At 35.2% G+C, this 116548-nt stretch overlaps 9 protein-coding genes and 1 pseudogene across 14 annotated transcripts; 5 read left to right on the top strand and 5 right to left on the bottom strand.

The window, feature by feature from the left end:
• The first annotated feature begins 11246 nt into the window (after window positions 1–11246).
• Window positions 11247–30493, top strand: LOC110781783 (uncharacterized). Of its 2 annotated transcripts, XR_002531834.2 has the most exons (18): window positions 11247–11594; window positions 11707–11759; window positions 20556–20988; window positions 21088–21149; window positions 22201–23586; window positions 23850–23913; window positions 23988–24050; window positions 25220–25283; window positions 25376–25469; window positions 25566–25649; window positions 25758–25847; window positions 25937–25964; window positions 26415–26951; window positions 27045–27109; window positions 27902–28011; window positions 28094–28181; window positions 28813–29476; window positions 29624–30493. XR_002531834.2 is itself a non-coding variant. In XM_021985836.2 (17 exons), the coding sequence occupies exons 1-17, from the start codon at window positions 11456–11458 to the stop codon at window positions 29131–29133; spliced, it is 3681 nt and encodes a 1226-aa protein (XP_021841528.2). In that variant the 5' UTR covers window positions 11247–11455; the 3' UTR covers window positions 29134–30493. The 2 variants fall into 2 exon arrangements, 1 of the variants encoding a protein (XP_021841528.2); XM_021985836.2 differs by having other exon boundaries at window positions 28813–30493.
• A 431-nt stretch (window positions 30494–30924) lies between these two features.
• LOC110781341 (vesicle-associated protein 2-1-like) lies at window positions 30925–36872 on the bottom strand. Its single transcript, XM_056833353.1, has 8 exons — window positions 36457–36872; window positions 34930–35000; window positions 34681–34762; window positions 33391–33506; window positions 33202–33276; window positions 32184–32258; window positions 31576–31614; window positions 30925–31165 (listed from the first exon to the last, which is right to left on the bottom strand). The coding sequence occupies exons 1-8, from the start codon at window positions 36551–36553 to the stop codon at window positions 31076–31078; spliced, it is 645 nt and encodes a 214-aa protein (XP_056689331.1). The 5' UTR covers window positions 36554–36872; the 3' UTR covers window positions 30925–31075.
• Window positions 36873–38764: 1892 nt separating this feature from the next.
• On the bottom strand, window positions 38765–41095 carry LOC110781786 (uncharacterized). Of its 2 annotated transcripts, none has more exons than XM_021985839.2 (4): window positions 40946–41095; window positions 40274–40415; window positions 40038–40162; window positions 38765–39187 (listed from the first exon to the last, which is right to left on the bottom strand). In XM_021985839.2, exons 2-4 carry the CDS (start codon window positions 40353–40355, stop codon window positions 38954–38956), a joined length of 441 nt encoding a protein of 146 aa, XP_021841531.1. In that variant the 5' UTR covers window positions 40356–40415; window positions 40946–41095; the 3' UTR covers window positions 38765–38953. The 2 variants fall into 2 exon arrangements, with proteins under 2 accessions (XP_021841531.1, XP_021841532.1); XM_021985840.2 differs by having other exon boundaries at window positions 40274–40409.
• A 2120-nt stretch (window positions 41096–43215) lies between these two features.
• On the bottom strand, window positions 43216–50758 carry LOC110781785 (uncharacterized). 3 transcript variants are annotated; one of them, XM_056833354.1, is made up of 3 exons: window positions 50397–50758; window positions 48680–49012; window positions 43216–44014 (listed from the first exon to the last, which is right to left on the bottom strand). In XM_056833354.1, the coding sequence occupies exons 2-3, from the start codon at window positions 48874–48876 to the stop codon at window positions 43582–43584; spliced, it is 630 nt and encodes a 209-aa protein (XP_056689332.1). In that variant the 5' UTR covers window positions 48877–49012; window positions 50397–50758; the 3' UTR covers window positions 43216–43581. The 3 variants fall into 3 exon arrangements, with proteins under 3 accessions (XP_056689332.1, XP_021841529.1, XP_021841530.1); XM_021985837.2 differs by having other exon boundaries at window positions 48680–48912; XM_021985838.2 differs by having other exon boundaries at window positions 48680–48885; window positions 50397–50757.
• Window positions 50759–55840: 5082 nt separating this feature from the next.
• Window positions 55841–58924, top strand: LOC110781787 (bax inhibitor 1). Its single transcript, XM_021985842.2, has 6 exons — window positions 55841–56054; window positions 56899–57042; window positions 57126–57217; window positions 57541–57727; window positions 58205–58360; window positions 58601–58924. Exons 1-6 carry the CDS (start codon window positions 55944–55946, stop codon window positions 58652–58654), a joined length of 744 nt encoding a protein of 247 aa, XP_021841534.1. The 5' UTR covers window positions 55841–55943; the 3' UTR covers window positions 58655–58924.
• A 1356-nt stretch (window positions 58925–60280) lies between these two features.
• LOC110781788 (vesicle-associated protein 2-1) lies at window positions 60281–67506 on the bottom strand. Of its 2 annotated transcripts, none has more exons than XM_056833175.1 (9): window positions 67180–67506; window positions 66955–67072; window positions 64019–64089; window positions 63637–63718; window positions 62880–62995; window positions 62667–62789; window positions 62438–62464; window positions 61961–62029; window positions 60281–60704 (listed from the first exon to the last, which is right to left on the bottom strand). In XM_056833175.1, exons 2-9 carry the CDS (start codon window positions 67025–67027, stop codon window positions 60567–60569), a joined length of 699 nt encoding a protein of 232 aa, XP_056689153.1. In that variant the 5' UTR covers window positions 67028–67072; window positions 67180–67506; the 3' UTR covers window positions 60281–60566. The 2 variants fall into 2 exon arrangements, with proteins under 2 accessions (XP_056689153.1, XP_021841535.1); XM_021985843.2 differs by having other exon boundaries at window positions 61961–62035; window positions 67180–67496.
• A 3309-nt stretch (window positions 67507–70815) lies between these two features.
• On the bottom strand, window positions 70816–75646 carry LOC110781789 (50S ribosomal protein L19, chloroplastic-like). The gene is made up of 5 exons (NM_001426338.1): window positions 75409–75646; window positions 74984–75331; window positions 72570–72656; window positions 72351–72484; window positions 70816–71209 (listed from the first exon to the last, which is right to left on the bottom strand). Exons 1-5 carry the CDS (start codon window positions 75430–75432, stop codon window positions 71101–71103), a joined length of 702 nt encoding a protein of 233 aa, NP_001413267.1. The 5' UTR covers window positions 75433–75646; the 3' UTR covers window positions 70816–71100.
• Window positions 75647–82316: 6670 nt separating this feature from the next.
• On the top strand, window positions 82317–89398 carry LOC110781791 (putative glycerol-3-phosphate transporter 4). Its single transcript, XM_021985845.2, has 4 exons — window positions 82317–82675; window positions 86097–87140; window positions 87856–88395; window positions 89056–89398. Exons 2-4 carry the CDS (start codon window positions 86117–86119, stop codon window positions 89091–89093), a joined length of 1602 nt encoding a protein of 533 aa, XP_021841537.1. The 5' UTR covers window positions 82317–82675; window positions 86097–86116; the 3' UTR covers window positions 89094–89398.
• A 124-nt stretch (window positions 89399–89522) lies between these two features.
• On the top strand, window positions 89523–96469 carry LOC110781356 (putative glycerol-3-phosphate transporter 4; annotated as a pseudogene).
• Window positions 96470–109644: 13175 nt separating this feature from the next.
• Window positions 109645–110067, top strand: LOC130463687 (classical arabinogalactan protein 9-like). Its single transcript, XM_056832896.1, has one exon. The coding sequence runs from the start codon at window positions 109645–109647 to the stop codon at window positions 110065–110067; it is 423 nt and encodes a 140-aa protein (XP_056688874.1).
• Window positions 110068–116548: the final 6481 nt, after the last annotated feature.

The raw sequence follows: 116548 nt of genomic DNA, 5'->3' as shown, positions 1-116548 counted from the left end.
ACGTGACGCATCTCTACCAATCTAAGGGTCATTCCACCCTATCGCCCTTTTCCAACCTTTTCTTTTCTGTTTTTTTTTTCTTAGAGAAAAAGTCGTATTTTTCCCATATATTTTTTTCTAATACGTTTGAAGTACGATATACTCCTAAAGCCCTAATCTTCTGAGTTTTTTTTGTGTGAGAATTGAACTGGAGTGAATTGGGTAGAGGTGAACTGAATTGGACTAAATGAAAGTGAATTGAACTGGACTAAATGGAGGTGAACTGAAATGAACTAAATTGAGTTGAACTGAATTTAAGTAAACTGAAATTAAAGTCTGAAAGAGTCTTGACAAGAATATTAGAAATTAAAATAAACAAAAATTAATAAAAAGTTGATGTGGAAGTTTAAGCTCAGACCAGCATTAATCTTGCTCTAAGGTGTTTGCAAAACAACTATCGCCATTTAAGATAGCTTGATATTTCAGCACCTTATAACGCAAGATCGATTCATGAAATGATGATTTTCCAAATAAAGCCTTTTGTTTGTCTCATTTACAACGTTTCATTTAAAGAGGGAAAATTCGTCCATAAGTATCTATCAGTATGTGTTCTATATAAGAAAAACATAGTTATGTGAGTGAGATCGTGTTAGATTTTAACTGATTTGTGGCTTAAAATTTTCAACTTTTATGATTATTATTTGTACTTGATCAATGCGTAGATGGGGATATTAGTTCCTAAATATATTAGGTGTTTAGGACGTAAGATATAATCCATATCATATAAGTCGAGTTAAGTCAATTAAGTGTTTCGCATATTATATCACAATTACGAGTAATAATAATTTTACTATGAAACCTATTGAAGTGTGCTAGTAAGTACTAAGTAGTTAGAAACTTTTAGAATCCCTCCAATTTAAGCATGCATTTGGCCTAGTTAGACTTTATGATCATTATGATTTTTGACAATTTTTAAGATAATGCAACGACCATACCAGCCTAATGCATTGCATTAGAGGACTCCTTGATTAGCTTAGTCAAAATCCACATTCTTAATGGTTTATCTACAAGGAGTCAATATAATGGGGGTGAAGATAATAAGGTTTAAATGGCCACAATAATGTTAATTTAACCACACTCTAGGGTGTGTTTTCTCCCCCTATCATTCAACAGTTATTACGTAATACGTAGTACAGAATACTCTACGTTACCATAAAGTGAAAAAGTACGGTAAAAATATGTAAAAAAAGTGTTCCCTTGTCTTAAATTATTCAAATTTCGTTGGTTATACTTTCCATTTTTGTTTGTTTCGTGTTACTTACCGTTCTATTATTTTCTCATCCTAACGCACATAAGCACTTTAATTCAATTCTTTTTCTTACACAAATTTCCCATTCACCCCTTCTCTCCTACTTTTTTTTAACTTATCCAACCGTTACTTGCTACTCTCTCCCGGTCTATCCTAATAAGGACCTATTTTTTTTTACCAATAATAACTATAACCATAACCAACACATCTTTGGAGAATGAGTAAAATATTTGATTCTTCAACATTGTCATGGAACTTTTCTTACAAAACAACTTGTATATTACATCACTAGTCATTACTAATACAGTAACATATATTTTTTTTTTTTTGAAAGGTAAGAAGAATAATACATTAAAACCCCCTCCGTTCGAGGGTCACTCCTAAGTATTCACTACTAAGAATATAAAGTAATTGCAGGTTATTACAAGGGTCTATATACATTTTGTCACAAATAAGATGTCCAGCATTTGCAATCCAGTCGACTACTCTATTAGCTTCTCTGAAAATATGCTTGATTTCCCATATGTCGAATGTGAGGAGGAGACTTTTTATGTCACTGATGATGTTGTGAAGTTTCCATGGAATTGACCATATTCCTTTAACTGAGTTGATGATGAGAAGGTTGTCACCTTCAACGTAGAGTCTTCTGATATTGAGTTTGATTCTTCAACATTGTCATGAAACTTTTCTTACAAAACAGCTTGTATATTACATCACTAGTCATTACTAATACAGTAACATAATTAATTAATGCATACCAAACAAGTCGTGACATTACATAAATTTTATATTCGTCGTATACATAATCTAATCTAAGAAAGTTACACTTTAATTAATTTGAAATAAATGATCACCTTTATTTATCTCTCATGAAGTTGCACTTCATAAGTTCATAGCTCTTGCAAAGTTGTTCACAAACATATACCAAAAACAAAATACAATAAGTTTCACCATCCAACCAATCGAGCATCTTTCTCCATGAAGTTTCATTAGTTGTCAGACTATTGTCATTCTAAGGATACCCATTATTTGACTTTCTCTCCCTAATGTTTTCAATTAGTGCGTGGCACTTTTTTTTTTAACCTTGCACCAACATTTCGTACAAGTCTTGAACCGGTCAACATATACGTATATCTTTTAACAAATAAGAAGAAAGACCTACCTAACGCCTGAACCAACACTCGTTTAGGTTAGTCAGCTCATTTACATAGATAAAAGTTTGAACAACTCTCAAGTATAACGCAGTTGATGGTGATAGAATACATAATGTTGTATAATGGAAATGCAAGTCTTGATATTGGCTACGGTGGTTGCAGGGTGAAGTTTGGGAACGTCGGCCGTTAAAGAGAGGAGAGGAGGAAGAGATAACGACTGCTAGGGTTAAAGAAGAACCTAAACGTCTGATACCATGTGAGAAATATTTTCCGTCCTTTTTCATTGATTTTCTCATAATATATACATAGCTAGATTAGGGCTTAGCTAAGGCTATTCTAGTTAATTACAAAATAATTAAATTACATTAATTACAACATTATGTATTCTATATGTAAGAAATATTTGCCATCCTTTCTTGATTTTCTCAGAATATATACATAGCTAGATTAGGGTTTAACTAAGGTTATTCTAGTAATTACAAAATAATTAAATTACGTTAATTACAACATTATGTATTCTATCCGATGGTTCAAACATAACGCAACTGATGATACTCGACCTTATGACCTCCAAGTCAATGTTGGGAATAAATATAGAGAACATTTTTATAATTTATTCTTCGTCTTTTTCTTTCATTTAAATACTTTAACACCTCCACTATATTTTATTACAATTGTTTATTCTCCTTTTACCCCCTTACATCTTAGTAAAATTAACTAGTTAGTGCCCGGACGATGCCGCAGATAGTAGAAAAATGGATCACTTAGCTTATTATACAAATCGTTTTGAGTCTAATTTTATCAAGTTGTTACATTAAAATATATTTTGTTTTGAATATTTACTAAATTTTATCATGTAAGAATTAGTAACTCAAAACTAATGATTATTTAGTGATGTGAGACTATTAAGAAATGATTTAGATCATTTTTCTAATTATATTGATTTAATATAATTTTGAACACATAAGAAACAACGAAATGAGTTGTGGCATAGTGGTTAAAATATGCGACTAACCAATGAGAGGTCATAGGTTCAAAACCTTATAACTAAACATTTTTTCATGATCAAAAAAATTATATGAGATGTCATGTTAAAGATAATGACGAATTGACGATGCGTCATGTCATCGTTATATAGGAAGCGACATGTGGGGGGTGATATGCCATTTCTTACCCTTAAATTTAATAATAATATATAAAACAGATAAATATAATACCCCCTCTAATCTTTTAACTGTATCAAAATCTAACAAGAAAATTATTTCCCATTAGGGCTCCGTTTGGTAGGGCGTAAAACGTTCTCATGGAAAACGATTTTCCCCTTTTCAATCATTTTACGTTGTTTGGTTGGGTAAGGGATGAAAAACAATTTCCCATGACTCCCACAAAGATGGAAAACCCTTCTCCATTTGAAAGGGAGGGAAACCACTTTTCCTTATTTCCTCCTTACCTCCCCTCCTTTCTTCCCCTCAATCTTCACCATCTTCTCCCATTTTCCTTTAAGGTACTCCCTCCATTTCTTTTTGATGTATCCATTTGGAATCTGGTGTGGTTTTTAAGAAAAATGGAATCTTGGTTTGTATGGGTATAAGTGTAATGATTGGGTGTAAGAGATTATAATAAATAAAGGAGTGAGAAAATAATAAAGAAATAAGGTAAGAGAGAAGAGTGATAATGATGGGTGATAAAGGAGGTGAGAGAGTGGGTATATGGGGAAGGGAAAAGAATTAAATATTATGGGTGAGAAAAATTAGGTGGGATTATGGGTAGAATCTTTAGGTATTTTGGTAAATATATAGAAATGTAAGGGTATTTTAGGATAAAATGTATGTCCAAAAATAGAATAGATTCTAAATGGATACAACAATATGCAACTCTTAAAATGGAAACGGATACAACAATAAGAAACGGAGGAAGTACCAAACAAAGGAAAACTAGTTTGTAATTGTGTTTTCCCTTAAAAAATATTTTCCATGAAAAATCATTTTTAATGAAAACGTTTTACGCCTTACCAAACCGAGCCTAGAGGAAGTATTTGTATTACGACAAAAAAGACATGCAAAATGCGAGTTGTATACAGTATGCTTGTATCAGCTGTATTCTTGTAGTTGTATGGCTTAGAAAAGTGGGCCATGAATGGAAATTGCTGGGTGCCTAGGTTCGAAGGTCCAAAACGAGTTGTGGGCTAAAAGTTTAACAAAAAGCCCACCCGTCACAGTCCAGTAAGAATACGCACGTGTCACAAACTAGAATTGGTGATAACGCATGATCTCAATAGTGTACCGACGACCAAACAGGCGCTGTCCGCTTTGGGTGACATTGCAGCGTCGTGCCGCGCGTCATTCTCAAATCTCTTTATAAAGTCAAACCAGCAGTACTTTGTACAATCATACGACTACTGTACAAACATACGACTAGATCTATCTTTAAGAAATTAAATACGAAGTACTCTATCGTTAGGATTTGAGATTGGTTCAAGTGGTAAACTTTTCCTTCTTTCCAAACATTAAATGCGCAGAAAGCAACTTAAATATTTCATCCGTTTTGAAAATATCGGATTATTTACTTTTTACACTATTCACATTACAATTTTGGTCATTTTTTTGTGATTCGTACGTAAGGAAATTATAGTCATGCGGGATCATGTTAGATTCGCATCGACATATATTTTCTAAATGTTACTCCGTAATTTTTTTATATTTTTTACTTGCACACGATTTGAGATATTAAAAGTCAAAATAATGGTTAGAAAGAGTAAAAGTCAACCATGATGCGATATTTCCGGAACGGAGAATGTATATTCTTTTTTTGGCTCCTTACTTCCTAAGTAACTATGTTACTTTCACTCGTGCACTATTCATATACTCCCTCTATTTTTATTTAAAAGACACACTTGGTCGGGCACGGGTATTAAGAAAAAAATTTGAATGAAATAAAATAATAAAACAAGTGGGTTGGGTAGATATTTTAATAAGTAAAACAAGTGGGGACCATGTCATTATAGGGGGTGGGGGGTAGTTATAAAATTACTCCGTATTTGTTTACTAGGGTGGTGGGACATAGAATATATTAGATAGTTTATTTAATTAGATGGTGGGGTTGATAAGTTACTAAAAATGACAAGTGTATCTCTTAAATAAATACGGCCGAAAAAGACAAGTGTATCCCTTAAATAAATACGGAGGAATAAAAAATTTGACCTGGATTTTATTGTTAGAATGTTACAGAATACAAAAATAAACAAAGCAAAAATTGACTTTACCACCTAAAATTTTTGATAAATTATTTTTTACCATCTTAAAAGTTAGAAATTGTATTTTACCACCTAAAAATAAAAATAAAAATAAAAATTGTATAAGGCTACCATTTTCCCCTTGTTTCCCATCAATTCACATTATTTGGTAATATTTCTCAAATTGATAGAGGCATAATTCTTTTTCAGATTTGCAAATGAGAATCAAGTTGTTTTAAGATATGATTTATGTTTGATTTGCGTAAAAAAAGCCCACGTATTTTTTCTATCCATTTTGTGGTCAAGAGGTGGTAAAATAACAAAATTTGGTTTACAATAGGTGGTAAAATATAATTTTAATTTTTTTAGGTGGTAAAAAACTATTTTGATAATTTTTTTAGGTGGTAAAAAATATTTTGTCAATTTGTTTAGGTGGTAAAAATATTTTGTCAATTTTTTTAGGTGGTAAAGATCAATTTACCAAAAAAAAAACAAATGTTACTTATTGCGGATTATAATTCACTAAGGTATAGACCTCAATAACAAATTGCAAGTAATTTTATTTCTAGACAATATCTATCCAACAAAAAAGTTAAATTAATCTTACTTTTATTTTATTTTTACCAAAAATTAATCGTAGTTGGATAATTCAGTTTAACAACATTTTAATGGTCCATTATTACTCCATTAGGTGAGAGTTATTGGTGGGCATGACAAAAGCCTTACCCCTATAAAAAAAGAAATAAGGATTGATATATAAATAAATGGATGGACCTAGAAAGATGCCTAAACGAATTGAGTATGAAAGTTGATCGAACTGACCAATCAACAAACATTACAAGTTGATTGGACTCACATTAGCATGTGGATTGTGGATGTGGCCAAGCAAAGTATTTTATTAAGTTGAGATGATCACAAAAAGTTAATAGTTTTGTTATAAAGATTAATATTCTACGCCCTACTATACTGTCTTTTAGGGTTGAGATAAAACTATGAGAGCACTCAACCTATATTGGAAGAATATATAGTGTGAGACATTGTTGGAAATTCCTTGGCAAACCACTTATGTGAATATTACCAATATCGGCTATTTTTGGGAATTCCTTAGGACTGAAGAAACTACTTATATGAAGTATCATTATTTCATCCCTACTACCTAGCAACCGGCTGGTGACTGTAGCGGCGAATCCAAAAAGTGTAGGTAGTAGTCACTACTTAAAAATTGATGAAAAAATAACTGAAATTAAGTAAGTATTGTACATTTTTTTTATAAAAAAATGAAAAATAACTAAAAAGACAATATTTTTTGGCAAGTGGGGTCAAGTTAAACCCCATGTATCCGTCACTAAGTAAACTCCGAGGAGTGTAGTTCGTTGGTACTTGTACAGGCCCCGGATGCTCTATCCTAGTATGACCGCCCTATGGTCAATTATGTTTAGGGCTACAAACCGGTCTAAGATCGGACCGGAATCAGAATCAAGAAAATTTGTGGACCGAATACCCCAAACCGAAAAAATTTCGATCTTAGAGCGGACCGATGTTTTCCAGTCCAGTCCGAATTTGATCCGGATTGGATCACAATTATTGAATACGCCTCCATCCAATATTCGACGATAGTCGACGAAATCCTTTAGGGCCAACCTCATGGAACACTAGACCCATGAACAAGAATATACTTGTACATCCTTAGGCCCATGTGATGTCATGTCATCTAATTTCAGCATAATTTTAGTGATCATTTTAGTAAAGAGAGTAGTCACATTTTTTACGAAACTTTTTATAAATCTGGAAGACTCTCACTCTCATTTTACCTTACTACGTACTCCGTATAATCTATCAATATTGTCTTAATCGTCGGAGAGATTTTCTCAAGATCACCCTGAAGGCCCGAACTAGATCACCGGTCTCTTTTCTACCAAGATAGCTACTTTTTTAGGTCACATCATGCCATGATACCGAGCAAGTACATTTTATAATCCAACATTAATTTCTTCATGTAAACAATACTCTTTTCGTCCCGGTTCTAAATTCTAATACTCGTTTAACTATTCTTGTGGACTAACAAACAGTAAAATCGGAAGCAATAGTCAATTAATCATGTGTTGATACAATAGACAGATAAATTAAAAATAGGATTTGAACCTAAACTAAATAAAAGGACAACAAAATGTAGTGTGTGTAAAAGTAACCAATAAAAAGTAAAATTCCACAGAGAAATTATGCATAAGATTTCTCTTTATTGGAAGTTGGACTTAAGTCAAAGACACTAAATCATGTATATGTACTTTCGGCATCTACACTACCTCTTCACAAGACATAACTAATAGGATTGTTTAGAAATACATGTTAAAATTATGCGTTGTTTAGAAAAAATCACGTAGAAAATATTAGTATAAGCTAATTTTTCTACTTTTTAGAGTTACATATATCATTTTTCTGATCATGTATAGAGAGTTTGAAGCATGTTTAAAGAGAATAAGCAGTACTTGAAAGTCCTAAAAGTTGGAACATTAGTGTTCCGGTGTTGAAATAATGGGTTTCGGATGAAGGCCATATTCGTTGATGTGGAAGATCTTGCTAGCTTGAATGAGTTGTGTCCGAATTTACCTGCACAATGAACAATGTAACTGGTCTCGGAGGTGTTCCGAGGAAAGCCCCTCCGGTGCGTAAGTAAGAACGATGCCCGAATTCTAGAGAGAGTTCTCTAGAGAGTAGTCTTAAGGCAAAAAATTGGACGTACCTTGATGTGTGAGCTTTGACGGTTTATTTATAGTGTTTGTGTAGTAAATGCCCCAATAGGTCATTTATTACTTGATGGGCCTTGGTCCTTGTATTTGGCTGAATAGCCTTTGAGGGGTAAATGACTTTATATGTTGTTGTTGTAGCCTTTAGGCTTTTAGATTGTAGGCCCAATTAGGAACCAATTAGACACCTAAACAATTAGTATTACCTTTTTTTGTTAGGCATGTTTGGTAAATGGTACTCCGTATTTAGTTGAAATTTTCATTGAGGTTTTAAGTGGTCAAATAACTAGAGTAAAAAGTATAGTGCTTGGTAAATGATTTTTCGCTTGAATACAAAAAAAAAGTCATATTTTTCCTCAAAAGTGAGAAATTATTCTTATTATCTTTAGTTAAACATGACCATAAAAAGTTAACCAGATGTACATACAATAAATTTATTGTATACTAGAGACATAACCATGATTTTTTCGCGTAGACTCCTAATATGAGTTGATTTTATGTGATCATAAGTGATACTTAAAAAAGTTAAAACTAATGACTAGTCTTTCGTGTATATACACACACGCTGCATACAAGTTTTGTTTGGGATATAGGATAGTGAAACATGGATAAGTCTTAATTCAATGTGCAAGACTTTATATACACTAAAAATAATTAGAATTTTATGGGGGGCTGAATGAAGGCAAACAAAAGTGATTTTCCTACCCTTTCCCCCCTCCCCTCCTTTTCTACTGTAATTGATCTGATGATGGAATAGCTGCATTTTCCATCACGTAGAATCCTAAAGATACCTTTACTTAATTATCTAGGAGTACATTGAATTGGTTTCACAAGTTTAAAATGGAATTACTTTAATAATTAAATTAATTAATTGTTGTGAAGTGATACGTAAATCATCCACAATTTTTTTTAATAGGTAAGAAGAAGACCCTATTAAATTAACACCCAACACATGTTAACCAGTTCAGCGACGCAGATTATCGCTTGAGTCACTCCCAAGCATTTCGTAACTGATGGGGCTCGACAATATTATTAAAATCAAAGAATACACCATCCACAATATAAGTTAAAATCAACTAATTAATATATTAAACACGTTGGTTGTTAATGAAATCCAACACTTATGTATGTTCTCTTTTGTATATTATTGTTTGATACAACCTTTTAACAGAGTGACAATTTATTTATGTGCACACATACTGTAGTAGAAAGCGGGAAGAACATGTTAGTTAAACTCTTTCACACATAAACCCTAATTCACATAGCGGTAAGCCGGTAATTCTATCAGTGTATGGGTCAATCACATCAAAAAAAATATAATATCTTGACAGTTAACCACATAGGTAACTACTTTAGGGCCCGTGCAACGCACGGCTACTACTAAAACAATTTATTATTTTAATAGTAACTAAAAGACTTGTGATATTAGAAAAACATGAAAGTAAAATTGATATATGCAAAAAGTATAAATTCAAAGTTGTGTAAAAAAAATATTCAAATGAACTAAATTTGCATATTACTATACAAAGTCAAAAATTATAGTCGTTTACTTGTATGTAGAATGATCTAACAACGTTAACCAAACCCGAATGACCCAAGACTAATTTTCGAAAAGACCCGAGCATAACCGAGTTAGTCAAATACAACATATTTTGAATTGAGTAAAATCTTGATAAATAAACTTATATGTTAGTCTACTTACCATATATTATTATTTTAATTAACATTCTTACTTACCAGTTACCATGTATTATATTATTAATAGTAGACTAACATTAGAAGTTCATTTATCAATATTTTTTCTAATTCTTATCAGATTAAAAAGTTATAATAATACATAAATAAAATTATATCATAAAGGAAAAAATAATATTGATTTAGCTTTCCTCCAATAATATATTATGCAATACACATCTATGGTAATTAAAATATATTTTTATCTTAGTTTCCTAAAAAAACGTAATGTAATTTATTATTTTAAAAAAATAAAAATAAATATTTTGGCGAAAAAAATCACACCAGGAAATAACACGTGTCATTCCTAGTGTCTCTTTTAGTATATAGTAATAGATTCTATGATGATTTTTTTTAAAAGGTAATTATGTAATGATCATACCAACTTATCCCCTTTAACCTGGACTGCTAATAGACTTTTCCAGTTTATGTCGCATTCAAATTTTGTAATAAAAACAGTCTGTCTGGTAAGATCGCATAAAACATGTGATCGTAGAAGTTATTCCAGTGAAATGATCAAATAATACGTTTTTCAAAGAAAACCTTAAATAAGTCATATTTGCCTATTAAAATAACCTCAAAATCTCAAAATAACCGGGGTTTGATCAAAAGGTCTTGCGCGCACAAGGTGTACAATAAATTTATTGTACAACAAGATAACTTTTACCCATTTTTTTTGGAACTTTAACCTAGTTTTGATTAACTTTTATGTTAGTAAAAAATAGTTGATAGAAAACATATTAAATGTTTAAATGATTAATTTTATACATTATTAGTGATTTTGAAGAAATAAGTTTTACTAAAATGAAAAAACTTAGCTTAACTTTTAAGCATTTTGTGTTAACATTTACTTAGGTGTACAATATTTATTGTACACCCTTTGTAAATAAGAATTTGTGAGGTCTGATTCTCAATGCAAAAGTTAGTCCTAACTTGATCGAACCAGACCCGAACTTTGATCACCTCTACCTCAAACGTCAATCTAGCCCAACTCTCTTTCGTAATAAAGAGGAAAAAAAGGGGGTAAAAGCCCGAAAAATTCGAAATTTCACAGTACACGATGGCGGGAACCTCACACTCTCACAGTACTACATCTCAAAAAATAACTTCAACAGTTCATCTTCTCAAGTTTCAACACCATCACTATTCACTAGTCTTCGATCGTTGTTCCGAACAACACTGGAACTCTCGAATTTCTCTGCTAAATCCCAAATTCGCCGCTTAATTTGCTCGTTAACAACAGAATCGGGCTATCGGTATCGGCTTTCCGATATTTTTTCTGATTTCGCCGCTTGTTAGTTTGATGCCGAAGATTAACCTTCAAGTGGATAGAGGAGAGAGAAAGTCGCATGATGGCCCGAGTACGCATTTCAGGAAGAAAAAGAAACCAGAGAAGATACGGATAGTGAAGAAAATAGCTGGTTTGAGATCTGTTGTTGGTGGTAGGAAATTAATCGTTTCGTCTTCCTCTATTTTATTTCAATTTCAATTTCAATTTCAATTACAAGTTCAAGTTCAAGAGTTTAATTAGTTGAAAATTATGATGGATTGCAGATAACGTGGCGGATAATGTAGATACGGCGAGATCAATTGCAACTCCAAATTTGGTAAACGCTTCTTATTCACCTTTTTTCTGCTGTTAAAATGTTCATAATCTTCTTAATTTGCCGATTCTAGCTTTTTTGTTGAATTGGTATAAGTAATTTACGGAAGCTTCGACGATTGATAACATGTGAAATTATATACGTGGTACAAAAAGTTTGATAATTTTGTTGCTCAAAGATGAATAAGGACATTACATATAAGTATACAACTATACAAGTAGTTACATTACTGGAATGACTTGATCTACTAATTGCATTTGTATTGTGAACGCATTTGTATTGTGAACGAGTCATAAGGGCGATTCAAATTACAAATAGTAAGAGGGGGTTTGAGCCTGTGACTTATTATACACAACGGCGTATCTTTGTTAAGGCCAGGGGCCCGAGTGCCTGACCTTCCAACGGGCTTAAGGATATTCTTTGCTGCCATCCAGTGCGCCTCTCCTGGGTTTGACTGGTATCTGCTGCACATACTCAAAGCATATGCAACATTCGGTCGAGTGCATACCATGACATACATAATGGACCCTACTGCAGAGGAATAAGGAACATTACTCATGCGCTTGACCTCATCAGGTGTCGAAGGACACTGAGTCTTGCCAAGTGAAATGCCATGTTGCATGGGAATGAAACCTCTTTTGGAGTTTTCCAGCTTGAACCTTGTAAGAACCTTATCAATATAAGTCTCTTGGCTAAGTCCAATCAGCCTTTTGGATCTATCTCTATGGATCCTTATTCCCAAGATGTATTCAGCTTCTCCTAGGTCTTTCATGGAAAAACAACTTTTAAGCCATTCCTTGACTGACTCAAGCATGGTCTTGTCGTTTCCTATGAGAAGTATGTCATCCACATACAAGACTAGGAAAGCAATACTACTCCCACTCAACTTCTTGTATATACAAGATTCCTCTTCATTTCTGAGGAAGCCAAAAGATTTGACTGCCTCATCAAATATGAGGTTCCAACTCCGGGATGCTTGCTTAAGCCCATAAATGGACTTCTTAAGCTTGCAAACTTTTCTTGGACTGTTTGGATCTTCAAAACCTTGTGGTTGTGTCATGTACACATCCTCTTTCAAGAACCCATTCAAGAAAGCGGTTTTGACGTCCATCTGCCAGATCTCATAGTCATGAAAGGCAGCAATCACAAGAATTATCCTAATGGATTTCAGCATGGCTACTGGTGAGAAGGTTTCATCATAGTCAATACCATGAATTTGTCTAAAACCTTTTGCCACTAGTCTTGCCTTAAAGACATCAATGTTTCCATCTTTGTCCTTTTTCAGTTTGAAAATCCATTTGCAACCTATGGGTTTAACCCCATCAGGCAAAGCAACCAAGTCCCATACTTGATTTTCAAACATCGAATCCATTTCGGATCTCATGGCTTCAAGCCATTTCTCGGAGTCTTGACTCGTCAAAACATTTGTGTAGCTAATAGATCCTCATGTTCTAAAATCTCTATTTCAGAACTTTCAGTCAAAAGGAAATCAATATATCTCTTTGACGGAATGACAGTCCTACTAGACCTACGTTGGGGAACAACAGGAGAAGTTTCCACCTCATTAGGTTGAGGGACTTCGCATGGATTATCTCCAAGTGGGACGGTAGAAGGCGCATGAATGGAATGCACCGCCTCCTGAGCATTTTCATGTTGGGTCGTCTCTGACGAGGTGTGAACCTCATCCATTTGTTGCTCATCTCGAATTTCTTCGAGATATACATTACTCCCACTTGTTTTTCTGGAAATAAACTCCTTTTCCAGAAAGACACCATCGCGAGCAACAAACACTTTGTTTTCGCTTTGGTTGTAGAAGTAGTATCCCTTAGTCTGTTTTGGGTAACCCACAAAAAGACACTTATCGGACTTGGGTGAAAGCTTATCAGAAAGTAAACGTTTTACATAAACTTCACAACCCCATGTCCTTAGAAAAGACAATTTTGGAACTTTTCCAGTCCACATCTCATATGGCGTCTTTTCTACTGCTTTGGACGGAGCTCTGTTGAGTGTGAATGCCGCTGTTTCAAGCGCAAATCCCCAAAATGAGGCAGGAAGGTTAGCAAGACTCATCATGGACCGAACCATATCTAATAGAGTTCGGTTCCTTCTTTTGGAAACCCCATTCAATTGTGGTGTCCCTGGTGGAGTCAATTGCGAAAGTATTCCACAATCTTTCAAATGATCACCAAACTCTTGAGATAAATATTCACCACCACGATCGGATCGCAATGCTTTAATTTTCTTTCCAAGTTGGTTTTGTACTTCATTTTGGAATTCCTTGAACTTTTCAAAGGATTCCGACTTATGTCGCATGAGGTAAACATATCCAAATCTGCTCACATCATCAGTAAAAGTAATGAAATACCCGTACCCTCCCCTAGCCAAAGTACTCATAGGTCTGCACACATCAGTATGTATGAGGGCTAAAAGATCATTGGCCCTTTCACTTGAGCCTGTGAAAGGAGATTTTGTCATTTTTCCCATTAAGCAAAACTCACATACTTCAAATGATTCAAAATCAAATGATTTGAGAATTCCATCCTTATGAAGTTTCTCTATGCGCTTTGAGCTTATGTGGCCTAATCGACAATGCCATAGGTAAGTAGGGTTCAAATCATTTGGTTTGTGTTTCTTGTTTTCTATGTGATAGATATGGTTTTGTAAGTCTAGTACATACAAACCATTTGATAATTTAGCAGAGACATAGAACATACCATTCAAATATGCTGAACAACAATTATTCATAATTTGAAATGAAAAACCTTCCGAATCCAAAATCGGAATAGAAATTATGTTCTTGGTAATAACTGGAACGTAATAACAATTATAAAGTTCTAATATTAAACCAGAAGGCAAGCGTAAACTATAATCTCCTACAGCTAAAGCAGCAACTCTTGCTCCATTGCCTATTCGGAGATCCACTTCGCCTTTGCTCAAGCTCCTACTTCTTTTTAGTCCCTGCACATTACCAATAATGTGAGATCCACAAGCGGTATCAAATACCCAAGAAGCAGTTGTACCTAAATTAACTTCTATGAATACCTGAAGTTAAAGCACCAGTATTCTTATCCTCCAGATATTTGGGGCAGTTCCTCTTCCAATGACCAATCTTGTGGCAGTGGTAGCACTCATGTTGAGCAGCTACCTTAGCCTTGGGAGTGGCCTTTGGCTTGGTTGAAGAGTTCTCATTGGCAACTACCTTGCCCTTGTTCTTCTTCATGGGAGCCCCTTTCTTCTTGAACTGCTTACCTTTACTAACCATTAGAACATCCTTATGTTTAGGTTTACTTGGTAAGTTTCTCTCAGCCTGAATTAGTGAACCATGCAACTCTTGCAGGGTAGCCTCCCCTCCTTGCATGTAGAAGTTCAACTTAAAGTTATGAAAATCTTCAGGCAAGGATCTGATGACTATGTCAGTTGCCAGGTCCCTAGGATAAGGGAAACCCAATTTCTCCATGGTCTGAAAATGTCCAATCAAATCGAACACATGCGGACCAACGGGCTTCCCCTCTTCCAACTTGGAATCCAGAAGTTTGCAGTTTGCTTCAAATCTCTCCAATCTAGCATTTTTCTGAAACAAAGTTTTCAGTTGCTGGATTATGCTGTAGGCATCCAGACCATCAAAACGTTTTTGATACTCTGGTTCCATGCAAGCAAGCATCAAGCATGTTACTTGCAAGGAGTTATCCTCTAGAGTTTGTCTAGCTCGCTTTTGAGCTGCAGTAGCATTTTCTGGCAAGGGTTCAGGTAGAGGATTGTCAAGAACACTTTCTTTTCCTTCCGCTCTGAGAACAATTCTCACAGCCATTTGCCATTGTAGGAAGTTGGTAGCATTCAGTTTGTCTTTTTCAATTAGAGGGCGCAAGTTAAAAGTAGAGTTGTTTGCACCAGACATGATAACTACAATAAAAAGTAAAGCAAGATTCAATATAATGTTTATCAAAAGTAGCAATTAAACAAATTCAATTCACTACTACCCTTTATTCAAAATTAGAAGTCCCCATTGAATAAAGAATTAACCAAGATCCCCTCCCACTACAATCAAACGGACTTTGGCCCTGCTACTTTAATTTATAGTATTCGAGGTAAGTAAACATTTTACTAATTATAACTGATTATAACTCTTGGTAGACAGGTTAACAACTCTTTGTATTTTCCTATCTCTTAGCTTCAAAACCCAAAACTTTTGATAGTTTTGTTGAGTTAAACCAAACATTAACATGTAAGTTTCAAAAACCTACCCTACTATCCCCGGAATTATAAGCAACACCCTGCTTTGGCAGAACCTATTACTCATGATCTAAGGCTTTATAGGTGTTGTATGGAAAAGCACTTAAACTCAATATTATTTTGGGACCTAAGTTTACTATGTTGGTTAATTAAAAGTGAACACATTGCTTTAAATAACCACATACATAAACTCAATAAGCATTTTAAGGCAATATAAAATGCATAAAAATAAATGTGATCCTAGTATGGCCCCTAAAAAATAAGCTCAAATCTTCTTGGGTTTCTGTTCATCTTTCTTGGATCTCCATCCTTGAATTTTTGATTGAACCTTCTTACTTCATCGAACTCATAATACGAACTTTATAATCTAATTTGAACTTTTAAATTAAATTACAACAATACAGAACGATGCGCAGATCGTATTTCAAAATTTACAAGAATACAAAACGATACGCAGATCGTATTTTCTATCCTATTTTGGGCCATACTAGTCACTTGCCTGTAACAAAATATCATAATATTCCATACACGCATATAATATTAAAATATATTAGACAAAAATTATTTACTTATTAACTATTAATAAGCAAATAACATTTCCAAAATAATACTAAAAACTTAAACAATTTAAGTTTAACATTATTTTAATTCAATTACTATTTAAATATGGCTAGAATAATCTCATTAATCTAGAATTTGCATTCATTGAAAATTACGAATTATGCTCAAAACGAAGATCTGATTTTCCAATTTAAAAAATAAAAATAAATAAAATCAAATTACTCAAACTTTTTGGAAATTAATTGTATTTCCAACTTCCAAAACTGATTTAAAAGAGCTGATACATTCAATTGGACTTTTAATTCAAGTACTCAAACTGATTTTGAAAAATCCCCTTTCTTCTTTTCTCTTATTTTTTTTTTTTTTTTTTTATTGTTTTAAAGCAAGAGAACAGCAGGCAGGCATGAGACCCGCCCCTGCCTCGCCGGAACGCCGCCCTAATTATCCCTCCACTGTGGCTCCACCGTCGCGGGTGGTGGCCACCCAGCCATGGAGGTTGTTATTTTAATTTGGGTAACAATTACCTAAATTAAATTAATCTTTATTCAACTTTTGTTAAAGATTAACAATTTAATTAGGGTTTAATTAGCCGAAAATAATGGCAAAAAAATTTGAATAAATTAACAATCCTTAAACTGAATTTTAGGGTTGTTAGAAGTTAGATTTCAATTTAAACTCTTTATTAAAATTAAATCTAACAAGAATTCAAAATTTAAGGCATAATTATCTCATTTTATTCAAATAATTCAAGAAAATAACAATTATAATCCGAAAAATTCGAATTAAATTACCAGGAAGATCTATTGAATTTTCTTAACAAATAAAATCAAAAATTTTAATTGTTATCCTTAAATTTTATGATTAATCGAATTAAACATAAAAATTAACCAAATTCAATAATTAATATACAAAAATTCCGAAAATTAGTTAAAAAATTACCAAAAAATTTCGGCTATTGTATAAAAATTAGGGGATAATCAGTAGATTTATTTAACAAATTAAAAATCAAATCTTTAATTGTTAACAAATTATTTCCATGATTAATCGTATTAACCATTAAATAATTTAAAATCTGACGAATTTAATTTTAAAAAATCCGAAATTTTTTATGTGATATTAACTGTTAATTTCGACCCTGTGATAAAAATTTCGGAATTTTATAAATTTATTTTGAGCAAAAATTAATTAAATCACGATTTAATGATTCCAATCAATTAATATCATATATTAATTTTGCAAATTCAAGCCATAAATAAATCTTCCCTTAATTGAATCAAAATAATAATGTTGCATACAATCATGATCATAAAATATTATGCAAGAGGCTAAAACTGATACCACTGTAGGAACATATAGATGCATATAGCGGAATTTCAGGAAACAATTTCCTAACATCTATCACAGAATCACATGCATAACAATAATATAGATCAGATTAAGTCGAAAGAATAATCACCTTTGTAGCATGTTCTCCCGTTCGTATGCAAGCTTCAAAGATCTTAGAGCCCCACTTGTTGCTCCTCTACTTAGTCCACAAGCACCAATTGAATCCCACGTATGTAGTACGGAAGAGAACGATCACGATCAATCTCTTGCTTTGTTTGGGAAGAACGGCGTTTCAGAGAAATAGAATTAGGGTTTTTGTGTTTTCCCTTTTGTCAGATATTGAATGAACGTGATTTCTAAATCCCTGACATTATAACTATTATAATGTGAGAGTTTTAGGTTAACACAAAACCAAAGCCCAACATTCTTCCCTTAACAGACCGGTTGCCATCGGGCCTTTTGGGCCCATTCCAATTAATGCTTATATGTGTGACCTTATAGGATTAATATATTTTAGTTGTAGGGTCCAATCAATATTGTCCTGCTAATCACATTTATTCTCTAGCAAGCAAATATGATTACTAAAATAATTAACTTATTATCTTCATAATTAATTCCTATTTATATTTAGTAATTGCCGGAAATGTCTAAGGACATAATTCCTTCATTTGCAAGACCCTAAATGGCTAAATGTGGTGATCTTTTTTTGGCCCTTCCTGATAATGAGTATAGAATCATATTCTTGAAGCGGGGGATTAGGTTTCCAGATGGGTAGTCCACTCCTACCTTGATAATGAAGATATGTTTTTATGTTATTAGTAGAAAACTTGTTAGGTTAAAGTTAGGGTTTGTGAATTGTGATGTTTTGGTTGTTGCTAATAGGAACTCTACTTTCGAGATGTGGTTTATGTACTCAGGTGAACATTGCTTACTGCGCATCCGGTCTTGTTTTTAAATGCAGTGGCGGATGCAATGTAGAAATACAAGGGTCAATTGCCCCCACTTAAATTATGAAATTTTGATAATTTTCTTTATAATTTTTAGGATTTTCTTTAAATTTTGTTATTAAAGTAACTATTTGACCCCACTAAAATCTGTATTTTTTATTTTGCACCAACTAAACATTTTTTCTAGACTTGCCACTGTTTAAATGAACATATCGTTCATACCCAACGAATATATAGTAAATTAATATGCAGTTCAACTTTCAAAGAACATATAATATAATATTTCACTTGTAGTGTACATTAAAATCCTTCTCCGTTAGGTGCTCAATGAATGTTCATCGATATACACGGTGAGCACTATGTATCGGGATGTGAAATGTCGACTGACTTCTGTTGTTTTTCAACGAGTTTGTTTTACTCGAATGTTGGTTTGTGGAATGGACAATAAGGATGTTCAAAATTGTTGCACAAGTTGCAAGATTTCTCATCCAAATGGACACACCTCTACGTGGGAGGGGTGAACGTGTGAGTAAATGATACTCACATAGGTTATTGACCAACCACTCTAATTTGTGCAAAGAACAATTAAGGATTGGTAAAGAAAATTTTAAAAACCTTTCGGATGTGTTTTAAGAAAGAAGGTGACTATTACTCTGTTAGGTGATTGGTTTATAAATGTAGAGGAGCGGGTCTGTATAATTTTTTACACTCACTGTGTGTTCGGCAAAATAGAAAAATACAACTAAAAGAAACACTTACATGGAGAAAATTCTAAATATAATGGCTTCATGCCGTAAGTTTTCGATTATAACGGTTGCGCCACGTGAATTTACAACCCTCTCACATTCTAGAAAAAATACGAGGTTTTGGTAATTTATTTTAGGAATAAATTGGTATGACCTTTTTTTTAATTGGATAAGAATCATGTGTTGTACCACTTGACATTTACAACGGTTTGCAGGGTTATTTTATGGGTTTCATCCTTTGGATGTTGATACGTAAGACATCTTTTCCAATGGGACCAAAAAGGGGCGAGACTGCGTCCATCAAAAATCAAAGGGAACATGTCACATTGGTGACCCCAATTGGCCATGTATATGAGTTTTCATGATGTATTCAAAACCAACATAAAATATTAAAATATTTCATATACGTTTTCTTTTGATAACAAAACCAGTTTTTGCTTCAAAACGATTTTTTTTTCTTAAGGAATCAGAATCCCTCGATCCTTCCGGACCGGATTAAGGACATGGAGACGACAATTTAGAAGGTGGACCATGGTGCACATAGAGAATAGTGCACCTTAAGAACATTAGTATATAATTGAAAGAACATCTGGTTACGAGAAAAGAACATGAGTATTTTTTTATTTAGGTTTTTTAATAAATAGTAAAATATATATTATTTTTTAACAAAAAAAAGAGTGAAATATCATGGAGACGGAGTGTAATCAACAAGAGATAAGAATCGTAAGAAAATTAAAAACACAAAAAATTCGAAATTTCACAGCAGATGATGGCGGGAACCTCACACTACCACATCTCAAAAACTAACCTAAACACCTTCAACTTCTCAAGTTTTTCAACTTTTCATCAGTCTTCCCGCTCTTACACCTTTCTCTCTCTTCCATTTCCCCCCTTTCTCATTCTCTCTCCTCCTCCATGGATCCTGCAAATCCTTAATCTCCAACTCAATTCCTTCCGAAACCCTAATTTTTCAGTCTCCGTGATTCCAGATCGTTCTCCAATCCGCCATGGAAACTCAAATTTGGAGCTCAGAGCTCGCAAATTGCAGTAACTACAATTGCACTGAGAAGGCGTGGCATTTGGTCTCCGTTCTTCTATCACTCGGAAAACCGGTTTCTCCACACGAACTTGCCGCAAAATGTTCGTTGTTCCGAACTACGCCGGACTTCATCGTGTTTCTCTGCTCTATCCCTAATTCGCCGCTTAACTTGATTGCGAACAAATTCGTTGGGCTATCAATGTCGGTTTTACGATCTTTTGGTGAGTTCTTCGCCAGTTCAATGCCAAAGATTGAACTCCGCGGCGGAGAGAGAATATTGCGCTGTAGCGATATGACGAGAACATATTTCAGGAAGAGGAAGAAACTAGACAATGAAATGATGCTTGTAGTGAAGAAAAGAGCGGTTTTGAGATCTATTGACGGTAGGGAAATCGACGTTTCGCCCTTCTCTTTCCAGTTTTTTTTTTTTTTTTTTTTTTTTTTTTTTTTTTTTCAGATTTTAATTAGTTGAAAAATTGCAGAAAATGTGCCGGTTATGGAGAGCTCAGGTGTAACTCCGACATTAGTAAGCGGTTGTTTTGAGGTAATAGCGGTTCTTTGAGATCTTTTATATACTCCCTATTTCATTTCTGTTGTTAATATGTTGAGAATTTTGTTAATTAGTCAAATTTAGGTTTTCTAATTTCTAGCTAGACTGACAAGATATTATTGAAAATTTGATAATTGATAGTTTGCGAAATTAAATTACACAAAATGTTAGATGATTTTGATTTGGATGCTGAATAAGGTGGTACATATTAGGAGTAGTAGCTTGTTTACTGGGAAAGTGGAAAGGCTGAGCTACTAATTGCATTCGTATGGCTGAAAAATCTAGTATAATTTTTTCTTGGTGTTGGACAGTTGTTTATAACTATGGTTGCTTAGTTAGAACGTAGTTTTAAGCCATGACCCAATCCAAATGTGGTCCAAGGTTACTTTTAATGTTCCTCTTTTTAAAAGAATTCCATATCTTGCTCATACATATGTTTAGTATATCCCTTCCAATTTGTTGATGGCATTTTACAATTAGATGATAAGAGTTAGTATTTTTCTGAATATTAATGATAAAAGCTAAGAGGAGAGCTCCCTAGGTGGGTGAACTATGGTAATAGACTAGGCTTGATGCATTTTAGCATTATTTTTTTCCTTGTTTATGAGCTAGCTAACTAGAATCACCCTCGCAATGATGCTCCCTAAGCTCCTTGTACGACCTGAAGAGATGTAAAAGTCCATCATGGAAGTCTTTGGAGAGGATAAAATGTTGCTCCATTTTTTGATAAGTGGATTGGACTGAATTTTCAATGTGGTATGTGCCGTATGGCTATTTATGTCAGCATACATAAATTTGGACGCAGGTCGGATCAGTTCATCAATTCAATTACACTTCACAGGCTCACAACATATCTACATAATTTTATTTTAAAATTGTTTGATGGTCAACATAAACAAGCTCATGTGGAGGCATTCTTCCGTTCTTTGGTTATCCTTCAATGATCTTTTTAGTCACTTTTCACTGGGGATGAATTACTTTCTTTGTTTTCATCTTTTTTTTGTAGTCTAATCTTTTTATGTTTCTATCTTATCGTCTCATGCAGGGAGTTGATCTACAAAGTGCTTATCCCAGCACATCCTCTAATGCAATACCGTTTAACAGATTTCCCCAATCAATTAATCCACTAATTATCAGTGACATGGTTGCCACCCCATCTATGGTGAATTCTAGTGTCAGGCTGTTGGAGCATCAATTAAATATTGATAATCAGGAAAATGGATATGGGCAAAACACATCTGTAGTCAATGACACGAATAAATGTGAAGCAATGGTAGAGCGTATGGATATTTCTTATGCCAAAGAGTTACTATTAGATTTGCTTCACTATAATCCAGATGTGTCCGAGGCTTCTCTAAGAGAGAAAGTAGCAGAATTTTCAGCTGTGATGCATGGAACTGATCATGAATTAACAAATAGAGAGTGTAGAACTACAGATGTTCCTTTCTGTGTGGAGCTTAATCAGCATGATAAAAACTCACCTGTGAAACCTACAGCTAGTATAGATGCTGCAAAAGACATCAGACACAGTCCAACGCGTGTAACAAAAATATTGGACTTGAATGAACAACCATTGATTGATGATGATGGTCCCGAGGGAAGAATCGAGAATATTACGTTTGGATCTGGTACTGGGGTTTTATCTTCAGTGGACTTACAACAGACAAACATGGAAATTATTGTTAGGGATGCTACTTTGAAAGAGGAGCCAACAAATATCAAATCTACAAGTCTGCCTTTGGTTTCTGATGGCCCTGAGGGAAGAATTGAGAATATTACATTTGGATCTTGTACTGGGGTTTTACCTTCAGTTGACTTACAGCAGACCAACATGGAAATTATTAGTACGGCATCTACTTTGAAAGAGGAGCCAACAAATATCAAATCTACAAGTCTGCCTTTGGTTTCTGATGGTCCACAGTTTAGTGCTCAGAAGCCAGATACAAAATCTTTAGTGCTGAAAAATGTTTCTCAGGATGGGCTGACACAACAACAAACTCCGTCCAAGTTAATGCGTCATAATAAAGTTGACAATATTACGTTTGGATCTGGTACTGGGGTTTTATCTTCAGTAGACTTACAGCAGACGAACAAGGAAATCATTGGTAAGGCATCTACTTTGAAAGAGGAGCCAACAAATATCAAATCTACAAGTCTGCCTTTGGTTTCTGATGGTCCACAGCTTAGTGTTCAGAAGTCAGATACAAAATCTTTAGTGCTTAAAAATGTTTCTCAGGATGGGCGGACGCAAAAACAACAAACTCTGTCCAAGTTAATGCGTCATAACAAAGTTGATAATATCCATAAAGAACGGAAAGGCCAAGGCCAAAATCATCGGATGATTATGGCCATGATGGAGAAACCCAAACCCATTGCTAAGAATGATGCACCAATCCAGAAAACATGTGATGATGTTCACAAGTCTGCCAAGGTAGGAATCTTTTTGCACATTGTATCTTTATACTACTCCACTCAAGACATTGAATTGCACCTTTCGTTTTATTTATAGATTATCTCTATTTGCTATTCTTGCTCCTTTTCAGTCTTCTTATACTGCACTTCCTGTTCTCTATAGAAATGGTAGGAAATTGCAGCTGATGTGTGTATTCTTTGCACTTTTGAAGTTCTCTATAGTGTAGTTTATCTCTGCTTCATGTACTTCAGTATCTTAATAATTGATGCATTATGTTGCAGGATAAACACAAGTCAAAATTTCCAGAATTTGAGCTTTACACAGTGGAAGAGGAAGAAGGGTCAGGTAAGAAAGCTGCTAAGCTCGCATGTGGAAAAGTATACCACAAATTCACTGATTCACATTTATTCACTTTGCAGGTGGTTATGGCACTGTTTATAGAGCAAGGAGAAATGCCGATGGATTAAAATTTGCCGTAAAATGTAAGAAACAACAAACATACTGCTGATGTGATATCGTTGTTATTTTAAATCTGATTGTTCTTGCATTTGTGTCTTTCTTGAATATCAAACCTTTTGTGATCGTACATGTTGAAGAATTCTATTTAATCTTAAATATTTTCATCATCTTGAGCGCGCCATAATTAGTTTGAATTATACATAGAGTGACAATTACTTGAGGGAATTTTTGTTTGACGGTGCTGAAGTTGAAACCTCATTTTCTTCAGTTTATTCTTTGTGTGATCATTCTGAATCAAACTTAGAAGGTTCCTTTAGAAATAAAAATTCTTGTCAATTTTTATTGGCTTCTTATTTGGGGATTGGTTTCTTTCGGAAACTACTAGAGTTGTATAGTATACAATCCCTCTTGCCTTTTTTTACGCATGTACATTAATTTCAATTTAAGCAAACTAAAGTAAAAGCAGGCTACTTGCCTTGATTGTTCTCTATAAATTGCCTTCATGAAGGTCACCTAGAGTTTTGAATATGGCTAGTTCGCGAAAACTTATTGTTGTTTGATACCTGTCCCATAACAGGTAGGTGGATGCATTAGAAGAAACCTGAATGTTGCACTCTATAGTGTATACCTTTTTGCATTCAACAATTTTCTAGCAGCATTATTTCTTTTAGGGAACTGCGAATACATTCAGATTTTTATGTGGAAGTAAGCTACAGGGGCGGGTCTGGCCTGTTTTCGTATCTGGAACAACGTGCTAGAAGTTTAAGCTCACTTGTTTAGCTCAATATATAGAATATATAGTGTTTACAACAGACTTTGTCCTAAATCAAGAATCTCTGCTGTTTCCAGCTTTTGGTAGGGTAGTTGGGATGTGTAACTGCTTGTAGTTTATTAATCAAACCAGTGGAAGTTCTTATTGTTTTGTTGAAAGACATGATATAAATAGTTGTAATCCACTAATTATACTAGATACTCTGCACAATCTGCAAAGGCTTAGAATTTCAGAAAAAAGAATCTTGGACAATATTGGTGGCTGTTATTTAGGTGACATGTATAGCCATCGCAGTTGCTCATAGTCCCACATGCTGTTTCTGTTTTTGTAAGGTTATTCTACAAATGTGTTTCAGTTGCTGCACAAAACATTCAAACAAATATTCTACCTGATGCAAGGAGCTTGTTTGTGGCAATGCAGGTCCTCATGAAAATGCTCATAAACAGCACCTCAAGAATGAGCTTAAGATGCTTGAACGATTTGGGTATGTGCAGTCTTGACTTTGTAGTTCATTGTTATGAGATGAATTCATTATTCATGTTACTAGATGAACATTTTGGACATCTTGTTTCGCAGGGGAAAGAATTATGTGATAAAATATGAAGGTTCCATTAAGAGTGAAAGTTATGATTGCTTTGTTCTCGAGCACGTTGAGCATGACAGGCCCGAAGTAAGTTAATTGTTGTGTATGGAGTTTTATCTTCCATTACATTGTATCTTAGGTATATTGTTTTCTGACCTATGCATTATCCTGATTTTGCTGCAGGTATTGAAGAAGGAGATTGATATACTTCAGCTTCAGCTGTATGGTTACTGTATGTTCAGGGCACTTGTTAGTCTTCATAAGCAGGTACACGATAATGCTGCCAACTAGACCTACAAGTTTGTTGGTGTTAATGTTATCCTAGAGATAAGATGTAGTTTCATACAGAAATAAAGTACAGTTATGTGCTTGCAGGGAGTGTTTCACAGAGACATCAAGCCTGGAAACTTTCTATTCTCACGCAAAACGCGCAAAGGGTATCTGATTGACTTCAATCTTGCTAAGGTCAGTTCTGCAGTATATCCATTTTCAAGCCTACTGTTTTTTGCCTTGTAAAACCAGCATGTGGCTTACCATTTCCTCGTTAATTACAGGATATGAATCAGAAGCATGGGAATATAGGTGAGTTTTTCTTCATGAGCTCTGTATTCAAATTAACAAGTCCAACTTATTTTTATTTTCACCTGTGTTACTTTTCATATTTGCCACTCTTAGTTGGCTTATAATGAAAATGAAAGTGATCTTATAGAAACTTATTGGAAAGGATAAACAGTAACCCTTGTTTTGTTGTTTGTTTTTGCCTTGTATGGTTTTCTGTTTGATGGATTGGTTAATGAAATTTCTTGCCTGCTTACCAAAAAAAAAAGAGAAGTTCACACAATCCGGTTGACCTTCCAAATTGAAATCATTATTGACTTGAAGCCTTGAAGTTATTTTCAAGTGCTTTGTCAAGTTTGTTAGATATTTTCTTATTCATGCTTTTGCTGTATTGTTTTTGCTGGTTATTTCCAAATTCTTCAGAATCTGTAAAGTAGTAAATTTATGGGACCATATATCCTTTTGCCATGACAGAGAAATCACAACCTTCCAGTGTGACAGCTGCTCAACAAATTCCTTCACCACATTTTAAGTCTACTTCCCTCAACAAGCAGAAGAAGATTCTGGACGGAAAATCCTTTGAACCGTTAAAGGCAGGGGCAACAAGTGGCTCCAATCGTGCCCTCGAGACCAATGTGGCACCAAAGAAGAAGGATCTGGAAAAATTAAAGGCCTATGTAGACATAGGTCGTTGCAATTCCTTAACAAGCCAAGGTGCAGATGGGTCCGGCGTAACTTCTACAAGAGACATGACAAGCACACGAGCTCCTTCAGCAGAAAGATTGAGGAAACCCCAGCCCCTTTTTTGTAAAGGTCGAAAGGAGCTGATCAGCCTGGCCCGAAAAGCAATGGAAAGCCCGAATCTTGGAGGTGCAAGAGCTCCAGCTTCTAACCGTAAAAGGGTTGCTGCTTCACCTGGAACCACAGATAGAAATGTCATTTATCCTTCTCCAACTCCCTTTCACTCTTTTGGTGTTGCCATTTCCGGGGCTGGATCACTGAAGAATAGAGGTCTGCTGCATAAAAACTGCATAAAACTGCTAATAGAGCTATCTTTTCTGCATGGTCCTTTATGTGATGTGTGTGTGTTTTTCTTTACCTCAGGAGAAGTTAAGCCAGTTAATAAAGATGGCCCATCTGCTGGAACAAAAGGGTTTCGTGCTCCTGAGGTGAGTCTTTTAAATGTCGTACTGTCTTCCAATAGTGTCCTTGCTATCAGTGCGGATCTGGGACAGTTTTACGAGGGGGGAAATAGAAGAATTAAGCAATATAATATGTAATTTATACAATTATATTAAAATTTAGGGGGGCAGAACTAAAAATACACTACAGAAATTTTTGCCAGGAGGGGCTAGGCCCACCCCAGCAATCAAGAAGATACGCCATTGCTTGCTGTTTTTGAATCACATAGACCTCCTAATGTTTCTTTCAGTCCTTCCTTCACTATCTCCATCAATATCAATTAGACGAGATTTTTGGAACATTTGAAACTTGTTTTTAGCTTTCCTGTTTATCATACATAAACCTCTAGAATCGGGAGGATGACGAATTGGCAATGCCTATTGCCGGTTAATCTGGCTCCTAGAGTCTTCCTCAAATATAATGAGGTCATTTGCAAAGAAGGGGTGGGAGATTGGGTGGGGATTACAACTTTATTGTACTGTACTCTCCAAAGAGTTACAACTTTCCTTTTATTACAAAAAATCATTTACTTGTTCGTGTACTTTGTCATTCGCAAATAAAATGAGGTCATTTGCAAAGAAGGGGTGGGAGATTGGGGGCTTAAAACTTTCATCGTACTGTACTCTCCAAAGAGATACATCTTTCCTTTAATTTTATTGCAAAAAAACCAATTACTTGTCATCGTACTGTACTCTCCAAAGAGATACATCTTTCCTCTAATTTTATTGCAAAAAAAACCAATTACTTGATCGTGTACATTGTCCCCCATATCTTTGTAGGTCTTGCTCCGGTCTTTGCACCAAGGTCCCAAGGTGGATGTTTGGTCAGCTGGTGTTACCTTACTTTACTTACTAAGTGGACGAATGCCCTTTAATGGTGACCCAGAACAGTAAGCAGTTTTCACTCTCTAAATTATGTTTTCATTTGTACACAGAAAAACAACTCTTAACTGTTTTTTTCCCTCATTGTAGAAACATGAAAGAAATAGTGAACATGAAGGGAAACGAAGAGCTGTGGGAAGTAGCCAAGTTACACAACCGCGAATCTTCCTTTCCAGTGGTAATTAATTTCATTTACTTTTGAAAAATTTATCCTCATCTATACTAATATATTAAAAGGCATTGCGAAGTAAGTTTGGAAAATAACTCTCATTACCATCTTAACCATCCACTAATTGTTGTTTATCCATGCACATTAATGTATAAATACATGTTAACATGATGTCTAAAACAACTAAATCTTTAGGTTACCTTTTTATTTCTTATGGACTATATTGGAATAAAAATAATATTAAAGCATTAGGAAAACTATGAATTAAACATGATATCATAAGTCTCATAAGCATCAATAATAAAAAGGCCATGCATATATCTAATTTGGTGTTTATTAATTTGAAGAATTTAATTTCATTAGAAATTAAATTAAACGGATGATCTAATTGAAAAATTATTTGGCATGATGAATGACGTAGTGTACATGTGTAGTTAATGAATTTAATGAACTTTTTCACTTTTATGGCATGACTACATGTATTTTGGTCAAATATTAAGCTAGTGAAGAATCTTGAATTTAATTATTCAAAGTAGCAATCAGGACATCTCTCGGGCCACACACTAGTTATCTTTTAAATGAAAGAATTTCTCTTGAACTTCAAATGTGAAGTCTTATTCGAATTGGACAAAATTTGCAGGAACTTTTGGATGTACGATACATACAGTCAATGACAGTTAAAGATTGGTATAAGACAAACACGAAGAGACAAGACCTTCTCGAGGTTATCCCTGATTCACTCTTTGATCTACTTGAGAAGTGCTTATCTGTGAATCCGAGATTGAGGATCACTGCAGAAGAAGCTCTGAATCACGAGTTCTTTGCTAGAGTTTCAGGCCATAAAAAAAGATTACTGAGACAAGATCCAAGTCAGGATTCTAAAAGCAACTCATTGTTGCCTTTGTTATGTGAACCTGTAAAACCTTCCAAAGAGAATTTAATCACTCCTGTAAATTTATGAAGTAGATTCTCATTGTAAGGTTCGGTTGTACAGTAATCCGTTTACCCAAAGTAGATTATATGGGTGACTGATTCATTATAGAAAGAAAACCACACTAGGCGAAAGGTTTTGTTCGTATATTCATGACCATTCCTTTCTGGGTAACGGAGATACCTCGACAGACCTGGTGGGGGACTTGATCGCGTGACCTCTTCGAGCCAGGAGCCAACTGTCATTGCTCAATGGTCAATATATGCAGCACTTGGATGCAGAGACTTGTTTTGGCACAAGGTTATAACCCAAAGGAATGATGAGGGGAAATGTGTTTGGTATGAAATTCCCCAAGAAAATGTCAGCTGTCAAGGTAATGCATCTTCATTACAAATACTTGGTCTGTTCATTCTTTGTTAATTTTCACCACAAATTCATAAGAACCACATTTGATGATGCGTGATTTGTGTGGTAATGAAAATTAATGGGGTAACCAAGCGTTAAGGTGTTCCATTTCCAGTTGTCAGGTTTAGCAATTGAAATCAGGGATTCTTCCCCAACTCTACAAGAGGGTTATCGTGAGAATATGAGGGCTTTTTGATACTGGTGGATTCAGAAATCAGAACATCGGGTTGTAAATTTGTGTTGAATATGATAGATAAATCCAGCCCAGTTTTTATTAAAGATGGCTGTGAGACGGGCTGACCAAGGACTGTCAAAGGACCAACTCAACCAAAAGCTTAAGCTGATGGTTGAAGCCCAATATTAGTTTTATACTCTATCACGCCCCCTCACATGAAAGTGTGGATGCAGCATAGGCCTCCTCATACCTAGCGTGAAATATTCCACTTTGAAAGGAGGGGTGGATGAGATTCGAAACCTGTGACCTTTGCGTCACGTTGACTCTGATACCATGTCAAAGGACCAACTCAACCAAAAGCTTAAGCTTATGGTTGAAGCCAATATTAGTTTTATACTCTATCAAAGACCAACCCAGCTTGGCACTAAAAAGCTCAGCCTGACCCTCGCACATAGCCACGGGCCAGGCTTAGGCTGCATATTTTTGGAAAAACACAAGGTGCGACACGGCAAATCATGCTAAATTTGGCAAAATTAGGTTTAGACACGACGGCTAGACCAGCCACGAGGACACAAGGGATGGGCCTGAACCCTTATTAAAGTTATCGGTCCGGCAATGCCCTTGCCTGTTTAGGCCCACAGCTATGGGCTTGACCTGGAGCCCATCTTTTTGTTTTTGCCAGAAACACGGCCATCTTTACTCTCATACAATGATGATTGATGCTGTGCAGACTCCATACTGCTCGCCGCAATGGCTGTATTATTTTATGAAATTATGAACAAGTATTATGAAATTAGAAGATACCATCTATCACTATTTTCTTCTGCAAGTTTTTATACGATTTCACGTCTTCTGACGTTGATTCGTTATTAAGTTATGCAATTGTAACAGAGGCACCCTGCTTAACAAACCCTTTTCAAGAAGTCTAAAAAAAAAAAACCATTTTCATGACATTAAGCATTTACTCAAAAAAACCAATTAATCTACGACAGCAGGTTAAGATAGGGAATGGTTGGATTCTGTCAAGTGACATCAAATTTCTAATGGTCAAATTATATTTCTTGAAGTGACTTTCAGCCCCTATACATAGTAAGGTTGACAAACACATTTCAGCCATTACATAACTCTCAAACTGAACCTGATCCTTGAACCACCAGAAACTAATCCTATTCAACATCTAAAAGAGACAAAATACAAGGTGAGAAAGATGACAGGAGAACCAGAAGGAACAGGAAGAAAAGAATACAACAGTGCATACCATTTCTGCAGTCAATACTCTGTATGCAAATGAAAAATATGAAGGTAGGAGTAGAATATATGCTATGCAAAGAATTATTTGTATTCTAAACTAGTGAAGATAATCTATTTCATAGTTCGTGGAGACAAAAAGTTTTATCTGGAACGCGTACTTGAGCGCGCCCATGATATCCGCACACAAAAGATTGTCCAGTGCTTGTATTGTGCGTGTATCTTGTGCGTTCCCTGAATCATCCCAGAAACATAGAAACATTAGTGATCAACTCATATTAAACCAGCGAAGTGTAAAACTAAGATCAATACTTCTAACAGATAAGCAATTTAATTTGTGCTCAGTAAATTAGTAGTATCCTATAAATTTGTGTTAGATCTAATAATAATAATTCAAGCATTTCATGACTTTATAATTGCATTAGTTTCAGCATCTGACCTTTCAGAAAGAGGGAAAAAACATACTAAGAGACTCTCATTGTAGTACACAAACATACTTACATACTCCATGCAACATTTTTATGGTCTAAAGTAAAGGCCGGGTTTTTCCTCACAATCTCACTTGTAGAGTACTCCGTAATTTATAACAGATAAGAATTGACTGAACAAATAGTTCCAACGCGTTAAAGGCAGCAGTTGCTTACAGAATTGAGGCGGGGTTGCGGATTTTGTCGTTGCAAAGCCTGATTCAATCCAAGAGATAATAACATAAGTAAGCATGGAGATAGGAGAGCGACAAAACAAATAGATCTTCAAACCAAAGGCAACATATCTAAGGTGAACGGTGCACCCTCTTACAATTTTCCCTTACATATGAGGAGAAAATGTGAAAGGGGCCACAAATGACCGTAAAGCACCATCTGATCAATTGGTAGAAGCTATACCTGGTTGCACGTAGTTCTACATGCAACCGGTTCGTTTTATACTTTTAACCCCTTAAAAGCAATTGCCTTAAAAGCATATTTTTATAGTTTAAAGCACATATTTACAAATTAAAAGCACTTTTTACAGTTTTAAAGCGCATTGTTACAAATGAAAAGCAAAGTTTTGCAAGTAAAAAGAAATGGAAAATATATAAGCATGTGCTTTTAAATCGTTAATGTGTTTTTCAATATGTAAAATGTGCTTTTAACCCGGTTGCATGTAGAACTACATACAACCGGTGTACCTTCTAATTTGTGCCATCTGATGCACGACACGGTTCACCAGGGTGCACCTAAGAATTTTTAAACCAAAGCCCGTCAGCCCTTACCAATTCCTGTTGGAGTTTTTGCTTTTCTTGAATAGCTGCATCTCTTTCTTTCTTCACGCGCTGCAATTCTTGATTCTATCAAGAGATAGAAATACATGTTAATAGAAGAGGAGTTTTAAAACTGAGGTTGGGTACCAGTAATGCATTACCAATATCTTAGTTTATTCAAAATGACGACTATGGGAAGAAATCTAAACTAAGGGAGGTTTCAGAGATAATGCACCCAGGTGAATGACCGACCCCATTTTTTTCACATCCTACAACAAAAAATAAATGCATGTATGCAAGTATGCAACAATCGAACCCATTTTTTCACATGCTACAACAAAAAGAGAAAGAAAAAACAGATTTCATCCTGTTTAAGCAGTTTATATTTGGGTGTAGCTTCTATAAGAGATATTGTTACCTCCTTTTTTTTTACGAAAATGTAGTTCATATAAGTTCATTTTAGGAGGAATCGTGCATTTTAGGCTTTGTTCTGTTCACCTTACTTCCACTCATTTCAGGAAAAATAAGTTTAGATAAGTTCAAGAAAAATAAGGGTTGGTCAAGTACAATTTATAACTAAAATAAGTTTCGGTAAGTTCAGCTAAAAATAACTGAAAAATTAGGTGAATAGATCGCACCCCTAATTTTGAAAATACTAAGAACATACTTAGAGCAACTCCAATGGTTGGCTAAATCATTTATAGCTTGGAATGCCACATCAACTTTTTAAGGTATACAATTTTCAGCTATTTGTTGCTCCATTGGTTAGCTACTTCTGAATTATTATTTTTTGTATTTTGTTTTTACGTTTTCATGCAAAATATGCAAAATATGTGTCTGACAAATTTTCAAGCTAATTAGCTCTACAAAGCTAATTGGCCAAACAAAGCTAATTTAGAAAATGTGCAACAATGGTCTAACTACTAGCTTAACATTTTAATATTTGCAAGCTAGTCCTTTTTCTCAACCATTGGAGTTGCTCTTACATGCCTATTCCAGGCTAGGCTTATTTAACTGGTGTTTTAATTACCTGATCTGAGTTTGCTGAGACATACACAACGTCGAGTTTGCATTCCTGAACGATCCTTCCACCGCCCTTGTTAAACTAGATCCGTGTTCATATTCAGAATTTCAGACACATCAGTCATGGAAACCATATATGTTTTGGCCTAAACAAATTAGGATCCATGAAAAAACATTGCCCCATCGATTTTCTTACAATTTCAGGTGAAAGATCATCAAGTTTACTATTCGGAGGCACTATTGTGCTTTGAAGAAGAAATTTATCCTTGCATTCCATATTTGGAGGATATTCCTGTTGGGCCTGAACAGTGACTGAAATTCCAATTGTTTTTCAAACAATCAATAGAATTCTTCAAACAGGTAATGAATGCAGAAATATACAAATTATAACAGCCAACTGTTGAAGATGTTTGCATCAGATATAAACTGTGCTATCAGTTATAGCCTCAAAACAGCATATTCTTGAAAAACTGGAAAAACTGTTGTGCATTAAGAGTTGTCTAAGGAGAATTGAGACTAGTACCATAAAGTGACAAACATCCTAAAAAAATATCTCACTTCCAGTTTAAAGTCCATAAAATGTCACTACAAGTGTTTACTAACTGAAGCTTATTGACAATTACAAGCAAACATAAGAAGATATCTAACTATCTAAGTGTCAACAAGGTATTTAACAATAGTTGATTCGGTAGTGACGGCCTTTTTAGTAGCCGATAATAAATGGTGTGAATGAGAATAAATTTTTTAGTGTCATTTGACAGAAAAATGATATCATAATGTCTATGGTAATGAAACCTTCTCTCATTTTCTTCATAAATTTGCATTTCTGCCAAATAACTCACGAATGGTAATGAATAGTAGGGAAACTTTTGAAGAAATATAGATAATTTTGAGTGAAATAACATTACCATGAGAATACATAATGATATTCCTTACAAATTCATTCCCGTTGACACCATTTATGGCGCAATTTAGAAGGTGCACCATGTGTCATGTTCTTTTGTTTATGCACATGTGTTCTTTTTGTACACATGGTGCACCATGCTCTATGTGCACCATGGTCCATAGTCCACGGATTGTCAAGAGTTGTCTAAGGAGAATTGAGAGTTGTCCATAGTCCGCAATTTAGAAGGTGGACCATGGTGCACCTAGAGCATGGTGCACCTTAAGAACATTAGTATATAATTAAAAGAACATATGGTTATGTAAAAAGAACATGAACATATATTTTTTTATATTTTTAATAAAATTGTGATTTCTTATAACAAAAAAGTAAAACATTATATTGCATGTTCTTTTGTCGTAGTGTCATGTTCTTTTGTTTATGCACATGTGTTCTTTTTGTACACATGGTGCACTATGCTCTATGTGCACCATGGTCCATAGTCCACGGATTGCCAGCACCAAACGAGATGTGAAATCTTAGACTATATAATCATGAGCCTTTTGGCAAGCAAAAGTCTAAAAGGTAATATTAGTTAATTACCTCTTATAACACATGAACCCCGAGGACGAATAATACCAGCATTGGGTGATACACGATACTTCTTCGGGGAAGTGGTCTTAACCTGGCAAAAAACGTTAAACATTCAATTATGGATAAGAAAGATAATAGTCGATTTGTCCTGTTTATAATAAGAAAGTATAATCCCTCATTTTGATATCAAAACGTTAAACATTGTTGCAAACAACATCAGATAGATGTAGTAGAAATTTTGGTATGTGAAGGGTTTACCTTAAAAGCAACATTCTGATCTGTTCTGTTAGTAACTTTCATGTCACAATAGCTTTGCTTTTTAAGCTCAACTGTTGGAAAGATAGCAAATTAGCAACAGGGAAAACAAACAAACAAACAAACAAACAAGAGTCAAGAACAAGACGAAATTTAATATACCCCGTACAACTCAAATCTTATTTACAAGTGGTATACAATAAATATTGTAAACCTGATTAAAAGTTAACTCAAAATTATTAAAAGTTACATTTTTCTATGTAAAAGTTATTTATTTACATTTTAATAAAAAATATTTATTCAAATTACTAATCATGTATAAAGTTAATCATTTAATTCTTTAAAATGTTTAATCAACTTATTTTAATATAATATAAAGTTCATCAAAATATATTAAAAGTTACGAAAAGGTAAAAGGTGTTCGTGCAAGACCTTTTACAACACAAATATCCCTACGACCCTACCCTTAAAATATTACCTCATACTAACAATTCGGGAAATGATAAATCCAAGGAAGAATTTCACTTCTTCCAAGGAAATCGCCTTTAAAAAAATGTGGATTTCCTTGGAAGAAGTAAATTTTTCCTTGGATTTATCACTTCCCTAACAATTCACCAAGATATCACCGGAACACCATATCCTTGTTTACCAATTCTCTATTCACTCTTCAATCAATAATCAATGTAAGAGTATGATTGAAAATACAATCATAATCACTTTCAATTTTAGGTCATAATTACACAATTGCCTATTATAGTTTCATTGGAAAGTATCTCTTGCACCGTAGATCAACCATTAAAACCATAATAACTTTGATTAGTTCATTGGAAAGTAATTCATCAGCATAAATCAAACACTATGGTCGATATACTTCCTCCGTTCTTATTTACATGACACAATTGAGTTTATGACACTATTCACACAAGCTCCTTTGACTTTATTTTGTGATTTATACTTAAGAAAAAACATAGTCGTGTGGAGTCTTATTAGATTCGTCTCAATAAATATTTTTTAAATATCAACTTTTTATAATTTTTTCTTATCCATAATTGGAAATATAAACGTTTGAAATCATGCATTGGCAAACGTGCATAAATTATTGTGTCATTTAAAAAAGAACAGAGGAAGTATATATATATATATTATAGCTTACTCTAGAAAATTCGAGATATGTAATGAAAAGTTGAGTGGTATGTATCTAGAAGTATCTTAGACGTGTGATGTGGAAATAGGTAACATGTAATATTAGATAGTGTAGAGAAATCTAGAAACCAGGACACAACAACTATAAATATGTTGTATGTGCAAGGTGGGCTAATCAAGAGAGCTCCCACAATATGACGGGTAGAAACCAGAGTTTTATTAATCAAAATGATTAAAATATAATTTTGTTATATTATTCTGGTCCATCAAAAATTCTGTGTGCGTCCTTGAAGTTCTATCAAAATCAACAACAATAATTTACTATATAAAATTAAACACAAATAATAAAAACATAAATTAATGAAAAATAAATAAGGGGCATCTTACTTGAAAATTTGAGCTCTTCGGGTAGAACGGAGATCAATCTCTTGATTCGTTTCATGGTTACAATTTGATTTGAACCCACAACACAATTCACTATCATTTACCACAAACCCTAATACTTTAAATATTAAAATTAAAAAACAGACAAATTTTTCAGAATTTCGCCCAAAAAACAAAAAATAAAAACAACCAATTCTTAATTACTCCGTAATAAATAATAAATAAATCAGAATAAACAAGTTGAAAAAAATTTATATTAGAGAAATATAAGAAGATTAAATTAGATAGTTACATGACGATGCAAAAAGATTACGCAACAATGGCGGATCAATCACTCATATAGTTACTAAATTGAGGAAAGAAAAGGAAGGTTGTGGTTACTTGCGCACCTTTTTTTAGAAACTATGTTAATTATGGATGAGTGATGAATACTTAATTCGATGGTTTTTATTTTTGTTTTTATTTTTATTTTTATTTTTATTTTTTATGTATATTATTAACTTCATATCAAATAACGAAATAGTAGTTGTGTAGTACTCGGTAGTCGGTACTCCACTAACTAATCAAAAAATAGTTACATATAGTTATCAGATGATTATGTTCAGTACATTTCAATCAAACATATACGTAGTATGTTTTATAATAAAATACTAAAATAGTTTATATTTTTATGGTTGATATCAACGATCTTATGCATACGAACGTCGGTCGTATGTTTTAAAAGTTACTCAACTATTATTAGTTAATTGTCTAAATTTTTATTTGTATTTATTTATATTTTTGAGAGAAATTTTTCATTTGTATCATAAAGTCAAATTTTATCATTTTCTATTATAAAGGGGAAAACGACTTTTTTTTTGGTTGCGTATGAGCTTTAATGACAATACAAATTAATGAGGCGGGTGATTCGAACCTGAGACATATCATACACAGACACTCAGTTTTAACCATTCATTGACTATATCGGTGAGTCGGTGATTAAACCTTTAATGTACAAAGCACGAGTTTTTAATGTAACATTTTTAGCTTTTAAGAGCATCTCCAATGGTTACATGTAGGGACTAGCTTGCAATTTTCATAAAATTCTAGCTACTAGCCAACCATTGTAGTACATATGAGCAATTAGCCAAGTTAAGCAAATTAGCTCTACAAAGCTAATTAGCTTGGAAAAAAAAGAACGGAATAAAATTTGTTTATTTGATAAGCTTTTGAATTGAATCATAAAAATAAATGGTTAAAAAAATTCAAGCAACTTGCTACCCATTGGAGCAAAATACACTTGAAAAGGTAGTAGCTTGAAAATCTGACATGGCAAATGCAAGCAACTTACCAATTTGCTTACCATTAAAGATGCTCTAATGTAACTTGTGGTTTTAGAAACAGCGGATGGTAAAAACTTAGATGCGAGAATTTGAAGATTTTCCTCACTTTTTTTTACCTCTTTGTACATTGTATCGTAGAAACTGGAGTACGTGGTATCACTTTCTCATTTTAGTTCATATTTTTACTTGGTCAAATCAACCGTAGGTGCGACCATGTGAAGATTGTGCCTCACAATTTTTTACCTCTTTGTAAATTGCAGTGTAATTATAATATTGATTCAAATTAAGATTATCCTTTGATAATTTGCTTAGTGGTTAATTTGAAGGTTTAAGGTTTAATAATGCCCGTTAATTTTATTTTGGAAGGTAAGTAAACAACTAAACATGACAATCATGTCTTGAATCATGAGATGAAACGGCTATCCATCTTTTATAGGAGGGTGTAAACGTGACAATCTCGTTGGCAAATCATGTACCAACTTTGATTTAAACACGCAAACTCATTTTTTGTCAATCAATATCAAGTTTAATCTATGATTCTTTCCAAATGATACCTAGAATTAAAAACCAACTTTGTTCAATTCGATTCTTCCAAATGATACTATGATTATAGAATTAAAAACCAACTTTGTTCTTTTTGCCAACAACGTGTTGGATCATGTAGCATAACACACATACGAATAGGCCTGGTTATTGGGCAGGTCGGGTCAAAGTCAGTACGGGTCAAAGCGAGTATGGTAATGAAAAGGCCATTTTTAGCAGGTCAAAGCGGGTCAATTGTCAATAACAAGGCGATAGTAAACATGTCAATAAACGTGTAAGGAAAAATGAAAAAAAGAAGTCATACAAGAAAACAAGAAAATATGTATCTACCCAAAATTAAAACCTATTGATTTGACCCTATCCCTATACCCATTGAGCTACCCTGTCTAATAACCGGGCCTACATACAATGCATGAAGTTGATTACAAGCAAAATACGCGTTGCAATTTCACCACGAGAGGGCGGAGCAAAATGACACTAAGGCCAGAACTCAATCAGAAATCTGAATTGAGTAGCATCCACACTTACAATCTGCAAATAAACCGAGTAAAATTGCCAAAAATACCGACTGTAACATAAACTTGACAGAGTTATATCATCTTCAATGTTGGAAGTAAGGTAATTCTAAGGTTCTTCTAAGCTGCAGTCTTCAGGTGAGGACTCTCAACGTCTCCATAAACAGGATGAAGCACGTGTCCGTCCTTGGGCTCAACGTGGATCCACTTGCGCCCGCTCAACTTATGTGTCTCAAACTTAACATTGCCTTCTTTCAGTGCATATAAGGTGTGATCTTTTCCAATCCCAACGTAATTTCCAGGATGGAAACGGGTTCCCCTCTGCCGAACAATGATGTTACCAGGTATAACTCTCTGCAATCAACCACCAAAATACAGTCAATACCATTTCTTCAATGCTGTTCAAAGGTTGAATATTTAACTTTATTTAACCTCATTGACAGTAATCAATTTTCTATCAGTATCAAAAAATTGCTTCTTGGCAATAATAATACCCATTTGTTTTGGTCAGAAGCACTGCTCGACTAACTAACTAGTCACTTAGCATCAATTTGAAAGGTGTTACAGAAATCACACATACTATTTTCCAAAATGATTAAACTTGGAACGAAAAAGAAAGGTGAAAGAGGTGGGTTCAACCGCAAATTCTGAGAGAAAGCTATGCTAACTGAACATGAAAGCAATTGAGAGAGTTCCACAAATACACAGACAAGGTTGCCACTAGTACTCTCAATATGTGATGTACCTACTTGATTATATTGTCCAGGATAGAAGAATAGCTCATCAAGGACACAATCTAAGGCAACAAATGTACCCACATGAAGAGTTTCCGGGTTGTAAATTTGTCATAGCACTAGAAAGATCATAAGTTCATAACTAGTATAAACCTTAGTCAAGTCAAATATGAAGATCAAACAAAGCCAAATTAACAAAAAGATTGCAAAATATTGAAATGAAGCTATGCATATTGGTTAAATCATTAAATGATTGTTTTGCACATTGTCAAGTGATCTAAACAATAAGAGAACAACATGAGAAGCCTAGCATTCTTTTAGCAGAAAGTAAATTATTCCGTACTCGTATTATTTACAACAATTACCATAAATACAGGAATTATATGACACATTTGTAGTAAGTTATAATTTTTCCAAAGAACTCTCAACAAATTAGAAATTTCATTCTCAATGGCAAGATTGTGTTATACCTCGCCTCCGAACTTTTTCACTCCAAGGTTTTTAGGCTTTGAATCTCTTCCATTTTTCGTTGATCCAGCCGTTTTCTTAGAAGCCCACCTTCTAAACATTAAAGCCAAGCCTGCCCCAGAAGCATCTACATTCATAAACACAGAATTCAAACATCAAAAGTCAAGTATTTCAATCCCCCTTTTCCCCAAATAAAAGGACAAGTCATTTCTTAGTCTACAATGAAAGGGGGCAATACCAGTTGCACCTGCATAAGCAGGAACATTTGTGATCAAGTCCCTGAGACTTGCTCTTTTGCACAACGATGCAGCGAAATTCATCGTATTTTTCGATCAATAAGCACCGACTATATATGAAATCAATCAATAATTTCCCTGCAGCTAGCATTGAAATAGTTCAATCAATAAATTTCCTGCAGCTAGCATTGGGATAGTTCGATCAATACTGATTTGCTAAAGGAAATCCATCGATTCTGGGCAATCTAATTCCAACCAAAGTCCTTTATATTCAAATTTCATTTCAGATTCACGCAAATTCACTCAATCAAACAAAATTCAACAGTCGGATTATTAAAATTCTGCTCAAGCATTTCCTAAAAGAATCACTAAAACAATACAAAATCAAACAGTAGTCAGTAGATAACTAAATCGGAATAATCACGCAGAACCCATGTATTTTAATTGGAATAACAACAAGAATTGAACATTTGCACATGATTATCAGAACCCTAAAACCTGGTTTTTTTTTTACGAACCTAAGATTTGGGGGGAAAGGGGGGAAGCTGAAAGAGTAAAAATTAATTAAGAGTTCAATTTTTGTAACATTTTAATAATTTCATGTTGAAATGATAAATGCAGAAGCCATTAATTTGAAACAAAAGAAAGGTGGACAAATTTAAGGAGAAGAAAACCTGGATGAACTGCTGCTCTGCTTCTTGGACGGTTTGATGAAATTGCTGGAATATTTGCTGAGTTTTCAATTTGGTTGAAGGACTTCCCTGGGCTACCTTGTGTACGACCCAGGCCCAATCGCTTAAATGCAATAGCTAATAGGGGTGAGCAGAAATACTGGTTATCCGGTCCTGGACACGGAATCGTAAAGGACTCGGCGGGTCCGAACCCGGATCCAGTACCGGCGGGACCGATTCCGGATCTAGATTTCTAGGACCCGTAACCGGCTATCCAGTGAGATCGGTTCCGGAACCGAGTACCCGGTACCAAAAGCAATACAAATAGTTCGAAAAATATAATACTACTCTATAAAAAAGCAACATCCGCATCCAATTAAAAAAAAAAACTCTAACTTTGTCGTTTTAATTGCTTTTGCAGGTACAACCAGCTCTTTAATTATGTAACTAGCTTTTGAGCCCGTTCAATGAACGGGCAATTATATAGTGGTTGTTAAGCTGTCTTTTAAAATGCTAATTTTATCGAGAGCTTGCGTTTTTAGTGGGAATAGATGATTCACATAGAGGTGAAAGTTGAAAAAAATTAGATGGTGAATTAATTTGAGTGTTACAGAGGGGGATGGAGTGATCGAGTGGAAGCGATTGAATGAATATGTGAATTAAATTGTGAATTGATGTTTAATGAGGAAGATGAAGTGAAATAGGTGTTGAAGCTGTAAAATATTTCGTATTACAAACAACAACAAAAAAAAATTGAAAAATAAATAATTTATGGATGAAAGATATATGAGGGTGACATGTGTCACCTAATCATATATGGTAGGGTGATACGTGTCAACTAATCATATATGGTAGGGCGACACGTGTCAACTAATCATATATGGTTATCATTTTTAAATACTAGGTATTGATTAGCACGATTAATCGTGCGTTTAATTATACCATTATCCAACTAACAATATGTTTTGCAGGGAACGATAATTAGGAGCAAGGGTTGCCCATCAGATCAAGTTGTGTGCGGCTGTGCGCTAGTTGCTGGCGCATTCCGCCATGATGTCATAATTGACTAATTGGAAAAAAAATATAGACTAAGGTAGCAATTGACATTCATTGTTATTTGTTAGAAAGGTAGGTAGTAATCGATAACTTTGAACAACTTAAGTTTTTTTTTTTTTTGATAAAACTTTGAACAACCTAAGTAGTAATTAAGAATCTCTCACAACCTCTTTAGTAATTGACAAATTTTTTTCTTAAAATCCTCACCACTTCAATCTTATTCAAATCAAATGGTTCTTTCTCTTCTTGGACTAACAATAGACTAATATCTATACTTATTCATTTGTTTCTTTCTTTTTTTCTTTTTTGTTTATATGCTATGTTCTCTATTTAGAGCGATCTAATACAAGAATCGACCTGTAAATCCTAACACTTATAAAGCTTTGAACTTTGATTACTATTCATGTAATAGTGGTATTACTGAAATACCCCTCAATTCCTTCTTTGTTTTCTTTTTGTCTTTTCCTTAACAATAGTGCATTTACCATTTCCCCCTTCCCTCTTATTATACTTCATAGTAGTTGTTTTACTCTTCCTTCTTATTACACTTAATAATTTATTTGCTTAGCCTTTTCCTTAAACATAGTGTTATGCTTCCTCCGTCCCTAAAAGATCGCCCCATTTGACTTTTCACGGTCTCCAAGACATGACTTAAAACTTAAATACGTCTAATACTACAAGCGTAAAAATTATAAAACATTGATATTCTGAAACTTTGTATGTTTGTGAATTTCTTATTTAGTATGTACTGAGGAATTTTGCAAGACAATGTTTAATGTTCTTGGCCAATACTCTTTGTCTTTACTCCTTTTGTAAAACTTAAAAATCTTGGTTTCCAAGCACATGTAATGTATACTATTTATTACCTAAGTATTTGTGTTTAAAATTTGTACATTTGTGAATTTTATATTTCGTTTTTCCGGGCCTTTACTATACATGTTTTACAAATTTACTTTCACTAATCGTTTTTAATCCCTTGGGAGACCGCGCGTGCTAGCGCGTGGTCCAACAACTAGTTATCACAAAGAGTACGAAGTTTTCTGTTTTGATAAATGAGGGTTTAGGGTTTAGCGTTTTAGGGTTTAATGAATGTTATGTTCTTCTATTTAGAGAAGATCTAATACAAGATTCGACTTGTAAATTATCACAAAGGCTATAGGATTAGGACCTCTAATGAATGTTCATTGGAAATGACTAGTTATCCCAAAAACTAAAAGAACAATGAAATTAAATTTCGTATACAAAAGAAACAGTCTACCACATCAACTGTGTCTGTGCTGAACTCATAAAAATTCTGAGCATTGCATACTACTATGTACGGTAAAAGTGGGAACCGGTTTTTTCCAGGTCAGGACATGGACCGCTTTTTTAACTACCCCAAGCGAGTACCCGCTTTTACGGGTACGCGGAAATACGGGTACCCGGATCTGAACACCCCCTAGTAGTAGTAGTAGTACTATCATACAAGAGGGCTCTTATGTCAATAGCCTACAAGATACCAACGAGTGTAATACTGCAAAACTGGTTTACAATCCTGAAGAAAATTGCAAAAGCTTAAAGGTGGTGGGTTATGAAGTGCAATCTCAAGCAGTTGCAGCCAACTGCTCATGGTCTGAATGTGAGCTTCCATCTGATTCACCACCACCCTCGAGATCTGATATTTTCTCGGGCTTCACTGGCCCGTACAATCCTCTTCTGAATTCTCTTCGGGCCGTTTTTTCATCTAGCTTCATTTCCTTAAAACTTTGCTCAAACTTGGCTTCATCCTCGGGAGAGAAAAACGAAATCTCCTTGTTCCCAAGCTCTTCATACATCTTCTCGATTTTGGCTTTCCAAAGGAGGCCCATTTCCGTGTCCATTTTATGATATGGTGTCTTCAACAGGTACTCATCAATACCACCAGCCTTGTCAATGCAACGTAGAGCATGTGTGGTCACATGGACACGAATGTGGCGGTCTAAAATGTAACTGAAGAGTCGTTTCTCTTGCACGTTCGGCTTCCAAGTTCTCCTCGACCTAATAATAGTCCAAAAACACAAGACCGAGCCGTCAAATCCTGCACAGCCAAAGGTCAACCAGGAAGACATCCCATAAACTATAGAGATTTTTAACATGACATGAATCTTAGGATGCATTCAGCAACCAAAAATCGGTTCCAAACAAATAGGAATCAGCACATTGACATGAACAGTTGAACACTAATGCAAAGTTGGATAAAAACAAACAATTATAATTGAAGGCTCAAGCATATAACCATGTCTCCCCATAACCCATTAGTAGACAAAACAAGAAATAGAATAAAGCACATTAGTTATCTAGTACTTGAACAAAAAAATTCAACTCTAGGTTTCTTAGGGTAGATTGTCTACGGAGTATATTATCTGTAAAATTAGATAATTTCCTAATGGTTACCTGTTAGAATATTCTCATTGATTGTAAATCATGTAGCATTAGTCAAAGTCATTATTCTGTTAGCATAATTGGCATGAATGCGTAATTAGTTAGCATACAAAAGCCATATTATTCTCCTTGTATTATGTTTATATTGCAAAATCAATAATACAATTGTCACGGAAAATAATTCTTTCATGCTAACTAATCACGCCAATTATGCTAACAGAATATTGACTTTGACTAATGCTACATGATTTACAATCAATTACAATCAATGAGAATATATTAACATATATTCTAACATTACCAAACCTAGCAAAACTTATACTTGAGGTGGCCAACAGAATATGGCCTATTTAGTTTCCTATAAATCCTAGAGCCTTAGGGGAGAATCTTAAACTTTCCACTTTGATACCCTGAGGTTTTGCACTCTTCCACTTTGGTGCCTAACTGCCTGTATTTCCACTATTTTCCATTTGGTGCCCTGGCATTTACATTCTTTAACTTGAGTGCCACACAGTTAACTCAGTTAAGAGCTCTGTTTAAGTAATCATCTTTCCTAAAGATTCTTGTTTCACTATTAATTTTGCTTCGGAACATGGAAATTTTCCATATCTTATATTTTATATTAGTGTGAATGATTAATTTGTAGGAGGTTTTATCCTCTGTTGTGATTTATGATTTAAACAGAGACACAGTGAAATAAAAGTCGAACATTGATTTTCGTAGCTTTGATGTTTTTCTTTTCAGAAAACTTAGGGTCAGGTTAGAATTTTAGTTGTCAGTTATCCAATGAACAACAAAGAGGCATGTAACTCATTCTATAACCAAGTTCTTAAGTTTTAACGGCGCTACAGTGGGGAAAAAATTATATAGACGTTGCACGTCAGGCCACGTGAAAACACAGGGCACAAAAGTAGAATTAAGCCAAAACTGAGGTTACATACATTTTATTGTACCCAGCCATGGGGCGTTCATTAAGCACAAAGAAAAAGGCAATTTCTCCTTGTTTGATTGCCAAACCTTCATGAGAAAAGTGGCTTGCAACAAAATGCACCGCGTATGAGGGCATTCATTACAACACTAAAGAATCAAATTCATGACAGATTAAAGAATCAAATTCATGACAGATTTGATTTACCCTGCTATAAACATACAGGTTAACACAATCAAAAAGATTTTTTGTTCCTTTAATATTGTAGTGTATTATACCCAACAACTGCTTACTCATAGGTTTTGCAGAACAGGGCACTGCTAAGACAAGAAATAACTAATGAGTCAAAGACAGTAGTACTGTATTTTTGTGCTTGGATCAATTATTTTACATTAATAAGTAGGATGGCGAATTTCGAAGTCAAGATAAGGGCTAGAGTTGTGTTTGGTCAGTAATCACTTTTCATAGAACTTTATAGTCAAGCACCAGCGGAAGGGCCTAATCATCATTAAGTTCAAAAATATGCCAAAGCTACAGAATTTCAAGGTTTGAGGAAAGAATAGAAGAAATCAAGAAAATGTCGTGGTAAAAAGATCGCATGACACAGTTTAATGTTAATGAGGAAATAAAATTTCACAAAGCAAAGATTGAAAGCGTTGAGTAACAGGGTGTTTGAGAGCTATAGACTCTGAAAAAAGTGAAATTAAAGAAAACTAGTGATCTTGATGGATTCAATAGTGTGACGTTTTGGACCAAGTAGAGCCATAGTAAGCTTCAAACAATACCTGGCAACCCTGATCCCAATAATTAGACTTCCAGGCAGAAAATGGAAGAGAACTGGGCAGAGAGTGAAGCAAATCCCAAAGATGGTGAGCAAAAGGAATAAAGGATAGGCTAAGTGAAAGAGACAAAAGGGGAACAAAAGAAGAGAACATCTGATAGAACTGTTGAGAAGAACGATGATATTAGTGAAAGCTTTACAAGAACTCTGAATGTGTGGGGGAAGCATGGATTCCATTTATCATTACTTTAGCTACTAAAAAGAAATGCTTAGAATTCACAACAATCTTGTCACTAGGGTAGAACAAAGAGTTGGATTCAACCAATATTTTACTGGTATAGTGGCAAAAGGGAAAGATGATAGGGTGTTATTACCATGGAATTAAAACTCGGCCAACAAGGGAAAAAATTAGTGTTCAGTGTGTCCTTGACTCTGTTATCAGCGACTCTCGAGAGGTTTGAATAGGAGAGCATTCATCTTGTTGTATACCCGGTATTTCCCAGGAGTGTGATTACAACAAAGACGTGTCTTTGATCTTTGCACAGCAAGGTACTCAAAATTCACTAACATCCAAACTAAATGTTGACAATTTGTGGGTAGTTACTAGTTAGGGACTTAGGGGAGCCTAAAAACATCCAGGTCAACATGTGATTTCAACTTAAATTAGTAAATGCTGCCAAAGGGAATGGAGATGCTACACACAAAAAGGATTACTATGGGAACAAGAAAAAATAGAGAGGACTAGTGTTTGGCTATGTAATTGTACTGGGACTGACCAGCACATATTTTCAAGACAATGTGACTCAACCCTACATTCAGTTACAGACTTACAGGACACAATCACACAAGACACGCCATACATTAAATAATATTCATACCACAAGTCTCTCAACCCACTAACAGTATTACGGAGTATGAGCATGTAGAAATAAAATTCGTCACATCTTGCACAGAAGAAAAGACAGAAAAGACATGGAAACTAACTAAAGAATGAGAAGCTTAGCCAAAAGCCCAATAATGATATCTAAACTTCAAATGTAAAACCCAAGGGATCAGGAAAAAAACAAAGTGACGAGCAAGATAAGAAGGAAAGCAGCATTGAGAAGAAAGGGCAGCAGTTACTGGAGATGATCACTAAAGCATCAACCAAGTTGATCAACTCGCCTGAACTTCTTGGACGAAAACCGCAGCATCTTGACTCTGGACATGGTGGGTCTCATTGTTTTCAGTCTATTTATAAATATTTTCAGCTAACAGATCTAGGAGACTGGGATTTCTCTCTGAAAGCCTAAATACGAATTTCTTCTATAATAACAGCATCTCATGGAATCCAACATGTCAATCCTTTATGTGTGCCTTAAAGACATTGCTGGGGATGCATAATATGGGTTGCTAATTTGCTATCATGCTAATATGTAACTAATATATGAAACTTTTTATTAAAATTTAAAATAGACTTCCTAAACTCAATACCGGTTACTATCCTGAATCTCAAAAACTAGTTGAACTTCTTTTCCCTTTCCAGTTCAGAACTTGGTTATCCACCCCTAGAGTGAGGTGGAGTGTAATATATTATTTATATTACTTGGAAAGTAGTTGGGTCCAGATAAAATCGGTATTTGGTATCATCTTTAAGGAAGAAAGTGATCTCGTAAGATGAGTCAGATTTGATTTGGAGCTCAGTCACCATCTCATCAATGAGGAACTGAGGTGGACAACATTTAAAGAAAGGGAACAACGGTATCAATTTAGAGATCCTACAGAGTTTGGAGCATATTGAGTTAGATTAAGCCATGAAGGGCATTGACTCAAGGATGCACCAGCCAACTAGCCTTTACATTTAACTGATGGCAAATCCATGAGCTCTTTCGATGCTTCAAGAGAGCTTAAAATTTAAGAATCACATATTTTTTTCCTTTTCAGGAGATGGTGAATATTTTGAATTGTATGTATAAATCTTCAAGGAACCGATGAACAGAACCTAATGCTTATTTCAAGTAAAGGTATGACGACATCACCATCCAACTTTTAAGTTTGCTGATGACACATTGACACTTAATCACTCTTCACTCCTTCCTTTCTATAACTTGAAGAAATTTTGAAATGTGCTCACGTTTCATCTACAAGTCTAGAGTCAACTGTTCAGGACTTCAGGTGATTCATTTCCTAGATATTAATAAGCTTTTTACTGTATTTACATCATTAACCAAGTCAAGATAAATATAAAACAAAAACCTAACACACAGTCTACTTTGCTTGAACCTTTGACTCTTAATTTTACCTAAAGTACCCAAGTGGGATACTCAGCACTCTGACATGCATCAATTTGGACAAAAGACATGCAAATATTTCGTAACAGAGTAACATGTAGACACATATATGCATCTCCCTAGTTGCTGAGTAAGGGTAACACTAGCAGACACTAACGACTGCAACATAACACACAATATAGAAGAAGTGGAAACAAGTAGAGCTAAGCAATGAATAATATCCAAAAACAAGAACTTGAACAACAAACCACAAGCATAATATACTAATTTGGGGCAGGGAAGGGAGTGTTCAGAAAACATACTTATTGCCTCCGTCTTCGCTAACTTGGTTGCCAAACTGAATATGGCGACCGGCAAAAAGCCCTCGCTTAGCACGACCCATGACTACCTCATTATTTGGTATGTTCTTTGTTAAAGCCTCTTTGACACCCCTCGTAATGTTATCTTCTCCAACTTTCTTCAGTATCTTCTTCATGGTTTCCTTTGACCTGAATGCCATTTCCTCTCACTAGCGTGTTGAATATCACAAATCAGTCTGATGTTTCATAAAAAATATCTTCAATAACCCATTTCACAAATGAAGAAACTTTCCATCTAACTCAGATTCAGAAAGTAAGACAGCATGCTGTTGACAACTGACATAACATTATAAAAAAAAAAATCAGAAATCCATCAGATAATGAGGATTTTGAGTTGGGCTCAGCTAGTCGGGTAGCTATCCTTATCCCACTCAATAAATAACCTAGAATTAGAAGCTCGGTAATGTGAATGACTAAGCTTATGCCAGTATCCGCAAACACAACCCAAACACAAACATCAACAATGATATCTAGATAACACAGTGGTGAACACTTCAAACATAGGACGACTAAATTGATTACATATAATAAAATCAAATATCCTAGTCCAAATTACAACCAATACCTTAATTCAATTACCCTTAACTAAACGAGTAATTAAGTGGGCCGCATCCAAAGATTGTAGTTATGCTAAATGGTTCAATGGAATTGAGACCTTGTTAACACACTTCTTAAGGCATTAGGGGTTCGAATCTAACCTATACACTGTCTTCTCATCGACAAAACCACCACCACCTACATTTCCTCAAGCTCAAGAATTAAAAAAGTTAAAAAAAAGTTGCCCAAATTCTAAATTAATCAAACTAAACTTTATTAAGCCCTGGAATTACTGGCCTTTTCTACCATGCCCCCTACTCAAACAAAAAACAAATTAACCCCCAAAAAACATGAATTTCAACAACAATTATGAAACATGTATAGAATAATTAGACATAAAACAGCACCAAAACAAAGCAAGAGAAACAAACAGACTATATTAAATCGAAAATGATAAAGGTCGCAACATGCGACCTTTAAGCCGTGTCACAATGATGACATGGCATGCTTATGTGTAATGATTTAAATTGGAAACTAAAATATTTAACTTATATAATCTATTATATATGTTTCACAAAAAGGTAGGAAAATCTTAATATTCTGATTTGTTTCATTCTTTACCTCGATTACCTAATTTATATATTTTTATAGTAAAAATATTGCATTGATAGTAAATATTTATGATGACGCATAGCATACGTGGCGCTTATATGTACCAATTAAACTGCGACATGTAAGATTGCGACAACTAAATATTGTCGCAACTTGCGACCTTTATCATTACCCATATTAAATATCAACCTTTCATCAATTGAAACATCATATTCAAACATACAGGCCCAAGGAAACATAGAATGGTGATTGTCAGAAAAATTGAATAGGATTATACGAATTTCAAGTAGCATTTCTCATGAAAAACACCAAGACAAACACAACAGGAAATACTTAACAATTTGAAACCCATCCTATCAGAAAAATCGCAACATATCAATATATCATACAAGTATAATACGAATCTCACAACACCAAAACAAAGATAACAAAAACCCAACCCATAATATATTATTAATATTTTTTAACATTGCAAATAAAATCAACAGGAAAATCGATTCTAGATAATTACCCAAAATAGCAGCACCAGACAAGGGAGATGGTCGGCAGAGGCGGCGACAACTATGGATACAACTAAAACTACAACTACAAGACGCTATCGAGTTTTAAGAGGAGGAGAATGCGATGTTGGAAGTTGTTTATGTTCAAATAAGCCCACAAAACGAGAGTGGAAAACTGGAAAAGGTGAGAGGACTAAGGACTGAGGAAGAAGATGCAGATTGGAGAATATTTTTTTTTAACGGTTAAGGGGTTGTTTGGTTCGCGGACTATGACGTACTCCGTACCATTTGTTTGGTAGGTAATTTGAAGAATTTCAAACCTACACCTCAGACCATCAAGGGATGGCCGAATGGGGTTTAGAAAACTTTAGAGCATTGTTAAAGGTGGAGAAAAATAAGGGGGGAAATAGAAATTTTGGGACTTAGGTCCTGTTTAGTTCACCTAGAGCTGGCAATGGGTTGGGTTGGGTCGAAATCAGGTCGACCCATTTATAAACGGGTTGAGATTTTCCCAACCCAACCCGACCTGTTTAATTAAACGGGTTGAGATTTTCAACCCAACCCAACTATAAACGGGTTAACCTGAAGTTGACCCGCTTAATTTTTTCCCACTTTTAAGTGTAAATTGATTTGACTATAGAATTGCGAGGTGATTTTGTTATGGCATATCTCATAGCAAAAAGTAATACTCCAATATGTATTTGACATGAATCAAAACGTCAAATAATTATTCAATGTTGAAGAGAAAATGAGAAATAAAATCTTTCAAATCACATTCTACAGATCTATATTACATACTTGCTTGAACTTAAACGGGTTAGGCGGGTTGTTTTCGGGTTGAAAATTTCAACCTGACCCAACCCATTTAATTAAACGGGTTGGGTTGGGTTGACCCATTTAATTAAACGGGTTGAAAATCTTGACCCAACCTTTTATTATTGGGTTGGGTTCGGGTTGGGTTGGTGGGTTGGGTCAAATTTTGCCAGCTCTAAGTTCACCTTATCTCATGACTCTATTACTTATTTCAGATTTAATCAAATCAGACCAGATCAGATCAGATCAAATCAGAAAAAATAAGTTTAGATCAGATTAGATCAGAAAAAATAAGTTCAGATCAGACCAGATTCTTCTTATTGTTGTTATTGTTGTTATTGGCATATATTTATATCATTGTTATTATATTTAGTATTTTTTTACTATTATTGCTTTAATAAAAAAGTATGTTGGTTGTCGGCGCAATTAAAATCTATTACTTAAGGAATAAAAAAAACATTAACAAAACATTCAAATTCATCATACCCAAATTAAAATCATTAAGTCCAGATCAGAAACGATATGATCAGGTCATGTCCATATCATAACTGATTTTTATATATCAGAACCATTATATATCTAGACCAGAACTTATAGGATCAGATAATATCCAGATCATAACTGATATGTACAGATCATGTTCAAATCTGCAAAGATTTTGTCCACATCAGAACCGATCCTTAAAGAACCAATATGTTCATATCAAAACCGATTTGTACCGATCATGTCTAGATCAGAATCGATATATCCAGATTATAACTGGTCTAGATATCGACTCTGTAGAGATTATGTTCAGATTAGAATTGATCTGCAAAGATCATGTTCATATCAGAATTGATTTGTACAAATCATGACCAGATCAGGACTGGTTTGTACACATCATGACCAGATCATAACTGATCTGTACATATCATGTGTGGATCAGAACTGATCTGTACAGATCATGTCTAGAGAAGAACTGATCTGTACAGATCATGTCCAGAGAAGAACTGATCTATACAGATCATGTCCAGATCAAAACTGAATTGTACAGATCATGTCCGAATCAGAACTAGTCTGTACATATCATATACAGATCATGTCCAGATCAAAACTGAAACATACAGATCATGTCTAGATCAGAGTTGATCATGTCCAGATCAGAACTGATATGTACAAATCATGTCCAAATCAGAACCGATCTGTACAGATCATATCTAGATCAGAACTTATATGTCTAGACCATAACCCATCTATCTAGATCATGTCTAGGTCTATGTAATATAAGAAGTAGTTAAATCATGAGCAAAGTCAAATAAATAATAACAATATTATAAATTTGTGTAACATTTATTTTACGCATAAGTCGCTTATATTAATAAATATAGATTTTTGTTTAAACTTAGTTATGAAGAATCAGATCAGATCAGATCAGACCAGATCAGATCAAATTAGATCGGAAAAAATAAGTTCAGATCATATCAGATCAGAAAAAATAAGTTCAGACCAGATCAGATCAGATCAGAAGAAATAAGGTGAATTAAACAGGGCCTTAATGGTGGGGAAATATTTGCACTTGAGGAGTGCAAAATGAAAAATCCCATTGCCACGGTGAGAAATGGAAAAACCCTCACCAAAATCCTCTCCAAATGGGACCAATGACTCACTGACATGTGTCATGGTCATTTGGGTTTAACCAATCAGATTTTTGTTTTCAAATTGTATAACATTAATATTTCAACAACTATTTTTTGCCTTTTCTGATTAATAAATAAAAAATAAAAAATTACCATCGGTCTTATTTTTTCGAGATCTATAATTGACATCCATTTTCATATATTTTGACAAAAAAATAAATCTATTTCTCTCTCTAATTTTCATTATTATTTATTGTTTATTTTTATTTTTATTTTCTAAGATAATTGGTATTTAATTTAATTAATTATTACATAAATTTAGTATTTACGTAAACGAATTAATTAATAAAAATATATTTAGTAATGAACATAATTGTATAATTAAAATTAATAAGGTAGGTATATAGTTGATGGAGAATGTGATGGGGGTATGATTGAGAGAGGAGTGGTGGGGAGAGAAGGAGGCATGCTACATCGCTGGTGGACAGCGACAAAAAGACCCCATACCCAGGGCAAAATTGTATTTTCGCTACATGAGTTGAAAAGTCAAACAAATTACTAAGTATCGGCAATATGACAGTAATTGATACAACAATGACAATATTTTAATACAACAATGACAGTATTTATGTAAACGATGATAATACTTATATAACACTTGTATACATACTTTTAACCATTCATTTAATATGCAACACTTTTATCCATTCATTTAAGTATTCCCTTTACGTTTTCTATTTCATTACACTTGTATACATAATTTCCTTTTTTTTTGGTGATTGTGACAGTATTTTAATACAATAATGACAGTATATATATAACAATGACAATACTTATATTACCGATGACAGTATATAACAAGTTAGCAACACTTGTACACATTTATTTAAGGGTGGACCATCTTTCCATTTTTTTTTTAGGGTGGGTATGGGTCTTTTTGTCGCTGTCCACCAACGATGTAGACTACCTCGGGAGAGAAGATGGGTGGGGAGAATTTTTTGCTCATGGATAAGAGGGGGGTGGGGAAAAAAGTTTCAAATGGGAAAAATGATGAGTGAGAAAGTGGGTAGAGAGAGAGAAATTGTGATTTTTTTTGCACATGGTTAACAATTGTCTTAGGGGAGGTGAGTTGGACACACAAATGATACTCCCTCCGTATTTATTTAAGAAATACACTTGGTCGGGCACATGTATTAAGAAAAAAAATTGAATGAAATAAATTAATAAAACAAATGGGGTTGAGTAGATATTTTAATAAGTAAAAAGTGGGGACCATGTCATTTTAGGGGATGGGTGGTGGGGATGGGGCGTAGATAGATTATTTAACTAGATAGTGGGGTTGATAAGTTACTAAAAATGGCAAGTGTATCTCTTAAATAAATACGGCCGAAAAATACAAGTGTATCCCTTAAATAAATACAGAGGGAGTAATAAATTTTTTTGTTGAATATTGTGGTCGTGATTGATGATCGATATTTTTGTACATACAACCAGCATTAAGAAAGAAGAAAAATAGTACAAGTGTTACTATTGCATGATCCAAAACAACAAATATTTTCAATTTTAAATAAAAGTAGACTTAAAATAACGAACCGAGACGTGATCTCTCAAATTTCTTGCGATGATTTGTAGACGAGCGTAAAATCTTTGATTCGGTTTCGGTAACGACGAAGCTCCTTCTTGATCTACTACTTCCTCCATTTTGTTCACATCTAATAGACCCAATTATGAGAATTATAAGATAATTACGAAGAAAATCGAACAAAATAGAACAAATCCTAGAAATTTGGGCAAAAATCTAAAAAGCGTAAGGAGAATAAAGAGAGTGAAATGAACAGAATGTAAATCGGAAATTTTAAAAACAAAAATTAAAACTTATATAAAGTGGGTTAGACACAAATCGCATAGAAGCACTACAAAACATATACGGAGTAGTAACTTTTTAAAACACATAGTCACTGTAATACGCATATAGTTACTATTTAAAATCACAAAATAACTGGTCACATGACAGTTACATATGTTGCCTAACCAAATTACTCCATTTCCCTGATCCATACTTAGTTAATGTGGACCAAGTTTATATTATTGTATTTATTTATTCAACATTTTCCAATGTATCCAACTCCCCTTTAACACTATTCCGTATTTATCTATTCAACATTTTCCAATTTTAATTCGCTATTTAATTTGCATATTCTTTTAACCTTTAAATTCTACCTCTATTTGAATAATATATTCACTGAAACCACAAACTCAATAAAATTAGAAATAAAAAGACGAGTACATAACCACCCGTCCTAGTAAAGACGGTCGTGGGCCGGCTCGGCACGAGCACGAAAAAAGCTCGGCTCTACACGGGCACAAAGTCGTGGGCCGGGCCTACGCCTTAATTTTTTGGAAAAACACGACAAGGCACACCACCACTCGACCCGACACTACCAAACACGCTAAATTTATTAGAATTAGCCTTAGACACGACGGACCGGCCCAACCGGGCACAAAAAGTCCGTGGGTTCGGGCTGGCCAAGCCCTTGTTTAAACTTTTATACCCGAGCCGAGCCGATACAATATGGGCATGCCACGGGCCAGACCAGTTAGGCCCACAGGCCCAAAATCCGACCCGATTCACATCCATCTTTACGTTCTACGGAGTACGAGTAGTAGATAACAAAAACAAAGTTTGTTTTAAAAAAAAACTACCGCATGTCACTGCTGCTGAGTTGGCAATCTCTAATAGGTTCTGCTATGTCAATAAGAGAACGATAAGAGGAATTGCATTACTTCGTCGCAAAGTCTTTTTATTTTTAAAATGTTCGTTGACTCTCTAAGTTTTTTGAGATCATTCTAGAATCTTGACTACTCATTCTTCCTACAATACCCTTCCCAACAAACTATTCCGTATTTCCGTACTCTCAAGATAAGGGTAAATTCGTCATACGAAACAATCAGAAATTTCCAGGAAAAGCACGGCAACCCGCCAAACAATCCGTATAAATATCCATTTTCCACATTTCTGAACGAATATTATCTTCATCTTGTTACAGAAGAAAAAGAAAAAAAAGGAAAAATAGTTGCCCTTCGAAAACAAATTCAAAGCGAGGAGAGAGAAGTAAGAGAGAGAAACTAATGGAGTCCTTCTTCCAATCGTCGCAATCTCGTTTTGGAAGTTCTTGGAATTTCAACGCATTCAAGAATCTTAGTGAGATTTCTCCTGCCGTTCAGTCGCATCTCAAGCAGGTATTCTACTCTCTCTCCTCTTTTCCGTGGAATTTGGTTTTCAATTTGTTGATTGACTTGAAATTAGGGTTAGACTTTGTATTATTTTAGATATTTTATATCTTGTTTGGATTTGTTTTTTGAAATTTGTGGTACAATTGAATTGAGTTTCTTGATTTTCATGCCGAAAATTAGGGTTTATTGATTTTGATTTTTTCAGGTTAATTGGCATGATTAGGTAGTTTATTTTGTAATTTGTTAATGTAGATTCCGAGGATGATTGTGCGTTGATGATTAAACAGCTTTTAATTATGCGTTGCTTATTTCGTTTGTTCTTAATTATTTCCAAAAGTATGATTACAAGGCATAATTACCATTATTTATTGCATTCTTAGTGAAATATTATTAAATTCTTGAATGAATCTTAATATTACCTTTGTGATGTCCCAATTTCGACGTTGTATAAGTATGTTAATATCTGTAGTTCTCCTCTCGCATGGGGTATATAAGAATAAGACCACTCGTTTTATGCATTAGTCAACCAAAAAGTGCGGTTTCTGATAAAAATCCGGTTTATGTAGACAATCAGTCGCTCAAGTGCAAATGAGTTTATCAAATAGGTAGTTGTGTGCACAAAGAGGGAAACCCTAATTCATTGATTTTGTGGAGTTCATCTTTTTGAGTGTATGCCTAGTCGCTGCTAGCTTAGGGTCGAATCTCGTCTACACGAAGTATACTTTGTGGTTCCCCTATATGCTTGGAAATATAACTAGAGATCGGTGATGCATTTTCTTATATTTTGTCCTTGTTATATTAGTGATGCTGTTCATCAAATTATTATAATGGTTTCAACCTTTGAATTCAGGTATACTTGACATTATGCTGGGCCTTGGTTGTAGCTGCACTTGGTTCATATCTGCATATTCTATGGAATTTTGGTGGTCTCTTGACAACTTTGGCTTGTCTGGGCTGCATGGTTTGGATACATTTCACCCCTCCACATGAGGAGGTAATCTATATTTTTTAATCTTGTTGTGTTCAGTGTACTCTGGAAAATGTTTAGTTACTAACTCTTCTTTGTTTGGCAAACAGAAAAAAAGGGTTGGGCTGTTGATGGCGTTCGCTGCATTTCAAGGAGCATCTATTGGTCCTCTTATTGACTTGGCCATTCAGATTGATTCAAGGTATGATGGTGGAATTTCCTAGTTGAATACTTGAATTTTACTGATTTGATTGTGACTTCTTATTTAAGTTGCTTGAGTGGTATGTTATTTCTACAGATGTTTTGATCCTGTTTGAGAGGCTAGTTAACCTCTTATATGTTGTTGGTATTGCTGTTTTATTGCTGCTTGCTATAACATAGTTATATATTTAGATTTTTTTTTGAGTTACTTTTATTATGAACTGAAGTTTTGGTTCCCCTATAGAGCAATGTTATAGAACATCCTTCCTAAGAAATTGTTGCGATTTGTTCATTTTTGATATTTGTGTATGGTTGGTGTTGCAGCCTTTTGGTTTCTGCATTTGTGGGTTGTGCAATAGCATTTGGATGCTTTTCTGCAGCTGCGATGTTTGCAAGGCGTAGGGAGTACCTCTACTTGGGGTCTTTGCTTTCATCTGGCATGTCCATCCTACTCTGGCTGCACTTTGCTTCTTCCCTCTTTGGAGGAAAAACAGCATTGTTCACGTTCGAGGTATGATATCTTGTATACCAACAAACGATCAACCATATATTTCATTACTGGATAAATAAACATGGGTGCAAGTGTTTGGATTTATTACGATACTACTCATTTTCCAATCGAGTATTTGAGAGTTGTGTTGTCTCTTTGATGATTTAACCTGAAATATTGGAAATGCCTAAGTTGGTACATGGGAAATCACTTCACAGTTGTGCTTTCTTTGACGTTAATTACTAACAATAAAGAGCTACTCCGTATATTGTTTGAGGTTTTTCATTCTCTTATAAATATATGAGTCAAAGGGTGTGATCATGTATAGAATAAATGTTTCTTTGCGAGTAATACTACTTTGTCCAATACCAATAGTAGTTCATTGTTTTTGTTGGGCGCTGGCTTTTTGCGGGCTATATTTTGTTGGGGGTTCTTCCACTCCTGTTAAAACTTGAAAGCGTGTAATGATGGTTTTTTTTTAATGTTGTGTTGCTGCAGCTGTATTTTGGTCTTCTTCTTGTCGTGGGTTATATTGTGTTCAACACGCAAATGATCATTGAGAAGGCTTACTCTGGAGACTTGGACTATGTAAAGCATGCTATGACACTCTTCGTTGACTTTGTTGGTTTATTTGTCAGGATCTTAATCATCTTGGTAAGTTTCTCATAACCCCTGTCGTATTCATATTGCAGAAAATAATGTGGTTTACATCTAACTTAAAATGAAAAAGAATAGAAAAAGGTAGAAGAACCATCTGTTTTAGAAACTTGTATTGTGTAGTGAGAATTGATGATAATGTGACTGTTTTTGTTCTTGGGAACTTGTTGGTTATTTGTAATTGTTGTGTTTTTTCATGGTTTCCTGACGAGCTAACAATGTATCATTTTCTTACAGATCAAGAATACGATGGAAAAGGAGAACAAGAAGAAGAAGAAGAGAAGTGATTAATTTGACGTGCTTCATCACCACCATCGAGCTTGTGGATTCAGCGCGTTCTCTCTAATTCCTAAATCTATGAACTCTGCGTTATAGTTGTAACGGTTTTAATCTTGTTGGAAAACTTAAGAGTAAAGAGTAGTCTGATGTTGCTGATGTTCGTCACATAACCTGTAGATATTTGGATACAGTAGTGGAGTAATCGTATCTTAAACCTAGTAGTTTGAATGAATTTTTGGTACTATGTTCTTTTGTTGATATGGGTATTTCGTACATTTTGAATCTCTCTCTAATTGTCTATTGAATGTTTTGACCAAAATTATTTGTACTTGAGCTTTCTTTTCATTTTTATCCAGATGTTTTATCCCGCTTTCCTGAATATGTGGAGCTCCTAGCTTCTGCTATATAATGCCGTACTTTGTATTAATCAGGAGCTGAGCTTTTTTTTTTTTTACGGCTGATTAAGTTAAAAAGTTATGGTGGTGAAATTTCGTTGTTACTATCTCTAATTTTTTATCATGCATTCGAGCCCTGCCTTTAAGTGTCTAACCTCATAATGAGATATTGAGATATACCTTTGATAAATACTTAATCTTGTAAAAAAAACTTCTAAAAGGAATGACAAATGACTTAGCACGTACCGAATATCATATATTCGTATCCGAATTAAGGTTTGTTTTGTTTGACATTTTAGAGATAATAAGTTCGGATAAGTCATACGAGTTCATAAAAATTAATTTTTTCATACGTTCACACACAAATAAAGTTTATTTCAGGGGATTATTTCAAGCTTTGTGCCAATTAGTCGCCGCTCCTCCCTCTCCCTCTCCTTTTTCTCTCTTCTCTTTCATCTTTTAGGTTTTAATTTTCTTGAACGTTTAGGCCGGATGTAGTCTAATTTCTTCGGAAATTAAACTATTTTCGACCCTTCTTCTTGCTTTTCATGTTTTCTTGTTTTGGCTTCTTTTCTGTTGATTTGTTTCTAATTTATTATTAAGTTGTTCCCAATTTATTTGGGTCTATTTGGAAAGATGTGAAATCATCGAAAATCACTGCTCGCATCAAGCTAGAAGCGGTGGAGTACTGTGCTTTAGGATGCAGAATAGTAATTGTTTTGATTGTAATAATTATGTATTTTCTTTGAATCTGTGGTATGCAGATCTTTTTTATCATTGTAGATGCCTTATGGCTTATTATTAATGGATATTGTTCTTCCCCTCGTCAAAAAAAAGGTTTATTTCAGGGAAAGTAAGTTGTTTTCAATTTAGATAAGTTCAGACAAAATAAGTGGAATCGAACGGAGCCTAAACCGCTAGTTCAAAATCACACTAGGCTATGTAATTTTATTTTTCGATTTCAGTAACTTTTGTAAAACATTTATTTATAATTGGTCTGAGGTGCAATGTGTGGATCATAGATAATGGTACACAATGAAAATAACCTTTGAGCAATGCAAATTGCAATCCATGAATTGGTATATCCCTTTAGTCCTTTACCAAGCATATTTCAACTCAACACAAACGATACACCCTGTATTTCATTTCAATTAAACCCGAGAGGCCGAGATTCCTGTTTTGCTATGTTTATATATTTCGAAATTATGTTTCAAAGCATTGAATGTTATACGGATAGGAAGCAAAAGAAAAAACAAGAAACCCAAAGTCACAATGTTTTCCAATTGAATCATTCGAACCTTTAGCCACCAAAAGTATCCTATTTAACATATAAGGGGAGAAGATACACATCAAGGGGGGGGGGGGGGGGGGGTGGGGAAAGCGTACAGTAAAAACAAATTTTGATGAACAATATACAGTAAGCAAGGACTTCCCCGAGAGAAGAAGACGGGACTGGGAAGACTTAGGTAAAAACCGTAGCTAGCTCGTGATACAAACAAGAATTTGTGTTCCTGCACTGATGAAGACAACTATGCTGTAGTAGGTGAAGAAGACAGAGATAGTTTTAACAGGATGCCGAGCATGATTCCTATCATTGCCACAAAAACAGAGAATTTGCACGAGAAGCCGGAGTTACTTTTGCGCTGTCTGCGTCTCTTCCACATTTCCTGAATCAACCCGAAAAAGAGCTATATTAGTAATCAACTCAATTTTAAACCTGCTCGATGTTCAGATACTTCATTACGGATGAGAAGATTAATTCGTGTGCCTAAACTATTAGGCTGCTATAGAAAAAATATATATATGAGGGGGTTGGTTATAGTTTTGTAACCTTAATTTTTGTGTCACATCTAAGAATTTCTCTCTGGTTCATGCATCAAATTATCTATCTCAGCAAGACTAAGTCAATTAACATCTTTTTGCTTTTGATACGAAGTATAATCACATCAGTTACGGCAACATAGAATACCGAACAAACAGCCATTTGTATCCACCAAAATTTGTAAATGTTTTGGAACATTTTTTTACCGCCTAGTTAAAAACAACTGGAACGATAACATAATTTGAAAAAATTTAAGTCTTCAGCTTAGGTGTTTCTAAGTTATAAGTTCCAGAACTAAAATTGACAATGCTTATCACCACATAATAAGTTCCCGCATCAGATACTGAAATACTTATAGGGCCAGTGGCTCAGGGCCCACCCTACAACATGCATTGTAAGTACTTTAAATTCAATTGAGCAAGCTTTATGCAAATGGAGAATGGTTAAGAGATTATAGCATTATACGATTGCATAGGTTTGATCTAACGTCAATACTCAACACCAATCATTTGATCATATATGCCATATAACTGCCTAGAAGTAACATGAAACTTTTAAGACAAGCCAAAAAGTAAAGTTTCTTGTTAACAAACCGCCATCACCAAGCGTCCCTATTGTCAGACAAGATGGAATCCGGCATCCCGTGATAAGTCACCAAGCGTCCCTATTGTCACACAAGATGGAATCCGGCATCCCGTGATAAGTAAATACGCAGCCTTATCTCTTACTATTCTATACTAGGAGAGCGGGGAAACTATGTTTGATGTTGATTGACTGCATAACATGCAGTTTTGGGATTCAAGCAACAAATCAGGGTATATCAACCTCGAAAACTGTTGTTTCGAATTACTTGAAGCTCAACTGGCCCAATGAAGATGGTTCCACATCACAAGACCCCAATAAGGGGAAGACATGACAGGCTTGTTTTTAGACAATACATCCAAACACATGCCTCATGCAACATCTTAATCTAGTCTCAAGAAGGCATGTTTTGTCCTCATTTTAACTTGAGGTGTAACATGTACCATATAGGAGGTACAAAAAGTGACGACACAATTGCACAAATAGATACAGCATATCAAAAGAAAGTTGAATGCTTACCAGTTCCTGTTGGAGTTGCTGTGTTTGTCGAACAGCTAAATCTCTTTCTTCTTTTACGCGCTGCAAAATCTGTTTCTGTCCAAGGGAGAGAAAGAGAGAGGAAGTAAGCAAAAGGGGACAAAAGTGAGGCTGGAAATGAGTTTGGTTCATAATAGTATTCTAGTTGTTGTTTTATCATGTGGTCCATACATAAATGCAAGTCAGGGTAGCTATATGAGATCATGCGCCCAGGAGAACACCCTCCCATAAAGAAAAAGCAGCGGACCACCTATTTAATTCCATCTTAATAAAACTTATTTCATCCTCGTAAAGCTGTGAGCTATCTATTTCTGAAACTACTACTACTACTATGTGATTCTGTTGTATCCTTAATGAAAGCAGTGTACAAAAAATATTAAAGTTTCAACCATGTATGTCAACAATAGCCACGCCAAAAGAAAACAAGGAACACTAACACGCTTTAAGATAGTAACTTACATCTTCAACACTTGAATTGCCCTGAGCCTGAAATGTAGAAAGAAAAAGATGATATATTATATAATTGCTATAAAAGAAAATTAAGAATATGTAAGCAATAAACAGCAGTTAAGAAAACTGGAGATACAATGTGGAGCGACATCAGCGCCACCATAAAAAGGGTCATCTTTGAAAGGAAGTCATAAAGGAGCACAGAAATAACAGTGCAATTAAATGACTATGAACTCACATTTAAACCTTTTCCAAGCTTGATAACCGAGTCCTCATCTGCATCACCCTGAGCTGAGTTTGAAGAGACGTAGACAACCTTAAGTTTGCATTCCTCAATTGTCCTTCCACTATCCTTGTTAAACTAAATAATATTCACACATTGATAAATCAGCTATGATAAACATGTTTCAGCCTGTTATGTTAGGAAAACGGTACCCAATAGTTTTCTTACAGTATCTTGTGGAAGATCATCCACTTCACTATTTGCAGACACTATTGTGCTTTGAAGAAGAAATTTATCCTTGCATTGCATATCTGGAGGATATTCTTGTTGAGCCTGGAGAGTGACTGCAATATCATTATTTCCAAAAATCAATAAAGTTTTACGTTTCAGGTAAAAAACAGTGGCAGTTAATAACACCAAAATCCTGGAGACATGAGCCATGCTTATCAATCCAATCCAAAAAACAATATGTTCATGAACCTATTGAAACGAGATTATTTTCCAGAAATGCCATCTTAGGGAAATACGGCCAATGATCGCATCATCTAAAAAAACCTCATTTCCAGATCGTGAACTTATCACTTCGGCACTTAACATTTGTGAAAAGCTTCAATAAAAAACAAAAAAACTTCCTGAAAATGTAGACAATCTGTGTTGTGAAAGGCCACACATTCATTTTGGTACGAGAACATGAGAGAGTTCCAAGTTAAGCAGATAACTTTTGGCAAAGGCTATAATAGCCTATCAATGTTCATGAAACAAACTTCAAAGACCCCATAGCAAACAGAGTAGCATGCTCACACGCAAAATTAGATACTTTCATGAGTATGAGAGTACCGAACTACCAATAGCTAAACACGTCCAGTACACTAAGTGAGGATTTTCTGATCATTGCCAGCAAGAAACCACCAGGTAATGTAACTTTTGACCTGAAATTGGACTCTTTTATACGAGTATAAACTTTACAAGTAAGAGGCATTATTACCTCTTATGACACATGAATCCCAAGGATGTAAAACACCAGTGTTGGGCCGTACGTAGTATCTCTTGGGGGAAGTGGTCTTGACCTGGAAAAGGACAGTAAAACTCAGATGCTGCATAAGAAAATTACTGCGCCCTTTGGCCTGCTTTGTTTAAAATGGATACTCATATATTTCTAGATAAACTATTACCACTTAAGAAAATATGTTGAGTATAATTTCTTGATTTTTGTTTTTATGTAAAAGAATAGAATAACAGTAACTTTTACATTCTAAGTTGGTTATTACACAAACTATTTAGTGAACTATTGGTCAGAATTAGAAAAGTTTGACCTTAAAACTTTGAACAAATGGAGCATGTAGTAATATTTTAAGGAGCCAGTTTACCTTGAAAGCAACATTCTGGTCTGTGTTGTTAGTAACTTTCAGGTCACAAAAGCTTTGCTTTTCTAGCTCAACTGTTGAAAAGATAACAAATTAGCAAGACGTGACTAAGACCAAGACTCGATTATTAATAGTTGCAGGCTTACAGCAGTCTGACTCCTCACTAACAATAGTAAAGCAAAGCCAAATTACGCATGCGATTCTCTTCAAATATAGATATTACTTTAAAAGGTTCATCTTCAAAATCTAGGTACTGCAAAGACATAATCAGTTGTTTGCAAAGCACTACAAAATCACTCTACTTAAAAGAATATTTTTGCCATGTATTTTAACATGATGGTACCTAATTCTGCCCTTAGCTACAGCCACAGTAAAAAGATAAACGATTGACTGTATCTTAAGTCGAATTTTGGATTTTCATAGAAAAACTCCAGCACTATACCCATCACCAAAAGAGAGAGAATTCAAGTTAAAAGAAAAAAAACTGCAGCATGTGCTAAACAACTCTCCCAAAGACCAGGGGGTTCAGGTTATGATCTATTCTATGGATTTATCCAGAAAAAGAACCAAGGGAAGATGAACTGGTTTCTGCCACAAAATCTTCTTCTCTTTATCTTCCTAATGCTAACACAACAGTCTTTCACTGATTTGTTACTCCGGCTTGTTAGCCAAAAGAAAAAAGAAGATACCTGGTGAAAAAAACAAGCGCATTATCAGATTTGGCTACGAATGATGTTTGGGAAAGTATGGTGTCGGTCACAATATATTGCTTATACTAAATTGGAAAGAAGGGAAAAAGGCTTGTGCAGGCCGCCAGGAGGCCCAGGGCTGATACCGACAGACTGCTTTCAACCACTTTGCTACTGGTTCGCTTGGAATAAACCATTACTGCGTAATAGGGGTTCAAGAATCTGTTTTCTTTTTATAAGGGCTAAAATAACTTATTTTGGCTTTTTGATCCCATGTTGTAGGGTGGATCTCAAAAGATATGAAAGATCTCCCTCCAAACAGTACATACGAGTTTCATCAAATGTGGGCTTAGCAAAATCTCTCATTACCTGAGTAATTAATTTGTCTTACCTACTCAAAACAAGGTCCAGGTGAAGATCAGAAAGCATGTGATCCAAATAACTACTGACTTCTACATATCTCGTTGACGTAATATTTCATTTGCAGCAATACAAAAGATCCCTTTCTATTATCCAAAAGAAGTAGTTCAGTCTAGTGATTTCCAGGGTCTAACAGAAAATTAAACAGGACAAGATAGCCAACTGCCATGTGTGGGGCACAATGAAAAGTTTGATGCTTCGCTGTACTTCATACTACATCTCAATTTAAATGATTGCAAAGTCTTCCAACAAACTATACACTCCATAATGTGGATGTTAGCTAGCTTGTTAGTTGGTTAAAGTCTTGAAATCCATTTTTCTTAAACAACAAGCTCAAGCTCTGATCCTACACTAAAACTGTGAAGTATTATTCTAAGTATGTTTCCAGCAGCACAAATCTACTGTCTATAGTTTTTTTGTTTTCCAAGTATGTTCATTTCAAATTGTACATTCAAAGTTCTTAAATTACATTTCTTCAATCTAAAGGTTCAACTGTTCAAGAACCTCCTTTAAAAGTGGAGTCCCATAGATCCTTAAACCGATCCCAACCAAATCTCAGATCCTAATTAGCTCCATAAAAAGTATATCAAATGTTAACATTCTAGTATTCTACATACTCCGTAATTCACAGCACTAAAGAACAGCAGAGAGACAACAGTCCCAAACAATCAGTAAGTCACAGACCAAATATGGAGGGTAAAGTCACTCCTTCCATTCCTCATTAGCTCAGGACTTAACTATCTTTGCATATGCATTATTACATGTGACTTTAAAAAGCAATGGAAAATTGCTTCATTGTAACTTTGATGCAACATTATTTATCAGTTTTGGTAGTCAATACAATGACTAACTTCTCAAACTGTGAACACAACCTTAAAAAGATATTAATCAAGAAATGGAGAAGCTAAGAGAACATATTACACACGCCACCTCCCCTGCTCCAAAAGGGGAGGAAAAAGGAAAACACCTTGGTAGCCTTCTACTGACTTTTGTGCCTTCTATTCCGATATTTGAAAAGCATGAAGAGGTTAATTGGATTACATTGTAATAGTCAAGTATAGCTTGGTTGCTACATTCTAAAACCACTCGTCGATACAAGTTACTCCTTTTGCCAGTAACAATAGGATATCTTTCTGTTTTAGATTGTTTAAAAAAAAAAAAAATCTACTTTCTAAATTTCTCTCGGAAAACGTTACAACTTGTCCATATTACCTTTACTGATAACCTACAATGAGTAGGAGAATTACCAATTACTTCAAATCAACTGTGCCTATTATTCAGGGACGGAGGGAGCACTATTCAACTTCAAAAGGCCAATTGTCTGGTCTCGAAGACCGCCTTGGTCAGTTTCTCTAAATCTCTTTATCTTTTGGGCAACCTTCCCTTAGCAAAACAATTTCTCATACCTACCTCCACAGTTTCATGGCAATCCTATGACACAATCCTTACATCAAACAATCACATAATCCAACCCTAACACCAAATGATTATCGTAGGTCGAATTACAACACATATTCTCAACCGAGCATCGTGACAGCAGATAATCAAAAAAGGTCATTCAAATGCTCATCACTTCAATAAACAACAATCTATCAAAAATAAATACTCACATTGTAAAACATCCCCAACTGAAACAGTCATAGCAGCATTACGTTGTTAACTTGAATAAATACCCAACTAATCAATACAATAACAAATACAAGCCAAATCGAGCAACAAAATCAAACACAAACGCCACAAATTAAAGAGCAATTTAATAAAAGCGACCGCATTCAACACAAAATAAAAACTGAAATTAAAATCGACTAAAAAAGAGGAGAGATAAAATACATTGAAATTTGAGCTCTTCCGGATGAACAGAGATCAACAGTTTACTAGTGACATTCATGGTTGAAACCACCATTAAATCAATTCTTTCAAACCCTATCAACAACAATTCCAGGAAAACCTGTTCAAATTCATCAAAAAATTTCGACGAAAAATCAGAAAAAATCGAAACAAATTAGAGAGAAAAGCGCGAAAGATGAAGAAATGAAAAAAAAAAAAAAAACTGACATTAAGATGCGAAGGTGCGAAAATGGCGGATCAAACTCTCGTCCAAGAGAAAGGGAGCGAAACTAATTATAGATTTCTCCTCTCCAAAAATTTCAACCTAAGTTTTTTTTTTAATTTTTTTGAATTGAATTTCAGCCGAAGTTTTTAAGACTATGCTTGAGAAGGAGGAGGAAGAGAAGGAGGAGGAGAGAGAATTCAGCTTTCTTCGCAAAAAATTGGGAAGAGAGAGAATGAAAATGCAGTGACGCGTGGCGGTTCTGGGTTTATATGATGTCAGAGAAAGTGACGCTTCTGGGTTCGGTAACTGGGTTGGGGTTGGCTGGTTTGGAGTTGGGGGGCCGTCTTTCTTGGTGGTTGCCCGCCAGTTTTTTCACTTGCATCTCAGTATATTTTCAATTTCCGGTCCAATTATATTTTACTCGCCTGTCTATTACTCCCTCCGTTTCTTTTTTATTTTCCTGTTTGGAGTTTTGGGTGGAAATTAAGAAACTGAAATCTTTTAATGATTGGGCGTAAGAGTAATAATTGGGTGTAAGAGAAAATAATAAATAAATGAAGAAAGTAATAAAGAAATGAAGGAGGGAGAAGATATTTTTATGAAAGTAATAAAAAATCATAAAAGTGGGGTTGGGTGGGAGAATAGGGAAATGTGAATGAATTAAATAAGGGATGGTGGGGAAATTTATGGTAAAAAGTCATGTCCCAAAATAGAAACAGGAAGATCAAATAGGAACGACATTTATAGAAACAGGAAGATCAAAAAGAAATGGAGGGAGTACTATATACTAAAACAGACATCAGAAATGACACGTGTTAATTCCTGGTGCGATTTTTTTCCGCCAAAAACCACTTTCCCGAAAAAAGTGTATCTATTTTATTTTATTTTATTCTATTCTCTACCTTTATTTATAAACTATTTATGTATGGAAATAAAATTTAGTTTATAAATTATGGCAATAATAGATACAACGTAATAATAATTATTCTAAATTAGTAATATTTTAGTCAAATCGTTATATTAATAATGGATAATATATCACTCAATATTTTGATAAAATTACCATATTAGCATTTTAAATATGCACATTAAATGAATAAATTTAAACAAGTATATGTTAAAAATGTTATAACTATGCAATCGTTTGGGAGATAATCAGTAAAATATTTTTGAAATTTTTTATCAAAATCCGTGCGTGCACGGGATCTAATCTAGTTTTGAAATATAGGTTACACTTTAACTTTTAAAATTATTCACAAATTTAAATTTAACTACGGAGTATCATTTTGTAGTAAATGTAAGGAAAAATAGAATTGTATGGTACTTTGTTTGATTCATCTCAATTTGTATTTTCGAAATATTAAATTTGTATATTATTTTCAAAGTCAGAGATGTCCATCTACAAACATTTATATAGGCAAACGTAAAAGGTAAAGTATAACCACTAATTCGTATAAACTATCTTTTACGAAAATTTGTTAATAATAATTATTTTTTGTAAAATGATTTTGGATGATTATTGAAAAAATAAATCATTTACAACTACAAATTGTGAAACATATTTATACGGTGCATCGAAGTACTCCTAGAGCACACCAATTTTAGATTTTTACTCCGTAGTGTTTTAAGGTTTCTATTTTCCAGCTTTCGTGAAACACTGAAGTTGCAGCCTTGTTTGGTAATTAGTTATGTAAAAAAAAAAGTATTAAATAAAATGCGAGAAAGAAAATGCTACTCCCTCCATTTTAAAATGTTTGTTACGTATTTCTTTAACAGTGTTTCAAAATGTTTGTTACATAAAGAATCTTTCTATTTATAAACTTGTTACAATTATTATTTTTTGAGCCAACTTTTATTTCTAATTGGTCCAACTTTTCAACTCAATAAATCTAATGCAACCAAAAGTCACATTATGACAAGTTAGCAATCTATGTGATTTTTAATTATTGGTTCATTTTGATAATAAAACAATCTTATTGGTTGTTTCAATGATTAGTGGATTGAGGTTTTTTTTTTTAATAAAAGATGAAAGCAGATTTGCACTATATTTAAAGAAAGTAATAAATGTTAGAATTTGGAAAGATGGAATCAGATTTATGATGGAATCTAGAACATTTAAAATTTTTTTTAAAAAAAAATTTAATTATACGTTAATAAACGTGCCAAAATCAAAACGTAACAAACATTTTGAAACGGAGGAAGTAATACGAAAATATAATAGTTGAGCTAAAAAATAATTTATAGAATAAAGGAACTTTAAGGTCATCTATCTTTTGAATGATGGTAGGAGAATAAACAGCTTAGAGTTCCATCATTGACGTTCGATAATGATTGCATACTAATCTAATCATCACAATCAGGGTGTTGCTTGGTGCTGTTTAAGCATTTATTAGTAATTTTTAAATAGATAACAATTAACAAATCAATGTCAGCAATTTTAGGTAAGGACGTAAGGTTAGCATTAGCAAAATACTTAGCAAGGAAGATAGTGTAATTATGTAAACATCAAAACACCTTGAATGATGTGACCATGGTTAGAAACTAGAACGGAAATTAAGATGATACTCCACGATTGGTTCATCCGTCTCTAAAAGATTATTCTATTAAACTTTTCATGGTCTTCAAGACAGAACTTAAAACGTATATAACTCTGATTCCACACCCGTAAAAGTAATAAAAAGTTGATATTTCGAAAATATATATCGAAACGAATCTAATAAGACCTCACACGACTATATTATTTATGATAGGCTAATGATAATTAATTGTCAAAGTTTTCAAAGTTTGACCCAAAAAATTGCAATGGATAAATCTTTTAGGAACGGAGGAAGTAATATCGTAGCTGAATAGCTGATCAAAGGCAACGAGCCAATGAAGTCGAGCCCGAGCTTGGTTAGGCTCAGCTCAAGAAGGCCCATGGGCACGGGGCATGTCTATATTTTTTCCGGAGGATATGCCTTCTAATGTGATGTACTGCTGTACTAATGATTAGTGTTCATGTAAAAAAGAATCTCCAATTATTAAAACAAATCCTTAAAAAAGCCTTTTGTCATTAGTTCTGTTCTATTTTAGGGTTGTCCTTTCTTTATCAACCTTTATTTGTAGTATAGTTAATATTTTTAAAGCTCATGCATATAGTGGCGTATATTTTATATGACCTGGATGTACAGATGGTCGTAGGCCGGGTCCAATGTGTCTAAATAAGTCGGGCAAGTGTCAAGCCCACTACGTATCGCGCCGGGCCAAGCCGAAAAGTTCAAAATAGGGCTCACATGCTGTCTTGCCAAAGACTAATTTTACTAAATTTAATATGCTTTGTCATGCCGGGTCGAGTCATCCCATGCCTTACCGTGTTGTTTACAAAAAGTACCCGTGGCCCACGACTCCGTGCTTGTGTTGGGTCGTGCTTTGTTCATGCTGGCTTGGGTCAGGACTCGGCCCGGCCTACAACTATCTTTACTTGGATGGACTCGACCCCTAGTATTTTTCTTAATTATTCTACTAACCCACTCGTAAAATTATTCAAGATCCGCCACTGCATGCATAGTGAGTATTTCTTTATCAAATTCATCTAATCTACTCTGATAAGCTTCTCGGAAACCCAGCAGTAAGAGTAAACTCCCACAAAGTCACATTAGTTCCATCTCAACCATGCATAATACATTTGCATTAACAAATATTTGGCATAACCTCATGAATATTCTTGGAGATATTATACACTGCATAATGCGATCTACTCTCTATGAAGGTGATCAGTACACTTTCGGCACCAAAATTACAACTTACAAGCAACAGTTTCCCTAAAAGAAAATAGATCTTACCAAACAAAAAAAGGAAGATTTTCTTACAATATGTGAATCGTAAATAATGACAAAAGCATGAAAGGCTCACAGGACGAGAAAGCTTCAGGAAAATTTATGTTTTCATTTGAAAGTCGAGAGCCTGGGAAGTTTGTCTCTTAGATAGTATAGCCTTGCCTTCCTGACTTTCCGGTGAGAAACAACTTTTATTTCCTTGATGTTTGGTGAGTACCTGTACAAAAATCACATAGAAGCATAATCAGATTCAAGGATGCAGAGCACATCCAAATATGGATTAGATTGCAGTTAATGATACTTCAGCAATTACTAGTTTACTACAACCATTTGTAAAGCAACATACTTTACTGAAACCCTTGAATCTTGGTAACTTCTACACTTGACTTATGGTTCTAAACAATAACTAACACAACTTAGCTATACTAGCAAGACGAGAAATGGATTATTCGGATAACTATTATGATCAGCCAGTCAAGGACATCAATTTCATCTATTAAAGATTCCTCCAATATCTCGCTAAACCAAGTCAAGCTTGTGATCAAGCAAAAATACAAAATTAACATTTTGCATGTCAAACAATTCTAATACTAGTAAATCACCAGCATGTCAGGGAATTATCATCCTTCTCTTACAAAAAAGTCATTCACCGGCACTAAACTATCCTTTACTTCTTATTTGTATGAATAACTTGGCCAGTTATTACTCTTCACTCTTTCAGATCAAGGCATAGCTAGAACATTCCCGTTGAAATCATGACAAAAATGCAGAAGAGTTTCTTTGCAATCATACTATGTATGGGTAACTGGGTAAGACTACATACGTTCTCACCTTGCCCTAGACGGAGCCTTGTTACTAATTAAAAAACATTGGGGTAAAGGTATTGTATATTGTAAAGGTATTGTATATTTTTATGACATTACTATGATTCAAGAGCAAAGAAGACAGCTTAGCAACTACAAACTCCACTCTAACATTTCAGCATGACTGTGATGTTCTTAACAACATCCAGCAAATGGAGCAGCATCAATAGTAGATTTCAGAAATTGATGGGAGTTTTTAATGTTTAAATGAGACTAAGACTATTAGCAGACAGAACTAATTGATGATGCAGATCAAGCCTTCTGTCAGTAAATCATGCAACCTAATTTTGATATTTTGCAGAGATGGACAGTGATATGGTAGCTATTGTTACTCATTCTAACACATATTCTGCTGCAAACACTAAATAAAAAATCTAGTACACAATAGTATCTAGTACACAACCTATCCCCCTAGTGAAGACTGCACAGCATAATTTATAGTGCATGACTGCAGGGAACAATAAAACCAAGCACAAGAAGAGCATTAATACTTACAATGGGAACACTATCTCAACACCTACACCAGCGATGATCCTTCGAATCCGGATGGTGGTATGAATACCTGCATTCTGCCTAGATATCACAATACCTTTGTACACAGATAGCCTACGCTTGTTTTCTGGAACTTCCTATAAAACCACCAAAGAATTCAACAGAGCATGATTAAGCACTTGATAATGCTGAATTCAGTACGAAAAAGAGGAAACTACTAACCAATCTGATTTGCACAATGTCTCCAGTCCTGATGCCCGGCACTGGACGCAGCTCCTCCGCAGCGTGAACTGCTTTCTTGTTCAATATCTAATTAAGGAAAAAAAATCATATTGTAAAAATCCAAATCGCAAGTTCAAGAAACCCAAACTTTTAAACATTATCCAATCCACAATTATTATGTCCAGTTGTCATCTCATTATCATTGCTCATGATCAAGTCCCTTGAACCTTTTCCAGATTATCATTCTTCTCCATTTTAGCCATTTTCATCGTGGCACCGAAATTAGCTAACGCTAAACACCCTTCTTTTCTTTTCCTCAAAAAGAAATTCCAACCTATGATTCAAATTTCCTAATTTCATACAGTTATTTTACAATGCTCAACACTTCATAACAATCAAATAACCTAACTGGAAAAACCTACCTTTATTGCTTTCGGATCTCCTTTTCTTTTGCTCATGTTTTCTCAAAAAGAAATTCCAACCTAAGATTCTAATATTCAAATTCCCTAATTTTATCAATTATTTTACAATGCTTAACACTTCATAACAATCAAATAACCTAACTGGAAAAACCTACATTGCATTATTGCTTACGGAATTGTGAAAACTAAACTCAAAGAACTCAAATAGGGTAAATCATTGTCTCAAAACATATACTAGAATCCATTTGAATTGACTAATTTAATAGACTATGCAACACTACAAGAAATATATAATCAACTTGAACAAACTGATTTTAAGTATAGTTAGCACTTAGCAGTTAGCACTACAGATAATAAATGAAATCAATTTTACCCCCATTATATCTCCCAACTAGATTTTAGCCCGTGCGATGCACAGTTTATATTAAAGGAAAAATTGTTTTAAATAATCCAACCTTTCGACGATTTCTTGTTAATAATCCAACTTTTGGATTATTATTTAATAATCCAACCTTTGCACCCCATTAACTTTTATTGCCCCTAGCCGGTCACCAACCCAATATAACGGGTAACCTGGACACATGTCATACTATTATTCGTTGTGGTTTTTTTTTTTGTTTAAATCTTTTTTTCTTTCTTCTTCCTTCATCTCCTTCTTCATACGGCTACCCTCCCCCCTTCCTTTTGTCCTCCACCGCCCCCAATCCTTTCTCTCTCTCCTACTTCCTCCTTCCTCCACCGCCACCCTCATCCCTCACCCTCTCTCCTCCACTCCCGCATACACACCCTCTACTTTACCTCCGCGGAAGAAGCTGCAATGGAACGTTGTCGTTGCAAACACCACCTTAATTTGCACTGAAGCTCCACTCCATGCCCTTTGTCTCGACCCAACGCCCCTTGTTCTCCACCTGACCATGCACCCCCCATCCTCCACTTAGGTTATTCATCGTAATCTACTCACCATTAATTTCAATTTACCAATAAAATGGAGTGGATAAAGTAGTAACAAAACATCAAACACAACGGAAAACAGGTTATAAACACACCTAGACAAACCCAACAAATTAAATGTGTATCTGGGTTTTAAATTTTGGGATGAAGAACACTCCATTTCGAGTTCTTTTCAATGGGGTATCAATCATTATTTTTTATATTTTCCTTTCCCATTCAAAATTTGGTGATAACTTGTGTTTGAGAAGTGGGATCTATGGTAGAATTAATCAAATTTGGGGGAAGGAGGGCTATGGAGTCATAAAAGAGGAAGGAGGTAGAAAGAAGATCTGTTGAGAAGTGGTGTAACCCATACAAAAATAAAAATAAAACCGACCTTCTTAGCCGGTACCAAGTCATCTGGGTTCAATAATTTTTAATGGGTTATAAAGGTTGGATTATTATATAATAATCCAAAGGTTGGATTAATGAAAGTAAATCGTCCAAAGGTTGGATTATTTAAAGTAATTTTTCCTATATTAAATTGTTAAGTTAAAATAAAATTCATATATAAACCAACTGCTATATTTTATATATAAGGTAGTAGATTAGATTAGTTTTTGAATTTAAATTGAATTTCATTTTAGATTTATTTTTTAATTATTAGAGTGTTTGATTTTGGATGAAATTGTATATGCGTAATAGTAATAATTAATTAATAAAAATATCTACGTGGCACCTAATTATTTATCTACTTGTCACTCGTCTTTTTTAATTCAAAAATAATTTTGAAATCTTGTTTTTCTTTGGCCGAAACCAATTTTGGATTGAATTTTATTTTAGATTAGTGTTTAATTTTGGATGATTGTGAAAACTAAACTCAAAGAACTCAAATAGGGTAAATCATTGTCTCAAAACATATACTAGAATCCATTTGAATTGACTAATTTAATACACTATGCAACACTACAAGAAATATATAATCAACTTGAACAAACTGATTTTAAGTATAGTTAGCACTTAGCAGTTAGCACTACAGATAATAAATGAAATCAATTTTACCCCCATTATATCTCCCAATTTGACCCTTTGCTGCCTCGGCGGCCTTTCTTCAGCTTCGGCTTCCGACTCCACCGGCAATTCCTCCTCGGCAACGACAGCTACACTCTCAGCCGGAGCGTCGGAGCTATCCTCCGCTTCCGACCTCACAACGAAAGAATTTCTTGCCGGAAAAGAGAAAATCGAGCTGAAATTGGAGCTGAATAAGTTAGATGAAGCCCTAGAAACCATAAGATTACTCCTACAGTTGCTGGAGAGTGAAAATCGGCGGTTGGAGTCAATTGGAAACCCTAATTGCTTCTTCAATGGCGGACATTGAAGCGAGTGATTCGATGGAATTACAAGAAGTGCCTGAAATCAGCGAATTCGGAAGCTTAAAAAGAATTTTCCAGAAAAAAAAAAGGAGAGTGAAAGAGAGAGATGAAAACCTGTGGAAGAACCTTGGACGCCATTGATTGATGATGATGAAGAAGAAAAGAAGAAAGTGTAAGATTGGTAAATTGTTGAGTTTATTGCAGGGAAATTCAAGTCATTGAAGTGAGAGAGTTTGCTGCTCTCAGAAGGAGGAACTCCTTATCTTCTGCGTTTTCCTTCTCCCTATCCGTTGGAATTGTGTTGTTTTCTTTTCTCTTTTTTCTGAACTGTTTTCTCGAAATGGAATGGGCTTGTACTAAATAGTAGGTTCTCCGTTCTCGTTCCTTGATTGTACAAGTTGGCCCAATATCTGATCCATTCTTCTCAATAGTGGTTCTTCCGCGATGGAAGGTCTGGGCAGGGTCTAGCAATATTCATATTCAATTTGGACCCTAATTTTTTTGACCTGTATTCATACCCTATCCTTATCTAATATGGTCTACACTCTACAGTTATAAGACTCTTATCATGTACTCTATGGGTAGGGTCTAGGGTCTGAAGTGGGTCCGCATTACTTATTTTTTACATAATTTATCAGTTTTTTTTATACATACATTTATGAGTAATGTGCAAGACCAACGGTTACTTTGGTCGATTTTGAGGTAGTGTCTACAAAAGTCATTCTTATCTTTTCTTAAACACATTACAACTTAAAGTATGATAAATATTGTGAAATAATCTGAACCTCTACCTTCTCATTAATCGACCCAAAGTATTTATAGTACAAGTCTGCTTTCCTCAACTTATACAAACGTTAATTAGGAAGTAATATACTAGTAGGACTCTAATACTTAGAATATATTTTACAATAGAATTACTTCCATAATTCTATCTTAACATCCCCTCTCAAGGTGGAGCATGAAGATCTCGAATGCCCATCTTGCCAAGAAAAAACTCAAATTGTGCCTTCCCCAATGCTTTAGTGAAAATGTCTGCTAATTGTACCTTCGTCGACACATACGAAGGACTAATAATTCATTCCTTAATCGCATCTCGGACAAAGTGACAATCTGCCTCAATATGCTTCGTCCTCTCATGAAATACCGGATTCTGTGCAATGTGAAGTGCCGACTGACTATCACAGAACACACTCATACCCTGTCTGTGCGCTACACCCAAATCTTGCAGTAATTGTTTTAACCATTTCAACTCGCATGTTAATGCCGCGATCGAACGATATTCTGCTTCGGCGGAAGAGCGTGACACCGTATGTTGTTTCATAGTCTTCCAGGACATAGGGGACATACCAAGTAATACAAACCACCCAGTTAACGAACGACGAGTCAACGGACAACTAGCCCAATCAGAGTCACACCACCCTTCTAATCTCAACGCACTATCAGACCGCAAAAGAATGCCTTGTCCAGGGCATTTTTTTAAATACCTCACAACTCGCAATGCTGCTTCCCAATGATCCTCCTTCGGTGCCTGCATAAATTGTGACAAAATGTGTACCGAATATGCCAAGTCCGGTCTAGTCACTGCTAGGTATATTAGACGCCCTACTAGGCGACGATACTTTTCTCCATCCTCAAGATCCTTCCCATCTGCCATTGCAAGTTTGTGATTCTGCTCCATCGGAAAATCCGCAGGTTTTGCACCAAGTAGCCCAGTCTCCGAAATAATATCCAGAGCATACTTCCTTTGGCATACATAGAATCCCTCCTTATTTCGGGCTACTTCCAAACCAAGAAAATATTTAAGTGCACCCAAGTCCTTCATTTTAAAACATTGACTTAAATAGGCCTTAAAACTATTTAATGCAAAAATATTATTTCCTGCAATTAACATGTCATCCACATATACCAGCACATTTAATTGCAATTCGCCCTTCGAAAGAGTAAATAAAGAATAGTCAGAGTACGATTGTTTAAAACCGTATTTTTTCAGGGCTGTCGACAATTTTTCGAACCAACACCGGGGAGCTTGTTTCAGACCGTATAACGATTTCTTCATCCTGCAAACTTTGGTAGTATTAGTTGTATGAAAACCAGGAGGAATTTTCATATATATTTCTTCCTCCAAATCACCGTATAGAAAAGCATTATGCACATCCATCTGATGTACCTCCCAATTTTTTACTGCCGCTACTGCTAGAAACGTCCGTACGGTCGACATTTTCGCAACCGGAGCGAACGTTTCATTATAATCCAAGCCTTCTATCTGATGATTTCCAAGACCTACCAATCTTGCTTTTAATCGTATCAAATTCCCATCCTCATCTCGTTTCTCAGTATATACCCATTTTCTACCTAAGGCTTTCTTCCCGGGTGGCAAATCCTCCAGTACCCACGTACTTTGTCCCTCTAGGGCAGCAATTTCGGATGCCATTGCATCTCGCCACCCTTCATGTCGCATTGCCTCTTTGAAGCTTCTAGGTGGCTTGGCATTCGTTATAGCTGCAACATAATTCATGTGTTTGGCAGAAAAACGATCATAATTAATGGCTCACATATTAACAAAGTACTTAACTCACATATTATAAAATCTCAAGTTCTCAACTAAACAACCTTAACGTTAGAGGTTCTTTGACTTAGAGAGTGTAACTGCCAATTGACGGTTAGAGGAGTAGCCGCCAAGTAGGAGTGATTTTGTGAATTGCTTTATAATTTTGTTTATTTTTAATATGTTTTTAATAAAATTTGAGTAGGTCTAGATTAGGGTATGGGTAGGGTATGAGTTTTAAGGGCCTATGAGTAGGGTTTGGGTCTGAAAGAATTGGACTCTTACCCTTACTCTAACCAACCCTACCCGATACCTCATATGCCCATACCCTACCTTTACCCTGTCGAGTCTAAAAAATTAAGACCCAAACTCTAATTTTAGGGTAGAGCTTGACAGGGTCTGGGTAGAGTCTTGGACCCGCTGTCATCCCTACTCACTGTGCACCCTGTTTTTAAATAAGCACACAGCTCAAATTCAATGAACATACCGTTTATACCTAAAGAACACACAGTAAATTAACATTTAGCTCAAATGCAAGTAACGTATAGTAATATGTTTCACTTGTACATGCACGTACATTATTATCCTTCTCCATGTTTGTTAGGTGCTAAATCAATGTTTATCATGGTACATAATGATTAATGTGCACCCGCGTGTATAATCCAAATTACTACTTTTAAAAAGTACTTCACCGTTAAACGATTTGATTTGATTAAACGTTGGCTGTATTTAGGACGTTTCTGAAGAAGTTAAGATTTAAAAATTTAGAAATGGAGCATGTATATAAGACTTAAACCCGCAACCTCGCATTTAAACAATGAAGTATTTATTATTGAGCTATAACATGTTACATGCTATATCATTGCAAAAAAAACGGGATTTGATTAATAACATTTTCAAATAAGAATAATATAAATATATTACTAATTCATTGACCCGGAGCGTCGTCTTGGCCTAAAATCAAATTTATGAATTAAAATAAATATGTCCAGTATTATATCATGTAAGGCAATGATGTGGACGAAAGATTTTATCTAGACCTGATCAAGACAAGCCCGGCCCGTTGGCCCGCCCGAATTTTTTGCGGGTTTGGGGTAGAATTTTCCGGCCCGGTTTCCGGGCCCGACCCGACCCGAAAATTTAATTTTTTTTGGGCGGGTTTGGGAAACACAAAAATACACTTTTTAGTTATAAACTAGTGTGTGGCCCGGGCGTTGCCACGGATTTTGACATTTATTCGGGTTTATGTTTTGTAAATATGTGCCCAAATAGATGGTATCTTCATCAAATTGGCGATGATGACACAAGATTAGTGACCGATCAACAACCGTCCTAATCTGAACCCCACATCAAAAAATCAAAATAAAGCTGAATCATTTTATTCGTCATTAGTTGATTCATTACTTAATCTCCGTCAATGTTTTCCCTCTTACTCATTATTACACTCTATTACCCCCGAACTTTTTGTAATGTGAGGCCTAAGTTAGGAAAGTAATAATTGTACATTTATAAATCATTTCCTTTTTTTCACTCACTTATATTAAATTTAGTATTTATTGTAAAAAAGAATATATATGTTTATATGGAAAAACACAACACAAATTTGTAGTTGGTTAAGATGGTAGAAAGTGTAACTTTTAATAAATGAGGTTTGGTGTTCGATCCTTGCTACATGTTTTTATGGTTGTAAATGACATGTCATAATGTTGATTAGTGGTGACGTGGCGTAATAAGGAGAGACATACGTGACACGTATACATTTTTAAGAACGCCTTTTAATATATTAGTATAGATTTGCCCCGACCCTAACGGCCCGAAAAGCCCGGTATTTTAGGCCCAAAAAGAGCGTGATTGGGCACATTGTCTGAAACTTGGCCCGACCCGACCCGACATACCGGGCTGATTTTGTATGGACAGCCCCGGCCCAAACCCGACCCGACCCGCCGTTTGATAAGGTCTAATTTTATCAAACATAAATCAAGCCTTTATGAATGCTCGTAAGAACAAGATGAATTATTGAATGGCATGAACTGTGATGTGGCATTAATGGCAGCACACCCACCTTCTAGATTTCTTTTTTTAAAGGGCCTTGTTGCCCGAGTTCATGACATTTACTACACGTATTAGATTTGAAGAACATGAATCTTGTAGTAGCTAATGAATGTCCAAAAACGTGCAAAGTAAATCACGAGACAATGAGTTATTCTGATTTGCCAAATTAAATATGAGATGCAAACAAATTCCCACCTCTTTGTCGAAGCCAATGGACGTAAGAATGCAAAATACGAAACTAATGCAAAATAATCAACAAGAAGTATATATAGTTTAATTAAAAATAAAATTAATGAGATTGGTAGAACAACAAGTAGTAGAAACAAAGGAACACCTCTAATTGCAAGCCAATTAACCAATCGATGTAAAAAGGAAGAAGATAACATAAAATTATGTAGGAAAAAAAAACTCTGACTAAAAATTAAGGCGAGGAAAAGAAAAACTTTGTGTATAATGAAATTGAAATTAGACGTGTATAAATGTACTTAATGTTTTACTAGAATTTAATGATTTTAGTTAATTGATATAAGAACTTTATGTTAACGGGTAAGTAAAATAGTTACCCGCTAAAGTAATCGCCTCTCATAATTTTTTACCATTATCTGCGCTGTTTTTTTAACTATCCTTACATTGTAAAAAAAAAAAAAAGTTGAAATGAACAGGTGTTATGTTCTTCTCCATTTCTCATGTTAAGAGTATGACACCTAGTTAAGTTATTTCCTCCTTGTGTAATCACAACTGTTGATTTACAAAATTGACTACCCATTTCTTTTAGTGAATGGAGGTAGAATATTTGAGTAAGTAATTGGGTATATATATCATTGTTTGTTAACGTAAGCTTATAATTGAGTTTTTTGTGTGTGTTGAATTTCCCGGAAAAACTTTGCTAAACATTTTATTGTGAGGAGACGAGATATAAACTTAGGATATGTTATTTTCATCTTATTTCAAAAATTTATTATTCATCGGTGATAGGTAAGACCAAATTATAAAAAAATAGATGCATTCAACCGTATTAGACCATAAAATTTTATTTTTTATACTTCAAAATACATTTACTTAATTATTAGTAAAACTAATGGAAGTGAGATATTTTGAAAAAGATGTTGGAAACAAATATAACAACACCACTCAAATGACAACGGTAATAAATTTGAAGATTAGATTTGAAGATTAGAACATACTATAACATAAAATAGGAAATTTAGTGAAACATTACCTTTAAGTTTGATGGGTAGGTGAATTGCTACCTTTTAAAAAGAAAATTATATTTTACTACCTTATAAGTTTGGTTTGTTTTAGTAACACTACCATTTAACGTTTTTCGTCAATGTTGTCTTTGAAACCCACTACAACGACTATTTAATATGGCAAATTAACAAAACGATAAATGAACATAGCTATTTAAAAAAATAGAAGAAACACACGGCGAAAACATTAACGGAAAACGTCAAATGGTTGTGTTAGTCAAACAAACTAAACTTATAAGGTAGTTAAATTTAACTTCTTTTTTTAGAGGTAGCGATTCACAAAACCACCGAACTTAAAGGTAGTGTTTTACAAATTTTCCCATAAAATATTCAATGTTTTATGAACGTTCATTGTATAAGTTTTAGTTTTTGTGAAAAAACACATTTTAAAATATTTTTTGTGTGAAAAACACCTTTAAAGGTTAATATTGTTTATTAAGCACACCTTACGATATGACTCCAATAAAAAGTCAAGCTTTCGGGCATTGATTTCCAACTATGTATGCTGGTTCCTATTGTTTGTCAATAGTGTAATACGCGTATATATTTGGAGGAATAAAATAGGAGTTTTTTTTTTTGAAGGTAAAAATTAGTTCATTGATAAAATGGTCCATTTACAATAGAAATCAAAACTAACAAATACAAAACAATTTGGATCAAACAAAATTCAAATCCGGCAAAACCACGATCGTTGTAGATGAGATCTGACAATGATGAATATCCTCTTTCACATCACTGTTTGATACAACCTTCAACAATAAAATAAAATAGGAGTTAACGTCTAAAAACTTTACATTTTAGCCTAAATTTGATATTAAGATATGTTTATTTAAATAGGAGTAACATTTAAGATGTTTTTTCGAAAAAAAGGTGTGTTTTTTTGAAAAAATAACGAGGTATTTTCTCACAAATTTATCTAACATTTTAGGCGAAAAGAACCGGATATTATCAAGGAGTCGGCAACTCGAAACCAATAGAATATTCTCCTAGTAAAGAGTACCTAGGAGGGGCCTAACGGAACCAAAAGAACACCCTTTAATACAAACCAATAGACATGACGTACAAAGTTTAGAGAACACAAAATTCGTAGTATCCTAATTGCCAGCGTGGCACCGGAGTAGAAAAACATCCAAACTACAACGTCCTCATAAATAATCCACGTGTCCCTTCTCCCTACCCTTTTCTCCTCACTCATCTCGAAACCACCACCTTTCTCATTTCTCCCTTTCCTCTCTTTCTCACTCCCGCCAACGCCGTTCACGGTTCACCCTCTGCTCCTCTCTTTCTCTCTCCTCATTTTAGCCTCCCTCGAAATCGTCGTTCTCCTCCATTTTCTCTCTCTTACTTCGATTCTCAGTTGAATTTTCTCCAAGATATCGGCTCCCGATTTCGCTGATATTTTTTTCCATTTCGATTGAATTTTTTAATTTTTTTTGTTCTGTCGTCAGAAATTACTGCAGCAATGTGTTCATCTTCAGATTGTTGTTGATTCTCTCCATTGAATTAATTATCCACCCGTTTCGTTAAATAATCGGTGAGTTTCTTGCTTTTTAATTTTTTATTTTTCTGCTTGATTGAAGTTTGGATGGTTTGTTATGATTGATGATGCAATAATCATGTTTCGTACGAGGTGGAATTATTTAATTAGTAGTTAAAATATTAAATAATCCAGTTTGTTGATTAATTTTGATTCCGTATTTGTTTAAGTGATTGTAGTCATTTTTTTATTCTTCCTGGTTGTTGCCGTCTATAGCCTTGCATTTATTTATTGTTTGTGATCAAGGGGTTAATTCTGGTAATTTTTTTTTTTGGATACAGTAGAAAATTGTGTGCCAGTAAATAGAAATGTTTTTGTTTAAGGTTTTTAGGCATCAGAATGGCAAAAAAATGTAGTGAGGTAGACAGAATTTGACTCGAGTCACGAAGTCTGATTCCACGGCCATGGGTAGGTCAAAATTGGTAAGTTAGGGGTACTTAGGTAAAGGGGAAATGTTCAAGGAAAGTTGTATTTACTGTTCTGGTTCATTTAACAGCCGGATAAATTTATTGATGAATTGTTGAGGATTACGTAGATATGAATATCGCATGTGATAGAGTTATGTTATATCTTATATTTCACATGAATGATATTGCGGATTTCAACTTTAATCACTTGAATAGTTGTTTTTCACAAACATTTTGTTGAATTTTATTCTTTCAACCGGAACGAATGCGAAGTTTTACTCCCAAATTTGTCTGATTCTATATCTTATTACTCTTTAATCAGATTAAGCGGTTGTTTATGCTAAAGCTGAATTCGATACATATAGAGGAGGTTATAAGGATTTAGATAAGATTTGCCGAATCTTGACAGTAGATAGTGGTGGAGTATGGCAGTATGCTGAGATGAAGTGTTTATGGTTACAGGACTAGAGAGGTTTATGGTAAGGTATGAGTGACTTGTTAGAGTTGTTAATGGATATATTTAAGGTCTTTATACGAGTGACCTATTTGCAGAGGGATAACTTTTATTAGGAAATGGAGTGACTTCAGTGAGAAATTATACTCCGACTGTTTAACTATCGGCGTGTACATTCATCTGGTTTTGTTGTATGCCAAGACTTCCCCCGATTTAAGTGTTAGGACAACCAAGGATCCTTTGCTTCGCTTGATGTTGGCTAAGGAGGGTAAGGACCATTACTGACTTTCCGTAACAATTCCATATGCTTCTTTATTGGAGGATCGCGAAGAGTACTGTAGTGAATGTGAATTCGTTATGATGATTGGCCAATGTATTTTCTAATTACTGAAAACATGTTGAAGTGAAAACCTTGCAAATGGTAATCATGGTTGAAGTGTTAACGGAGGACATTTAATAGTAGCTCTAACTTTTTATAAGTTATAACTAGAATATTGGATCCTTTTGGGCGTTAGATACAGTCATACAGTGTTCTGACTCTGAAGGTTTCAAACAAAGAAACATGAGGTGTTATAGAAGTCATTATATAAGTCTGCTTACACCCTAAAATGTCACTGAGTTACTTGTTCCTTGTCTGTTTTTTTGGAATCTAATTATAGATATTGTAATATGCAGCTGAGACCAATTACGTTCAGTAATGAGGGATATCTATTAATAGTATTATTTTTGTGACAGAGTAGCATTTGGTGCTGCAGTTTTATGGCTTGTTTCAGTGGGGTTAACATAGCTGTGTTTGCATTAAAGCCATTCTACTCTCTGCACATCTCTGCCTCCTGTCGATAATTATGCAGCTTGTAACAAGATGCAAATGTGAGACTGTGCTCTGAACTTCAGAACCCTTAAAATGTCGTGTGTGGAAATTCAGAGAAATTTTGGAAATGGGCCTTGGCAACCCAATAGGAAGAGGAGAGTTTACTCTTTACATGCCCAAAGGATGTTCATACATCAATTGGTCATAGTTGAAGTAATTCTTGTAGCTTATATGTTGTTGTTCTCTCCTTTTTCTCCAATGTGGGACAACTCATATATGGTGGATAAATAATGGGTAGTTTCAACATTGTGTATTGTAGTTATTAAAAGAGTCAGTGGCAGACTGGTAGCTGTAGTGTAGGACTGTAGGTTTTCATCATGAATAGGTATGATAAGGAATTTGAATGAGTAACTTTTTTTGTCCTCCTTGTAAAATCAGATTGTATACTTGTCTGGCAGAGGGCATATGATTAATCACGAAAATTTTCCCTTGACTGCATATTTCTGTCTAGTTGAATTCTGCCAAAATTTGCACGAGTTCCTGATTCTGAATCTAGACTGGCCCACATTTAAATTCTGAATTTTGGAATATGACACTCGTGACACTTGGATACGAGCATCTGAGTCAACTAGGTTCTTTTATAAGCTCTTCTCAAATCCGTGAGCTACGCAACAGTAAATGATGCGCTCAATAATCTTTTTTCTGATTGAGTAGGTTAGCCAATATATGATCATATCGTAGTAGCACTCTGTCCGTTGTGCAAAGGAAGATGACGTTACTGGAGGCCTCCCACCAGGTGCCTTAAAAATAGTGGCATGACACATTTACAAAATAACTTTCTCTAATCATCTTTTTCTACACAAGATAGAGAATATGATGAAGATATATATTTAAAGAAACAGAAGCCATATACCTTTCGATCTATATAGGGCCTTGGAGAATCAATAAATAAACTGTGAGCAGAAGATTTAATGTTAGAAGCTGTCTGTCACGAATACCTGAAAGACCTTAAAGTTTGACCTGACCTATGCTTGTTCAAGACAGAAGTTATGCTTTATGCTATTGTAATATTAACACACTGAAACAACCTGCTTTTGGAAAAGGGTGCTAATTCACTGAATAACACCTTGCAGTTTGCAACTAGATTGTCCATATTAGACGGCATTGTTTCTAGGAAGCAGATGCTTGAAAATGATTTGCTATTATGCAAAGTATTTAAAATTCCAAGATGATCAGAATAACTGGTGCATTCTATCCTATATTCCATATATGCACATCTGAGCTGGTAGGAGTCGAACCCTTGAGTCCTTTGATACAATCAAGTGCTTTGGAGTCTCTTTTCTCTGATAAGCCTGGCTCACCTTTTCAAAGTCTCCATGCACTAGTGGAAAGAAGATGATAGCCTACATTGTTGGTTGCCCAATGGAAATGATGTGTGTTATTCTTGGTTGTTCAGTTGAATTGATACGTGTTATTCTTTCTTTTTCTTATTATTGCCCTGACAATTTTCTTTACAGCGCATATTCTTACTGGTAGTTGAATTTCCATTAACTGATTTATGCTTATAGTCATTATACTTGATTGACTGACTACCTCCGCCCTGTTTTACTTGCCCATTTTCCTTTTTGGGATGTTCTAGTTTACTTGCCCCGTTTTCTTTTTGGTGATTTTTTCCTCTCGATGTATCTCAGTATTTCTCAGTTGACGTTGGTGTTGGTACTGAAAATTGTGTTATATATGGTGCAGAGGCTTTTTTGACCATCAAGATGGCTCGGAGGTCTGATGTTACCCCTCCTGGGATTTCTCTTATAAGAAGTTTGAGAGGAAGAGACTGGAGTTTTTCTTCATACAGATATGCTGTTCTGTTGATTACTTTTATTGCTTATGCGTGTTATCATGCTTCCAGAAAACCAAGTAGCATAGTCAAGAGTGTTCTGGATCCTGAACGAGACAAACCTGTACTGTCAAATATCTGGCCTATTGGGAATGTCTTTGTCAAGGAAGAGCTTTTTGATAGTGATGCAAGGAGATTAACGAAAAAGGGCTGGGCACCTTTTGATGGAAAAGACGGGACGTCGAAATTGGGTGAAATTGATGTTGCATTTCTTGCATGCTATTCCATGGGTATGTATGTTGCTGGTCACTTGGGAGATAGTTTAGATCTGCGGCTGTTTTTAACAACAGGCATGATTGGTAGTGGGATATTTGTTGTGCTTTTCGGCATGGGTTACTTTTGGAATATTCATGCCTTTTGGTTCTTTCTAGTGATGCAAATGATTGCCGGATTATTTCAAGCTACAGGTTGGCCTTCTGTGGTTGCTGTTATTGGTAATTGGTTTGGCAAAAGAAAGAGGGGTTTGATAATGGGTATTTGGAATGCTCATACATCTGTGGGGAATATTGCTGGGTCCCTAGTTGCGGCTAGTGTTTTGGAGTACGGATGGGGTTGGTCTTTCATTCTTCCAGGAGCTTTAATTTTTTTTGGAGGCATTTTGGTTTATTTGTTTTTGGCTGCATATCCCGAGGATGTGGGTTTCCCTTGTCCTTATGCTTCGGGTAATAATGAAGAGACAGGGCCAAGCAAGCTAGAAGCACAGAGCCAAAAGTTTGACTCAGATGACTGTCAACCAGATGTTAACCCTCAATCGTCTTCAACTTCCAGGAGAAGTGTCGGGCTTTTAGAAGCATGTTTGATACCTGGGGTAATACCATTTGCCTTGTGTCTCTTCTTCTCGAAGCTTGTGGCGTACACTTTTCTATATTGGCTACCATTCTATCTTAGTCAGACAGGTTGGTCACATCATATCAAATTCAGCTCCTAGTTATTTCTTCGATTAAAAGGTTTTGGTTATGATGTCTGATGCATGTGAATACTTTGGAGTTGTCGACACAAATCTTTTATAGGTCAAGAAGGAACTGACTAGATAATTATCTGGTTGTTGGATTTATCTTTTCTCTCTTTTCAATCGAGGAAGAAAGGAGAGACTGACATTGCCTGGAATTGCGTGCAACATAGTTAATTGATTCCTTGACTTACTTTTTGTGTGTCCAAGTTCGAGTCAACTATTATACAAAGTATATGCTTTGCCAAAATAGGAATTAAGTAAAGTTAGTAGTTCTTTATGGAGCGGGAAAAAACTAAATGTGTGATTAGTTCTTTGTGGAACGAAGGGATTATTATTAGGCAAGTCATATTGCTATCTGCTATTATTTTCCGTGGTCTCTCCATCTTTAAAATCGTAGGTGGAGTGGAGTTGTAAAGGGGAATGGAAAGACTGTAACTCATTTCTTTGGGACTTGGCAATTAGGTCAATGAATCACTTGTCATTTCCTAAGGTAATAATGGCCTTGCAAAAGTGGCTGAAATCCTGTATTGGTCACGTGTCATAAAATACGACCCAGATATAGTTCCAAGATTCTTAGAAAGAAATGACCATCTGTTTCCATATTGTTTCTATGTCCATGTGATGAGTCATAACAATTTGTTTATAATTTTGACTTGCAGCAATCGGTGGAGTTTATGTTTCTGTAAAGTCTGCAGGAAACCTCTCCGCTCTGTTTGATGTAGGTGGCATCGTAGGTGGCATAGTTGCTGGCTACCTCTCTGATAAACTTAATGCTAGAGCTCTTACCGCCGCCACTTTTATGTACCTTGCAATCCCTTCAATGCTCCTCTACCGTTTTTACGGCGGTGAATCCATGACTATGAACATTGTCCTCATGATGATTGTTGGGTTGTTTGTCAACGGACCATATGCACTCATAACTACTGCAGTTTCTGCGGATTTGGGCACTCACAGCTCGTTGAAAGGGGATTCTCGCGCACTAGCAACTGTTACTGCCATTATTGATGGTACAGGATCAGCGGGTGCAGCATTAGGTCCTCTTCTCACTGGATTCCTTTCAGGAAATGGATGGGATCAGGTCTTCTTCATGCTGGTGATTGGAGCCCTAATTGCTGGACTTCTGTTGTCACGCCTTGTAATTACAGAAATCAGTGACATTCTCAGGAGGAATCAATCAAATAATGCACAAAGCACTGCAGGTATCTTTCTTGCTCTTTTAAATTTCTGTAAGCTTCTTGGAATAGAACTAAATACTGTTAAACATTTATTTCTTGTTGGTTGTCAACATTAAGGCTCTGATTGTTTCAATGGAAAACATTTTCAAAGGAAAATGATTTTCCATGGAAAACAACTTTCAAGGGAAAACATAAAGGGAAAATAGTTTTCCTTTGTGTATAAGAAAAGAACATAGAAGTGGATATGAGAGAGAGAAAAGGAAATGTAAGAAACTAGAGTGGAAAATGTGTCATTCCTTCTTTTCAAAAGAAAAGTTGGTTTTACCCTAGAGAGTTGTTTTCCACTTTTAACAAAACACACAAAGGAAAATGGGAAAATCATTTTCCGGAAAGTGTTTCCCGTCAGAACAAACAGAGTAAGTTAAGTTAAAGGTTGGACTAAACGCACAATTTAGCAAATGACCAGTTCTAGTGTTATGATGTTTAGATTGCTCTTGAAGATGTACCACCTATGAACTATTTTCTGAAATTCTAACTAGAGAGAACGAGCAGAAAAAACCCGTCTTCCACTTTTCTAGGAGATACTTGTTCGAAGTTCAACTATATAATGGTAGCTGTTAAAGTTGACCTCCTCATTTTCATTTCACATTTAAATGATAATGGGTTCTGAATTTATTTTGTCAGGTTCTGAATCTCAACCCCTTCTGAGTGACCAAAGATGATGAATGGACGTGAGATATGATCGAGATAATATATATACGAGAACAAGAAGTTGAGTCCTCTGAATGCTATACTGGAACATACAGTCCAACAACTTCACTTTATGAATTGGTCATTGACCGACTATGTGGCTCGTTTTTTTTGTTGTATGTCTAGGTGATAGGCAGATTGTAGGGTCTTTTTTTGTTCCATTGAGTTCCATCAACGTATGTAAATCTATAAAAGCCGGAAGCTTTGATTTTGTTTTGTATCAGGCCGATGAGTTTGCATTTGGGTGGTATATACCAGAAAGGATTATGATTTGAAAGTAGGTGCATTAGTTTTTCGTAATTCGTTTTACAGAAGGTTTAGCGCCTCAGCTTTTGCAATTTAAGCATGCAGATACTTTGTACTACACCTCATAATTGAGATTGTACTTGTCCGCGGCAGATATGGCTGAGGCCGCGGTAGTGAGGAGGTACGGGCTGCAGCTTGCTAGGAGAATGGGCTATGACAAAATATGGCTGGAATGTGACAGCTCTTGAGGTAGTCAACTCGATTAACACGGCAAAATGGGGGTGCTGCTCCGATTTATGTCCTTTATGATGATAATAGTACTTTCAAATTGTTTTACTTCTTATGTTGTTTCTCATGTTAAAAGGGTTGGGAATACTGTTGCTCACTTTGTGGGACGGTGGGATACAAAGGGTAATTCCGAACTTGTTTGTATGGATTCCCCCCCCAAAGTACGATAACTTTGGCGGAACTTGATTTGCAATAAAATACCGGCCTAACGTTTCCATAAAAAAAAAAGATACCGAGAAAAGTAGACTTAAAATTTATTTATTTTGAAAATGTAAACATCTTCATGCGCCTTTTTATAGAAGTAGGATCGTAGAGATATACGCTTATTAATAAGAATGATAAACTTTTGTTTGATTTAAACAATTAAGAAACAATGTCTTTTATGTTATACTTAATTAATACGAGTATTCCGTAGTAAAAATTATAAATGTACTTCAAGCCAACACATGCGTTGCACGTACTTCTGACTAGTAAAAATTAAATCTGTCTGAATGCATTTTACTAGAATTTACTCGTAATGAATTTAGTTAAATTGATACTACAACTTGAATTATGTTGACGGGTAAATGAAATTAGTGACCCGCAAAGTAATCGCCTCTCATAATTTCTAATACTATATGCGCTATTTTTAACATTATCCTTACGATGTCAACAATAAAGGAAGTGAATAAGTGTCAGGGTCTTCTCTATTTCTCATCTTAAGATTATAGACACCTAAGTTTATTTTCCCTTCATGTAATCACAATCGTTAATTTAGGAAATTGATCATCCATTACTTTTATTGAATTGAGGTAGAGTATTAATATTTGAGTAAGTACTCCTTCTGTCTCTTTTTATTCTTTACGTTTGGTATTTTTCACGCTTTTTAAGGATTAATTAATTTGCATCGAGATTCCTCAATTTTTTTATTTAAACAAGATAAATTACGTTTATTTATAATTTTTCACTTTTATCAAAATTCTGATATTGGGAAATGAGAAAATTTTAATGTTCTAATGGAAAAGTGTGAGAGATTAAATGACCCAATGAATTTAATTGGTTAAAATAATAATTAGACACAAATTTTGATAGAATACTAAGTCATTTATATGATAATACAAAGTAAATGTAAAGAATATTTTGAAATACCCAAAAAAAAAACGTAAAAAACAAAAAGAGACGGGGGAGTAATTGGGTACAGATAATTGTTTGTTAACCTAGAGCCTATGTTTGAGCTTTTTTTTTGGTTGAATTTCCAAACCTAAAGAGACAAGACGTACATGTAAACTTAGGATATGATATATTATCTTATTTTATATCAAGATTGATTATCTATTCGTGTTAGATAGAACCAAATTATAATAACCTAGATGGATTCAACCATATTAAACCGTAAAATTTTATTATCTACTCCGTATACTTTAATTGCAAAATACATCTTACTTAACTATTAGTAAAGTAAAAAAAAGTTAGATATTTTTAACAAAATGTTGTAAACATACTATAACATAAAAATTATTAATAAGTTCACCACACATATGACAATGCTGATAAGTTTATATCAATGTGCAATAAAAGTTTGGCAAATTTACCCAAAAAATAATCTTTTACAACCCGTTTTTTGCGAGAAACTACTTTCATTAAAGAAAATGGTTATAACAGATTTGAAGATTAGAACCTAGCATAAAAATATGTACAATATTTCAAAATTATTATTCAAAACGCAATGCATGAATGATCTTCATTGTATTAAATTACTCCGTACAATTGAATTCGAATTTAAAACCTATCGTATACAGACTATCTATCTATCTATTATTATATACTTAAAGATACACCAAGAATGACACATATCACGTCCTGGTGAGTCCTTAGTAATATTATTATTTTTTGGCCTATTTTAAATAATCTTATCATTCCTTTTCTTTATTTGATAGAAAATCATTCCTTATCTAATTAATATCTTTTATCAGTTTTTTTTTATTTGTAAACTAATATACAACATACATTTCTTTTGTACTGCGTAATTTTTTTTTTTTTTTACAATTTCATTTTTGAACAATCAATCAATAATTACACTACTTTATTTAAAATAATATCCAAAATATTATGTGTTCCTTCTTTGCGAGAATGTTTGTAGCACATTTTTAACTACCAAGATCAATAACTATAACTATATATCAATCAATCCATAAATTATTATATAACTACAGACCGCAAAACTCCCTCAAAAAAAAAAGACAGGCTAAACAATTCACGTCATCTTCTGGTGCGTCCTGCATTTTTTTAATTAAAAATATATGATATGGATATTTATATGGAAAAAAAAAGGTTAATATACATTGGGAAAAATTACATAGAAGTCTATTTTTTTTACACATAGAAGTCTATTGAAGCTTAAAATTTTGTCATAATTAAGCTTCGATCATCAATCAATAACTATATACTAAAAGACACACCAGAAATGACACGTGTCACCTCCTGATGAGTCTTTAGGTATTTTTTATATTTGTTAACTTAAAAATGTATATTAATAAAACTTAAAAAAAGTAGAAAAAATAATTTGCCGAGCTACCAATCCTTATTGTTGAAAGTTAATTGTAGTCCATATCTCTCATATGCATTATATAAATTATTATTTGGAAAAAAAGTACTCCGTATTAGAGCTAATCGTTTGCGGGTTTGGATGGATAATGGACGGGCAACCTTTCCAAAAATCTGTCCAACGGGCTTAAAAATGCTGCCCTTACCCGTCCGCTAAATAACATATTTATTGCCCTTACCCGCCCTGTACATAAAATGCGGGCTGCCCGCGGGCCAACGGGCTTATGAAAGTGTAAAATAATTTTTTCAAGGAAAAGTTGTCATAGAATAAAATATAAATTAACCCTGTTGTACCTACTGGTAAGTTACTTCGTAGATGGACAAGGAATGGAGAAGAATGAAGATATAGTGAGCAAGAAGAAGAACATAAGAGAGTAGGAGACTAAGGGTGGGTGGCAACTTTTTTGTGAAATGAAAGTGTTAGGTTGACTCTAGGGTTTCTTACTTTCTTTTAGGCAATAGATAATTATTAATGCTCTAAAAAAAAAAGAAAGATAATTATTAATTAATTAATTAGATACATACTCTAGAAGACCAAAATGTTCTATAATCAGACTACCGGTATTACAAAAAGTAAGTTTATTTAAATTTAGCGGGCTGGGCGGGCCTGCCCGTTAATAAATTTTGTGTGCCGTAACCCGCCCATTTTTATTAACGGGCCGGGCTTGGCCCTCCCAACTTTCGATTTTTTTTAAAAAAACGTTGTCCAAGCCCGCTACTTTAACGGGCCGAGCGGGCCGGGTCTAGCGGGTTATCCCGCCCATGATCAGCTCTACTCCGTATTGATTCATTTTAAGAAGAAATAATTTTCAAAATTTTTTAACAACATTTTAAACTTCTTTGTATTATATTAATTTAATAATGACTTAAATTCCTTTTGTCTTACGGAAAATGAATGTGTCGTATCTTCGAAAAAAATTACGTAATGTAATTAATAATTTAAGTAAAGAAAAAAGCTGAAGGTGAAAAGGGAAAAGAAAAGGTTGCGATAGAGTAAATATGAGAAACTTTTTACAAAGAATTATAAGAAAAAATATATTGGTAAATTATTACCTTATATTGAAAATAAATATGAGTACATCTATTTCAACGACTATAAGTTTAGATAAATTTAGTTAATTTAAGGTTCTGTTTTATTCGACTTATTTTGTGTGGACTTATATTATTTGAACTTATTTTATCTGAAAAAAACTTATTTTGACTTAAATAAACTTATTTGTGGGTTAAAATGTCCGAAAAAACTTAACTTTTTTAAATTTATTAATTTATGAAAAATTAAATCAATTGGTGTTGATAAACTCATTTACGAAATATATTTTATTTTATTAACTTTTCTGTAAATAATTATTAAATTATTAAAAGTATTACATACAAATACTTACGAAGTGTTTTGGAGTACGGATGGGGTTGGTCTTTCATTGTTCCAGGAGCTTTAATGTTTTTCGAAAGCATTTTGGTTTACTTGTTTTGGCTGCATATCCTGAGGATGTGGGTTTCCGTTCTCCTTATGCTTCGGAGAATAATGAAGAGATAGGGCCAAGCAATCAAGAAGCTCAGAGCCAAACGCTTGAGTCAGACGAAATTCAACCGGTTGTTGACCCTCAACCGTCTTCAACTTCCAGGAGAAATGTCGGGCTCTTAGAAGCATGTTTGATACCTGGGGTGATACCATTTGCGTTGTGTCTCTTCTTCTCGAAGCTGGTGGCATACACTTTTCTATATTGGCTACCATTCTATCTTAGTCAGATAGGTTGGTCACATCATATCAAATTCACCTCCTAGTTATTTCTTTGATTCAAAGGTTTTGGTTTCTAGGATTTTGTTTTTGTAGAGTCTGATGCATATAAACACTTTGGAGTTGTCGACACAAATCTTTTATAAGGTCAAGTCACTAGATAATTATCTGGGTGTTGGATATATCTTTTCACTCTTTTTTAATCGAGGAAGAAAGGAGACAGAGTGACAAAACAGACACCGTTGCCTAGAATTGCATGCAACATAGTTAATTGATTCCTTGTAATTAGGTGAATGGATCACTTGTCATTGCCTAGGGTCAGGTCTTGTCAAAATGGCTGAAACCCTGTATAGGTCATGTGTCATAAGTATGACCCGAATATGGGTTCCAACATTCTTAGAAAGAAATGACCATATGTTTTCCATGAATAGTTTCTATTTGCATGTGATGAGTTTGAACACATAACTAGTTAGTGGCCCGGGCGATGCCCCGAAGTGTTGCATATAGCTTGACTTTTTGTTTTCATTTAAAGTTATGAATTTCATATGCAGTTTAACAATAAAATTGGTTGACCAACAATTGGTGTACTAAATATTTTAGAAATTTTCCTTATTTATGAAAAACTTTTTTTTTGTCCTACTTTACTCATAACTTAAGAAATTTGTTAAGTTATAATTGTATATTGAGCCACAAAGTCAAAATAAATTTTAGAGGAAAAAAAACATATTTGATTATCTTAAAGAAAGCGCAATATTATTTTTTTCCTATTCTTTTCTGTGTTAATTTCATGGTTTTATGTTTGATCTAAGTAAATTTCTAAAAAAGATATATGATTTGATTATAAATTAAGAAAAAAGTTGTTATCATAAATTGTTACTCAAATAGATAAATTTGCGCATTAAATTTTTATACATTCAAAAGAACGACTTTTCTCTTTTTTTAATAGTTTTAGAGTAATAAGTTGTATTGTTGGAGTGATGGTTAAAACTTAGCATTAACATAGAAGAGGTCATGGGTTCAAGGATGTGTAGTAGCATTTTTTTGTGAGGACATAATAAACAATTATGTGCGAATATGACATGGCGCGATGATGCTATGTCACTTGCCAAGTCATTGTGACATATGGCGAGATGGCATGGATTGCCTTGGAGATTTAATAATAGATATAGATATAGATTTTCTTAGTATTTGAAGGAAATTGAAAAATGGCATGGGAGGAGTCATAACAATTTGTTTATAATTTTGACTTGCAGCAATTGGTGGAGTTTATGTTTCTGTGAAGTCTGCTGGAAACCTCTCCGCTCTCTTTCATGTAGGTGGCATGGTTGTTGGGCACCTCTCTGATAAACTTAATGCTAGAGCTATTACCGTTGCCACTTTTATGTATCTTGCAATCCCTTCAATGCTCTTTTACTGTTTTTATGGCGGTGAATCCATGACTATGAACATTGTCCTCATGATGATCGTTGGGTTTTTTGTTAACGGACCATATGCGCTCATAAGTACTGCAGTTTCTGCGGATTTGGGCACTCACAGCTCGCTGAGAGGGGATTCTCGCGCACTAGCAACTGTTACTGCTATTATTGATGGTACAGGATCATTGGGTGCAGCATTAGGTCCTCTTCTCACTGGATTCCTTTCTGGAAAATGGAATCAGGTCTTCTACATGCTGGTGATTGGAGCCCTTATTGCTGGCCTTATATTGTCACAACTTGTAATTACATAAATCAGTGACATTCTCAGGAGGAATCAACCTAATCATGCACAAACAACTGCAGGTATCTTTCTTGCTCTTTTAAATTGCTGTGTAATATTCTGAGTGAAGTTTGATTTCTTTGTCTAAGCCTTCTTTGATAATACATTTATTTCTTGTTGGTTGTCAACGTTAAGGCTCCGTTTGGTAGGGTGTAAAACGATTTTCCCCTTTTCAACCGTTTTAAGTTGTTTGGTTTGGCAAGGGATGAAAAACAATTTTCTATAACTCCCTCAAAGGTGGAAAAACCTTTTCCATTAAAAGGGAGAGACACCACTTTCCCTCCTTTCTTCCCCTCAATCTTCACCATCTTCTCCCATTTTCTTTTAAGGAATTAAACGAAGGAAAACTAGTTTGGAATTATGTTTTCTCTTGGAAAATATTTTCCATGAAAAATCATTTTATACTGAAAACGTTTTACACCAAACCAAATGGAATCTAAGTTAAAAGTAAGACTAAACGCACAATTTTGCAAATGACCAGTTCTAGTGTTATGATGTTTAGACTGCTCTTGAAGATGTATCACCTATGTACTATTTTCTGAAGTTCTAATTAGAGAGAACGAGCAGAAAAAAAACCCGTCTTCCACTTTTCTAGGAGATACTTGTTCGAAGTTCAACTATATATAATGGTGGCTGTTAAAGTTGACCTCCTCATTTTCATTTGACATTTTAATGATAATGGGTTCTGAATTTATTTTGTCAGGTTTTGAATCTCAACCCCTTCTAAGTGACCAAAGATGATGAATGGATATGAGATATCTATTACTATATACTAAAAGAGACATCAGGAATGACACGTGTCAATTTCTGGTGCGATTTTTTTCCTCCAAAATGTTTTAATTTTTTTTCTCTTTTTTTCTCTTAAATTACTAAAACTAAAACTGTATACTACATTATATTAAAGACAGATTGCAACGATTTTATAATTAAAAAGGTTGACTATTCTTAATGCATTTAAATTGGTGGTAATCTTATTTTTCCTTTTTTAGTATTAGATTTCTCAAAATGAATACAATTAACAATATTTGACCATAAGTATTAATATATCAACGACCTTAATTACATAAATTGGTCACAATTTCAGCAATTTCAACTATCTTTGGAGAATATATTAAAGCAAAATTTCAGCGATTTCATATTTAATTGGTCATAATTTTATTTTTCCTTTTTTATTAGATTCTTTTAAACGGGTACAATTAATAATATTTGACCATAAATAATATTTCAACGACCTTACTTAAATTAGTCATAATTTTAGCAATTACAGTAATAGATTTGATAGAGAATCGTGAAACTGCCATAAAAAAAGAGGAAAAGCGATATAGAATCGTAATCTACGGTGCATGTTATGGAAATTATCTATTACATAAATTATATACAAAACTAAAATCAACATATTAGTATAGAGCTTAACATATAAACATCAACCTATTAATATATCAAATATTTTGGTCAAATTAGCATATCAAGCATATAAAATATGTAATACGTAGTATGACGAAAATTGAGTCATCTGAATTAGATGATTATATAAATATATTTATCAATTATGTAGTAACTTTAGGGACCGAAATATTTCAGTCAAATATATTACGAAGTATAAAAAATATAAAAAATTAGTCATATAATTTTAAATTATCCGTGCATGCACGGGACCTAATCTAGTAATCGAGATAAACAGAAGCCGTATCTAATTAGCCTATTTCTAATTTCTAATAATTGACCGGGTACATGGGCCGGATCTGGACCGGGTTTGGATCTGAGAATATTGGATCCAGACTCGTTTTTAAACACATGGATCCAGATCCGCCCCAGATTCATTGGGTTTCAAATAACTAGATGTTAGCTAAATAAGTAATTGGAACGACTTAACTGGATATTGCGTAATACGAACTGAACCGATTGTCGTGCCGTGGCCGGACCACTGCTCTAAAAGACAATTCCGCGCTACCTCCGATGCACTAGAACACTTGCGGTTGCCCTCCAGGGTTTACACGACACCGAGAATTATGTGCACTCACAATCCCCGATTGGAGACCAGAATATTTGCCCAGAAAGAGAGGAATTTGAGAGAGAGATTGATTGTAAGTTTCTGTATATTTTGTGGAAATAAACGATGAATTTAGAGTGAGGCTTTTGGGAAACTGTAACAGCAAAAAACGGCTAGTGGAGAAGTTACGGGAGTAATGGGGAACTGCAACAGTCATAAAACGACTAGTGGGGAGTAATGACGTGATTAATGGAGCAGTTTCCAAAGTTAGTGGGTAAACCGCCCTTGACCAAAAAGAATAACCCGGCCCACAAAACCCACCCCACGCCCGCGAACCGCATTCGCCAAGTACCAAGTACCAAGTACCAAGTACCATGGCCCACGGCCCACGACCCTCGCCCGAGCCCGGCCCGGCCCGGCGCGTGCGCGCGCGTGTGTGTGTGTGTTGTGACCACCCATGCCACTCACATGCTTTCTTAAACAAATGTTTCCGTCAAACCCCCAAATATAAACATTGAATATGGTTTGTGTTTTTCTCATGTGGCACTTTTCATATTCTCACATTTTCCCACTCATTTTCTTTTGTATTCTCACTAGGATTTCCAACAATCCCCCACAGGTCCGAAGATGAGAAGAAAAAGAAAGAAATAAAAGAATTGAATTTCTGGGCAAAACAAACAATTGAATAGGTGTCAATGTCTTGCGACTTGAATTGACACTTAGTGACATTCAAGCTAGAATCTCTTTCCTACCAAGTGACTTTCGTATTGAACTTAATAGGGGGTTAGAAACTCATTACTCAAAGCACACAATTGAACATGTATGATATTCTGAATCTCCGCCAATAAAAGTGACGCATTATACTGGCCATACGTCCATAACCTGGATGCTTATAGGTGCTCTAGAGAATAGCCCATGCAATTCTCATAGGAAGCGGCCTCACTTCCACACCTAAGTAGGTGAATCCCATCAAGTGTGAGCTACATCACACCACCAAAAATATGGATATGGGTTCATTAAGAGCCGTATGCTCAACCTCGTTCAATAATAGCAAGCACATCATAAACATCTAAGGGATGGACAAAAAATAAAATTTGTGCTTCTGAATTATTACATAATGTTCCCCTTTGAACTCATGGTGAGTAGGAGTTCATTACCTTACAATTCATCCAATGGGCCTCAAGCCCATCCCCTCCGACGTTTTCAAAACTAGTTTCTTACATAGGCCTTTCGTTAACGGATCCGCGATGTTCTTTTCGGACTTGACATAGTCCAGTGATATCACTCCACTTGACAGCAATTCTTTGACAGCCTTGTGCCTCAAACGAATGTGTCTTTTCTTTCCATTGTAGGCTTGGTTGTTTGCCACGGCAATAGCAGATTGCGAATCACAATGAAGTGCAACTGAAGGAGCTGGCTTCCCCCACAGTGGAATATCTGCAAGCACGTTCCTCAACCATTCTGCCTCATGACCTGCCAATTCAAGAGCAATAAACTCAGATTCCATAGTAGACATAGCAGTACAAGATTGCTTACAGGATTTCCAAGAGACAGCTCCACCCCCTAGGGTGAAGACATAACCACTAGTGGAGTTGACTTCATCATTTCCGGATACCCAGTTGGCATCACAATAACCCTCCAATGCTCTTGGAAACTTGGAGTAGTGCAATCCCCAATCCATGGTACCCCTTAGGTACCTAAGCAATCGCCTTAACGCACCCCAATGCTCATTGCTTGGGTTATGGGTGTACCTGCTCAATCTACTTACAGAATAGGCAATGTCAGGTCTAGTATAGTTCATGAGAAACATGACACTACCAATAATTTTAGCATACTCAGATTGACAAACAGGATCACCTTTGTTTTTCTTTAAATGAATGCTTATATCATAAGGAGTCTTGATTGGATCGACATCAAATGAATCAAACTTTTTAAGAAGCTTTTCAACATAGTGAGCTTGGCTGAGACAGATGCCATTTGGAGTTCTAATAATTTTCACTCCCAAAATCACATCTGCCTCACCCATATCTTTCATTTCAAATTTTGAACTCAAAAATTCTTTTGTTTCATTCACTCGATCCAAATCAGTACCAAAAATTAGCATGTCATCCACATAAAGACAAATAATCACACAACCAGAAGAATCATGTTTATAATAAACGCAAGAATCACCTTCATTTACATGATAGCCATTACTAGTCATTGTCTTGTCAAACTTGTCATGTCATTGCTTAGGCGCTTGTTTAAGCCCATACAATGACTTCACCAGTTTACAAACTTTGTTTTCTTGACCTGGAACAACAAAACCTTCAGGTTGAACCATATAAATCTCTTCATCTAAATCACCATTCAAAAATGCAGTTTTCACATCCATTTGATGCACAACAAGATCATGAATGCATGCAAGAGAAATTAAGGTTCTAATGGTTGCAATCTTAGTTACAGGAGAGTATGTATCAAAATAATCAATGCCATGTTTTTGAGTAAAACCCCTTACCACAATCCTGACCTTATATTTATCAATGGACCCACATGATTTCAACTTTTTCCTAAAAATCCACTTACAGGTGATGGGTTTACAACCTCTAGGAAGATCAACCAATTCCCAAGTATTATTACTTAGGATTGACTGAAGCTCGCTATCAATGGCCTCTTTCCAGAAAACTGCATCAACCGACCTCATTGCCTCTTCATAGGTTCTAGGGTCGTCTTCTAGGATAAATACATACACAAAATCATCAGTAATCAAGAAAGGTTCAGTTAGGAAAGCAGTAACAAAATCATCACCATAACTTGTTTCCTTTCTTGCCCTTTTGCTTCTCCTTGGTTCTAAATCAGACTCATTATTAGTAGTGGAACAAGGAGCAATGGGTAAAGCATTAGAGGTGCTAGAGGATGGTACATCATTACTAATGCAAGAGATCTTTAAAGGAAAAGTGTTTTCAAAAAACTCAGCATCTCTTGCTTCAATAATGTTACCACTTGCATAAGAGTTGTTAGCATCCTTAACTAAAAAACGATAAGCAGAACTTTGATAAGCATAACCAATAAAGATAGAATCAACCGTTTTTGGACCAATCTTGTCCCTTTTGAAACTAGGTAAGGCAACCTTTGCTAAGCACCCCCACACTTTCAAGTATTTCAGGCTTGGTGCTCGACCTTTCCATAGCTCATATGGGGTCTTGTCCAGCTTCTTGTGAGGCACCCTGTTCAAAACATGACAAGCAGTAAGAATAGCTTCCCCCCCACATATTATCAGGAAGCCCAGAACTAATAAGCATTGAATTCATCATATTTTTTAAAGTTCTATTTTTCCTTTCAGCAATCCCGTTTTGTTCGGGTGTGTAAGGAGCTGTTATTTCGTGAACTATACCATTCTGTTCACAAAACGCCTTAATAGTGTTAGGGTCATACTCACCCCCCCTATCACTCCTAAGTCTCTTGATTTTCCTGTCTAGCTGATTTTCAACTTCAGCCTTGTACTTGAGGAACATCTCCTCAGCCTCATCCTTAGACCTGAGAAGATAAACCATGGTGAATCTAGAGCAGTCATCAACAAAAGTAATGTAATATCTTTTACAGCCCCTGCTTTCATAGTTTTTAAAATCCCCCAAGTCACTATGAACAAGTTCTAGTACTTCTGTCTGTCTATCTATTGATTTAAAGGGTTTCTTTGCAAATTTTGCTTCAACACATACTTCACATTTTGCAAAATCAGTTTTAGAAAAGCTTGGAATCATGTTCATTTGTTTGAGTCTTTTAATTGAAGCAATATTAACATGACCCAATCTAGCATGCCATAAATCAATAGACTCAGCAATATAAGCAGAAGAAGTACTAGCTTTCTTATTCATAATTTCAATGGAAACATCAAGAGTAAACAACCCCCCATTACAAAAACCCTTTCCCACAAATTCCCCATTGTGAGTAATAACTAGCCTATCAGAATCAAAGGACAACTTCAAACCAGCTTTCATAAGTAAACTACCGGAAATTAAATTCCTACGCATTTCTGGAACATGCAAAACATTAGTTAAAGTGAGTGTTTTTCCAGAAGTGAGAGTGAGAACGATCTTCCCTTTGCCTTGAACAGTTGCAGAAGCAGAGTTACCCATGAATACATTTTCACCATCAGTCTTCCCGTAGGAAGTGAACATTTCTTTGTTGGTGCAAATGTGCCTGGTTGCTCCTGTATCAACTATCCATTCAGCAACATCACCTGCCAGATTAGCTTCTGAAACAACAGCAATAAAATTGTTAGGATCAGCAACTGCTTCAACAAGGTGAGCTTGATTCTGATCTGGCTTCTTCTTGACTCTGCAATCCCTGGACTTGTGACCATCCTTCCCACATTCAAAACAGTTACCCTTAAACTTACACTTCTGAATTTTCCCTTGAGGCTTGAACTGACTGCCCTTCCCCTTAAACTTATCAGAATAGAAATTGCCCTTAGGTTCAACCAGATTAGCTTTAGCAGACCTAGAAAATACAGATTGACCCTTATCCTTAATACGGTTCTCCTCCTCAATTTTTAGGTGACCTACGAGTTCCTCTAGGGTAAGGTCTTTCTTCTTATGCATTAACTGGTTTCTAAAGTCTTTCCATGAGGGTGGCAGTTTCTCAATTAAAACAATAGCAAGAGTTATATCACATATACTCAAACCCTCGGCAGCCATAGCAATACAGATATTCTCATATGCATGAATCTGATCAATAATAGGTTTATCATCTTCAACTTGAAAACCTAACCATTTACTAACACAATAACGTTTCGTACCGGCATCATCAGTTCCATACTTTTTCTCTAAACCATCCCAAATATCCCTAGCATGATTATAGCCCATGTAAATGTCAAGCAAAACATTCGACATATGATGCAACAACATTCCCTTACAGGTTCTATCATCCTTAGCAAACTTAACCTCAAAATCATGCAATTCATCATCATTCACAGGTATCACAACATCAGAAATAACGTACGCAACATCAATTTGCTCCAAATAAAATCTCATCGCGCTACCTCCAAGTACCAAGTACCAAGTACCGCGCGCGCGTGTGTATGTGTTGTGACCACCCATGCCACTCACATGCTTTCTTAAACAAATGTTTCCCTCAAACCCCCAAATATAAACATTGAATATGGTTTGTGTTTTTCCCATGTGGGACTTTTCATATTCCCACATATTCCCACTCATTTTCTTTTGTATTCTCACTAGGATTTCCAACACTAGACCCAGACCCTTAAAAATGGGCCGGGTCCAACCAGGTCTGGACCGGATCCTGAACTCATGCCCATCCCTAATGGTGATAGGCAGAATTTAGGGTCTTTAGTTTGTTCCATTGAGTTCCATCACACTTAGTATGTCAAATTGTGAATGTGTGTATATAAAAGCCGGAACCTGTGATTTTGTTTTGTATTAGGCCAATGAGTTTGCGTTTGGGTGGTATATACCAAAAAGGATTATGATTTGGAAGTGATCAGTTTTTCGTAATTCAGTTTACAGAGCTTCTGCAATTTAAGCATGCAGATAATTTGTACTACACATTACACCTCATAAATGAGATTGTACTGGACCTTGTTAAAATGGAAATTGTAGTCCTTTCAGCTAGTTATTGGGCCTGTTTGCAATTAGCTGTTAAAATTTTGCGTTTGTGTAAAATGTTTGTTTAAAGGAAACTGACTTAAAGTGACGTAGGTTGATAAAAGTTAATTTTACATCAAATTATTTAAACCTCGATCTAATGCAAAAGCTCCTATATTGAGGTTTTTCAAAATTATTTTTTCTTTTCAAAATACTTTTCTAAACCTTCTTTCACAAAAACACTCCCATCATCTTAAAAAGCTATTTTTTCTCCAAAGCTCTCATTAATTAAACTTTACCGTTTTCTTGGCAAGAATCAATTCAAGTTGTCACTTAAAGCAACTTTTGCATTTGCCTTAGGTCCTTGTTAAACTCTGGAACGTGTTCAAATATCATTCTCGATTTTATGAATTATTAGAAATTGGAAAAATCGCAAAATCCTTGTGATGCTAGAATTACTCGAGTCCAATTCTGGTTACCAATGAGGTCTTGGCCTAATAGCTGAGATCGAGAACTTGTCTACGATAGGTATCAGGTTTGAGTCCCCTTCTCCATTTATAATTTGTATTGATCTTATGACTCATTCGCAAAAGAAAAGTCCAATTCCGTATCGAAATGGACAAACTAATAATTAAGGGTCAAATGTTGCATTAATGCAACATGCTAGGACGGGGTGCAATCGAACGTGCTAACAAGAAATGCCAGTTTTGTTGCTTGCCTTTGAATTGTTTCTCCCAAGCTGGCAAAAATCAGAAATTTTGATTTTGATCAGGCAATTACTAGCCGTTGACTATAATCTGTTAGTATAAAAAAAAAAAAAAAAAATTATGTATAGTACTCCGTATCTAAAAGCGTCAAGTATGACCCATACCATTTTGGCTGCCCTTTCGATTAAATTATGCAAATTACATATTCTTGTAAAGATTATGCATTTATGCAGCATGCCATTATGCCACATTCCTCAGGCCTAATTAACATACACCGCAATATTGAATATGGTCTGACAGTTAAGCAAGTGTTAGACGGTAAAGCTAATTATTTGCGGGTTTGGACGGGTAATGGACGGGCAACCTTTCCAAAAATCTGTCCAACGGGCTTAAAAATGCTGCCCTTATCCGTCCGCTAAATAATATATTTATTGCCCTTACCCGCCCTGTACATAAAATGCGGGCTGCCAGCGGGCCAACGGGCTTATGAAAGTGTAAAATAATTTTTTTCAAGGAAAAGTTGTCATAGAATAAAATATAAATTAACCCTGTTGTACCTACTGGTAAGTTACTTCGTAGATGGACAAGGAATGGAGAAGAATGAAGATGTAGTGAGCAAGAAGAAGAACATAAGAGAGTAGGAGACTAAGGGTGGGTGGCGACTCTTTTGTGAAATGAAAGTGTTAGGTTGGCTCTAGGGTTTCTTACTTTCTTTTAGGCAATAGATAATTATTAATGCTCTAAAAAAAAAAGATAATTATTAATTAATTAATTAGATACATACTCTAGAAGACCAAAATGTTCTATAATCAGACTACCGGTATTACAAAAAGTAAGTTTATTTAAATTTAGCGGGCTGGGCGGGCCTGCCCGTTAATAAATTTTGTGTGCCGTAACCCGCCCATTTTTATTAACGGGCCGGGCTTGGCCCTCCCAACTTTCGATTTTTTTAAAAAAAACGTTGTCCAAGCCCGCTACTTTAACGGGCCGAGCGGGCCGGGTCTAGCGGGTTATCCCGCCCATGATCAGCTCTATTAGACGGTTTGACATGAGATTAGCGATATGCAAATTCTTAAATGTTTACACTTCCCCTCATGCCTAATTAAGATACTATTGAATATGGTCTGACAGTTAAATAAGTGTTAGACGGTCTGACATGAAATTAACTGCCGCAAATTATTGAATGTTTACACTTTAGTTAGACAACCTTGTTTAACTCTTGAATGTTTCCCAGATATCAACTCATACGTTTCTCATTTTCATTTTCATTTTGTGTAATAAATTTCAACTAGTACAAAATGACGAAAGAGAAGTTGCTCTTCCACTAAGGACCTAACATATTCTCCACTCTTTCTCAAAAGTGTATGACAAGTATCCCTTACATCCTATCTAGATGTAATTTCCCTATAAATCAAGCTAATATTCCACATTCAATTCCCAAAAAAAAAATACAAAACCAATTCCAAAAAAAAAAAAAAACCTTTACATTTTCTTAGTACTCTTATTTTTAGTTTTTCTTTTTGACATCAATTTGTATTAGCTGATATCAATGGCTCTCTCACATACCACTCTCGCCCTTGCCCTCATTGTTGTCCTTATGGGATCGGCCCTAGCCCAAGGACCCTCAATGGCCCCAAGCCCAAGCCCGGCCCTAACCCCAGCCACGTCACCTGTCGCCACCCCAACCGTGTCACCGGTCCCCACACCAACTCCAGTGCCATCCCCAGTGGAAGCTCCCGAGCCATCCACGGACGGCCCAAGCCCGGCCCTAGCTCCAGTCCTAGCCCCAGAAACCGCTCCTACTACAGCCCCAACCGTTGCTCCTGAGCCATCCGCGGATGGCCCAACCCTAAGCCCGTCCTCAGGCCCAGCCCTTGCCCCCACAGGGGAAGCGGATAATGCGGAAGCTGGTTCTGCTTTTTTCCATGGAAGCAACTTGGCTCTATTGGCTGTTCTTGGAGCAGTTGCTGTCTTTGCTTGATTAATTCATGCATGAATCATGATCAAGTTAATTTAATTAAGATTAACTCTATTATGAAATCATTGAAATGTACCCTTTTTTTTACCTATGTCAAGTAATTTCATTTTTTGTTTCACATGGCTTGACACGTTTGTTTACTATGCAATTTTTTCATAAACAAATATTCTTTACTACGGATTACTAGATCTCATTATTCTCTTTTAGCTTTTAAGTTTTGAACACATGATCACATTTTTTTTTTAACAAAATCGATCGGTTGAGAGTTGAACATAGCCTAATACGAAGTTCAATACTAGGCAAAAGATACATGCATGCAAGTATATATGTAACCTTAATTGAGACTTGAGAGTTGAGTACAAGAAGTTACATATTCACCAATAAGCACGAACTAAGTATAAATAATACCGATCGATATATGGTTTTTCATTTTAGTGTCATTTTGGAAAATTTATTCAATATTTATAGTTAACTTTTTAGATTTGCATATATCAAGACCGTTAATCTATTAGTTCGTAATCATTTTTTTTGACGGTCTCATCATAGGCAACAATTTATTTCTCTTCGTATTGATTGATCAATGTGTTAGTCTAGTGGATGCTAATTAGCTTAGTTAATAAAATTATGACTTATATATGAGGGGTGGTACTCAAAACCTGAGTTCAAATCCCGTCTACAACATTTCTCGTATTGTCTTTTGTGTTAGACCCAATGGCACAACTTGTAAAGATGGCTTGATGTTGGGTCGGCCCGACCCGCCACGAAAAAAACACGGCCCGACATGAGCACGAAGTCGTGGGTGGTGGCCGAGCCTGGGCTGATTTTTTGGGGAAAAGCACGACAAGGCAGGACATGACTCGACACGACCCGCTACGAAAAAACACGCTAAATTTAGTAAAATTAGGCTTAGCCACGACGACCCGACCCGGCCCGGAAGCCCGTGGGCTTGTGCCCTGTTTTGAACTTTTCAGATCGACCCATCACAAAGTCAAGTGGGACTGACTCGCAGCCGACCCATTCAGGCCCATGGCCCAAAGCCCGGCCCGTCCGGCCTGTCCCCCACAACCATCTTTAGGCACAAGTAATACAACATCCTAGCAAGTGAAGTGAGTCTAAGTGACCAACCAAAAGTGAGCTACTATTATTCAATGAGCTGGATTGTCTCAACCCTCTAATTTCTAAAACGTTGAAAATTGGGTATTTTGAGGTTAGTTGTTTGTGAAAGTTTATCCAAGTGACAACTTTGTCCTAAAGTTACTGAAATTTACATCCCTAGCCCAATTTCTCATTTTGTCCCTCATATTTCCTTCATCGGAATAATGAAGCTAAGGTGGCTTTCTTAACACGACATTTAATTCGTTGTGTATGAACCATGTGTTTTAAGCCTATCCCTAAAATATAAAATTGACTACAGAACTATAAATAAAAATAACAAGCTAGCTAAAAAGGTACTACTAATACTTCATTTGTTAGACAAATATCGCACAATGTTGACTTTTACACTATTCACGTTGTGCCTTTGACCATCTTTTGTAAAATATACATAAAAGAAGTATAATCATGTAGGATCATGTTAGATTCGTATCGGTATGTACTTTCAAAATATTTTTTTTTTTTAATTTTTACTTATACATAATTCGAGAGATAATGAATCAAAGTGATGTATTGGGAAGTGCGAAGTCAACATGGTGCAATATTTCAGGAACAGATGAAGTATCAGAATTCAAACACCCCTTTTATTTTATTTCATGTGACAAGTAATTAAAGAAGCTAGGAAACATTTCATTAAAATTTCATTCTCGAAAATTACATCTTACTTACCCTCTATTTAAATTTAGAGTCGCGGTGTGCATACACCATCAACTTCAGAATCTAATTTGCAAAAATAAGGTTGACAACACCGGTTGAGTAAATCACATGGTTGACCAATAGCTACACATTCAAGGCCAATATCATTAGGAACAAGTATTTCAAAGAGGTTGTTTGAGGGCAAGGGAAGCTCTCGGACAGCAAAGATTGATTGAGGGTTGGTTGCAACCACGAAAAATGCAATTAGCATAAGAAATGTAACCGCCTTCTTCATCTCCATTATTACTTTAATTAGTTAATTACTCTCAAAGTATAACTTGCTATTTTTTTTTGACTTATATTATGTTTGTGGCTTTGAGTGTTTTCGTGTATTGTATCGTTGGAGTAGAACACCCTTTTATAGAACAGTATATTTAATCGCATATTATTCTCTATCATTAATGGGATTTGATTTTCTTAAATCCAAATATTTTATCTTTAATTTATTTGAACAAAAGAAGGAAATATATCAACCAGTTATGATTCTTTCTTTTTTGTATTGATTCTTTTGCAATAGATATGATCAATGATAAAGGTGTCTAAATAGATCCATATGCATTGTTCATGTGTTTCTCTTTTTGTTTGATCTCTTTCCTAGCGAGGATAACAGGGGGTCGTTTTTCAGATATTACATATGTGTGGCAAAAAGCTAAAAGACAAATAGTTAAAAGACAAAAAATAAAGTACCATTCATGTTAAAAAAAGTATCATTCTGTAAAAAAAAAAAAGGTATTTTTATCGAAATTGTACTTTCTTATTTTTACAGAAATGATACTTTTTCACACAGAATGATATTATCACTGCTCTGTTTTGTGTGAGGAGATACCTCACAGTCTACCGCCTCGCCGCTCCCTAATAAAGACAAGATATTTTGATGTCTATTTATCAAAGCATTTGACATAGCATTATCCTTCATACTTGGTACCATAGGAAATAATTAAAAGGTTTTCACTTTATTAATTGTATAGTACTCCCTCCGTCCCTTAATACTCGCACCGGTTTGACCGGTGCGGAGTTTAAGACATTTGAATTGACTTATTAATTTAATGGGTGTTAGTTGATAGTGGAGTATTTTTTTTAATATAATTAGTGGGAATGTGTAATAGGTGGGGAGTGGTGATTGAGGGTGTTAATTTTTAAATGGTTTTTTGTAGGGAATATGGGTGTAGGTGGGGTTAGTAAGTAAGTGTGAGAAATAATATAATATTGGTATAAATTTCCATTTATAGAAGCGGTGCAAGTATTAAGGGACGGCCCGAAAAGGAAAGCGGTGCGAGTATTAAGAGGCAGAGGGAGTAATTTTGTTTTTCAAGGGATTTAAACTTGGACCATGTCATACAATTATATTTTAATTTTTGACGGGGGTTGCTTTTTATCAATTGAGCTATGCTTTGGATGACTTACCGATAACTTGTTATTTGGCTTTACTTATTGAACCTTTGTCACCGTACGGACTAATGTACAACATCTAAATTAAGTTTATTAAAACAGAGAAACTGCTCCTCCACTAAGTTCTTAAGATATTCTCCTACCAATTCCTTTCTTCCCCTAACGTGCAAGACAATTATCCCACTAATTTCCTTACCAGGGGTATAATTAAGTTAAATATATATTTATTTTAGAATATTCTAAACACATCATTTTCATTCATTTCACTATATATGAACCTCAAATTCCACATTCATCTCCAGAAAAACCAAAAAAAACACAAAAAAACACGTACACTCTTCCCTATTTCTAATACCCTCGTTCTTTTTGTAGGGTGGTGTGTGCGTTAACGTAACATAAACCATTTCAGCTAACTGACATCAATGGCTCTCTCACGCGCTACTCTTGCCCTAGTCCTCATTGTTGTCCTAGTCGGGTCAGCTTTCGCCCAAGGACCTTCCGCGGCCCCAGCCCCGACTACAACCACAGCCGCGACACCTGCGCCCGTCACAGTAGTCGTGGCCCCCACACCATCGACGCCTGCTCCCTTGTCGGTACCCCCAGTGGCCCCAATGTCCCCAGCCCAAACCCCAGCCATGACACCACCACCCATGGCTGCTGCTACTCCTTCATCTGTCCCGTCCACGGAGGGCCCCACCTCGGCCGACGCCCCGGGCCCAGATGGTGAACATCATGATGAGGAGGAGGGTGATCACAGTGGTCATGGTCATGGCAATGGTGCTTTTGTTCAAGGAAGCAGTGTGGCTTTGATGGCTGTCCTTGGAGCAGTCGCCGTCTTTGCCTAAACTGCATGATCAAAATTAACACGTCGTATACTCTTTTGAAAATTCTTTTATAATATGGTCATGCATTTAATTTAATTATTAAAAAAAATATGAAATATTAATTGTGTGTTTGTAACGTAAGAAGTGCATGCAATTCGTTGAAGAATCATGCTTTTCTTCGTAATTTCTTTGTTTCCGGTGAGCTTTAATTAACACATGCTACTCTTACGTAGTTACGTATTGTACGTTTGTTATGGGTTGAATACTTGATTTTCAGCTATTTAAATTATGAAGTACGTACTAGTACGTAGTGGAATAGTAGTATATATTGAAGCTCCATCATTTAAATTTGTTTGTGTTACGGAGTATTTAATTTACACGTATGACATTTCTTCTTAATTCTTTGTTACCCTTTGTATTCTATTTAATGATGGAATCAGAAATTATACATTGGTGGGGAGCAAAAAGTCAAAAATATGGTCGTAAAAATTATAAAAAATTCTTTTCTTCCTTTAAAAAAAATCGTAGCGGGCCACTGTATTCACTCACCACTGCCACCATAGCTCCGCCAATGCATTGTTTTTGTTTTTTATTTTTATTTTATTTTCATTAGGAAAGAAAACTAGGTATGCTTACCAAAGAAGCGCTACCTATAATCATATCATCCGAGGATGAGATACAAACTTCGAGAAAAGGAACGCCCTTGCAATGTATTTGTGCTAAGTTAATAAATTGTAGTCTCAACGTTTTGATGTCATATAAGGATACAAGAGTTCTTAAAATTAAAATTTCAGATTTTAGTCGTAATGTAAAATTAAAAAAAAGTTTCTTATCGAGTCTATCTTGAATGTTTTAATTTTATTTTATCTTTAATTTAGTATATATTAATATCCGTAGCAAAAATTAATATATCTACGAAATGAACATCTATTACTATATGCTAAAAGACACATCAAGAATGACACGTGTTACGTCCTGGTGAGTCCTTATTATTTTTTTCTTTTCTTTTTAATTTAAGAATATTTTAAAATATATGATTTCCTAATTTTTTTTTCTTATTTTTTCCTTCTATTTAATAAAAGTATATATGGAAAAATAAATTATGATTTCAAGTATTACGACAAGGATAAAAAAAATATATACATTATTACTGATATGAAGAACAAATATGTTAGGAATGGAAAAAAATCATAGTTTTTTTTATATTACTGTTTCTATAATAGAAGTACGTAGTAAGCTATTACGGAAATTCCGTAAAAGCGAAATAGCAAAATATTTTTTGATTTTCATATAAAATTTTCAAAAAAATGAATTATACTCTTAACCTACAATAGTTAATAAATAAATAAATAAATAAATTACACTGAAATGTGTTATTATACGACCATACCTAAACAACAAATAATTTTTTATTTTTTATTTTATGTAAAACAAGTGTTAAAAAGTGGGTCCAACAAAATTACTTATAAACTTGAAAGCTTGTTATATACCCAATCTGGAAAATAGGGTATTATAACTGATATGGTTATCAAATCAATACCATATCCAAAAGTTTTGATAGATCAAGGGTACGTGTATGGTTACGGTTACGGTTACGGCTACGGATATTATTCAATTCCAAAAGAAAATGATATCGAATAATTGTCTGATAAGTTTTGTTTCTTTTATTTTCCCAACTTAAGTTTTTTATCGAAACACTAAACTCCTAAAATATCACTAATCACTTTACAATCCAAATAAATAATAATTTTCTCTGATTTTCCCAACAACCGTTGATAAAAATTGATTTTATTTAATTAAAAACTTCGTTTAAATAAACTATTCAGAACAGAAAAAAATATATTTAGTCTCATCCGTGCGTTTTCTTGTTAAAAAACTTAAACCTAATATAGTTGTTAAAAAACATAAACCTGGTCTCACCCTTTAATTTTTTTTTTCTCAAAAATATTAGTTAAACAAGACTATTAGACATTTAGACCCGACAAAGTAGAATTAATAAAATACTCCCTTTGTGTTTATTTAAGGGATACACTTGCCTTTTCCGACCCTATTTATTTAAGAGATACACTTGCCATTTTTAGTAACTTATCAACCCAACCATCTAATTAAATAATCTATTTAATATATCATATGTCCCACCACCCTATTAAACAAATAATTTCATAACTACACCGTGTTAGGTTATGATACATATGACATTACATAGATCATGCGGAAACAACCATTAACCCAGGACAACATATTATTTACACATAATCATATAGCATAATTTAGATGCATACTCTTTGTTGCGTGCCCTCCCTAGCTGCGCCCGAACCGAACAAGAACAAGTCTTTAGGACTCCAAGTGTCGTCCCTCCATAGATAGTCCACAGCACGTCCGGATCCGCCTTAAGATTGACCAACTAGAATCGCCCTTAAGGTACTAGAAAATTTCGGCACTTTTATGAGCAAGATGTGTGTTTTAGTTTCCTCTCAAAAACTCACTTTTTGAATACTTTTAAACTTGTTATAAATTGTGAGCCCTAGCCTCATATTTATAGGGGTATGGAAAGGGAATCGAAATCCTATTCAGATACAAATTAATTAAACCTAGAATCCTACAAGAACTCTAATTTAATTAATTTATCAAATAGAATTAGGAATTTAATCATTAACCGAACTCTGCATGTTTTAGGAAACGTGCACGAACACAAACACTTGCACACACACGCACGGCAGCCACGATGGGCCCCCCATGCGTGCGCGCGAGCAGCAGCCCACGCAGCGCCCGCGCGCGCTGCGCGCTGCGCGTGCTGTGCGCGCTGTGCGCGCTGCGCAGCCTGCTGGGCCTGGCCTTGCGCTGGGCCTGGCGTGGCTGTTTGTGCGGCGCGCTTGGCTTGCTGGGCGATGGCCTGGCTTCGTGCTGGGCCTCGTCCGGCAGGCCTCGTCCGATGCTTATTCGTACGATGCGCTTCCGATTAAATTTCCGATTCCGGAATTCATTTCCGGTACGAACAATATTTAACATTTCCGATTCCGGAATTAATTTCCGTTTCGAACAAATATTTAATATTTCCGTTTCCGGAATTATTTTCCGATTCCGGTAATATATCCGATTCTGACAATATTTCCGTTTCCGGCAATATTTCCGATTCTGGCAATATTTCCATTTCCGATAATATTTTCCGATACGTACCATGTTTCCGTTTCCGGCAACATCTACGACTTGGATAATATTTATATTTCCGATACGATCCATATTTCCGTTTCCGGCAATATCATCGTTTCCGGAGTATTCATTTCTTGCCTGTGACGATCTCAGCTCCCACTGAAACCAAGATCCGTCGATTCCGAATATTCATAGATGGAGTATTTAATGCCATTAAATACTTGATCCGTTTACGTACTATTTGTGTGACCCTACGGGTTCAGTCAAGAGTAAGCTGTGGATTAATATCATTAATTCCACTTGAACTGAAGCGGCCTCTAGTTAGGCATTCAGCTCACTTGATCTCACTGAATTATTAACTTGTTAATTAATACTAAACCGCATTTATTAGACTTAACATAGAATGCATACTTGGACCAAGGGAATTATTTCCTTCAGTCTCCCACTTGTCCTTAGGGACAAGTGTGCATTTCCTAATTCCTTTGTCGCTCGATGCTTGCTCTTGAACATAAGGTAAGAGTTGTCATCCTTATTACGTCCAGAGGTGTTCCTCGGTTTCAGAGTTCAACTGATCAAATAAACAGATAATCATAGCCTATGATTCATCCGAGCACGGCCATGCATTTCACAGTTTCTAGCTCTCCGAGTGGCCTTGTACAACTTTTAAGCATCTCATCCCGATTTATGGGAGGACAATCCCAATCTTGCGATCTTGAGATTAGACTTCGTTTGATAGGTGATTACCTGAGCGTTGCCTTTATAGCCTCCTTTTACGGTGCGACGGTTGGTCAACGTCAAAGCAACCAGTTCTCAAACAAGTAATCTCAAATCACTCAAGTATTGAGGATTTAGTGTCTAATAATTTAATGAAATTTACTTATGACAGATTTTCATCTATTACAGTAAAGTTTCATAGGTCTTGTCCGATACTAGTCTTCCCAAAGTAAGTATCTATGCAAATGATTATGACATTGCCATGTCCACATAGTTCAAGAAACAGAACTACTAGTCATCTTGCATTCTAATCGTCTAACGTTTTCTATGCGTCCAATTTTATAGAAAACTCCGATTAGGGACCATTTTCAACCTTTGACATTCAAGTTCACTTGATAGACATTTCTTAGTCACAGGACTGGTCCTGACAGTCTATCTTGAATATATCGTCAAATTGAAGGGACTCATCATTTAATAAACCACAAATTAAATGGAAAAATGAATTCATTTCATTTATTGTGAATGATTAACCAATAATGTTTTACAAAGATTTAAACTCTAAAACTTTAAAACATTAAACAGAGACATCAAAGCCATTCTCCAATATGCTTGATTCCCATAGCTGCAGTGTGCGAGTTGTGCTTCGCCTGCGGCAGAAGTTTAGTTAATGGATCTGATATGTTGTCATCAGTTCCAATTTTGCTTATCTCGACTTCTTTTCTTTCAACGAACTCTCGTAGAAGGTGAAATCTACGAAGTACATGCTTGACTCTCTGGTGGTGTCTAGGCTCTTTTGCCTGTGCAATAGCTCCGTTATTATCACAATACAGGGCTATTGGTCCTTTAATGGAGGGGACTACACCAAGTTCACCTATGAACTTCCTTAGCCATATAGCTTCCTTTGCTGCTTCATGTGCAGCAATGTACTCCGCTTCAGTTGTAGAATCCGCAATGGTGCTTTGCTTAGCACTTTTCCAGCTTACTGCTCCTCCGTTGAGGCAGAAGACAAACCCAGACTGTGATCTAAAATCATCTTTGTCGGTTTGGAAACTTGCGTCCGTATAGCCTTTAACAATTAATTCATCATCTCCACCATAGACCAGGAAGTCATCTTTGTGCCTTTTCAGGTACTTCAGAATATTCTTGGCAGCAGTCCAATGCGCCTCTCCTGGGTCTGATTGGTATCTGCTCGTAGCACTGAGTGCGTACGCAACATCCGGGCGTGTACATATCATAGCATACATTATTGAACCAATCAATGATGCATATGGAATCCCATTCATTCGTCTACGCTCATCAAGTGTTTTTGGGCACTGAGTCTTGCTTAGAGTCATTCCATGAGACATGGGTAGGTAGCCTCGCTTGGAGTCCGCCATCTTGAACCTATCAAGCACCTTATTGATATAAGTGCTTTGACTAAGTCCATGTTAGGTTATGATACATATGACATTACATAGATCATGCGGAAACAACCATTAACCCAGGAAACATATTATTTACACATAATCATTTAGCATAGTTTAGATGCATACTCTTTGTTGCGTGCCTTCCCTAGCTGCGCCCGAACCGAACAAGAACAAGTCTTTTAGGACTCCAAGTGTCGTCCCTCCGTAGAAAGTCCACAGCACGTCCGGATCCGCCTTAAGATTGACCAACTAGAATCGCCCTTAAGGTACTCAGAAAATTCGACACTTTTGGGGCAAGATGGGTGTTTGAATTTTCTCTCAAAAAACTCACTTTTGAATACTTTGAAACTTGTGTATAAATTATGACCCCTAGGCCTTTATTTATAGAGTTATGGAAAAGGAATCGTAATCCTAGTAGGATGCGAATTAATTTGGAATTAGAATTCTACATGAATTCTACTTAATCAATTTATCCAATAGGAATAGACATTTAATCATACACTGACTCTTGCAGATTCAGGAATCTCGCATGAGCTCAAACTCACACACACACGGCAGCCACAAGGGCTGCCCACGCATGCGAGCAGCAGCCCACGCAGCGCGGCCCACGCATGCGTGGCCTTGTGCGCGCTGGGCTGTGGCGTGCGTGCTTGCTGGGCGATGGCCTGGCTTCGTGCTGGGCCTTCGTCCGGCAGGCCTCGTCCGATGCTAATTCGTACGATACGCTTCCGATTAAAATTCCATTTCCGGAATCTATTTCCGATACGAACAATATTCAATATTTCCGATTCCGGAATTAATTTCCGTTTCGAACAAATATTTAATATTTCCGTTTCCGGAATTATTTTCCGATTCCGGTAATATTTCCGATTCTGACAATATTTCCGTTTCCGGCAATATTTCCGATTCTGGTAATATTTCCATTTCCAACAATATTTTCCGATACGTACCATGTTTCCGTTTCCGGCAACATCTACGACTTGGATAATATTCATATTTCCGATACGATCCATATTTCCGTTTCCGGCAATATCATCGTTTCCGGAGTATTCATTTCTTGCCTGTGACGATCTTAGCTCCCACTGAAACCAAGATCCGTCGGTTCCGAATATTCATAGATGGAGTATTTAATGCCATTAAATACTTGATCCGTTTACGTACTATTTGTGTGACCCTACGGGTTCAGTCAAGAGTAAGCTGTGGATTAATATCATTAATTTCACTTGAACTGA

This window comes from Spinacia oleracea, chromosome 6 (genome assembly GCF_020520425.1).
Source record: "Spinacia oleracea cultivar Varoflay chromosome 6, BTI_SOV_V1, whole genome shotgun sequence".
Classification (NCBI taxonomy): domain Eukaryota; kingdom Viridiplantae; phylum Streptophyta; class Magnoliopsida; order Caryophyllales; family Amaranthaceae; genus Spinacia; species Spinacia oleracea.
This window is presented reverse-complemented; position numbering and strand designations above follow the sequence as displayed.

Bases quoted from the DNA above. Each gene is read 5' to 3' on its own strand.
- LOC110781786 (XM_021985839.2), bottom strand. From the start codon at position 40,355: ATGAATTTCGCTGCATCGTTGTGCAAAAGAGCAAGTCTCAGGGACTTG. The intron at 40,163-40,273 runs GTATTGCCCCCT...TTATGAATGTAG, and splicing joins TGCTTATGCAGGTGCAACTG to ATGCTTCTGGGGCAGGCTTG. The intron at 39,188-40,037 runs GTATAACACAAT...GGTTGATTGCAG, and splicing joins TGAAAAAGTTCGGAGGCGAG to AGAGTTATACCTGGTAACAT.
- LOC110781787 (XM_021985842.2), top strand. From the start codon at position 55,944: ATGGAGTCCTTCTTCCAATCGTCGCAATCTCGTTTTGGAAGTTCTTGG. The intron at 56,055-56,898 runs GTATTCTACTCT...CTTTGAATTCAG, and splicing joins TTCAGTCGCATCTCAAGCAG to GTATACTTGACATTATGCTG. The intron at 58,361-58,600 runs GTAAGTTTCTCA...ATTTTCTTACAG, and splicing joins TCAGGATCTTAATCATCTTG to ATCAAGAATACGATGGAAAA.
- LOC110781789 (NM_001426338.1), bottom strand. From the start codon at position 75,432: ATGGCGTCCAAGGTTCTTCCACAG. The intron at 75,332-75,408 runs GTTTTCATCTCT...CGCTGATTTCAG, and splicing joins CGTCCAAGGTTCTTCCACAG to GCACTTCTTGTAATTCCATC. The intron at 72,485-72,569 runs GTTAGTAGTTTC...GTGGTTTTATAG, and splicing joins ACATTGTGCAAATCAGATTG to GAAGTTCCAGAAAACAAGCG.
- LOC110781785 (XM_056833354.1), bottom strand. From the start codon at position 48,876: ATGGCATTCAGGTCAAAGGAAACCATGAAGAAGATACTGAAGAAAGTT. The intron at 44,015-48,679 runs GTATGTTTTCTG...GACTATTATTAG, and splicing joins AGCGAAGACGGAGGCAATAA to GTCGAGGAGAACTTGGAAGC.
- LOC110781791 (XM_021985845.2), top strand. From the start codon at position 86,117: ATGGCTCGGAGGTCTGATGTTACCCCTCCTGGGATTTCTCTTATAAGA. The intron at 87,141-87,855 runs GTTGGTCACATC...TTTGACTTGCAG, and splicing joins ATTCTATCTTAGTCAGACAG to CAATCGGTGGAGTTTATGTT. The intron at 88,396-89,055 runs GTATCTTTCTTG...TTATTTTGTCAG, and splicing joins TAATGCACAAAGCACTGCAG to GTTCTGAATCTCAACCCCTT.
- LOC130463687 (XM_056832896.1), top strand. From the start codon at position 109,645: ATGGCTCTCTCACGCGCTACTCTTGCCCTAGTCCTCATTGTTGTCCTA.
- LOC110781783 (XM_021985836.2), top strand. From the start codon at position 11,456: ATGCCGAAGATTAACCTTCAAGTGGATAGAGGAGAGAGAAAGTCGCAT. The intron at 25,965-26,414 runs GTGAGTTTTTCT...TTGCCATGACAG, and splicing joins TCAGAAGCATGGGAATATAG to AGAAATCACAACCTTCCAGT. The intron at 28,182-28,812 runs GTAATTAATTTC...CAAAATTTGCAG, and splicing joins GCGAATCTTCCTTTCCAGTG to GAACTTTTGGATGTACGATA.
- LOC110781788 (XM_021985843.2), bottom strand. From the start codon at position 67,027: ATGGTGGTTTCAACCATGAATGTCACTAGTAAACTGTTGATCTCTGTT. The intron at 62,996-63,636 runs GTAATAATGCCT...ATGATATTGCAG, and splicing joins GGATTCATGTGTCATAAGAG to TCACTCTCCAGGCTCAACAA. The intron at 62,790-62,879 runs GTAAGAAAACTA...AATATTATTTAG, and splicing joins ATGATCTTCCACAAGATACT to TTTAACAAGGATAGTGGAAG.
- LOC110781341 (XM_056833353.1), bottom strand. From the start codon at position 36,553: ATGATAGTGAATTGTGTTGTGGGTTCAAATCAAATTGTAACCATGAAA. The intron at 35,001-36,456 runs GTAAGATGCCCC...TCTTTCCAACAG, and splicing joins CGAAGAGCTCAAATTTTCAA to TTGAGCTTAAAAAGCAAAGC. The intron at 31,615-32,183 runs GTAAGGGCTGAC...GGATTGAATCAG, and splicing joins AAAAACTCCAACAGGAATTG to GCTTTGCAACGACAAAATCC.